Source organism: Colius striatus, chromosome 16 (assembly GCF_028858725.1).
Source record: "Colius striatus isolate bColStr4 chromosome 16, bColStr4.1.hap1, whole genome shotgun sequence".
NCBI classification, from domain to species: domain Eukaryota; kingdom Metazoa; phylum Chordata; class Aves; order Coliiformes; family Coliidae; genus Colius; species Colius striatus.
The window spans coordinates 3926458-4065075 of record NC_084774.1 but is presented as its reverse complement, the minus strand read 5'-3'; the positions used below and the strand labels follow the sequence as shown (position 1 = coordinate 4065075).

The 138618-nt window shown below is 52.5% G+C and overlaps 4 protein-coding genes across 5 annotated transcripts; 3 read left to right on the top strand and 1 right to left on the bottom strand.

Moving 5' to 3' along the window:
• Positions 1–30182: 30182 nt before the first annotated feature.
• On the top strand, positions 30183–39923 carry EDEM2 (ER degradation enhancing alpha-mannosidase like protein 2). Its single transcript, XM_062009208.1, has 11 exons — positions 30183–30360; positions 30438–30548; positions 30655–30694; positions 31503–31608; positions 32816–32941; positions 33969–34180; positions 35307–35448; positions 36344–36468; positions 37127–37271; positions 38362–38483; positions 39282–39923. The coding sequence occupies exons 1-11, from the start codon at positions 30254–30256 to the stop codon at positions 39771–39773; spliced, it is 1728 nt and encodes a 575-aa protein (XP_061865192.1). The 5' UTR covers positions 30183–30253; the 3' UTR covers positions 39774–39923.
• A 4113-nt stretch (positions 39924–44036) lies between these two features.
• TRPC4AP (transient receptor potential cation channel subfamily C member 4 associated protein) lies at positions 44037–81423 on the top strand. The gene is made up of 19 exons (XM_062008982.1): positions 44037–44180; positions 53510–53638; positions 53952–54068; positions 56997–57054; positions 58141–58196; positions 59723–59851; positions 61992–62193; positions 64339–64527; positions 66130–66272; positions 68835–68966; positions 70083–70141; positions 72354–72455; positions 74173–74256; positions 74586–74676; positions 74987–75127; positions 76577–76685; positions 76871–76983; positions 77193–77399; positions 79132–81423. Exons 1-19 carry the CDS (start codon positions 44055–44057, stop codon positions 79267–79269), a joined length of 2325 nt encoding a protein of 774 aa, XP_061864966.1. The 5' UTR covers positions 44037–44054; the 3' UTR covers positions 79270–81423.
• Positions 81424–81942: 519 nt separating this feature from the next.
• MYH7B (myosin heavy chain 7B) lies at positions 81943–111880 on the bottom strand. The gene is made up of 42 exons (XM_062009334.1): positions 111784–111880; positions 110887–110990; positions 108972–109115; positions 108719–108875; positions 108590–108617; positions 107435–107531; positions 106530–106553; positions 104575–104667; positions 103740–103803; positions 103533–103631; positions 102424–102527; positions 101787–101925; positions 100357–100475; positions 99412–99561; positions 99003–99173; positions 98151–98330; positions 97931–98063; positions 97023–97099; positions 95474–95561; positions 94897–95014; positions 94252–94375; positions 93836–93972; positions 93183–93438; positions 92542–92784; positions 92010–92186; positions 91536–91681; positions 90913–91003; positions 89338–89727; positions 88493–88619; positions 87966–88084; positions 87531–87727; positions 86237–86586; positions 85202–85326; positions 84796–84911; positions 84498–84690; positions 83743–83946; positions 83507–83632; positions 83224–83394; positions 82827–82931; positions 82374–82469; positions 82129–82266; positions 81943–82045 (listed from the first exon to the last, which is right to left on the bottom strand). The coding sequence occupies exons 1-42, from the start codon at positions 111878–111880 to the stop codon at positions 82037–82039; spliced, it is 5826 nt and encodes a 1941-aa protein (XP_061865318.1). The 3' UTR covers positions 81943–82036.
• Positions 111881–123525: 11645 nt separating this feature from the next.
• On the top strand, positions 123526–137711 carry GSS (glutathione synthetase). 2 transcript variants are annotated; one of them, XM_062009263.1, is made up of 13 exons: positions 123526–123549; positions 123828–123965; positions 127312–127457; positions 128998–129073; positions 129510–129649; positions 129731–129847; positions 130587–130667; positions 132119–132196; positions 133918–133984; positions 134466–134660; positions 135346–135427; positions 135721–135910; positions 136472–136689. In XM_062009263.1, exons 2-13 carry the CDS (start codon positions 123837–123839, stop codon positions 136593–136595), a joined length of 1425 nt encoding a protein of 474 aa, XP_061865247.1. In that variant the 5' UTR covers positions 123526–123549; positions 123828–123836; the 3' UTR covers positions 136596–136689. The 2 variants fall into 2 exon arrangements, with proteins under 2 accessions (XP_061865247.1, XP_061865248.1); XM_062009264.1 differs by lacking the exons at positions 123526–123549; positions 135346–135427; positions 135721–135910 and having other exon boundaries at positions 123780–123965; positions 136472–137711.
• Positions 137712–138618: the final 907 nt, after the last annotated feature.

Here is a 138618-nt window from a genome sequence, read left to right as displayed (position 1 = left end):
CCCATACATCCTTATCCCAGCAGTCACACAAATAAGTCCATCCAAACAAGACAAGGACAAGGGGTGATGGGATGAAGCTGAAACACAAAAAGTTCCACTTAAACATAAGAAAAAACTATTTCACTGTGAGGTGAGGGAGCCCTGGCCCAGGCTGTGGAGTCTCCTTCCTTGGAAGGCTTCAAGACCTGCCTGGACATGTTCCTATGTGACCTGATCTAGGTGACCCTGCTTCTGCAGGGGGGTTGGACTAGATGATCTCTAAAGATCCCTTCCAACCCCTACCATTCTATGATTCTATGAAACTCACACTGAGTTTTCCACCAAGCAGCCCCTCATTGCAGACATGTGGACCCTCTCCTGTGATGCAAAAGACTGGGGATGAGATGGAAGGGTGCTTTGCCAGCAGGATCTCTGACAGCTTCAGTGAGATATGGTGCTTTCAAGCAATAGCTGTGCCACTGGGTCTTAAGAAGAGGAGCAGGTTTGAAAAGTGCTGCTTTCCAAACTGATTAGGCACACTGTAATCTCAGGGCTCTTACACTAGCAAGTACCTCAGCACATGTGTGAGCTCAACTTTGGTGAGCACCAACAGGCCAGTGCCTTTCCATCTCCTAGTTGTGGGAAGCCCTGGCCCACGCCTGCTGTTGGACAACTGTCTCTGCACTTGTATCCCCCTGCACAATGTTCTCCAGGAAAGCAGGGGTCATGTGAGACAGAGCCAGCCACATTCCCATGCCACCCTGCTGTGGAGAACCTTGCCAAGTGCTCTGCTTGCCTCTTCTGGGGATGCTTTGTTCTTCCTCATGTTCCACGTTCACTGTGGACTTGAAAACATGTTTCACGCTGAGCAGTCAAGAAAACTCCTGCTGCCAACCATCAGCCTTTCCAGACACCGGCTTTCTCATTGCTTACATCTTCTGTAAAACCTCAGAGCTGCTCTGTCTTTGAGGTCTGTACAAACACGTGGCACTATAGGTCCTGATGAGTCCTGGGGCCCCAGAAATCCAGGGAGAAACTGGGTGTCTAACTGATGTGTTGCACCACAAAAATGACATGGGGTACCTGAGCTTTCTCATGGAAGCAACAGGACCCATGGGAGACCCATACGCTTCTTGACAGCCTGAGACACCACAGATATGTGTCTTAAGGCACCTGATTCACACACCCTTGTTTTCTCTTTGGCTTCCAGTGATAACATTTCAATTGCTGGTACAGGATGTGCTGCACACCTGCATCCCACGTGTGGGAGATGCAGTGTAAGAGGTAGAAGTGTGGTCAAAAAATGATCCAAGCTAAGAATGGCTTGAAGGAATATCATAGAAAACTTTGGCAATAGAAATGGTCCTGCAAGTAACCTGGATTGCCACAGTGAGGTTCTCTTAGGAGACCGATCCACTGAGGAGTCTGCTCCTCTCCCTGAGTCCAAGGAGTCCTCTACTTATGGCATGGCTGTCCCCAAAGTCCAGTTTAACAGCGGGCTAATGAGAAGCTTCATGGGCTCATACTCTGTAAAAGTTAGAGAACTGTAACAAGAAAGGGAGAGGGGAAAGGAGTGGAAAAAAAAAGCCACCCTGAATGTCAGTGTGTGGGACTGGGCAGGGGACTCGACTGCTGCATTTACATGGAGGTATCAGATCATCTAAGGTTTCTGAACCAAAAATACCTTCCTGGAGAAAGCAGCCAAAGGTGGATCTAATTCACCACCTTGTTTCCAGTCTGTTGCTCTTCCCTAAGTGTTTTGCTTTGATTGGAAGTTTTGGCAGTGTGAGTGGTGAAATACTGAGGTAGGAGACCTTCCCCTTTGCAAGGCACGTGGACAACACAGATGATGTGTTCATTATGCCTTTACTCCATGAAGATGGTGAAAACAAAATCCACGTCCATTCCTGCTAGATGGGCTCTCAGCCTGGGGACAACTCCCTCACCCATGATGTGCTGGCTGGTGCAGAGCTGCAGCCTGCCAGTGCTTGCCTTCCTCCACCTCAGTGCTCTGATGAGCTGCTTCCTCTGGTTTCTGCAGTGGCCGTTTCTCCTGGATTTGCCCTGGTCTCCACATAGGCTTTCTGATTTCATTTCCCCACACAGTCAGTGCTGTACAATGCTCCTTGCTGTGACAGAAATAGCTGTGCATTAGCAGCTCCTTCCTGCTGGCCAGGGCTGCCTGCTGCCATCATCTCTGCTCTCCTGCTCATGCAGCCTGGGAGAGGGCTCGTGGGGGATGCAAGAGGAGACAAGAGGGTCAAAGATACTGTCTGTGCTGCAGAGCCCTCAATACAAGACATTTCTTCTTTCTAGAGGCAACATGTCAAGCTGAATTGAAGGTACTAAATGTAATTGCAGTTTGCTTTAGCAAAACACATTCTCAGCTGTCTGTGAAAGACATCTAAACACTGATCCAAAGATTAACACATTTGTGGGATTAGAGCTTCATCCCAAACCTGGTGCAAGCTTTTCCACTGACTTCAACGGGTGCTCCAGGGCTGGCAACAGGATCAGTGACCTGGAGTTAGTTCCCAGGGTGGGGTTAACCCATTTCTAGAGACACGAGGTGAACAGGACAGCAGCGCAGTCCCTTCCAAAGGAATGGGGCGACCAAGAAGACCTCTCCAAGCCACGAGCACTTGCTGTTAGTCTGTGCACCACGAAAAACCATGGGCTTTGGTGGGAATGACCTCATCAGTAAATGTCAAGAGCTCCTGTAAATGCAAGCAGAGGCTCTGTCAGCAGGGAGGAAAGGGATGGCGACCAGCCAAGGGGTTCGGCCTCAGAATAATGAGATGAAATTAAGAAACGGGAAATGTAAGGTGAGGAACAGAAAGCATTTCCCAGAGTGAGATCTCTCAGATACTGGAATAATCCCTCCAGGAAAATGGTGGCAAGTCCAATCCTTTAGAAACTCAAACTAAATAAAGCACAGGACAATGTAGAGGAATGTATTTGCAGTGCCTTTTCCAGTGTGGTGAAGGAACGGAGACTGGAAAAGCACTTTCCTCCTCCACTGCCTTCTGCATCAGTGAAGAAAACCTGTATTCAGGTTTGCACTGGACTGCCAGAAGCAGGGAGGGAAGAGGAGTTGGAGAGCTGATGGTAGTGCTGGATACAGCTCTGTCTGCTGAGGGCAAGGGCAGCCAGGGACACTTGGTGCCCTGTCCCAACAGTACACGCCATCAACACGGACTGCGCTTTGCCTCTTTCTTCACTGCAGTCCTGGAGGTGTGGGATGGTCTCTCAAACCCCCTGGGAAGCCAGGAAGCAGGTACAAAACTTTGTAGGGCACAGGGACTCCATGCTGCAGAGTGGCAAAGGGCCAAAGGGCCAACAACCCTGCCAAGCTGCTGACCTGGAGAGTGTGAACCTGACAGGGAGGCTATCGAATTGGATATTAGGAAAATTGGATTGGATTGGAGCTGAGGCAGAGCTGCTTCCCTGAGAGGGGTGTGAGCCCCTGTGCCAGGCTGCCCAGGGAGCTGGGGCAGTGCCCAGCCCTGGAGGGATCCCAAAGCTGTGGGGCTGAGGTGCTGAGGGGTCAGCGCTGGGCTGGGCAGGATGAGGGGAGGGCTGGCACTGCAGGAGCTTCAGGGGCTTCACCAACTGATAACGTGTGAGCACGTGTGGGAAACCAATAAAGACAGGAGAGATCCAGACTGGCACAATAGTCTGAAATGTGATGTGGAGAGAGAAGGCAGATGAGATTTCAGCAGAGATGGGCGAGGTGCTGAGGCTGGGGCAGATGGTGGCACGAGCAGGCCCAGCACCACGAGCAGGCCCAGCACCACGAGCAGGCCCAGCACCACGAGCAGGCCCAGCCTGGCGAGGCAGGCAGCAGGCACCGGCCCAGAGGAGCAGGCTGGCCACGGCTGCCGCTGCTGCTTCATGTTTCCCACCTCCCTTCCCGTCCTGCTCGTGGGGGGAGTGTGAAAAGCCATGGAGACGAGCACTGCTGAACCTTCAGGGGCCCACTGCAAGCTGTTTCACCTGCCGAACATGTAGCCTGAATCTCTGTCTCCAGCTATAGTGAAGAATTTACTTTGGCATTGGTCTTTTGTTGAAAATAAAACTGAACTGAGGGCAGGATGTTGTCTTTAACTAGTCTGAGATGACTAATTATTAAACTCATTTTCTAAAGGTTACCGTATACAGAAAAGCAATTATACAGAGATTAAAACAAGTTCAAAAACCTGATTCATTCTGAAACTATGGTAAACCCAAATCTTGTACTATTTCTGATTTTTAATGACCCCAGGAACATTTTATTTAACTTAGATGTCAAATGCAATTCTGAAATGAGAGATTAAATATATTTCATGCTTTTTTTTTTAACATAGTACAGTGCAGAAATTTCCAGTGCTAATTCTGTTAGTGGGCTGCAGCAGACTGGCAGGAGAGCTGTGTGTGGAGACAGGATCCCAGTTAACCCCTATGCTCCTTCAAGGCACCCAGCTGGGCTGAGCTTCTGCTCCCAGCACCTTCCATCAGGCCCTTCTCAGCAACAAGCTGTGCTCTGGGATTCGGGGGAAAGCGAGGTGGGTCTAATGATGCTGGTGCTTCTCAGGGCTGCTCTCTGCTTGTTCTGGCAATATGAGGTTCCAGCTCCATCAGGCTCCTGTGCTGGCCCCAGGCCTCAGAGCTCCCAGGCTGGAGGGATCACCAGGAGCGTGGTGAGGTGCAAATACCACATGGTGCAGTGGGACATCTTTCCCTGGGGCATCTTCAGGGGAGGAAAAGACAATTGCCATGCTGGTTCTCCTGTGATAATGCAGCTCTGTACTCCATCCATATGACACAGTGATAATCAAGAGCTCCTCACTCAAAGAGGCATCAATATGGCAGGTTCTGCAAGAGGATGGACAAGCATCCTTCACACATTCCTTGGGTTCCTACTCTACTGCCAGATACAGACAGGAGAAGAATAGCTTGGCAAGGCCAGTCCAGCAGATTGTGCCAGCTGAGGCTGCCAAAATGATGCCCTCAGATGGTGTACACCAGAGCAGTAGATCAGCAGATGTCCCTGAGACCCAGTGGATCTCCACTGAAGCTGTGCTGGTCAGCACAAGGAGCCCTGTGTGATGCCCTGCAAAGCCTCCTTGAGAGATACAACTGTCTCAGCAGAGGAACTGCACCCAGGTGTAGGCAGCAATGGGAGGATGCTGCACCAGGACAGCCATGCTGAGAGCTGCCCAGAGCAAAGAGCAGCAGTTTTCCTCTCTCCTCAACCCTCGTCTTGCTGAGCTGGAGCAGAGCCAGGGCAAGGGAAGTCCCTCAGGAAACAGCAATTCATTCAGCCTGACATTTCCCAGCCGAAGTGTCCAGGGTTAAGCAAACTGCCTGCTCTCACCAGGGCTCTGACCAGCAAAGCTGCAGGCAGTGGCACTGCCCTTTTTCTGCTCTAACCAGACTCCAACAAAAGTCAAAGGTTCAGCCAGCCCAAAGCCAGCTCTGACAATGGCTGTTGAGTGCTCCAGGGGCACAGTGAGGGGAGGTCTCCCTGCCAGGGACCCCAAGGACACAGCCCTCCTGAGTGGCTTTTCTTCTGCTCCAAGTCACTCAGGGCAGTCCTACCATGGTGCAATGGCACTGGGCTGTATTGAATCCCTGGTTCCCTCTGCCAGTAGCTGCTCTGGACCATGGGGCAAGTGAAAGCACTCATTTTTAAGCAAGGAGGATCCCCTGATCTGATAACAGATGGAATGTCAATACAGGGTATCGTGTACATTTGCCCCATTCTTGCTTTTTGAGTGAGCACTGGGATAGACCCTTGGTATCAACCTGAGGGGTCATTCCTGGGACCTTAACCTGCTTCAAGTCATGTTGAGGTAAATTCCAGCCCTTCCAGGCTGTGAACAGGAGTACAAATATATGCCTAAGTGGCAGAAAGAAAAGATTTTGGAAAGCTCCTTGGAAAAAACAAACTTGGTTTTGTTTCTTGTCTTAATTTCTGCTTCACAGATTAAAGAAAAAAAACCACTTGGGATTGAGTATTTTGGTTTGGGCTTCCAACAGGACATGAAGCTGCACTCCTAAACCTCATTACTTCCCCAGACCAGCCAAAGGAGAGATGCTGTTACATGCAGGAGCAGCACTCTGCTCTCCTCCGCCTCCCAAAGATAAAAGCAACTAAGCAATAAACAAGGCATTTAAAAACACCCAGAGTAACTCAAGAGTTCCCAAAACACAGCTGCATTATCAAGGAGTTCACACAGCAGTGCTCCCTCCTCACTGCCCTCCCAGCCCCTCTTCCCATCCCAGTGCCACGCTACCCAGCTCCCCCCCAGTACATCTGGGGCTGGCAAATCCTGTCCCCATTTCAGAACAGGTTTCAAAAGCCTGCACGTTTCATTTTCACATTCACTAAACAAAGGTTGTGCTGTGGTGGTGTCAGAATGATCTCGTGTGGAGAAACGCGTCTCAATTCGCTGCTGCCGCTGCCAGTGCCGAGCTGAAAACTTCTGCAAAGCAGAACGAGCCACTCCATCTTCAGCCAAACCAAGCACTGCCATGCTCCCCATTTTTTCTCTGAAATGGATTTTACTTTTCAGGGCCATCCAAAACTGGCTGTTTGCAGCTCAGCCAGAGCAGCAGGCAGGCTGTTAGCTGCCCGTCTCCAACCTGGAGCTTTGCTGCTGCACCAGCCTGGTGTTTGGGCAGCAGTTGCATGAGGAAAGGAAGCTGTGGGTCCTGCTCTGTCACCACGGTGTCCCAGAGGTCCCTGAAGAGCAGTGAGGATAGGGTTGGCTGCTGGTGGATGGGACTGCCTGGCTGTGCAGGGCTGGAGAAGGGGATGCTCCAGCTGCCTGACATCCTGGACACACAGCAGGTCCCAGGCAGGACCAGGCTCAAGCCATCATTTGCAGCAGGATTTTGCAAGATAGCTGGAAGGATTGGTAGTGGGCAACCACCTTCTCTCACCTGGCCAGCATCCTCCATGCAACAAGACCAGTACAGCCTGCCCAGGGAAATGGTAGAGTAATTATCCCTGAGGGCATTTAAAAGAGATGTAGAGGTGGCACTTAGGGGCATGGACTTGACAATGTTTGGTTTATGGTTGCACTTGATGATCTTAAAGGTCTTTTCCAACCTTAAATGATTCTATGGTTCAACGATTCTAAGACTTCATCCCACAAGAAACATCGATCTCCCTATGGGTGGTTATTAATTAGTGCCTTGGCCTCTTTATTCAAGGTGTGCACTGGCCTCTAGTGGTGCACAGACAAATCCTTCTTGGTATTAACTGCTACACACACACATAGCTGCCTGTCTGATCATATATTTATATATACACACATATATATGTCTATTCTATTCATGTCACACTTAACCCCTTGCTTGCATCTTCTGTCTCATCACTTGAACTTTGTGTGTTTGCTTGTTGCTCCTTCTGGCAGAAACACAACAGCTCTCTGTGAAGCTGAGTAGTGCAAATGAAAACCAGCTGAGCTCTGGGACCTGAATATGCTTTGGGGAAGCCACAGCCCTTACATGGTTCCTCCTGCTATCAGGTAGGGTATGTAGGTACAAATGGACCCACTTGTGGCTGAAATCTGGAGAGAAGACTGCCAAAAGTGTAAACAATTTTGGCTTAAGATTTCAAGCTGAAAATAACAGGTTTTTTCCTGAAAAATCAGGGCAGAGAAAAGTTGTCTTAGGCACAGATGACCCCTGGGAACATTTACTCCATCAGAGTGTGTGATGGGAGCAGCACTGCAACCTGACAGATCCAGCAAGGGAGAGCTCTGCTGAGCCTGAGGAGCAACTGAGCTGGGGCTTCAAGTGAAAATCAAAGGCTTGGGCTTATTCCTCCTGAACTAAGGAGACTTTCCAATGAGTAGCTTTGCTTGACTCACTGGAAGCTTCAAAGGGAAGCACAGCCAGAGCCCTGCCTGCCTGTCGAAGCCTCTTGCTGTGCTCAGGCAGGAGGGTGAGTGGGGAAAGCTGCCAGCAAGGCTCAGGGGAAGAAACTGCTGAGATCCAGTCCTGGGGAGTCTGATCACCCAACAGCAGCCTGAGCCCCAGCTCACAGGCTGAGAGCATAATTTGGATTGGGAGGGACTGCTGAAGTTCCCCCAGCACAGCTTCCAAAGGCTTCTCTCTCCATGCCTCCAGCACTGGTGTTAGTTGTATTTTGTGACGGGGATGATCTTTCAGGGTATCACACCACCAGACCAGGACCCTGGACCTCCTGGAGAGCTGAGCCAAGGCCAGAGTCCTCTGCTCTGCACAGAGGCAGAGCATGAGCCCCACTGTGCTCCTTCAATAGCTCCTTCCCTCCAGCTCAGCTCCCATGCATCACCTCCCTTCCAAGCAGACCAGGTCTGGTACTCCTCTCCCTTTCCTGGTGCTAATTGCTGGGGAATAATAACTGTGCCACACTTGCAAATATACTTTTTGCCATCCCCTGCCATCTCACTGGGCAGCTGCCAGCCTCAGAACTCCTCCAACCAGTCCCAGTTAACTCTGCACTGGGAGGTCTCCAGCTTGGATGGGTCTCCTGGCAGAGCCCACCCAGAGCTTCCAGGGCTGTGGAGTTTGCTGCACTCACATCGTTTTGCTCTTTTCTCTGCAAACACCAGGACACAGAGGTGATGCAGAATCAAAACTGAATCTATGTGGTGCATGTCAGCTCCAGCACTTTACTGAATCATTCTGGTTCAGAAAACAGCTGCACTCTGGTGAGCTGAAAACCTCACCACCTGAGACTTTTGTGCAGAAACATTCACCAAGCTCTACTGGAAGATTTTGTCCCACTGCATATGAATGTTTAGTCCAAGTGCAGCTTCAGGAGCTGCAGCTATCAGAAAAATAATGGATATCATGAAGACTTGCTGGACAAACCTGACCAAGAATTCAAAGGACCGAGTATATAGACAGATAGCAAAGATGGGACTGTCTGCCTACACATTCACACCCAAAACTACACTCCCAGCACTGTGGGCCAAGGGCAAGCTGCAATGTATCAGCCAAGTGATGTGCAAAACTGCTGCAAAGCCCCTAAACACCACAGGAGACAGCAGATAAAAACCTGTGGGTCTCTATAATCTGGTGACTATTAAATGTTGATTGAAATGTCTGTAATTCTAACAGTGCAAACATACCCCAGCACAACTCAGACGTTGCTCACCTCAATTCAAAGGTCCCTTCCCAGCCACCCCAGAAGGGTGATGCAGAAGGAGGGCTGTGGGCTTTGCTGGAAGAGCTGGGTTGGCACCCCAAAAGAAAGCTGAGGCAGCACATCCATTCATCCACCCAGGCCCAGGGATTTCCATCCTTCTACCGTGTGGTGAAACAGCAAAATGGTATCCTGGATGGAAGTACAGCAACAACCCTTCTGGTGTGAAGGCAGCACAACCTCACAGCCTGGCTTCCTCACCCAGGGCTTTTGAGGTTTGTACTGAACCTGGGCAGTTTGTTTAACCAAAAGTGTCTGTCTTTGACCACAGTGACAGGACAAGGGGAAACAGGCACAGGCTGGCACACAGGCAGTGCCCCTGGCACAGGAGGAGAAACGCCTTTGGTGCTGAGGTGAGGGAGCCCTGGCCCAGGCTGCCCAGGGAGGGTGTGGAGGCTCCTGCTAAGGAGGTTTCCAGACCCACCTGGACACGTTCCTGTGCCCCCTGAGCCAGGGGAACCTGCTGTAGCAGGGGGCAGGGCTGGAGGAGCTCTGCAGGGCCCTTCCAACCCCCACCATGCTGGGATTCTCTGCATGTGATCTTGTGAACAGGTTTGATTCATCTCTACATTTCATCTGACAGCTCATAGTGAGCAGGACCAGAAGAGTCACCCAAGCCTTGGAGGTTTCATCAGGAGTCTAAATGCCACGAGATCACCTGTTCTCACTTGCTTCCCCCAACCCCACTCCTGTCTGTCACTGTGCTTGTAGGAGCTTCCCACCTTCCAGCCTTTGAGCAAGTTTACTTGAAATTAGTCATCAGCTCTAAGAGCTCTGAGGGGGCCTGACAGACAGATGGCAGAAAGACAAACAGGCAGCTGGCACGACTGCAGCACATTGTTGCCTGGGAAGATCAGGCAAAGAAAAATAAGGCTGTGTGAGATCAGGCTTTTCAGGAGCTCAATGCAGTCAGTGCTGGGAGGGGGAGATGGACCATGGCCCCAGGCTTCTCTCCCATCAGTGGTGCTCAAGGAGAAGCAATGGAGATGAGAGGACAAGGCAACAAGGGCCTGACAGCCAGGTACGTTAGGAAATAAGACAGGCTTTGAAAAACACAATGAAACTGCAACTTCAGTTGAGAAAAAGCTCCAGGATCTCCAGGGCAGGAGCAAACTTAGACATAGAGAAAGAGCTTTTCCTTGGCCCTTCCATCCTAGGGGCTGAGACACCAAAGCAGGGTGGCAGAGCCAGAGGGTCACAGCAGAGCCCAGCAGAGTAATTCCCTCTAGTGGGAGAAGCAGCTCTGAGCTCCCCAGCAAGCCACGTGCATTGTCATAAATATTTCTGCCTAGCAGCCAACATAAAAATGAGCAGGAGTCTTTGATCCAGGTCCAGCAAGGACAGATCTTTTTCTCCCCAACATCCCCCCCAAAGTGTTTTGACTCCATCTGAAACATTTTGACTTCCACTGAAGAAACTCCCATGGGTGCCTGGACATTATCTACTAGTGAAAAGGACTTTTGTGCCTTTGTAGCTGGAATCTCCCAGGCAGGTGCTACCTCAAAACAGCAGTGGGAAGGTTTTTTGCTTTGGAGATTTTGAACTGATTTCTTCTTCTTCTTTTTTTTTTTGACAACTCCCAAGTGAAACATCTTGTTTAAAAAATGCCTAAACAAAATATTTTGACATTTTCAAAATGTTCTCCTGTTCCCTTTAGCCAAAACACGTTGCTATATTCAAAGCAAATTCGCAGATCCCTTCAACCCTTCCAAAACACCCTGGGTTTGTTGAATTTCATGCTAACAGAGAGATGCTTGTGCTGCCATGCAGGTTGAGCGAGGAGCAGGGAGCAGAGGGGGGGGGGATTGAGATGGAGTTTGAGGACTTGAAGAGGAAAAAGTGAGGAATGCCAGGAGGATGATGAGGAGGAGGTGGGGAAAAGCTAGGAGAGGGTAAAGGTCTCCCAGCAAGGATGGAGAGGAGCCAGGGAGCTGAGCAGTGTCATGGATGTGGGCAGTGGGGCAAAGTAGCACAGAGGGAGCGTCACTAATGATGATGGGCTGAGGAGCCTGCCTGAAACAGAGCCAGACAGAGCTTTTGTGCCCACCACCTGCAAGATGGCCCATTCCTGCTCATTCCTGCTGTCTGCTATGCCAAGCAGACACTTAGAACCACAGAATCAGAGAATCATTTTGGTTGGAAAAGCCCTTGAAGCTGCTGCAGTCCCAGCCCTCCCCTCACCCTGCCCAGCCCACCACTCACCCCTGGCCCTCAGCACCTCAGCTCCACGGCTTTGGGATCCCTCCAGGGCTGGGCACTGCCCCAGCTCCATGGGCAGCCTGGCACAGGGGCTGACACCCCTCTAAGAGAAATCTCCCCTGGGGTAACTTGGTGCTGGTGTCCAGTCACTCATTACTTGGGAGCAGAGACAGACCCCCAGCTCACTCCATCCTTCTGTCAGGGGGTTGCAGAGAGTGCTCCTGTCTCCCCTCAGCCTCCTCCAGGCTGAACACCCCCATTCCCTCAGCCCCTCCCCAGTACCCTTGTGCTCCAGCCCCTTCCCCAGCTCTGTTGTCCATCTGGGATGTGTGGATATGTGCATGCCTAGATACATGCCCTAGGCTGTGAGACCCTTCTCCTGACCCATCAAAACTACTGGTGATGAGCTCTGCTCTCAGCTTTCCCCTGTGGAGAAGATGGGAGAAAAACAAAATAACCACATCTGAGAGGCCCCAGTTGTGCTGCTTACTGGCAGCCACAGCACAGAAACTGTGTCAGCAGCACCCAGCTCTGCTGGGAAGGGACTGGCCACCAGCACTGTGGGAAGCTGCTCCTCACCTCTCCATCCTGGAGCTTGTCCAGGGTGAACAGGTCCCTACCCACTCTGCAAGATGAGCCAGAGGGCTGGAGGTCTTTCCCTTCACTGGGACAGAGAGCCCAGCTGCATGCCTGCACCTCTCTGGGCAGACCATGGGGTACAGAGCCCAGCTGCATGCCTGCACCTCTCTGGGCAGACCATGGGGTACAGAGCCCAGCTGCATGCCTGCACCTCTCTGGGCAGACCATGGGTACAGAACCCAGCTGCATGCTTCCACCTCTTTGGGCTAACCATGGGGTACAGAGCTCACCTGCATGCTTGCACCAATTTGGGCTGACCATGGTTACAGAGACCAGCTGCATGCCTGCATCTCTCAGAGCTGACCATGGGTACAGAGCCCAGCTGCATGCCTGTACCTCTCTGGGCAGACCATGACTATGGAGTGTATAACTGAGGCTGCATGGATGTTTTCTGCAGATGCCCTCCCTGCCACTCAGGGTTAGCAGAGGGCTCTGAGCTGTGGGGCTCTGGCTAACCCTGCAGACCAGGTGAGGAGGCAAATCTGTAGCCTGAATTTAAGAGAGAGGCAGCTGCAGAGCATTTACCCTTTTGGGTCCCATCCAAACCTGTTTCCATGGCAAAGGAACAAGCACAGTACATGCTATCGGCATAATCAGCGATGGGGTGACGTCTCATTATGCCTGTAACACTTCCTGTTATTTTACTGGAGTTACCTGTGGATTCATACATGATTCACAGCATTTTCTGATGCTGTATTACTGGAGACACTGTGGGCAGCTGCTGTAATTAGTGACTAATATCTGGAACTCAGTAGCATTCACCTTGCCAAGTCAGGTCCCAGCTGGCCATGCTCAGAGCCCAGGAGCAGGCTGGCCAGAGGAAAAGATGCATCTATCACATTCTCCCACAAGTATCTCTAGTTTGGGGCACAGCTGTAAAGACACAAGATGAAAGGCTGCTGTAGGACCCATGTCCTTTACCCACTGCAGCCTTTACAAGCTCTGCTCCCATCACAGCTCAAGCTGTCCTGCCCCACCCACAGTGTGTAATAATGACCCACACACAGCCAGCATCCCCCAAAAATACAGCCCCTGGAGCTCACAATGGAGGAAAGTCCATGTTTGTAACAGCAGGAAAAAGAAAGAGTATGCTGACAGAAAGGCAAAAAGAGGAGTCTGGAGGAGACTACTGAGGGATGGGGTTTGTATGGGGTCTGTTTGATGTTTTCAGCATCACCAGTGGAAGATGACTTGGAAGTCCAGAGTTCGGGCCTGGCCTCCTGCCATCCCAGGATGCCTAACAAAGACAGCAGCAAAGAAAAGACTGGGAGAAATCTGGTGACATGTCTCAGGATGAAGGCAATTACTATCTCTTGAAGCATTGGGAAAACTCCTTGTTGGCAAAGCCAGATGAAGGCTCTGCAGAAAGCTCCTGGCCTTCCTCTAGTACTGATCGTGAGCCAAGACACGAGCAGGTGGGTCATCCCCAGAAGCTTTAAAGGAACTCATATTTAAAAGAAAATGCAGAACAGGCCTCTCTCCCACCCTCCACCACCTCTCTGGGGCTATCTGGCACCATCAGTGCCTTACACAAAGCCAAACACAGTGTGGGGTCTTCTGGGGAGGACTCAGCAGCTTTCCATTTCAACAATGCCTTTACAAGACCAGTTTCCTCAGCAGAAGTTTTAGCCCAACCACTTATCCTCACATCAACAGCACAAAGCAGCACAGATGGAGGATTTCAAGGGGAAATTATTTAGATAAGAGATTAACAGGTATCCCTCGATGTCAGCTGAGCTTATGGGCTTAATGTAGAATGATGAATCACCCATCCAAATACATGTTATTTTCCCTGGAGGCACTGTCCTGTGAAATTTGTTTCCCTCTGAAGGGCCTTGTAAACCATTTGTAACAAATAATCCACAATATTGCCTGCTCCATATGTTCTAAAATCTGGACTCTTGTGGCAGGAGATGGGCCTAAAAGTTGTGAGATCTTTCCTTTCTAACTGTTTTAGCAGACCATTTGCCATCCAAACCCTGACAGCAAATCACCACCAGTGCCCAGCATGGAGCTGCTCATTGGATTTGGCTTCACCCCTCACAGATGCCCACGGTCTCTGGCATCAGCTTTTTCCAATCAGCAATGCATTGGTTGAGGTTTATCAAGATCAGCCCATGGTGCTTCTTTGGCTTATGTCACCTTTAAAGGCCCTGTGGGGTGATTTGGGCTCCCATTCTCTACTCCAGGGAATAGGTGCAGACTCACCCAAGTGTGGCTGGAGCCAGGACAGCAGGCAGTTTCCTTGCTGGGGATCTTGTATATCCCCTGCCTGGGGACAGTCCTGACTCACTGTTTCTCTCCCACCCTCTGCACTGCTGCCTCTCACCCAAAGCATGGTGATCCTCTCTCTTTCTGCCTCCCACAGCTTCATTTCTGGGCAGCCCTTCTTGCTGCCCTGTTCAGTCATCCCTTGCAGCACATCACTCCCACCTCAGAGACAACCATGAACAAAGCCTGATGCAGGTTAGACTAGAAAAGATTAGAGGTCAGACTGACAGCCACCACTGTAGCAGATCCCTTGGCCACCTCCATGACCAGCCCATGCTTTTGAAGCATCAACATCCATCTCTTCTTGAAACAAGGTTGGTGGAGCAGACCCTAAGCAGCAGCACACTCTGGAGCATGACAAGCCGAGGCAAAGGTTGGGACAGGAGGTGTCGGGGGGAAGCAGCTCACAGCAGGACCAGGGCTCCTCAGAACCAGCCTCAGGGCCTCACAGCTCAGGAGCTGACACACCAGAGATCAAGGGTGCTGTGAAGGCAAATTTTCACCCTCTCAGTGGACATTACCAGGGAATAACTTGTGGAACAGAGGCAGCAGCAGTTTGCTGCCCCTATCTGATCATCTCCCACGATAGGTGCTCAGCCCTATCTCATCCAGCAGTTATTGAAAACCCAGCTGAGTGTGACTGGGATCATTTTTCAGGGTTTTCATGTTGCTCTTTAACCACTGTGAAAATTAAAGAGCCAACTGTGGAACGGGAGAAAGCTCTGTACTTTCACAATGACACTTTCTGGTAATGAGATATTTATTAATGTTCATTTCTTCTTAAGGGAAACAAACCAAACCCAACCCCTTATCTCTCTCTCGGTGTTTAAGTTATGAGTAACACAGGAAGCTATTAGGCCATGAGACAGCAAATACACCCTGCTCAGGACCCTGTGGGTGTAGGAGGTACAGTGATAAAACCAAGATAGATCAAATCTCTCCCATTTACCTAGAGCTTTCTGCAACTCTTGAAATGATGTATGGATCTAAAGATGCTTCGTCTTTTTTATGAGAAAAGCAGCTGTGATTTAGCAGTTTAATCACTTTTGTCACGAACAAAATGCAAAACAAAGCCCATCACCAGGATAGATTTCTGTTCAAAGCTGCGTTTTGTTTCCCAGCAGCAGGGAATGGTTTTCGCTCCTAATGGCGTGCAAAATAAAGACACAGTGGCCACAGTGGCCAGGCTTAGATCAGCTCTCAAACTGGGCACAGAATCACAGAACCTCAAGGGCTGGAAGGGACCTGGAAAGCTCATCCAGTGCAACCCCCCTGCCAGAGCAGCACCACCTAGAGCAGGGCACACAGGAACTCATCCAGCTGGGTTGGAATGTCTGCAGAGAAGGAGCCTCCACAGCCCATCTGGGCAGCCCCTGCCAGTGCTCCCTCACCTCAACAGGGAACAAATTCTTCCTTGTGTTTCAGCCTTAGTGATGGTGTTCATGGCCAAAACCTGCTGACATTGGGTGCTCAGTAGGTCTTCACAGGCAGCTGGCTGACTTTTTTCCCCCCTCCATATAGTCCTCTTGAGGAGTTGGACTGGATGATCTCTAAAGGTCCTTTCCAACCTCTACCATTCTATGATTCTATGACTTGAGGGTGATTTGGGATTAGCCACATAATGAAGAGCAGGATTTGACTCAGCTTTTTGCCCTGGGGTGACTTGTGAAGGATCTTGTGCAACTTGCAGGACTCCAGCACTGGCTGCTGTGGCTCTCTTGCACTCACAACCTGTGCAAATGTCCTGTGTTCTGACAATTTGAATTGACAACCACACTCTGGACTTGCAGACTCCTCACTGCTCTGCTCACAGGCACTGGGGTGCCATGACATGAGTTGCTTAAGAAAAAAATCATGCAGTGAAGTAATTATTTCCTTTGTCATTATAATCACACCCATGTGATTTATCAGCAGAGAGGGAAACAACAGCTCTCATAGCCAAGCAATTTCCCAGCTGCCCGGCTCCTCACGAGCTCTGGGATCTTTGTTGCAGTCCCCCTCCCATACCCTCCTCCTTCTTCCAGCCCAGCTCTCCTGCCTACTACTTAGGAAAATGCCATGGAGCACCCAGGGGAACTCACCTCCCAACCTTGGCCAGCAGGGATTAGAGACACAAGACTATTACTGACCCCTCCACTGAGCATATGCTAAATGATGTTTCTTCAAAGGCAGCCAAACTGGGAGCCATGTCCACAGGAAAAGCAAAACACCCCCATAGCAAAATGGCCCTCCCCAGGCTCTAAAGCCTTGTTAAGCCTTCCCAAAGAAAGGGCCACTAGATCACTATGATTTTTGCAGTGCATCACTTTCTTCCATGCTCTAACAATGACTCTAAAAGGATCCAAAGCTTGCATGCTGCTGCCAGCACAGACAAGAGAGCTTCTACAAGACCTGAAAGTTTTGTTGCCTCAGTAGCCTTTTTTAAAACTCATTTTTTAGTTCATGTTTGCTGGCTGTGATGTATGGCTGCACTTCCCAGGCCCTGGCAGTGCACTAAAAAAGGTCTTGCTGTGCTGGTTGCTGGACTCGAGATAAAGACTAACGGGGTAAAAGTCTTCAAGAGCTTTGGAGAAAAAGTCACCCTCTGCCATTTCTTGGTGTGCAATGAGGGTTTCTCACCTGGGCTCTGGCTGAGTTGGTCAGTGGTCACTACATCACTTAGGCTGAGACACTCCGTGGTCCTTCTTACAGAGAAAGGCTCTTCCCACAGGGTCTGCACCAGCATCCCAGCCAGTCTTGCCCAAGAGATACGCAGGTACAGTGTCCTCATGTCCTACACTGGCTGTGCATCAATCCCTGCCTCTGAGATGGGGAAAGAAAGGCTGCTAAAAACACAGGCAGGTGCCAGGGAGCTCTCCCTGGCCCTGCAAAGGTAGAGTGCACCAAAACCCTTTTTCTATATATCCAACATCTCTGTCAATGACAACAGTGATCTGCTTGTGGTTAGCAGTGGAAACTCATGGAAAACCAATGAAATCAGAGAATCTCAGAATGGTAGGGGTTGGAAGGGACCTTTAGAGATCATCCAGTCCAACCTCCCTGCAGAAGCAGGTTCACCTAGATCAAGTCACACAGAAATGTGTCCAGGTGGGAGGAGCGGGACAAGCTGGAAGTGACCATGAGGTCAGTGAGGGAGGAGGGGAAGTGATCAGAGAACCCCCGCAGCCCATGGTGAGATGGCAGCTGTTCCCTGCACCCATGGAGGGTGATGGCAGGACTGAAACTCACCCTTAGCTCTGGGAGTGCTCTACAGCAGTGGCTGTGCCCAGAGGAGCTAGAGATTGTGTGAGGAGGCACCTATGGCACAGGCTGTGCTGGGGTGCCTGTGGGCTGCAGAGGAGCCCCACACAGCAGGCTGAGAGGAGCTGCAGCCTGGATGGGCACGGGTCAGAGCAGCCTGTGTGGGGCTGTCTGGTGTGTGAGGGACCCTGTGCTGGAGCAGGGGATGGTGAGGAGCCCTCCTGCCCTGAGGAGAAACAAGCAGCAGGAGCCATCAGTGAGGGACTGACAGCAACACCCATTCTTGCCCCTTGTGCCACTGAGGGGGAAGGAGGCAAAGATAAAGGGAATGGGGTGTGTGAGCCTGGGGAGAAGGAAGGGCTGGGGGAAGGTGGTCTGAAAGGCTGCTCATGCCGTTTGTCATTGTCCCACTCTGTTGTTTCCAGTTTGTTCTGGTGTCCTTTGGTGGCAGATTAAATTATTTAGTTCTCTTCCCCAAGTCGAGCAGTTCTGGCTGTTTTGCCCAGGACTGGTGAGCGAGCCCTCCCTGGCCTCGGGGATCTCTATGAGGCTCTTGGTACATTTTCACCTTCCCATCCCGCCATGGGCAGTGTGGGTGGACAGTGAGTGAGTGGCTGCGTGAGCCTCATGCCCACCTGGGCCTGAACCACAGAGGTGTGAAGGGCAGAGCCAGAGCTGGCCTGGCCTGGCCTGGCCTGGCAACCAGCTGTGAGGAGGGTTGGAAGAGGCAAGTGTTGCTTCTCATGAGAAATGTCAGAAGGGCCCGTTTCACAGCGGGAAGGTGTTTGTGATCGCAGGCGCTGGGGCCGAGCGGAGGCCTCGCTCCTCGGCCCATGGAGCAGCAGCACCTCTGATCTCTGTCGCTGCATTTCCCAGCGCCACGCTGCCACGGCAGCAGTTGTGAGATGAGCTGGCCACTTCACCTCCGTGGCACGTGCGGCACACACGGCTACAAAGCCACAGTGTGCTGCTACACGGCGAGCTGGGTGGCTTCAGCACCTCAAATCCAGCCATGAGTCCAGCCCTCGTGGGGTCAGCCCCAGGGACACGCTGGCACCTCAGGCTGGGCTGCTACTCCCAGCCTGCAGCGCTGCTCCACATCCACCCCAGCTGGCACTCAGCATGGGCACTCATGCCAGTGAGTGCCAGTCCAACCGCAACCCAACTAACCCAAAATCTCCAGGAGCACCAAGCACTGCACACACAGCACCAAGCACTGCACACAGCATTGAAGGGTCAGGGCCTGAGGGGGTAATATACTCCCAATTTCCACAGCTTTGGCCAAGCACCAGCAGCTCCCAGGGGATTCGCTTTGTTTCCTGAAAGCTCAACCTGAAGCCATGTGGTTTGGTTTAAAATCTCAGCCTGAAGCCACGAGGTTCAGTTAAAAATCTCAGCTGTCAGTAAGAAAAATGTTATGTTTCTAACACTGAAGGTAGCAAGAGGAAGTTTGAAAGAGGCCTTTGACCCTTTGAGACTCTGAAACATTGAGGCAAACTGAAGGAGCTGAAAAATTGTAAAGCCTCATAATTTTTCAGCCCATCTCCCGATTGCAGTGTCCTACTGAGTCCTCAGAGCTAACACAGGGCATCATTTATCATCTGCTGTAGGGGCTAGTGAGGCCTCTTGCAGAACACAGTTTGAGTTTCCCTCGGCTGTAGGTGAAACAAGCCCTCCCTAATCTGCAAAAGAAATCTCTCAGAGCGGTTTTTCATTGGATATTTTGCTATTTTCAGAGAGCGGGGGGAAGTTTCAGAAGTTCAGAAAGGTCATATTTTCCCCTTCCCAGCTATGAAAACAGCGCTTTCCCCTGTATACATGTATACAAATTCAGAAAGTGTGTGTTGATAAAAGGTATTACCCACAAAGACTTGTTAGATTAAAATCTAGATCAGGTTAGTCATTTGAATTTTAACTCCATTTTCCTTGGTCCGCTACATGTTTTGAGTGGATGATACAAGATGTTCTCCAAAATGACTTTAAAACATCCCAGCTTGGTGCAGTAAAGTCCTAACTCATCTCTAATGTTGAGCTTCACAGAGTTTTGTCACACCATGAAAAGAAAACACCCTATAAAAACAAACAAACAAGAAAGGGGGAAAGACAGGAAATGAGCTCCAACAACCAGGTCTCACAATGAGCAACATTCAGCTCAGACCCGCTGTCAGAATCCTACCAAAGCTGGCCCCAAACCTGCAGGGTATTTTTCTGGCAGGGTGGTACCTTGTTGTGGTTATTTACTCGTTGGTATCCATCCAGTTTTTGAGAGATCACAACTGAAAACCCGAGATGCTCAAGGCACAGCACTAATCTGCCTGACACCGAGAAGCAGAGGTGGCACAGGCTGAAACGGGGACTCATGAAGGCAACAACCCATCAATTAGAAATGGATTGCACCCTCCAAATGCTGTAGGAAGGGTCCAAGGCAGTTGGGCTTACCAAAGACAACAAGCTCAGAGGCAGGTGGTGGTTTTGTCCCCTGCTCAGTCACTCCCAGAGCAGACATCCACCTCTGGAGTTCAGGAGACATGCATTGCTGACATCCACAGGAACCTGCTTCTCTTCTGGCAGAACTGGAGGGTCACTGTAGGGAGTTTTGCACTGCCAGGGGCTCCCCTGGTCCCCAGGAGCCAGCTTGGGGGGCTGACAGCAGAGTGACACAAGGAACAATGGGGTGGTTGTCTAAGCCCAGTTGGGACAGCAAGTTGTTTTCCTGAGTGCTGCTATAGGGACTCCAGTGAGAAGCCCTATGTCCTTTCTTGATGCAAAGGAGCAGCAGAACAGATGAGAAGCTGAAGAAAGAAAGAAGACATGAAGCTCTGGGAGCCAGAGGGGAGAGTTATTGGAGACCCAGCAGGGCAGTCCCACCATTGAAGGGTCCAGAGCAGCAGGAAGCAGGCACGGCATCCCTTCCCATGCCAAGCATGGATGAACATCTGTGATGCTGTCACAGTGGCAGGGCTGTGCCTCACAGTACTGTTCAGAGGGACTCAAACCAGGGACTCGAGGGTGCAAAGCTGTCTTTGAAACAGTTCTGGTTGACCACGGAGGGAGCAGGTGGTTAGCCACCAAACCCTGCTCTGCAAAGTCCCTGCCAGTGAAAACAGCCTTGATTTGTATCAATAATCCCAAACTAACAACTGAAAACTGAGAGTTTTGGTTTTAAAGCAAAGTTTTCATCCTTTCAGTTCTCTACAAACCGCCAAATGTTTGCCAGGGAGGTTTCAACACAGTATCTTTGCCATTGCCTCACTTTCTGGCTGGCATCTCTGTCCAGGCTGCTGCAGCCTCTGGGCTGGTTCTCCCCACCAAAAGCTGTCCTTGTCCACATCTTTGCCCAGAAGCAAAAGTGGGTGTTAAAATATCCCTCTGGTCCTGCTGGGACCTTCACAGCTGAGGCCTTACAGGAGTCCTTTGGGTGACAACCTGTGGAAGTTAAAGCAGTGCCAAGATGCTACAGGATGCTGGGATGAGAGGTGATACCCACCCACAGTTCACCACCATCCCCTACCTCTGGGCTCTCCTTTAGTCACCAAGGGTGTATGGGAGCACATTCCAGCTGCAACAGCCAGCATTGCCTCACACCAAGCCCAGAAAGCAGGCAGCCACAACTCTCCCTTACTGGAAACCACCCAGCAAGTCTCGGACACTGAGTTTCTCCCCTCCTTAAAGACTCGTTCCTTTGAATCTGTGGGTCTTCCTGAGCCTTCATGGCCACACAGAAAAGACAAGAGATGCAATGTGAGCAGGACCAGAACACTAAGGAAACCCATTCTGAACATGTCCCTCTCCTTTTCCTGTCTGAGGCAGGAGCAATGCAGCAGGCATGGCCTGATGGGTGAGTGTGAATGGAGGATGGAGGCTGAAGCTTGGCAGGAAGCTGATCTGCTACTCTGTCTTGCGGCAGCCATGAGATCACCAAAGGAGATCACAATCGGCTGTGTACAGCAGCTGGGGGACAAGGCAGGTGTCCTGCTGCAACACCTAGAACCATCTGGCCATCATACCCAGAGAGGAAACAGAGCCTAAGCTGCATTTGGGCTGTATTTAGCCGCCCAGATCATCACCTCTCTTGCAGTGAGGAGCAAGGTATGGCCAGCACATGAGCATCACACAAGGCCTGCCAGGACCAGGCACCAGTGCTCTTCCAGTGGTTCTGGCTCCTGTGCAGAGTTCCTGTGAGTCAGCCCAGGCATCCCCATGGGAGATGGCACTGAAACCTGTGTCCAAACCCTGCAGATCTCAGCAGGGATGGGGCTTCCCCCTGCTCTGGCTTCCCACTGCAAACCATCCCCTTCCCAAGCCCCTCAGGGTGGCTTCTTCTTTTGATGACACAGAGACTGTCTTCATGTGCTGTCTTCATGGTAATTGCTATGTCACAAAACTGGCAATTATCAAATATCAAAGTAATTTTCACAGAGAACAATGTCTTTCAGGGTTTGCCAGATCATTACCCCAAGCACACTGAAACAATACTATCAGGAGGAGCTCACTATTTACCCTGTCAGAAAAATAAGCCTGAGAGCAGCTTGGAATGAAGCTGGGGAAGGAGCTGGAGCACAAGGGTGCTGGGGAGGGGCTGAGGGAATGGGGGTGTTGAGCCTGGAGAAGAGGAGGCTGAGGGGAGACAGGAGCACTCTCTGACACTCCCTGGCAGGAGGCTGCAGGGAGCTGGGGATCAGTCTTTTCTCCCAAGTGACAGGACAAGAGGAAACAGCCTCAAGTTGCCCCAGGGGAGGTTGAGGCTGGAGCTGAGGCAGAACTGTTTCCCTGAGAGGGGTGTCAGCCCCTGTGCCAGGCTGCCCAGGGAGCTGGGGCAGTGCCCAGCCCTGGAGGGATCCCAAAGCCTTGGAGCTGAGGTGCTGAGGGCCAGGGGTTAGTGCTGGGCTGGGCAGGGTGAGGGGAGAGCTGGGAGTGCAGTAGGTTCGAGGGCTTTTCCAACCAAAATGATTCTCTGATTCTATGACAGAGGGCAGCCATCAGGGCTGTCAGTTGATTGCCTTAATATATGTTAGACATATACGACACACTTTGTGTAGCAGCAACAAAGTCATTTTAGGCTGAATGCAAAAATCAAAAGGAGATGGATGCTGGAGAGAAGAGACTCCTCCAGATCTGTCCTGGTGCATCTCCATGGGGTTCACTCCCCACAGAAAGGTGACAGCCAGGAGCAGGCTGCAGTCTCTGATGCTTGGGCCCCAGCCTGTGCCCAGACCATCCCAGCATGGCGGCTGGTGATGCCTCCTTCCTCCCCTGTTCCCCTGTAAAACCTCCTGACAAAATTCCCCCTCCCCCAATACAAGGGAAATCCCCACAGCAGCTCCAGCCCATCTCCCCCTGGTCCCACTCCCCCTTGACAGTGGTTACCAGTGCAGTCACATGCTCCTGCACACAGTCCTTTCTCCTGCTTTGAGGAACAAACTCACCTCTGTTCTGACCTTTACTTAACAGCAAGAGATCCTTGTCCAGTGACAAGTGTCATCGAATTCATTTTACAAAGCCACAATCCAGAGAATAAAATATCTCTGCCACCTCTTTGGGTTTCCAGAGAGTCACAGAGGGCTTCTCCCATTGCTTCTCTCCAGCTGTAAACTCAGCCCTTCTCACCACATCCACCATGTGAACGTGAAGAGTGGAGGAACTCCCTCAAACAGACAAGTAATTTGAACTTCGAGGTCAAAGTCCTGACTGTGCTGGAGTTGGTAACCAAACTTCCCAGCCCTTTCCCACCATGTGTAATGATGAATTACCCTTCTTGTCCCCTTCTTTTCCTCAACTTTGCAAGCTCACCAAGCAAAAGATGCAGAAGGAGTCTCTGCATAGGAAAAGCCTCTTGTGGTGTGAAGGGCTGACAGCAGACAGACCCACACCTCTACCTGCCTGCACCTGTGTACCTGCCCCTCGCCCTTTGGGGACCTGAGGAGTTTATGTGAAAGGGGAATGCTGCCCACCCTCTGCCTATCTACATTCTACAGACAAGCATTTCAACACCTCTAAATCTTGGTTAAAAAAAAACCCTAAACAACTCTCAAAGCCACAATCCCAATGAGAAACAGCTGGGATAAAGGAAACAAAACCTGGTTCACATGAGTGTGGCAGCTTTGGGCTCCGTCGATGTCACGTAACACGGGTGCCATAAATCCCTCCACCAAAAACCAACACACACCCACACTAACTCAGCTTTATTTTTGCTTTCTCACTTGTCAAAATTCCCAACAGCAAGCCAGACTTGCATAAAATATTCAAACTCTATATAGAGCCACAATTCTTTGTGAACACGGTGCAAAGAGCTTTTGCGTGACCCTGTTTGCAGGAGACCTGGAATGGGAGCCCTTGCTGCATGAATTCTCTGGGTTCTGCAACTGTGTTAGTTAAGTCAGTGAAAGAAAAAGCTTACAAAAAAGAAGTGGTTTAAAGAGAATCAGTTGGAGCTGAGGAAGCTGCAGAGTGGAGTGATGATGTGTGAGCTCTCCCTTGCTCATCTTTTGCTGTGTGCTGCCTCAGTGAGCCCTGCTCTGTTCATCCTGCCTGCCCGGGAGAGGAGGGCTGTGCAGCACTGGCACATCTGGAGCCCTGTGTCCAGTTCTGGGCTCCCCAGCTCAAGAGGGACAGGGAACTGCTGGAGAGAGGCCAGTGCAGGGACACCAAGATGATCAGGGGACTGGAGCATCTTCCTCATGAGGAAAGGCTGCGGGACCTGGGGCTGTTCAGCCGGGAGAAGAGAAGGCTGAGGGGGATCTCATTAATATTTACAACTATCTAAAGGGTGGGTGACAGGAGGCTGGGACATCCCTTTTTTCTATGGTATCTAGTAACAGGACAAGGGGTGATGGGATGAAGCTGGAACACAAAAAGTTCCACCTAAACATAAGAAAAAACTCTTTCCCTGTTTCAGTGAGGGAGCCGTGGCACAGGCTGCCCAGAGGAGTTGTGGAGGCTCCTTCCTTGGAGGGCTTCAAGGCCTGGACACATTCCCGTGTGTCTTGATCTAGGAGAACCTTCTTCTGCAGGGAGATTGCACTGGATGATCTCTAAAGGTCCCTTCCAAACCCTACCATTCTGTGATTCTTTTTAACACTGCTTAAAATCACAGCACTGACAGGAAGGTTGGAAACCAAGTAGCCTGGCAAGTTTTTGGCCTCTTCTCTCTGGCTGTGTTTTGGTCTTTTATTATGTTAGTCAGGTACTAAACAAATAAAATCAATTCTGAACTGATAAAAAAGCAATTGGAAATGTCTAGTCTTTTATAGTGAAATCTCGACTGAAGCAGCCCACAGCACTTGGAGAAAAATCAATCATCGTTTCCATCCTGCTACTCATGCTACTAAAATTAAGAATTGATGTTGGGCTGCAAAGGAAAATTATTTGAAGAGAACCACCTTAGCAACAGTTTTCAGCGTTCATAAAGCTCCTGTTGATGCTCCCTCTCACAAGGGACCCCTGTGTTCCACCACCAATTGTAAATATTCATGGCCTATCCTGATTTACATATCGTTTCCATCTTAATGGGCATCACAAATTGCAAGCAGGGCAACAGCACCACTTATGGTAACAGCAAGTAGTAAACAAGTTCTCAGCCTAAAGATGTCATAAAGCAAAGCACCCAACGCCCCTGTAATTACAGCCTCTCCCACACCCAAATGAAACTTCCTATTATGTTGCCAGTGGCCTTTTCATAAAGACAGAAAGCCTGAGGAGCTGGAGTGAGGCATCTGAAGCAACACTTAACTCAGACTGCCTAAATATTTTAGTAGTGTGCTCTGTCCATTTGGAAGCACTTCTCCCCACATCATCTTTGATTTATTGCATCAGAGCCTGTGTAACTTGTGTGATATAATGTGCACCTTACTATTCCTGTAGTATCTGCCACAGCCACGTTGAAAACCACCCTTTCACCCAAATACTTTCTGCCCCACCAGCTGGACTGGTGTGTGTGAACTGTCACACTGCCACACCACCTGGAACCACTGTTCCTCCCCAGCGCAGGGGCTGTGCAGCAGCAGCAGCCTGAGCTGTGTGGCACCCTGGGCTGTGACACACTGCTCTCCCCTCTGGCAATGGGACCTGCTCCTACCCAGCTGTCACTTTTCTCAGCCCCTCTGTGGTGGGGTTTGTGGTGGCAAACAACAAAGGCACCATGCAGCCCTGGCAATGTCAGGCAGGGAGCACCAAACACCCGGGAGAAGACAAGCCCCATCTGCCTCCCAAACCCACCCCAGGGCCCTCAGCTGCCTAAAGCTCTCTCAGAAAGGCTAAGGAGGGTAATGAACACTGCACCAAAAGCAGCTTCTTCTCAGTTTTGATCCAGCAGGCTCTCTTGTCCTTCAGTCCTGGCAGAGTGACTCAGGCCCTTTTGCACCACCCTCTGCACAGCCTTTGGTTTGGTCTCTGCTATTCACAGCCCTCACAGGTTAAGAGACAGAAAGCTCTTTTGCAATGGACACCTCCACTCTGTCACAGTTAGCTACAGATTTTTCAATGAGAGTATTTTACAAATGCTTAGTGGTGTGCAGCAACTAATTACCATACCTCAATTAGTGCAATTAGTGCCTCCATGGAGTTCACTTGTTCCACAGACACAGTTTACAGAATCCCAGAGTGATGGGGGTGGGAAGGGCCCTGCAGTGCTCATCCAGCCCAGCCCCTGCTACAGCAGGTTCCCCTCACTCAGGGGGCACAGGAACGTGTCCAGGTGGGTTTGGAAACCTCCTGAGGAGCCTCCACATCCTCCCTGGGCAGCCTGGGCCAGGGCTCCCTCACCTCAGCACCAAAAGAGTTTCTCCTCCTGTGCCAGTGGCACTGCCTGTGCTCCAGCTTGTGCCCATTACCCCTTGTCCTGTGACTTGAGACAACAGAAAAAAGTGTCATCTCATCCTCTTGACAAACACCTTTTAAATAACTGTGTTGATGAGATCCCCCCTCAGGCTTCTCCAGGCTGAGCAGCCCCGGTTCCTGCAGCCTTTCCACATAAGAAAGATGCTTCAGTCCCCTGATCATCTTGGTGTCCCTGCACTGGCCTCTCTCCAGCAGTTCCCTGTCTCTCTTGAGCTGGGGAGCCCAGACCTGGACACAGGATTCCAGGTGAGGCCTCACCAGGTTTTCCACTCCCACCTTCCCTGTAGAGAGACACTGTATGGCTCTGCCTCTGTCCTCTGTTTTTTCTTTCAACTCACACACTGTTTCAAAAATACCTCAGTCAACTTTTAGAATTCAATAACTGCCTTTGATAGAGAAATTACTGTTCTGGTATATGGTACATGACAGTGGTCTTAGAAGACTGTTAAATTTAAGCCTGGAAAATGAACTTTAATAAAATGCACTGCAGTAACGTACTGTGACAGCTTTTAGTGCAATGGGCTCCAACAGCTTGATTCTCTCAGGAACACAGCAAGATATACTCCAACAGCCTTGAGCCATAGAATGAGAAAGCAGACAGCTTTATGATAAATGGCCCCAGAAACCTAAATTACAGCTGCAGCAAATGAAACAATATGTTGGAATTACTGGGTGGTTTTGTGTTGCTGCCCGGGAGCTGAGCTGCGGGCAGCCGTGCTGAGTACACGGGTGTGCACTGACACCTAGTGAGACAGCGCTGGCTGACAGCGCTGGGGTAAAGGGCGTTCACTTGATCAATCACCAGTGACAGCCAGCCTTCCTTGATGCTAAATGTCAGAATGAGACCGTCAACTGTCGGTTTATTTGTCCCCCTTCCATTCCTGCGAGCAAGATGGCTTAGTTTTGATTTCCACATGCCAAAGCTTTGCCAGGCTGGTTTATCACTTCTCTGCTTCCTTCATGATCCTTCATCATCACTCTCTACAAGTCCCTAACAGGAGGCTGCAGTGAGGTGAGAGTCAGTCTCCTCTCTCCAGTAATGAATGACAGGACAAGAGGAAACAGCCTCAGGTTGCCCCAGGGGAGGTTGAGATTGGAGCTGAGGCAGAACTGTGTCCCTGAGAGGGGTGTCAGCCCCTGTGCCAGGCTGCCCAGGGAGCTGGGGGAGTGCCCAGCCCTGGAGGGATCCCAAAGCCGTGGAGCTGAAGTGCTGAGGGCCAGGGGTGAGTGGTGGGCTGGGCAGGGTGAGGGGAGAGCTGGGATTGCAGCAGCTTCCAAGGCTTTTCCAACCCAAATGATTTGGTGATTCTGCTCCAGCTGCCAGGGTCCCACCTCACTCCTCACCTTATGGGCACACACTGGGAGAAAGGGAAGGATTTACTGTGGATCACAGCCTAAAGGTGCAGGTGTAAAGAAAGCCCTGCTAGTCACTGTGACATTAAGATATAGGTTAAGCAGCAAGGTACTACCATCAGCATAATCATTGGGGCTGTATGTGAGCCACAAGACAGACACGTCCCAGGTGCCCATTCCTGTGGCCGTGGAGCCAGTCCTGCTCTGGCGGGGAGGGGGAATACGCCAGGATTTAACACACACTGCCAGGACAGGAGGGTGGCACTGTCACAGCTCCATGCACAGGCTTGAACGCTGCTCTGATGCCTCACATGAAATACACTGACAGCTGGATTTGAATTAGAGGGAGAAAGAGCATGAGTGCGTGTCATGGTTTAACTCTGTCCCAGCTGAAACCTGGACAGATGGTTTGCCAGGAGGAAGGCTTACAGACCAGGCATCTCCCAATTGCTTCACAAATATTCTGGGCCATTTGCAGCCTCACTTCCAGACAGGAATTGCACTGAAGTGGTGCCAAGAATCATCTCCCCTTCCCACATGGGACAAGCGCCTTCCCAGGCAGCTGACACCATGACTGGGAAAGAAAGTGTCATAAGAATTGTAGAATCGTTTTGGTTGGAGAAGACTCAGCTCTCCCCTCACCCTGCCCAGCCCAGCACTGACCCACAGCCCTCAGCACCTCAGCTCCAGGGCTTTGGGATCCCTCCAGGGCTGGGCACTCCCCCAGCTCCCTGGGCAGCCTGGCACAGGGGCTGACACCCCTCTCAGGGAAACAGTTCTGCCTCAGCTCCAGCCTCAGCCTCTCCTGGGGCAACCTGAGCCCTTGTCCTCTTGTCCTGTCATTCCTTACTAGGGAGCAGAGACCGACTCCCAGCTCACTCCAGACTCACGGAGTGTCAGAGAATGCTCCTGTCTGCCCTCAGCCTCCTCTTCTCCAGGCTGAACACCGCCATTCCCTCAGCCGCTCAAAACGCCACTTGTTATCTTTACATTCAGGTCTGAGGCTCCACCTGCAGCGCTCCCCCAGCGCCTTCCCACCCGCCCAGGAGCTTAGTTCCTGCCTCTGGGTGGCCTCTGAGGAGCTGCGCACGGCAACCCCTCACGCCTCGGCAGCAGCCGCGGGGCGCACGCGCCGCCCGCCCCTGCGCTGCCATTGGCTGGCGGGGGCGCGGGGCGGGGCCACTGAGGCGGGGGCGGGGCCGCTGAGGCGGGGGCGGGGCAGCTGAGGCGGGGCGGGGCAGCTGAGGCGGGGCGGGGCCGCTGAGGCGGGGCGGGGCAGCTGAGGCGGGGGCGGGGCCGCTGAGGCGGGGGCGGGGTCTCGGGGGCGGGGCCGCTGAGGCGGGGGCGGGGCCGCTGAGGCGGGGGCGGGGCAGCTGAGGCGTGGGGCGGGGCAGCTGAGGCGGGGGCGGGGCAGCTGAGGCGGGGGCGGGGCAGCTGAGGCGTGGGGCGGGGTCTCGGGGGCGGGGCCGCTGAGGCGGGGCGGGGCCGCTGAGGCGGGGGCGGGGCAGCTGAGGCGGGGGCGGGGCAGCTGAGGCGGGGGCGGGGCAGCTGAGGTGCGGGGCGGGGCCGCTGAGGTGCGGGGCGGGGCCGCTGAGGCGGGGCGGGGCCGCTGAGGCGGGGCGGGGCAGCTGAGGCGGGGCGGGGCCGCTGAGGCGGGGGCGGGGCAGCTGAGGCGGGGCGGGGCCGCTGAGGCGGGGGCGGGGCAGCTGAGGCGGGGGCGGGGCCGCTGAGGCGGGGGCGGGGCAGCTGAGGCGGGGCGGGGCCGCTGAGGCGGGGGCGGGGCAGCTGAGGCGGGGGCGGGGCCGCTGAGGCGGGGGCGGGGCCGCTGAGGCGGGGGCGGGGCAGCTGAGGCGGGGGCGGGGCAGCTGAGGCGGGGGCGGGGCCGCTGAGGTGCGGGGCGGGGCCGCTGAGGTGCGGGGCGGGGCCGCTGAGGCGGGGCGGGGCCGCTGAGGCGGGGCGGGGCAGCTGAGGCGGGGCGGGGCCGCTGAGGCGGGGCGGGGCCGCTGAGGCGGGGGCGGGGCCGCTGAGGCGGGGCGGGGCCGCTGAGGCGGGGCGGGGCCTCGGGGGCGGGGCCGCTGAGGCGGGGGCGGGGCCTCGGGGGCGGGGGCGGGGCCGCTGAGGCGGGGCGGGGCCGCTGAGGCGGGGGCGGGGCCGCTGAGGCGGGGGCGGGGCCGCTGAGGCGGGGCGGGGCCGCTGAGGCGGGGGCGGGGCCGCTGAGGCGGGGCGGGGCCGCTGAGGCGGGGGCGGGGCCTCGGGGGCGGGGCCGCTGAGGCGGGGGCGGGGCCTCGGGGGCGGGGGCGGGGCCGCTGAGGCGGGGCGGGGCCGCTGAGGCGGGGCGGGGCCGCTGAGGCGGGGCGGGGCGCTGAGGCGAGGGGCGGGGCCGCTGAGGCGGGGCGGGGCCGCTGAGGCGGGGCGGGGCCTCGGGGGCGGGGGCGGGGCCGCTGAGGCGGGGGCGGCGCGACCTGTGGGCTCCGGGCCCGGCCCATCGGCTGCTGCTGCGGCCTGTCGCCGCTCGGTGCAGCCCGGCCCGGCCCGGCTCGGCTCGACCCGGCCATGCTGCGCTGGCTCGGCTCCCTGCTGTGCCTCTGGGCGCTGCACTTCCCGGCGCAGCCGGCGGGCACCGCCGTGGCCGCTCGGGGCGTGGACATCGCTTCCTACCGGTGAGTGCGGGGTCGGGCGATGGGGCCGGACGGCGCCGAGCCAGGCTGGGGCTGAGCGGGCCGTGCTTGTGCCTCAGGGAGCGAGTACGCGCTATGTTCTACCACGCTTACGAGCACTACCTGGAGAGCGCCTTCCCTTACGATGAGCTGCGACCGCTGACGTGCGACGGGCAGGACACCTGGGGCAGGTAGGGGCCGGCCCGGGACTGGGCATCGCCGCGGGGCCGGGCTCGGGGCGCCCCGCCGCTGGGCGCTTCCCCGCCGGGCCTCACCTCGCTGCTCTCCTTCGCACAGCTTCTCCCTCACGCTGATCGACGCCTTGGACACGCTGCTGGTGAGTACGAGCGGCCCCGGGGCTGGGCCCGGTGCCTGTTCCGACTGCGACCCGCTCAAGGCCGCTGTCAGCCGCCTTCCTCACACCTGTTTTTTACGCGGTAGCGACAGACAGTCAGTTATTAATTGACGAAAGAGCTTTTACATTTCACTTTGCTCCTGTGCTTTGAGGCAGGAGGCTAGAGCTCCCTGTCCCAACACCTTCTAGCTCTGGAATAAACACCTGAAGTGTGTTAAGATAATGATTCCATAGAATGGTGGGAGTGGGAAGGGCCCTGCAGAGCTCACCCAGCCCCAGCCCCTGCTAAAGCAGCTTCTCCTCGATCAAGGGACACAGGAACGTGTCCAGGTGGGTTTGGAAACCCACTGAGAAGGAGCCTCCACACCCTCCTTGGCCAGCCTGGGCCAGGGCTCTCTCAGCACCAAAGGACTTTCTCCTTGTGTTCCAGTGGCACTGCTTGTGTTCCAACCTCTGATCCTGTCCTTGTCCTGTCACTGGGCACCACAGAAAAAAGTGTCACCTCATCCTCCTGATACCCACCCTTTAGGTACTTAAAAGTGCTGGTGAGGTCCCTGCCTTCTCCAGGCTGAACAGCCCCAGGTTCCACAGCCTTTCCTTATGAGAAAGAAGTTCAAGTCCCTTGTTTTGAGATGAGATGAAACTGGAAATTGCTTTTTTTAGTACAATTTGTAACTAACACTTTCATAAAACAGTAAAACAAAACTAGAGCTAGCCCCTCCCTTTGAATTGCACCTTTGTTTTCCTATGAGTTCTACACCTTGTTCTTTTTGTCCTGCCTCCCCTGCAGATCTTGGGCAATGTTTCTGAGTTTCAGCGAGTTGTCAATGTGCTGCAGGAAGGGGTGGACTTTGATATCGATGTCAATGCATCCGTCTTTGAAACTAACATTCGAGGTGAGGTGGGTTTTTCCGTGCTGTTTACGCTGCATTTCTTTGCTCTACCAATCTCTAAATTGTGCACAGAGGTAACACCGAGGTGCCAGGCAGAGTGGATTTGTAACAGGACACGTAAACAAAGAGTAAAATCCCAAACAAACGTCACTTCCTGCCTGTCTTTGCAGTCAGCTCTTTGCTTCCTGCCTCAGCACAAGCAGAAGGAGATGTGGCAGGTTCAGTATTCTGCTGCCAGGTTTTGAGCTGTGGAATAAACATCTTTTCCACTGAGACAGTACAAATTGTATACTGTCTTTTTTTAGCACACCCGTTTGGAATAGATGTTGTTAATGTCTTACTCTACTGTCATACAGTGAAACTTGCCCCCTTTTTTCCCCTTGAAAATCACAGCAGCCTTTGGAGTCCTGTGCTTCAGTGTGTGCTTCAGTGCCATGCAACTAAAACTCAGTGTCAGGGAATTAAACTGTTAGTTGTGCTTTTTTTGTTGTTCCTCCTCTCAGATATTGCTGAGGTGATTTTTTTTCAGCAGTGTGATTTCTCTGTGTTTGTGCTTGTTATGTGCCAGTAGACAAGCCTGTGAAAAGGGCTAATAACTGCCTGCCTCAGTCACACTGAAATCCTTGGCTCTAACCTAGGTATTTTTTCTCCAAGGACTTTTAGAAGGTAGACTGTATGACTTTACACAAACATAGTGTTGAGCTGTCTGGGAGAAATGAAACAAGAATTTGTCTTGTTGATGTTCATTCTCCAGTTAGATCTGTGATTGTCTCCAGGTATCGTAGGGCAAGTATCTGATGCTTCTAAAGTAATGAAAGAAATGTGTCTGGTGCCCAGTCCAAACAGGCAGGAAGAAACAAACCCCTCTTCAGTCATGTCATATTGAATCAGGCTGTTGAGGATAGAATCTAAAACAATATCACAGAAGCATTTCAGTTGGAAAAGACCTTTAAGATCAAGTCCAACCCTTCTCCTCACCCTGCCAAGCCCACCACTAACCCATGCCTCTCAGCACCTCATCTGTGTTCCTTTTCAATATCTCCAGGGATGGAGACTTTCCCACCTCCCTGGGTATCCTCTTCCACTACTTTTCTTCTTCCATCTCACTTTTCTCCATAAATGCTGCCTCTGCATCAGGATGGATACAGCTGGTATTAGGTTGCATTGGTCCCCACATTCCTTAATGGGATTCTTGCTGTGCATCTTCCAGTGGTGGGTGGTCTCCTGTCAGCTCACCTGCTGTCGAAGAAGGCTGGTGTGGAGGTGGAAGCAGGCTGGCCATGCTCTGGGCCTCTCCTCAGGATGGCAGAGGAAGCGGCTCGCAAACTCCTGCCAGGTGAGAACTGGTCTGGATTGTGGCACTGTGCTTCAGGAGGTGGCTGGGTGGTGTGCTTGGGGAAGATGGCATGGCTTGATGTGTGACCTCGTGGAATCATTATGGCTGGAAAAGACCTTTATGATCATCGAATCCAAGCCCTCCCCTCACACTGCCAAGCCCATCACTAAACTAACCCATGGCTCAGCACCTCAGCTCTGTGTTATCTCCAGGGATGGGCACTCCCCACCTCCCTGGGCAGCCCATTCCAATGCTGAGCCACCCTCTTGGTGAAAAAGTTCTTTCCCGTCTCCAGGCTAAACCTCCCCAACTTGAGCCCATTTCCTCTTGTCCTATCACTCATTACTGGAGAAAAGAGATCAACCCCCAACTTCAGGGAGCTGTGGAGATGTCATAAACCAGTCCTGCGTTTGCAGGGCTCAAAGCAAGTTTAGCTTGTGGGGAAAATGTTGTGAAGGGCATGATACCAGTTATGTACGTGCATTCCAAGTGTTGCATGTGCTTAACACAGTAGTTTCTTTGTTGCTTGCTGGGGGAAAATCTATTTAATAGAAATAATAAATAAAGGCTGTGAAACAGCAGCTTGGGAAGACAAGAAGGTGCAGCCTTATCTCCCCCTCTGTGTGCTGCTGCTGGGGTGTGTGCCCCCATAGCATGGTACTGCTGCATTGTGTGGTGTGCACTCACTGAGAACTACAGCTACAAGCTCAGTCTTTGTGCTCTGCTCTCCAGTGTGTGGAGTTCTATTTTTAATACCCTGCTTGTTCTGTAAAAGACAAAACCACCCCAAAACAAAAGGGTGCAGTCTGCTGCTCTGGGCAAGCTGGCAGACATCTGCAGAACCTTCCAAGGAGTGTGTGGGGTACTCTCTGCCTTTCCTAGGATCACAGGCTAGTTCTCACTTCCCTCTTTGCAGTTACTGCAATTGTTCCAGTCCCTCTTCTTGCCTGTGTGTAGTGGAATGTGAGGCCGAGGTTTGCTTGGCAGTCTGTGACCACTCATGTGAACCAAACCCCCTCTGTTTCAGCTTTTGAGACCCCAACAGGGATGCCATATGGAACAGTGAACTTGCTGCATGGAGTAAATCCCGGGGAGACCCCAGTTACCTGTACTGCTGGAATTGGTACCTTTATAGTGGAATTTGCCACTTTAAGCCACCTTACTGGTGACCCAGTGTTTGAGGATGTTGCCAGGAAGGCTTTGAAGGCACTGTGGAAAAATCGCTCAGATATTGGGCTGGTGAGTAAGGAATGGACTTTGGATTTGCTGCCTTGCTTTTTGTATAGTTTCTGGGTGCAAATCTGAGTGTAAAAAGCCTAAACAGAGAGGGGATAGAAGCAGATAAATAAGCACAGTGTTAATAACTGGGCTGGAGTTGTGTGTTTCACATTGTTGCTGAGCACCTGCAGCATCCACATCTCTGTCTTAGCAGTGCCACCCAACACGATGCCATTGTTCTGATCCCTAACAGATGTGACTGGGAGACAAATGCCTTCTACTGGGGATTGCAGTTTTTGTAACAGCAGCTGTAACAGATTAAATAAAAGATCTGTCTGATGCCTGGTGTGACAGCAGCCTGTGGAAGAGCATGAGTGCAGGAAGTGCAACCAGCTACCCCCAGCCTCTACAGCTTTGGCATTTAGGGAATATCTAGAATTAGAAACATCTTTGTGTTCACTCTCTCCTGCTCATTTTTAGTTCAGTTAATTTCTATAGCTGCTTTTGGAATCTTATGTAAGCTCTCACACTTGCATATGTGAAGTGTAACAGATTTATTCACATGCTCTTTTCCTTTTGTTTGCTTTGTGATCTGTTTTTGTGTGTATGTTTGTTTATGCTCCTAATCCTTGTTCAAGAAAGAAACTGAATTGCTGGATATGTTATATTCTCCATCATCTGGGTCTAGGCTGAAGAGCCCCAAGTTTGAAGGAGTTATTTAAATATTAGTGTGGTAGCTCTTGTGCCTTTGACAGCCCTTTGACAGCCTTGGCTTCCATCCCTGTGTCTGTACCTCTTCATCTTCCTCTGCTCTTCTGGAGCATGTGAATTGGGAGCAGACAGGTCATGTTGAAGTTGTGCATTTTTACAGTAGCATCATGGTGGTTTGTTTTGGCCAGTGCAGTGTTTATATTGAAAACAAAAGTCCAAAGTTACGTTTTCTACAGTCTGTACTTCTCTGATATTGGTAAATGGAGAAAATGCTGGTTGGTGTGGCCATTGAGAAGCTGTGACACAGATGGGCTGGAAGAGGGTCAAGGTTTTCTGGTCTGGTGATGTTGTGGGGACTTTTTTGAAATGATAATTTAGTAGATTGGCTTCATTTCCATTTTAACTTCCCTTTTCCTCCTCTCTTCACTTCCTCCAGGTTGGCAACCACATTGATGTGATCACTGCCAAATGGGTGGCCCAAGATGCTGGCATTGGGGCTGGAGTGGACTCCTACTTTGAATACCTCGTTAAAGGAGCCATTCTCCTGCAGGACAAGGAGCTGATGTCCATGTTTTTAGGTGAGCAGTTTGTTTTCTGTGTGAAGGGGAGGCCCCCCTTGACTGCACCTGTGAAAACTTGACATGTGGGACTCTGGAAGAAGGTGATGAAGGATTTAACAGGGCACATTTGAGACTGCTCCTGAAGCGTTTGTTGTAATACTTCTGAACAATGTGTTACCAAAGTGAGCATCCTGCAGTCGTTCATTTATCATAGAATCATTTCAGCTGGAAGAGACCTTTAAGATCACTGAGTGCAGCCTTTCTCCCAGCCCTGTCACCCACCAGCCCATTGCCCTCAGTGCAACACCCACCCAGCTCTGAAACCCCTCCAGGGACGGTGACTCCAACACCTCCCTGGGCAGCCCCTTCCAATGCCTGACAGCCCTGGCAGCAAAGAAATTGCTCCTCACATCCAGCCTGAACCTCCTCTGGCACAATTTGAGGCCATTTCCTCTTGTTCTATTGCTTGTTACTAGTGAGAACAGACTGATCCCCACCTCACTACAGCTTCCTTTCAGGTAGTTGTAGAGAGTGAGAAGGTCTCCCCTGAGCCTTCTTTTCTCCAGGCTCAACAGCCCCAGATCCCTCAGCCCTTTCTCAGATGAGACGTGCTCCAAATCCTTTCCTAGCTTAGCAGCCCAGCTCTGGATCCTCTCCAGCACCTCCATGTCCTTCTTGTAGAGAGGGGGCCAAAAATGGACACAGTATTGGAGGTGCAGCCTCACCAAAGCCAAGTACAGAGGAATGATCAGCTCCCTGCTCCTGCTGACAGCACTGTTCCTGACACAGGCCAGGATGCCCTTGACTTTCTTGGCCACCTGGACACGTAACTCAAGGGACAAAGGGGCCTCTCCCATTCTTAATAAAAGAGAATTCTTTGTTGAATTACCTACCCATCTGTTTTGCTTTATAGAATATAACAAAGCCATCAAAAATTACACGAAATTTGATGACTGGTACCTCTGGGTTCAGATGTACAAAGGAACAGTGTCCATGCCTGTTTTTCAGTCCCTGGAGGCCTACTGGCCAGGCCTGCAGGTAAGAGCTCTCATACCAGTAACACATGGTGATTTTTATTCATCTGTCTTGGGTCAGTCTTTAATGTCTAAGTTACAAATATAATCCTGATCTGTGCTCATTTAAAAGTCTAGTTTGTTCTCTGGTGAAATGTACAGTAGCCTGAACCTGTAGAAGAGCAGATGTTGACTTTATGGTCTATAAAAGTATCTCCTGTTAAGCATGAGAGGAGAGCAGTTTTGTTGTAGCACACTCCATGGATAGTGAGCTCGTAATCCAATGGGAACCTAATGCAAAAGAGAATCCCACCTCTTTGCCACCACCTCAGAAATACTTGATTTGTGGGAATACTTTCCCGTTGAGAGGTTTGCTTTCTCATCAGTACTTAGGTTTGCTTATCCTCTCTGAAAGAGACTGGGTGCTGTGATGGACTCAAATGTTGGCTGAAGAAACCCAGCCTTCAGTCAGCTAAAAATGGAGGAGACTTTGTATTATTTAGGTGTGTGGATTGTGATCCAGCAGAAGAGCAGCATTTATCTCCACGGTTCTGCCTCTTCTTAAAGCATCATGCTTAAATATTACATTCAGACCTGCTGAACAAGCATGGTTGTCACTGTTTTGCTTTGACAACTTCTTCACCCAGATATTGCCTTGCTTCATTGTTTCCTTTCTCTCTCAGAGCTTAATTGGGGATATAGATAATGCCATGAGAACCTTCCTCAACTATTACACTGTCTGGAAGCAGTTTGGTGGGCTCCCTGAGTTCTACAACATTCCCCAGGGCTATACAGTGGACAAGAGAGAAGGGTATCCACTCAGGCCTGGTAAGCAGAAGTAAAATGCAAAGGATCATGGAGTCCTGCTTTTTTATTTCTGGTGGTTAGATCAACTGTTAGCAACACCTGCCCTGTAAGAGTTCCTCTTCAGGTTTGCTTTGACTTTTAGTTCCTGCATATGTGTGATCAGTAATTTCCATAGTTGAAGCTGCACTTTTTGCTGTCTGCTCACAGAGGCCTTTTAAAGGAAGCAAATCCTGGTGTGGGGGTATAAAGGGGGAGTGTGGGATTTGAAGTGTTAGTCTGTCTGACTTGCAATGTTTTAAAGTCCTGCAGAATGTTAATGTGATGGCCTCTGTCCTTTAAATTCAGGAAGTGAAAGTGAGTAGGAATACACCTTTCTGGTTCTGCTGAGTTCCTGAAAGGAACTCACTCTAATCACACTAAAACTCCACAGGTGAGAGGGATTCTCTGTTGTCTGTGACATTGCAATGAAACAGTCTGTCTGGTTTTCTTCTTTACAGTTCTGACTCCAAAGTATCACACCTGATTTTGTAACTGAGAATAATCAATTTCCTTTTGGTCTTGAGTGTTCAGGTGATACCCATGTTGGACAATTCTACCAAAAGATACTCATCAGCCTTAACTGTCAAATGTATGACAGCATCCCAAAAGATCCTCTTCTTCAGGAAGTAAACACAGCACAGTGCACATGTCTGTCTTGAGTATTTCTGTTGTCTCTATTTTCCTGGTGTTTCAGAGGGTTCTGGTGGTGTTTGACAAACGCATTTTGGGTGTCGAATTTCTTGTTTGTAATCCTTTCTAGAAGTATCTTCTTCGACAGCTGAGCTTTAATCCTTTTCTCTCTTGCTCTTCTGACACATTCAGGGAGTGGGAGGGGAGCATTATTCACTCTTACCTGAGCTGATGCAATCTAATTAGAGTGGATTTCTTTGTAAAACATCTTTGGGAAGAGCAGGCATCTGTGCTTTGAGCCAGAGGAGATACAAGGCAAGCTAGACAGTTTGCCTCATGATCCTGAAGTAGTATTTTTAAATCAGTTTAAGGAATAGCTTGTCTTCCCTGTGTACCTGGTTTGGTAATCTTTATGCTTGGAACTGTGTGGGGTTTTTTGCAGAGCTGATTGAGAGTGCCATGTATCTGTACCGTGCTACGAGGGATCCCACACTGCTGGAACTGGGAAGAGACGCCGTGGAGTCAATCGAGAAAATCAGCAGGGTGGACTGTGGATTTGCAACTGTAAGTGCCCAATCAACTGCAAAGACAGTTAAATAGCTGCTAAAAATGAGCTTTTAAGAACATCTCATGAATCATGCTTTGCCATGGAGTCCAGGGATCACTTTCATTGAACTGTAACTTCTTTTTCAAGTAAACACCTCATGTTTGAAGCTGATCTGGTAACTGCTGCTTATGTTCCTGCTAGTACCTTCCCTCACAGCCTGAACAGTGGGCTAAATTCTGTCATGAGCTTGTTGCCTCAGAGCCAAATACATAGGAAAGCATCAGAAGCTTCTTCTGTCTCCTGTATCTTGTAGCTACCAGGTGTCCCAGCTCAGCAGGAAGGCTCACCTGCAGGCTCGCTGCCTGCCAGTTGTACAATGCTGCTTTCCTGCTAAGCCTCGAAAAGCTGAGAACTGCAGTGATTTTCTTTAAAGTCCCTTAGTACATTTGGAATCTTCTATTATCAAGCTCTGTTTTACAAAAAAAACCTCCTTATAAATGTTGGGAATTCTGCCTTGTGATTTGGGAAGTAGGTAAAAGCCTTGTGGGGAAATGATCATAGACAGGAAGCTTATTTGCTCCTTAGGAAGTACATTTCTCCTAATTGTTAGTTTCCTGTTCCTTATCTCTAGACTTTAATTCAAAACATCTGGAACCTTGTTGATGTATTTGCATCCAGCTGTTTAAAGCAGAGTGAATTGATGGCACACTGTGCTGTTGAACTGAAATGGATTGCAAGCTGGGTTGATTTTTTCCCCAAGTTCCTAACTAAGTGAATTGGATATAAGTAACCCACTGCTTTTTCTTCTCTTATAGATCAAAGACTTGAGAGATCACAGGCTGGATAATCGTATGGAATCCTTCTTTTTGGCTGAAACAGTAAAATATTTGTACCTGCTGTTTGACCCAGACAACTTTATCCACAATGATGGCTCAGCCTTTGATGTGGTGGTTACACCCTACGGGGAGTGTGTCTTGAATGCTGGTGGGTACATCTTCAACACCGAAGCTCATCCCATAGACCCTGCTGCTCTGCACTGCTGCAGGAAGCGGAAGGAGGAGCAGTGGGAGGTGGAAGACTTGATGAGGGAATTTTACTCACTGAAGAAAACCAAGAAATTCACTTTCAAAACAGCATCTAACCATGGTGAAGGGGAAAGTGCAAGAGATCCTGAAGATGCCTCTTCAGAGAAAGGTGGAGAGAAGAAGAACTCTAAGAAGAGCTCACACTCCCTCCTGAGTTGCCCCAGTCAATCCTTTAACTCTAAACTTGCAGTACTGGGACAAGTCTTCCTAGATAACACCTGATTCTACTTTCATTATCAGTTTAAATTATTGATTTAGACTCTGGGAATATATTTTTATAGTTTGATAATGGAAAGTGTCCTCCATCACAATGAGTTGTATTGTGGAGTGAAACAGCTCCCCATTAAATTCTGCTACTGCTGGTTCATAAAATGTGATTCAGGTATCAGCTGCTCAAGCTCTGAGGTTGCTGCTCTCAAACCAATTGGTTGCCTGAACAGCAAACAGGTGTTCAGAATGAGAAATCTACAGGTTAGAAGTACCTTGGTTATTTCTTGTGTGTTTTGAAGCTTCACAGGCTTATGCAGAGCCCACAGCTTACTTTGCTCTATAAAAACGAGCCTGAGCAGCTCCCTGTCATCATTACTAGATGTAGTTTCACCCTAAGCCTACCATTCTCCTCTGCAATGGGCTCCACCTCTATCTTTGGCCTCTTCAGGAACATGTGGTTTGCCTTAAAGATTGATGACTAGTGGAGAAAAGCTGTTGATTATGGAGTGGAGGCTGAAGTTTATCAGTCTGGCATGTCTGTTGAGCATGAAGGATAGTGTGGAGGGAGGAGAGCACTTGTGACAGAAAATTACTTGGTTCCTCTGATGTAGAAGGAGTGTGGGTCAGTGCCACCTGCCTGAAACTGGTTTAGTAAGCATCCAGGTAATGTCATCTGCAAACCGAGGTGGAGTGTGGACTAGCAAGGGTTTAATTTACTCTGCAGCAGAGCTTGCTTGCTTCTTACAGATTCTAACATGCTTTTCCTATGAAATTTCCCCATTTCCTTCCTCTTTTCAACTTCCCTTTGGGGCCTCACTTGTGTAACTGCATCAGTCACCTCAGTGGGTGAAGCTGGCCTCAGAGTGGACCAACTGTACGTGTAGCTGGTAAGAGCAGGATGGAAGGGGACGTGATTCAGACTGAAATGCAATTCTCCCTTGCTGCAGGAGGCAGCTGAACAAATGTCAATGAGCTGCTCCCTGCTGAAGCAGCAAGAGCTGCTGGGACCCTTCCTCTCAGGCTGCATTTTTGGCTGTTTTTTCTCTTAAGAGGTGAAAGGCCTGAAACCTCTTGGTGTTCAGCTGACTTGGCACATCCAAGTCTTTACATGTGTTGTTAGTCTCTCTTTGACAGGTGCATGAAATAATCAGGAGAGAAACCAGTGGTGTTACAAAGTTTTTAAAGTAAAAGGAGGTCAGGGCAGGAAAAAATATGGGCTTTTTTTCAAGCCTGCAGGGAGCTGAGGAGTGTGGAGTGAACACAAAGAACTATCATCATCTGAGTGGGTTGGAGATACAGGACCAATCCATCCATGTGGCCAGTGACATGCTGAAATGCCTGGATCAATGCCCAGTCTTTGCTGGGGTGGGGTTGCTTTGAGAAGCTACTGGGTTTGCCTCAATCTGTATCAGTGCTATAAAGTTACATAAGTTCTGCCCTTCAGAATGGGAATCCTGGTGCAGTTGTGGGTAAAGTACAGTGAGAGATACTTGCAGCTTTGGACAAACAGCCATCTTGGAAGGATGGGTGACCTGTACAGGCCCTTCTGGTTCTGTGATGGGCCAGCTGCTGTTCTAGAAATAGTGCTGCAGGGGAAGTACTGAGAGAGAAGTGCCTGAAAACCAAGGCAGTGTTAGAGATGAAGCTCACAGTTACAAGGACTGGCTAGCAAAAGGTGACTTTTTCTTTTCCAACTATCTGTATCTCACATGCTTTTTGTTGTCTGATCTGTACAAAAAAATGCAGGCCTTCTCCAGTGGCTTCACTCCATGCTTGGTCCTGATTCTCTCCAGGCATTGCCCTGCCCATGAAGGAGAGGAATGTGAAAGAGTTGTGAAAGGGGTAGTAGCCTTAGGAGGTGTAAGATCTTTCCTCAGTACAGTTGAAGCTGAAAGTACTCATCTGTCCACAGCTACTGTTTTACTGTGAGTAATTAGATGGATCTTAATTCATGTAGCAGGATTGATGAGTCACAGTAACACAAGACAGCCTTAATTTTGGCCTGTTCCAGTATTTGAGAGCAAGTGCCATCTTACTGAGACTTTCCTTTAACAAAAACAACTGGTATTATTTCTTAGGATCCTTAGTGAGCCTTTTGTTTAAACAGAAAACTGTATGGCTTGGCTTGGCTGCTGGAGGGCAGAGAGCATGCTGGAGCCTCAGTGGCACCATGTACAAGTTGTGCTGTTCCATAGGCAACGTGGTGTACAGATGGTTGAGAACTTCTCTAAGGGATGGTGGGATGAAATCCTCAGTGGCTGGCTGTCCCAGGAGAGATCAGATTCCAGGGACAACATGAGAGGCTCTGCTGTTAGTGAGAACTTGAGGAATTCAAAATTACTATCACAAGTGAAAAAAGCCTCTAGAACTTATGGTCTCCTGCTGCCTCTTGCCAGGGGCCTCACGATGGAGGATGTCTGTGGGGAGAGATGGCAGGTCTATTTTGGCATACTCCAGCTGGAGGGAGAGCTTCTATCAAGCAATATGGCGAGGGCTTGGTTGTGGTAACAGAACATAGAAGAGTTTTGTCAGGAATCCAACATGAGATGTGTGTGAAACACAGAAGGGGGGGTAGTGGCAGTTCTGGATGGCTTCCCAGCAAGGCAGGTCAGCACTCAGGGTCCCTCCTACAGCCCGTGCTCGTGGCATCCATCAAAGGCTGGAAGCAAAATGGCTTTTGGGTGAGTGGTGAGAGAGCACAGAAACCAAATTTAGCATTTGCTGTTGATACTGTACTTGGTGGTTGGGGTTTTTTTCTCCTCTCTTTTCTCAGCCTGCAAACTTCAAGGCAGATTTTCTGAGGTGTTTCAGAAGTGGATTTGGCTGTGGACTGATGAGAGGTCAGACAAGCACCTTGTGAAAGGTTATCTTAATGGGGCTGAAAATGGAGATGTACAGAGGGAAACCCCAGGAGAGGGGACAGAGCAGCCCTTTGTGTCTGGGGCACTGTGACCATGCAAGTGAAGAGATTGCCATGTCTGCAGTTCTTCAAAGGCAGTGCTTTGGGGCTGTGTGTGAACAGGCATTCCACTGAGCAGCAAGGCATCCACTAGCAGATGTTGCTTTTTTACAAATGCAACTGTGCTCATCAGACCCAGGCAGTGTTTCTGGGGGTTAGAGGTGCTATAAGGTGTGATGCTGTAACACTCCAAATGCATCCCCTGGCTGCCATCACAGCACTGGGCAGTGCTGTTAAGCATCACAGTGATCCCTAGTGTACTTTTTGCTTTCTGTTGTTCCTTGTACAACAAAAGGAAGTTAAAATGGAATATAAACTGAGGCCTGCCTTTGAAGCAGCCTTGATTTTGGGCCCCTGTGCTCCATACTGCATTTCTTGCTGTCTCACTGAGCTGGGCTGCTCTGTGGGGCAGGCAGGAGCAGCTCCAGGCCCCTGGAGAGGCAGCAGCGAGAGAGAGGAGGGCAGCCACTGGTGAGAGTCACATCTGTGGCCTGGAAGTTAGTTAAGAAGTTGCTTCCAAGTGTTTGCCTGCAAAACCTGTCCTGTCTCCTCTTGATGTTTTTGGTTGTTTTTTCAGAGAATCATTTGGGTTGGAGAAGCCCTTGAAGCTCCTGGAGTCCCAGCCCTGCCCTCCCACTGCCAAGCCCACCATTAACCCATGGCCCTCAGCACCTCAGCTGATCTGGAGGAGTCCCTTCCCTCTAGCATCCGTCTCCTTTTTACTTTTGCATTCAGCCTAAAATGCCTTTATTGCTGCTACACAAAGTGTGTCACAGAAGTATAACACATGTTAAAGCAATCAAGTTAACAACCCTGATGGCTGCCCTCTGTCATTGAATCATTTGGGTTGTTAAATCCCTGGAAGCTGCTGCAGTCCCAGCCCTCCCCTCACCCTGCCCAGCCCAGCACTGACCCACAGCCCTCAGCACCTCAGCTCCACGGCTTTGGGATCCCTCCAGGGCTGGGCACTGCCCCAGCTCCCTGGGCAGCCTGGCACAGGGGCTGACACCCCTCTCAGGGAAGCAGCTCTGCCTCAGCTCCAACCTCAGCCTCCCCTGGGGCAACCTGAGCTCTTGTCCTGTCAGGGGGGAGCAGAGAGCGGCCCCCAGCTCCCTCCGATGACCGCAGCGGCCGCGGCCAGCGCGGGCTGTCCCGCCGCGCTCCGCGGGAGGGCGCAGCAGCGCCGCGCATGCGCAGCAGCGGCGCAGCCCGGCAGTTGCGGTGCGCAGGGGGCCCGCGCGGGGGCGCTGCGGGGCGGGCCGCGCGCCGCTCCGTACAAAGCGGCGGGGGAGGGGGCGCTTCCTGTTTGTGTCCGGCCGAGCGCAGCGGCGGCCATGGCGGCGGCGGCCCCCGGGCCCGGCGGGGGGGGCCGGCGCGGAGCCCGTGCGGCGGCCACCAACATCCTGGCGCAGCTCCGGCGAGGGCAGCTCAGCGGCCGCGGCCTGACGCGAGGGGCGCAGGTACGGGATGGGGGGGTGGGGGGCGGCCCCGGGGCCCGGGTCTCCCGCGGAGCCTTGTCGCGGGGCTGCGGGGCGGGCTGGCGGGGGCCCTGCCGCACCGCTCGCCCTCAGCGCTTCCCCCACACGCGCACCCCTCGCCTGGCGTCGGCCAGAGCCTGCAAATCCGCCCGGGAGCCCGGCCCGCGAGGCCCAGCTCCGGAGCGCGTATTCGGCGGCCCCTCGGCGGGGCTGAGCTCCAGCGCGGAGCTGTCAGGCCTCTGCCGGAGCTCCGAGGCCGCGAAGAGCCCGGCTGACCTAGCGGGGCCTGCCCGCGAGTCGCTGGGAGGCAGCAGCTGGCACTGTGGCCTTTCTCCGGCCGGACTCGGGGGCTCCCCGGCCTCTTCTGCTGTCCTGGTGTCGGAGGGACGGCGCTGGAGCCTCATACGGAGAGGAGGAAGAATTTCTTCGTCCTTTTTTGCCATTCTTTCCATTCTCAGCTTCAGTAAAAAGACCGTTGAGCGAAAGGAGTGTTTGCCATGCTGTAAAAGAGCTGTCTTCCTCTGTTGCTTTGGTTGATGAGAGAGATTGTGGCTTTCTTCTGCAAAGAAAGGAAGCTCTGCCTGGAACCCTAACAATGCAGCATCAGGGTTTAAGCATATTTAATGGACAAAGGCCACTTCGTGACACTAGGACTCAGGAGACCTTTTAGCTCTAAAATAGGGTAGGCTGGTGGTTTTCCATGAAACCCTTCCAGGTCTCTTTGAAATTAGTCATCTTTCCCAGTTCATGATGCTGAGGAAATACTAAGAAATGAAACCAACTCGTTAATATAGGCTTGTGTTTATCCTGTGTTCAGGCTGCCTTTTGTTAGAAGCTCCTCATGGACTATTAATTTTTTTAAATGAAGAATAATTATCACTTTGCAGATGAAATGTGAAATGGTGCAAAGACTTGGAAACTGAAGCATGAGATAAAGAGCTGGCATTTGGATGGTCATTTATTGAGCTAAAGTATCTTCACAGAGTTGAAATGGGATTAAAATTGGGATTTTTCTTTTCACTAGTGCAGCATTTTCCTTGATTAACAAGGGTTCTGAGCAATTGCTAAGGGAAGACTTGTTCATCAAAAGTAGCTGAGATACATGAGGGAACAAGAGGTGATGCTTTTAACTCTTTTCTACTACTTGTTCACACAGTACTTAAGAAAAAGCAAATAACTTGCATGAATTTAGACCTGTTGTTGCCTCTTTTAGAGGAACTTATTTCTGTGGGATTGTTTCAGGACTGGAATTCCTATGACATGTAGGAAGGCAGCATGTGGCCTCACTAACCTGCCTGGCCACCTCTAAGCTCTGGCTTGCTCGCTCCCTCACAACTGAAGTGGTTTAAGTCAGATAAACCTGTAACAACGTTGTGCACTGACATAATCTGCTGAGTGGTGCCTTGGTTCCAGGTTTGGGTTTGCTTGAGAAATGCTGTAGCACTGGGCTTTAATTCAGGGCTTTGATGAATTACTGGAGATCACTGCTGAAGCAAGTGGCCAGGCTTTTACAGTAATCAAGGAAACCTCTGCTAGTTAAATCCTCCTTCTCACAGTGCACAAGTTTGAGGTGAGGGTTTTTTTGTTGCTGGGGTTTGGTTTGGTTTGCTTCACAAGTTTCAGTATTGCTGTACTGCCCTGAAAGACTTAAAGCTTGGACACTTGGGGCATCCAGTGCTTTGTAAATGTTGCAGGAACACATTTTAAAATCTCTTGGACTAAGGGGTTGAGGGGAAAAACAACTCCCTGAATGATTTTGAGCCTTGTGAATTCCTTGTCTCTGTACTTTTACCTCGAAGTAGTGTTTTGTTTGTAGGCAATCTAAATATAAACCCTTTTGATGTGACTTTGAGAGCAGCACAAGGCAGTTTTGGGTGCTTTCTTTCTGTAAGTTCCATTTCTTAGTTGACATGTTTGCAGTTTCTCTACAGTTGACTCCTCAGGGACAGTGAGATAGCCCTTGCTTGAGTTTCTGAACTCATTTGCTCCTGTAGAGCCTGAGACCACATCTAGTTTCCAAGCTACTCTCTTGGGGTCTAGAGGAACCAATTGGGAGAATGTCCTTTGAGGTTTCTCTTCCTGTACTTTGCAGGGAAGTTTTGGGCTGCATGGTCTGTGCTACTGGAGTCCTGTGAGGAGGAGAAACCCTTTTCAAGATCTTAATCCAGAGAGATTGGGAAACACCGTCCTTGCTGTGGTTCCTGGCATCTCAGGAGTGAATTCCCACAGTGTTGTCACTGTATTTCAGGAGACAACTGGAACCCTCTGTGGGCAGCAGTGACTTTTATTCTTAAACAAAGCTTTGCCTCCTATTTTTAGGTGATCTTCAAGTTCCATTTTTGTGAGGCAAGCAGGAGCTTGTTTTTGAATTGGTAAGGATTAATTGTTGACAGGCCTGCATCTGAAAACTCCTCACTCTGATCTTACAGGGATGTAAAAATAGTTTTGACAGCAACAGCCAGATGAATATCTGTCAGTTTTGAGGCCAGCTAAGGCTCTGAAATCTGGATCCTTGGTGTTCTTGCTGTACTCACCTACCAGGAGCCATAGCTTTCTCTTGCCAGTTTAGGTCTTTGCTTTACTATTCATAATAAGAAGGCTGATGGGTAAAGCAGATCTCAGTAGATATTGCCACTATGTGGTGATGTATCCATTTTAGCCATACAGCATCAGCTGCTGCCTGGGATGCAAACCTCACTCACTGGCATCAGATTGCATAACCTTGGATCGTGGTTTGCCCTAGCACTGAATACAGAGTGAGTGAAAGGGGCTTTTTAGACATCAGTAAACTAGAAGCAGAGCAACTTTCCAGAAGTGATACACAGTTTCCAATAAGACACAATATTGCTTGTGAGCTGGCAGGGCTGTGTGCAGCCACGCTCGGTAAATTAAACCTGACGGGGTTTGTGCTGCCCTTCCTTGAAGGCACAGGAACGTTTTTGCTCAGCTGATCAAGCTCAAATCCCCTTAGCAAGAGTGCACACACTTCATCTGCTGCAAGCCAACTGTGAAAAGCCTGTATATACTGTGAAACTAGAAGCTACTTAGTTGCAGCTCTGGGAATCCCTGTAGGCAGAGCGGCGGTCTGTTGGCACACTGACGTCCTTCTGGTGCAGTCCCAAGAGCAGATCCTCAGCACTGGGCTCACTCCCACAGGATTGCCAAGGCTTAAACTATCAGAATGGGAAAAGCGAGTGTGCATTTTTTTCCAGCTGTATTTCATTATCTGCTGTCCCTAGGAATGAATACTTAGCAGGATAGGCCCTATCCACTCTGAAAATCTCCCTGTGCAAGGAAAACATTTTCTGCCTCAACCATTCAGATTTCTGCCTCCTGCTGTCACAGCTTGTCAGGAGTCTGGACTAGTTTCCTAACTGAGAAAATATTTTCTTTTCTAATCAGTTTTCTTTCCTCCTTACACCACCACTAACAAAAAAAACATTCTAGTGAGTATAATCCACTTTAGTAGCTCTAATTGTATGGGTCTTAGCGGGCTTATACCTCTGCAGCAAAGGACAGCCACTGAGTGTTGGAAAGCCTGGATATTCTTTTTACATAACAGGGAGCAGAGCTCTGTCATACACTAGAAAAGCTCAAAAGTGGTGGTGTTGGACTTCAGTAATCTTATCTATGTGTCAAAAGAAGACCACTGTAGATGTGATATTCCTTCCCCCCTGCTTCTTCCCAGACACCCCCACAGCTTTTGCTTTCTTTCAAAACGAATTAAGAAACTTAGTTCAAAGGGAAAAGTAATCATTGAGAAGTTAATATAACTTTACATGTTAGCTGATTTATTTTTCTCTGAGAGTGAAGTCATCAAAATGAACACTAGGAGCTGTTCTTACAGGTTCTGTAGTGGTTTTGAAGAGTTGCTGGTGTTTAAAGACCTATTTTGGGGTTGTTCAGTTCTCGGAAACATTGTGGGGTTTTGAGATTCATGAGACTTGTTCCTTCTCTTGGTAGATTGGCTCTTCTTCCAGTGACAGTGAGTAGAAGCAGTAGTTTGGGAGTCATGGGGATGGTCAGAGCTGGCAAGGAGCTCCCACAGGTTTGATCCCAGGGCGCTGTGTGCCTGGCTTTTGGGTTGGCAGGAGAAAGGATGATGGGCTCCGTGCAGTGTTGTGGAGGATGGAGAAGCAGTAGTTGTGGGAAACTTGAAGCATCTAGGAGCTGGAGAGAGGTGGTAAATAGATGCTCTCATGAGGGCTTCTGACAGCTTCATACCACCACCAGAGATTCTTTGTATGAGTAAAACTCTGAGGTGTTCATAATCCAGGTTAGGTGCAAGAGACCTGGCTGTTGCTGGGCTACCTTGGTTACTCCTCTCAGTTGCAAGGCAGCAGTTCACAGCTTCTCTCCTGGGAGGGTTTCCAGAATCACTGTGTGGGCCAGAAGTTGTGTTTCTGTACCCTGCCTTGGTGTTACAGTGAAAGCTTGGCAGGGATCATTTACCTTGGCTGTAGGCTTTGTAGTGATAAGTCACTTGAGGAAAGAGACAGCTTAGTCAGACCCATACGTGTGTGTTAGACTGGAAAGGAAAATCTAATGAAGAGCTGGGATGATGGGGCACTACCCAAAATACTGAATAATCATTCTCCTGGCAGCCTGTCAGAGGTGACTTCCTGAGTTATTACTGCTCAGAGGAAAATTAAACATTTAATTGCACAAATATTAGTTTCCTGGTTGTTAAAGTTATGGCCTAAAAGACTGGAAGGAAAGGACATGGCAAAGCTTCACTTTTATTAAAAATATGTAGAGACCATGCTTGCATCTGTTTCTTGATCCATAATCTTGTGCTTTCTTTTCCTTTTAAACTTCCAGAACATTTGATTGTATATTTCAGAAGTGGTCATGGCAAATACTGAGAATGGAACTTCTGTTTGGTTTTTGTTTCAAAGCACTTCCAGTCTTACCTTAATGCATGATGGCAACAAAACCTGGAATCAGGAATGTATCCCAGCATGAATCCTTCAGTGCTGCCAAGGAGGGCTGAACACCTGAGGCACATATTTTGCTTTTTGAAAGATCACAAAAAAAACAGCCTCCTGTAGTGAGTGTTCAGCAAAATGTCTGAGGGGTAAGATTTGAGAGAGAGATGCAATTTTGGTATAAAACTGCTCTGGAGAGCAAAGGGGAGGAGTAGCTCCTGGTATTTCAGCTACTGTCATGTGCTCATGGGCCTTCAGTTCATCAGCATCTCTGGGAAGGTGTGGAGATGTGTCACTGACCACAGCTTAGAAAGGTGGTGGAGACAAGGTAGGAAAATCAGAGATTTGCTTTGAAAAGCATCACCATGCAGGAACACAAATGGAAAGCAAAATCCTCACTGGAAGAGGGAGGGATTGGGAAGCAATTGTGACTGTAAGAGATCTCAGGCCAGTAACAAATGTTGTAGCAATGCTTCTAACACAGCTCTGGCCATGTGCAGGGACACAGGCACAAAGCAGCCAGGAGGAGAATTCCTTTCTTCTGGAGAGGCTGTGCCTGGAGGACAGTAGCCATGGGTGGGAACATCAACAGCAAATACTATAGCAAATTGGAGGAGAGAGGGAGGAAAAATGAACTGAACTAATCAAAGGATGGAGGTAGGTAAATATTGACATCTAACTTAATGATTGAGGTATTATTCATAATTATTTACTGGCCATTACCCTGATGGATGCTGGAGTGTTTTAAAAGGATTTGTAACAGAAAGGTTACAAAGAAATTGCACAGAAACATTTAGATTTGTGTGTAGTGTGTTTGCTGAGGCCTTTGTGTACTTTAAAGAAAAAAATATGCACAGAAGTTATTTAAATGCTGTAGTGTGGAAAGTGTTGGCATGGTAGTCAGCAGTCAGTGGAGGAATCTCTGAAGAAGTCTTGGGCTCTGGTTCTTTGGGAGGCTTTAAAGGGAAAATCACTCTACTTTTAACTTGTTGATGGGCTTGATGACATAGTTTTAACTCAATACTTAAATCCTCTCAAAAGTCTTTGCCTTTCCACCTCAGTTGCACTTCAGGAGCAGAGCTGGGGATGGTTGGTCCTGGTTAGTTACCTCATCACCTGGCTGGTGAACAGCATTCAGTAAACTGTGCAACTGGGATTGTACACACTGCCTTGGGCTCTGAGATAGTTTGAGAGCACTGTGCCTGGACTTGGGCTAGCATAGACCTCTTGATTTCAGAGGCCTGCCTGGGATATAACAGCTCTGGAGAGGTCACAGCCCAGCCCTCAGGTTTCTCCCTTTGTGATTTAAAACCTGGATATGTTACAGCAAACTTCTGAGAAATGACTGTGTGGAGTCCAGGTGTTTGTACCAGTTTGGTTTACTGCACCTGGGTGGGAGGGAAGTTTTGATGCTGGTTCTTTTGTTTTCCCAGTAATTGGTACTAAGTCTTCCTGTTGTGCCAGTAAGGTGAGATGGTTCATAACCCCTGCAACCATCAGCTGGGTAAAGCCCTTGCTTTTAACTGTGCCATTTCCAGCTCAGCTTCTGCAGCCTCCCCTTCTCCCTGGATGGTTTCTAACTTCTCAAGCTCTAGAGTTCAAATATTTTATCCAAGCTGTTCAGCAAATGAAGAAAATATCTGAGAAATCAGTGTTGGATTTGACTTACCCTGCTTGGATGAGACAAAAATTCTAGGGAAAGGGGCCCCCAAAGACTCAGAGCTAATTTTGATGACTATTCAATGATGTCTGCCCAAAAAGAGCTAGAAGGAAACCCACTTTGCTTCTAAAGGAAAACCATCGAGTAGCTGCTATTGCAGAGCTCCTGAGATGCAGTTTCTAACCAAAATGGTTGTAAAGACACACAGCTCCATGCAATCTGATTGGATTTGAATCCCTCCACAGAATCTAAAAATCTCTGTGTTGGCAAATATCTCCCTGCCACAATGGAAATATTCAGAGCCAGGGTAGCCTCATGAATATGGGAGAGGGACCACAAACTAGAGCTCACAGTGTAACCAAAGGCATGTATTAAATCAAGGGAAAGAAAAGCTTTTTTTCCTTTTGAAAGCAGTTAAAAGAAGATGAGAGCAAGGAAACATTTGCTTCATGCTTTCAGAATCTCAGTTTTGAAAGTTTTCTGCAGATGAGCACTAGGGACTGCTGCTCAGAGTCCAGGACAGGCAAAAGAAGACCTGTTAGTACAGAAAGGAGAATGGAGACAAATCCTGCCCCAAACCAAGAAGCATGTATGTGATTAATAAATGCACTGTTAAGCCCAGGACAAGGTTTTAACATCAGTTAGAGGCTTTGGGCCTTTTCTGAGAGCATTTGGATGCTAGTGGAAACTGAGATTGCTGCCCATGCACGTCATCTTTGCCTGTGGTATCTTCTACATCAGCTGGAACCCGAGTTGGACTCTTTCCCTGGCATTTTGCTGTGCATTCTTTGCCCTTTAGCCAACAATTAATCAGGTTCCTCCTGCTGTTCCTGGGGTTGTGTACTCCTCCCACACCTGTGATGGAGTAGCAGCAGAGCTCCTCTTGCTGGGTATTACAAGGAGAAATGGAAATTTGTGTCTTCAAAGGAGATGACCCTTTACTTACAGTCCACATGATGAGAAGGCAATTTGACTTTCTGGTTTTGTCCTGCCATTTCTTGTACAAATGGCAGGCTCAGAAAGAGTCCTGTGTTATTCCCTGGTAGTGCTGGTTCATTACTCAGAGGTCAAAAAGAAGGAAAGTGTTAAAAACTGGAGAGAGTTTTATGTCACAGATTTGCTTGTGCAGCTCCAAGCACCTCTTGTAGCAGGAAAACCTGGTATTTAAGTTCTTAGTTATGTACAGATTTGGGTATTTCATCAAGGAAAGAACCCTAAGTGTCTGGGAAGCTTGGAAAAAGGGTGAGGACCCATAGCAGCCACCATTACCAGTCTGAATTTGGACATGCTTGCATCAGCTTTCTGATCTGTGTGCTGTCTAAGGAGCAGAGAAAAGGGTTACATTCTCAGCCAGAAATGGGGGTGCATTTGCATATAATTGTCTAATGAGGAATTGAATGGCCCTTTGGAACTGTATGCTGAGGTGTATCTGAGAAGGATGTCTTGGCTGAAAGATTTCCTGGCTGTTAAGTACTAACAATGAACATTCAGCAGGCTGGAGGGGAGCAATGCAGTCAGCCACAGAAAGGTTGGGGAGGGGCTGCTAAGAGCAGGCCTAGGTAGGAAGAAGAGAAAATGCACAGAGGTTGCACTGAGATGCAGACTTGCTGACCTGAGGATTGGGGTTTTCTTGGTGGTGTTTTTTATTTGGAGGCTATAGGAAGCCTTTATAAAAGCAGCCAGAATTCCTGCTGCCTGTAATTACCCTTGTCTGCCTTACATTTCTGTACAAGGGTAAGTCTCTGTTTTGGGGTTGGTCTGGGTACCTCAGAAGTGTCCTTAAGGAAGGGAGTTAATTTTTGGACAGGACAGTCATTGTTTGGATGGTGAACTCTGGTGAAGACCTCCTCCTCTACAGCATCTGCTGGCAGTAACCTGGAAGTGTTCTGGCTTCAAAACAGCTTTTGTCAATGCTGAATAGAATGTTTATTAGTCTCCTGCTGCTACTTTGGGCTTTTTTCAGGTGTAAAATATTGTGGTGAAGACTTTTTTTTTCTCTTTTAGGGAGGAGGCAGATTGGGGAAAGTTTGCATGACTGCAGCAGCAAATGCCAAGGTGTTCTTTTCTGTGGTTGCAGCCAGCTTCCCAGAGGGCAGTGCCAGGGTTTTCCTCCACTAATTCACTTGTTGGTCTCCATTTGTAATCAGCCCAAGACTATGGAGGAAGTTTTCAGTGCATCTCTGATGCATTCTTCTAGATCCTGCTTATAAATCTTCGTGGTTTGGGTCATTACTGTGACCAATAGTGGCTTCAGGGACTTGGCTGAGGGAATACTGATTACCAGCTGACTGTAATGAAGCCTTTCCATCTTCAGTGTCAGGCAAGTGTAATTTGTGACAGGGACAAGGGCACCCATTTCCTCATTCAGTGACCTGTCAACTGAAGCTGTACTCATGGAATTATTTAGAGACTAATGTGTTCCCATTTAAAAATGTGTAATCAATATAAAAATAGGGAATGAGATGGACTACTCTAAATGATAACATCTGCCTTCAGCCCTGTCCTGCTTAAGATACTTTGTGCTCATCTGTAAAATCCTGCAGTTATGAGTGTTGGATACATTGCTGCATGAAAAGAGGTACTGGATGTTGTCATGGTACTCTCTCCAATAAACTGTTTTTCTATGATACTCTGGGCTTGATATTTTTGTGTGATGTGGAAAGACCATTTTCCAGGTTATAAAGCATTGGATACATGGGAACTATATTCTTCCTTTGTTGCAGATCACAGAGGCCTTGTTAAAGGAAAGAGATAAGCAAGCAAAATGGAATGGGATTCCCATACTGTTGCAGAATTTGTATGAGCATAGCCACCCCAACAGCGACTTCTCCCAGTGCCAAAGCATCTTAAAGGTACTGTCCACAGAATCACAGGGTGATGGGGCTTGGAAGAGACCTCTAGGGATTGTCTAGACCAAACCCTGCTAAAGCTGGGGCTTATCTTGTTGTTACTTTTATTAAAGTCTACTGTGTTCATAGTCTAACCAAGTTTTGAAACTGTTTGCATGATCTGATCTGTGAATTGGCTGCTAGATAAGAGCTGGGAATGCATGTCATTGCTTAGTCAGTAGATCACACAGATAATCAGAGACAACTGTGCTGATACTGGTGACCAGTTTTCTTTTTCAGCCTTCTTTTTGGTTTTTTGTTTTTTTACTGCATGCAGGAAATTTCTCCCCTTCTCTCAATGGAAGCCATGGCATTTGTCACAGAAGACAGAAAAGCTGCTCAAGAATCCACTTTCCCAAATACATACACGTTTGACTTGTTTGGAGGAGTCGATGTAAGTGTGGGGGTTTTATCAACAATATCCAAAGATTTCTACCTCATAGTCATGTCAGTGTGAAATCTGTGAGGTCTGTGAGACCATTGGAGCTTCAAAGGCAAGCTACAGAATGACTTTAATTTGATACTAAGCTTAAGAGTGGTGCCTCTTTCTGTTAATCACTATGTGGAAAGAGGCTATTTTCCAAGGTATCTCATCAGAAGTGAGATGCTTTTTCTTAGGTGGTGTAGAAGAACTGTGTTTCTTCAGGCAGTCTGTTTTTAAACTTAAAAAAGGTAAGATCTCCAGGTTCTCAATGGAAAACGATTTCAAATGACTTCTGAGAGATGAAATACTCCAGTTGGCAATAGAGGACTGAGGCTTTCACTTCCCACTGAAGGACATTTTGAAGGACACTAGGGCACTCTCTGAGCCAGGTTGTCTGTGGTGATTGCTGGCATGCAACAGCCACTACTTCATCTATGGAAAAGCTTTTAAACAGAACCTCCTGCTTTCTGTAAACATCCTGGCAACCTGTCTTTTTGTTTATTTGTTTGAATTCAATGTGGCACAAACTTCTCAGTTTTAGGGTGACAGACTCTGGGATCTTGGCTTTCATTAGAAATGTATGATTTGTAGTTTCCAGTGAACTAATTGACACTTTCTTCTGTTTTTTAATGTTTGGTCTAGCTATAAACAGTATCTTTGCTGCTTCTCTCTTGTTACACTTAATATTCTTTTACTTACTTGTGTTTAGGTTATGTTATTTTGAACTTAGCACTGGTTTAGTTGTTTATACATATATATATATATAAAACTGAGGACAAAAGGCTTCAGCTCCCCAAGCAATTTAGAACATTGTATGAAAATGTTCTGGATTTCTCTTGTTTGTAAAGGGAAATACTGATACTTCTTGCAGAAGTGCTTTTAACAGATGAATGTACACGAGGGGGGGACAGGGGGCATGTTAGAGTTCTGTCTTCTTGGTTGGTTGGTTGACTTTTGTTGGTTGGGTTGTTTTTTTTCCTTGGGCTGCAGATAGTAAACATGAGATGCACCATAATTACTTGGTACTATGACCAGAGATTTGGCTGACACAAGTGGGTGATACAATGGCAGTGGTGGAAGCCAGTGCTATGTGGTCTTGAAAATCCTGCTTGGACCTGGAAGTAATGTAATCTGCTGGTTCTGGGTATGCCCTGTGCTGCTTTGATGCTGCAGTGTTTTGAGCTGTGCAGCGTGAGTAACTTTGAAGGACACAGAATTTTGAGTGTACTCTGTATGCTGTAGTGTGTGACAGGATAGTCCTTAAAACACTCCTGGATTTTGACAGCCTTTACATCAAGGAAGAGCAAAAGTGCACCTATGTCTCCTCCCTTTATATGAATACATGTAAAATGCTACTTGAGCATACAAACACATGAATTGACACATGAGCCTTGTGGACTTTGGACCTGAATGCAACCCCATTCCAAGAAATAAGATCTCATATCTATCCTGCCTCTAGTAAGGCACCCTTGTACCTATTTTCTTCCTGCCATTGGACTCTTGTGCCTCTTGCTGCATAGTGTTGCAGTTTCAGTAAGATGGCTGAAGAGAGCCCTCTCCAAAGAGTGTCTCACACCACTGCAGTCGAGTCCCTGGAATGTATGTGAGGAGCATACCAGTTCTGCAACAGCAGGGTGATAAATACATGGTGGGTTATAGTATTGACCAGGAAAAATACATACTACCTGAGAAAAGTCCAGTCTGTGGCAAGGCAGGAGTGATCATGGCTGCATCTGCCCTTAAAAGAGATTTGTTGAAGGAGGTGTTCTTTCCCAGGAGAGGGGCAGGTGATCTCCATCCCATATGTGTAGGGATGTCTTTGGGTGCTTATCTCGGGTACCAAGCCTTGAGGTGTGCATTCTCCTCCTAAACCATAAGGCATGAATATGAGCACTGTATTACTGCTGCAGTCATTTTTCTCTACCCTATCCTCATGAGACCAACTATTTATAAATCCTGATAGAAAGTGCATATTCATCTCCCAAGTTGCCTATTTAGTTGTTGGTGCTTAAAATACAGGCAGTACCTCCAGTGCTATCAGGTGTTTTCCTCTGTGTCTGGATGGACTGTTCATTAAAAGATAAAGTTAAGCTGGGACAAAGACAGAGCAAGATGTCAATTGGCATCTTGACTGGGTGGTGCCTATGTTGCTCTTAAGAATTTTAAACTGAATTTTAAAGCTAGGGGCTTTTTGCTCTTGCAGAAGTCATCAGTTCCTTCTGGTGGCAAACTCTGCTTAAAATAAACTGATAGCTAAAAGGTGTTTCAAAGTAAACCAGTGGTGTAGGCTAGGACAACTAAAGATCAGTTCTACATCTATCAGAACCACAGTCCTGGTCTGGAAAAGCTGTTACATTCCTCAAGCAGAAATGAGACACCACTTCAGCTCTCTGTAAATGGATATGGAAGGATACCTATGAGGTGGTGGACACAAACAGCGGCTTGTTCTTCGTTGCTGGGGTTGAAATCTGGAGCAACTAAGTTCTGTTATATCTGGACCTGTAATGTATTTGGAAGCCCAGGAAGATTGAGGGAGAGCTTTTGCAAAGTTTGCATCTCTGCAGACGCTTGCTGGAGTCATTGTTGTGGGAGGTGTGTGCCAGCCATCCTTGGTGGGATCTGGATGCATGTGAAGTTACATTCTTTGCAAACTCCAGTTCTTTAAAACTTGCCAGTGGGAATTGTTTTATACAACTGTTATTATTTCTTCAGGCTAAATACAAACAGTTTTTGCCAATGTAGTTTTGACATCAGTGGGGTTTTGATTGTAGAGGTTCTGTTGGTTCCCTCTGTGACCTCAGCAGAGAGAGGACTAAGTTTGCCTTTGTCACTGACAAGTTAATTGGTTATTTGGATCTCAGTGATTATTCCCTTCATTCTTTTATCTTCTTGTTACAGCTTTTAGTAGAAATTCTCATGAGACCAACTCTTATTACACAGAAAAAGAAACAGAAAAGTAAGTAAACAAATGTTTTATCCTTTTTTTCATTTTTGCCTTATGTCCTTCAGCCAGAAATGATTCTGGTCTTCTGTTACTTTCCATACCAGCAGTTTCCTTTATCCTAAACGAATCTTTGTCAGCTTTGTTCTCAGTAGTACTGATTTGTGATGGGATTTAGCATAGTCACCTGTTGCAAAGCACAATTCAGAAGTATTCCTACACTCAGCATAACACACTTCTCTCACTGCAGTAGATCTGCACCACTGGTTATTATTTCTCTGGCCACAGCTACAGTTAACAGTTATTATTAAGTCACAAAATGTTCCTTATGTGACAGATTGTGAGCTAGTGAAGTGTGCTGTTTTCCTGACCTAGTCATAGTGACTGCTAGTTTCCAAACTGCTGTGAGAAGAACTTGCCAGTGGAGTGTAGTGGCTTCAGTGCAACTTTCCTGCTGGAGCAGCTTTGGTTTAGTGTTTTCATTTCTGCTGTTTCCCTGAACTTTTCTGAGGAAAGGAAATGTCATGATACATTCCCTGCCTGTCAGCCAGGGCCCTTCAGAGGGTGAAGTAACTTGAACTAGAGGCAGATGTTATATATCTGTACTGAAAATGTATTTTGAATATTAAAATCCTGGAGTCAATCAGATTGCAAGCTTATCTATGAATTCCTGCTGCTGCATGGAGAAAGCTACATGAACTCTCTGATTTTTTCCCCCATGCTTAATAATTGGAGCTAATACACATCTCAGCAGTTTTATATTGGCAAAATTTGAGTTAGAGCTGGGATAATCTTCTTAAAGTACTGTTTACACCCCTGTCTTTCTGTGAGTGTCTTAAGAAGTGCACTTAGACCACCAGGACATCCATCTCTGTGTTCCTAGGCAGTGCTGATAGTAGTTTGGGAAGAAATCATGTGAACAGGTCAGGTATAGAGTGATTGTTCCTCAGCTTTCTGTCCTCCAAGGCGTTTGCAGGTCTGATCTGAGCCAGCAGCCAGCCTGAGATTCTCACCTGTTTTGTAGCTGTTCATGTCACTGCTGTGGACATTACTGTTCCTTGGCATCACCTAGCCAGTGCCTGTCTGTTTTCTCCTTTGCAGTAAGCGATGACCTCATCAAGGACTGTTTAAGCATACTGTACAACACCTGCATATGTGTAAGTACAACTGCTGTGGGCAGTGTTCTGCTGCTCGTCATGTTTTACATGTGCCTCTTGATAAGACGACATACAGACTCTTCTAAGCATGATTTAAAAGTAATCTGAAACTTTTCAGTAAAATACCTTCAGTTAAATACAAGGCTGCCCTATATTTTGATGTGTTATTCAAATGATTTCTGTTTTCTTAGCCACATTGTCAAGTTTAAATCCTCTTGTGTGGATCTTCGAGTATCTCTGTGTACGTAGCCTTTGTTGTATTCAAACTTTCAACTGGAAATAGCTGCCTGCTGACCCAAGCTACAAGTGCTCTTGTTCAGTAGTGGTGCTGGCAGGGTGTTTTCACTTTGCTCCTGCAGTTCTTTCCTTTGCTGAATGTTCAGTTCAGCTGATGACACATCAGTGCTAAGGAAGACACTGGGCTAAAGGCCTATTGAAATACCTTGCTGTGAAAATTCACAAGCTGAAAAGCAAGTGCCTGAGATTATGCATGCAGGGAACATCCTCAGGACTGCTGACCTAACCACATGTTTTATTATGCCATAACTTAGGGAGCATCTTTTATCAACATTCTGTTTAAAAAACCACACCAAGTTGCTGACTTGGAGCTCTTCCAAAATCAACCTAACCTCAAGAGTTTGAGTCTTAATAGGTCATGTTCTAACTACTAATCAGCTGCACACATGGGAAGGGGGAAGAGGGGGAATGCTTTTTCTCTTGACTTGCATGATATATGTTTTTTTTAACCACAGGTAGTGCAACTTTTGCAAACTCAACAGCATAATATGCTCAGAAACAAGCTTGGCTGTTATAGACTACCTGCTGGTTTAATTCAATTCAGAACTACAACTCTCTTGAGTGCCAGGATCACAGAAGTGTTGTGTATGCAATATTAACTCTTCTGTGTAAATGCTCAGGAGCTAGTCTGGTTCTGTGAGCACTGGTAATGTGTCAGTCATTATATAATAGCTTTGCAAGTGTTAAGAAGGTAGTTTTAAGTTACATTTAATTCCAGAAAGGACTGGCCATGCTCTCAGCAGGGATCAGAGCATAAAAGCTGGCCTTAATGAGCTCAGTGGTGAACCAACATTCATCACCACGTTCGTTAAGGCCAATTCTTGATTCTGGTTGCTCAGGCTCTGCCTAGCTGTGAGCAATGCTGATAGTTCAGGAAGAATCTGGGGACTGCATTTACATACCAGAAAATGGAGCTAGTTACAATTTGTATGGGAATCTAGAGACAATCCCCTCTGACCTGTTTCCAGACATGCAGTGATTTTGATTCAGCAATTAAACAACTGCCTTGAGTTGAAGCATCTCGTCTTGGAGCCTGTAGTTTTTGCAAGCATCATCTTACCTTCAAGCAAGGACTGGAGTTAGTTTTGGTCATACACAGTGTTTCCTGAGTTCAGGAATATCTGGTTTGATAACACCTCATGTGTAAAACTGTCCTGCATGTGCCTGTAAGATAAGGCTTTGAGGTAGGCTCTGACTTTGGGTCTGTGTGTGCATTTGCTGCTTTCTAGACTGAAGGAGTCACAAGGCGATTGGCAGAAAGAAATGACTTTGTGTTGTTCCTGTTTACACTAATGACAAACAAAAAGACATTCCTACAAACTGCAACACTCATTGAAGATATCCTGGGAGTTAAAAAGGTTAGTTACTGCTTTTCTTACTTTATCTGCATGGCTTTTCAGGCCACTAGAGGAAAGACAGCTGTTTCTTTGAAGAGTTGTTGAAGGTAATCCTCTAAGCTAACATTGACACTTCTTGTAGCTTTCTGAAACCTGTTTACAGTGATCATTAACTTCAAACACATTTCCTCCAGAAGCCAAATTATGCATGTGATATCCTACTTGTAGAGCTTTTGTACAGCTTGCAGAGGATGAGGGGGGCAAGTACCTGGCTGTCATTGAAGTACAACCAGTATTTCGGATAAATTCATTTTCCATCCTTGCCTTCTGATTACACTTCAGATATTTCAGCAGCCTTCCTGACATCTGGAAGGCTTCTCCTGCTTCTGTCCCACCTTGGGATTTGTCACCTCTCTGAGAAGTCATAGGCTAGGGGAGCAGGGCACTTGGGTCTGCTACACAAACAAGGTTTTTGAACGTGCTTGCCAGCACTGTTTCATCATATCATTACAGCTTAGTGCCCTGGTGTGATGCAGATTAATTAGATGTGTAACTCTAGGAAAACCCTGAATGAAGGGTGTCTATGTACATTTTGTGGAGAGGGTCAGGATTGCATAACTTGTTACTATTTTTTTAGAGTAAAGTTGAGGATGATATACCTCCTGAGATGGGAAAGAAGCTTAACTTACCTGAACAGAAATGCTTTTTGCTGAAAACTGGTTTTAACCTCTTCTTATTAAAAAGATCTTTTGATGATGAATAATCTAGAAGTTGGTTCTCATCTGTGAATCTCAAAGTATGGAGGTGGTAAACTAAATTGAAACTTCAACCTTAAACCTCAGTGTAATTTGTGTGTTAAATGAGATTGTGGGGTGGGATTTGGCTTTTTAAAGGGGGAGGAAAGACCCCCACATTTTATGTGAATGCTTAGTCTTTAGAATATGGATATCTGTGAGGTGGCTGGAGAGCTGGCTGAATGACAGAGCCCAGAGGGTGGTGATCAATGGCACAGAATCCGGTTGGAGGCCTGTGGCCAGTGGAGTTCCACAGGGATGGGTTCTGGGGCCTGTCTTGTTCAACACCTTCATCAACCACCTGGATGAGGGGACAGAGGGACACTCAGCAAGTTCCCTGATGGCACCAAACTGGGAGCACTGGCTGATTCCCCAGAGGCTGAGCTGCCAGTCAGTGAGATCTGGACAGGCTGAGAGTTGGGCAGAGAGGAACCTCATGAGGGCAAGTACAGAGTCCTGCAGCTGGGAAGGAACAGCCCCCTGCACCAGCACAGGCTGGGGGTGACCTGCTGGAGAACAGCTCCAGGAGAGTCTCTCTGGGAGTTGCCAAGAAGGCCAATGGCAGCCTGGGATTAATCAAGAAGAGTGTGGGCAGCAGGTCAAGGGAGGTTCTGCTCCACCTCTGCTCTGCCCTGCTGAGGCCTCACTTGGAGTCCTGTGTCCAGTTCTGGGCTCCTCAGCTCAAGAGGGACAGGGAGAGAGGCCAGTGCAGGGACACCAAGATGATCAGGGGACTGGAACATCTTCCTTATGAGGAAAGGCTGCGGGAGCTGGGGCTGTTCAGCCTGGAGAAGAGGAGACTGAGGGGAGATCTTATTAACATTTATAAATATCTAAAGGGTGGGTGTCAGGAGGTTGGGACATCCCTTTTTTCTGTAGTATCCAGCAACAGGACAAGGGGTGATGGGATGAAGCTGGAACACAAAAAGTTCCATTTAAACATAAGGAAAAAACTATTTCAGTGTTTCAGTGAGGGAGCCCTGGCCCAGGCTGCTCAGGGAGGCTGTGGAGGCTCCTTCCTTGGAGGGCTCCAAGACCCACCCGGACACATTCCTGTGTGACCTGATCTAGGTGGGAGCTGCTTCTGCAGGGGGGTTGGACTGGATGATCTCTAAAGGTCCCTTCCAACCCCTACCATTCTGTGATTGTATGATCTGTGCTTTTGTATTCAGTAAAGGGTCAGTGACACTAGTTGTAGATCACTGCTGTTGTCAGGTGCTTTCCTTGTCACTACTTACCTCTCTTTCACTAAGGCTGAAATAACACACAGATCTCCCCAGGGAAGAGCTGTAGCTGAAGTCTTCTGACTGTCCCTCTCATCACTTATTGGACATCACATGCAACTTACTTGATGTTTCCTCTTCCAGGAAATGATACAACTGGATGACATCCCCAATCTTGCAAGCCTTGTGTCCAGTTTTGATCAGCAGCAGCTTGCCAACTTCTGCAGGATCCTCGCTGTCACCATTTCGGAGCTGGACACGGGAAGTGACGACAAACACACGCTCCTTGCCAAGAATGCCCAGCAGAGGAAAAACCTGGGGCCTTCTCGAGCTGAAATTAATCAAGGTAATTGTTCCCTTGGGAGAAATGCACAAGAATTCCCCCTTCTCAATATCACATGTGCAGTGTATGTTTCTAGAGGACACTGTAGGCACCTGTCCTACAAACATTTTTCTTTGTTCACTTTCCTCAAGCAGTTTCCTGGAAACAGCCTTTCCTGTTAATGAAACTTACTGAGTAGCTTTTGGGTTTGGATGGTATTGGTAATTAGATGAGTTCATTTCTGTCACTTCAGCCCTCTCTGAATTGAGTGGCTTAAAGTGATTTGGTTTGTTTTCTATGCCTCAGTCACTTCCATGGCCTTTCCCTTCAGCAGCAATCACTACTTCTGTGTCTTCCTTAAAATACCATTCCTGAACTAAAACTGCATGGAATCAGAGCAATTCCTTCTCTGATTTTAGCTGGCATTGTCCTGAGCAGGGTGTCTGTCTTCAAACATGTTTTCCTTGTTCAGAACATTAAATACCACATGAGCCTTGGAAACCTGTGGGTCAGATCTCAGCTTTAACTCTGGGCACAGGGCACTTACTTTGCTGGGCACTGCTCAGCTGCAGAAGGATGAGTATGAATACAAGAGATTTAAATGAAAGTACCCTCAAATGTGGAATCTGTTTTCAGCTCTCAGTATACTGAAAAGCTTTTAGACTTCAGCCAGTGAGAGAAAAGAGAAGCTGAGCTGGGATACCAGTGGTGAGAGAGCTCATTCTCCTGGAGGCACCACCTTCAAAGGAAGAAAGGGGCTTGGAAGGAGGTGGCTGGGAATGGAGCAAATTTGGAGTTTCACTCAACTACATTAAGTTACCTCTTGCTGATAAGAGGGCAGGGAATAGAGAGCACCCTGGCACACCTCCTTGGATTTGCCTTACATTGAAATAACTTGGAGATTGGAGCTGAGGCAGAACTCTTTCCCTGAGAGGGGTGTCAGCCCCTGTGCCAGGCTGCCCAGGGAGCTGGGGGAGTGCCCAGCCCTGGAGGGTTCCCAAAGCCCTGGAGCTGAGGTGCTGAGGGCTATGGGTTAGTGGTGGGCTGGGCAGGGTGAGGGGAGGGCTGGGACTGCAGCAGCTTCAAAGTCTTTTCCAGCCCAAGTGATTCTGTGATTCTGAAGGAGATGTTCATGTATGTCCATGCCAGACAGTTATGGGATGTGCAGAAAAGGGGTTTGAAGCTGAGTCTCTTACCTTCTAACATTTTCTGTTAGCTATGAACAACCAAGCTCTATCTGTAACCACTGCCTCCTGCACAGCATCCAGTGAGGGACAGATTGCAGCAGGTAGAAGCTGAGAAACTTTCTAGGAGTGTGTGTTCTCTTCTGCCGTGGACAAGTGTGTGTAGGTGTGGATACAAACTGCTTGAACTGAATAACCTTGGATCCTGCAGAGCTGAACTTAACCCAGCAAATGTTTATCTAGTCAGTTTTGGCTTGCACAATTAGAGGCTGTGTCTGAGGTTTCAGGGCAAAATGTAGCTCCTAGCAACTCTCCAAGCCCCCCAATGTTTGCGGACCAGTGATTTCTCTTCTTGAATCACTCTAAGGGTGCAGTTCCACAATAATTAAAACTCTTTAACTTGGGGTGTTGACATGTGTTCCCCATCTGTTGTACCCCATGATGACCTAATTCAGGAAACTAGTACTTACAGCATGAACAGCTTTCTGCCCAACTACTGAATGAGCTCATTCAGTTTGCTGTGAGACAGCCACCACAGGAGGTAAAATGAAAGGAGGTGGCATCACACAGAGGAAAGGAGAGGTGGAACTTGCCCCTTTATGTGCTGCTCCATTGTTTCTGTCAGCTTCATTTTCAGCTGGGTTGGTTCCTTGATACTGACTCACTCCTGGAAGTCAGCAGTGCCAGCAAAGGCGAACTGGCTAGAAACAAGCAGTTAGAGTAGGGTAGAACTGATGTTTTTCCAGTTAAGTCCAGCACAAATCAGTTTAACAGTGAGTGAGTTATTGCTAGGGCTATGGACACTCTTTCCCAGCCCTTAGTTGGAGAATGCACCGACTTTTTCCATCCTTGGATCTCTTAACCTGATGGAATTTGTTTGTGTACTCTTCTGTATTACTGATGTTTTGTTGCCTGTGGTGTAGAGGGTTTGATGACTGTTGTGTGGCAGACCTTAAACTGGAGTAAAATCCTTTTTGTTTTCCAGCTACACTGTTGAATATTCCAGGCTTCATTGAGAGACTGTGCAAACTGGCAACACGGAAGGTGTCTGAAACTACAGGGACTTCCAGCTTCCTCCAGGAGTTGGAAGAGTGGTACACCTGGCTGGACAATGCACTAGTACTTGATGCACTGATGAGAGTGGCAAATGAAGAGGCAGAGCAGAGCAGTACAGGTATCCAGCTTGCATTCCTCTGCTCGTCATTAGCTGATGGATACCTTAACCTTCTTCAGTGTTTGCCACGTGTTGCTTTTCCTTTTCAGCTGATACTGAGTCCCCTTTTCTTGAAGGATCAAGATATATGTCTGACTCCCCTTTTGTTCTTATGTAATGTTTTCTTCATGAACTAAAGCTAGCAAAGGGCAGTGTCCTCCAGCAAGCTGTGCCCTTTGTACACTGAGGTAACAATGCATTGCTGTACATCTCAGCACTAATCTCCTCTGGAGTGGCAAAAATAGCACACATCTGAGCTAAGTGACTTGACCAGCTTTTTGCTCTAAAACTTAGGCTGGTGGCTTTAGGTCCAAATACTTCATAGCAAGCCAAAGGGTCCCTTGGTCCCTTTAAAAAGGAAAAGTAGTTCCAGCAAGAAATGAATTAGGGAGAAAAAGTTGCAGGTGTGTGTTAATACAGCCTTGGGAAGCAGACACAGGGGTTGCTTCTTCACCCTTCAGCATCACAAGAATGCAGCGTAGGTCTTGTAGGACTCAAAGTGTTTCTTAACATGATGAGTGTTATCTCAACAGTTTGATACTGAAAAGCTTTGCTTCTGTGCTGCTCTGGAAAACTTTCTTCCTTATCCAGCTTTGTTGGCTTTACAGCAGTTAATTGTTACAACTTCTGAAAACACACCAAAAATGGAATAGGTGAGTGCTCCAGCAGCATCTCACGTGTGTCTCTACACACCAGCTTGGTGGAAACTGGAGAAGGCTTGGTGTTTTGGAAGAGAATTCACAAAGGAGAGAGTGTGAGCAGGCAGACCTAGATGTAGCTTCCCAGAATACCACCTCAGTCTCTGGTGGCTTCTGGCTTTAGGGACTTCTGAGTCAGAGGTGGGTCTTTGCTTTTGAGCCTTTGATGATTTCCTTCTTTTGTGTGTTTGCCTAGTTACTGTTTATTCACAGGGGTTCAACAAGTATGCACAATGTTGTGCAGGGCAGGGCACTTAGTTATGTCTTGTATAAAGACCTAACCCCTTTCTGAACTGCAGCCTGCAAGTTTCACTCTGTCCTTATTTGCTTGCTCTGTGTCACTCATGATTTCTGTCCTGTTTCCCACTTGCAGCCCTGGCACCTGATACCCCATCTCAGCCCTTAGCAGTATAATTCCAGCTAGGGCTATGAAAATGATTTAACTGTGGCCTGAATACCCCACTACTGGGGTATGAAATGAAAGCAGACTAATAGTAAATGCTTCTGATGATATCACCTCTACTTTTTTTACCTTTTCTGCCATGGCCTTTCAGATGCAGTAGTCTGATTCCTATGGGTGATCATACTTATTTCAGGTAGATGGTGCCATTGAACTTAGGATGGAAGTACTAAATACTCTTGTTTCAATCTAGTTTTGTCCCCTCTAATGTTCCAGCTCTATCATTTTTTCTCTACTGTAGCATTTGAAGTAGTTATTTGTTGTATGGGTCTATTTTTCATGAAGAAGATGATTGAGGCAGGCTGGCCTTACATCTGCAGTGTTGCAGAGTAAAAGTAATAACTGTACCAAGCCCTTTCCTGTTGAAGCTGCCTCAGGTTCACATCTTTGCCATCTCTTGTTCAGAGTCTTCGGATGAAAGTGGATTGGCCAACACCTCAGCACGAACACAGCTTCCCCAGTCCATGAAGATCATGCATGAGATCATGTACAAGCTGGAGGTGTTGTATGTTCTCTGTGTGCTGCTCATGGGGAGACAAAGGAATCAGGTGAGCCCTTGTGAACAATCACACGTGTCTTGAAGTTGATGTCTCTTTAAAACCAAGTCATGGACGCAGAAACACGAAGGGCAAAGCTCAAGGCATAAAGCTGAGCAAATCCCATTACTGCAGCAGTGCACAAACAAACAGGCAGTGTTTGTTTCATTGCTGAGAGACAAAATGAGCCTTTGGGCAGGGCTTGCCACAAGTTGTGGAGGTGGGCAGTCTTTGCAGAGCTGCTGCTGTCCTGCAAGATGGATGCAGGAAAATGCCTCCTGATGAGGTCTCCCTTCCCCCTGAGGAAGCCTGTGGGTGTGCCTGAAGGCTGCAGGAGCTGCACACAGGCATTCTTCCCCCTCCTGACGCACTGGTGACCCACTTGCAGGAGCTCTTCAAGCCTTCCCCTTCTTTGTCTGCTTTTACTTTTGGAAATCCTCTTGGGGTAGTTGTGAAGAGTGTTTTTTTGCAGTAGGTTCCCATGTCTCAACTGAGTTGTTAAACTCTCAGCTGGGAGAATACACTTCTGTGCTGCCTGCAGTAGGAACTGCCCAGAAATCCCCCTCCCCTCTTCCTCTTTGCATTTCTTCCTTTCAAAGTGAGAAATGATTTGTTTCCTGTCTCACATAGGTTCTCACATAGAGAACCAGTCACTGCAGCTTGGCTGTAGTTTGATTTAAGTGGGTCGGAAGCATATTGTGAAGGGGAAAGAGAAGCCATCCATTGGTACACTTCTGACAGGTTTCCAGCATTGGCAGCCTGCTCAGCAGAGCAGCTTGGAATAGCAGGGGCATTTGAGTGCCCTGGAGACTGGGAGGATCAGATTGGTTTGGAGCTGTTGAAGGGCTGTTGTGTTAGGCAGATTTATCTCCAGCATTGTGTTCTTTACTGGTAACCTCCTGCTGGATAGGAGTCACAAATACTTGCCACAGGCAATTTCTTCACTCTCTTAATCTCAATTTAAAACACAAGTGCATTTGTATTACAGTCTCAAGCATATTTAACCTGTTCACTCTGAACCTCTAAGTGAATGCTCAGCATTAAAAAAGAAATATATTCAATGTAATAGTAACAAAGGAACCAATTCTGTCAGAAACCACACTCAGTGCCATAAGAAGCTCCTAATCCAGCTGTCACTCCTTTCACAAGTGGTGTTTCTATTGGTCATAAAGTGTTTAAAAGCCCAAGACATAACTGCAACCACCAGCACACAGATCTTTTGGGACGACTTTATTTTCCATTGTCTCAAGTCAGATAATTCATCCCTGCCCAGTTGCACCACAAGAATGCAGTTTTGTAGCAGCTGCAGAGACTGCTTGCAGTTAGCCCTCATACTGCTGCTGCCTGTTCAGGGAGCAGGAGGTGCTGGCATCCTTTACCTCCCCAGGCAGTTCTAGGGCATTACTGTCACAGTTGGCAGGGTAGAAAGTGTGCTGCTCAAGTAGCTAGCTTTGAAGCTGACTTGCTTTTGAATTTCCTGTGAAAGCAACTCTTTATTCTTCCTTCACTACTTCTGCCCCTGTGCAAATGGGGAAGCTGTGGATGAAGCTGGCAGGCAGTTCACTTCTCCAGGCCTGGTTCGGGGTGCAGTGGAATCCTGGGAAGATCTGAGTTACTTCATTCCCAAACACAAGGATGAAAAGCAGTCAAACAGCATCAGCTTCCAATATTATTGATTCATTCAGGTGTTTGAGGAAACAGCACAAAGTGGAGTGATCTGGTTGGAAAACTGCTAGTGAGAATTCTGCATCTCATGGAGGATGGCCCTGGGTTGTTGTTTAGGTGACTTAAATTAGGGCACATGTCCATTACTGCTTTGGGCACTGGATTGTCACAGCATGTTGAGCTTCCTAATCACATGTGGCTTTCATTTGCATTCCATCACAAGGGATGGTGCTTGTCACAGGCCTCTCACAGCTGATGAGAGGCCCACTTTGTGTTTCTCCTATTCCTCATCTTCCCAGTTGCTTACAAACAGTATCCTAATGCTTGGACCTCCCCTTAACCTGAAGGAGCAGCACTCCAAGTGCCACGTGGTTGTGTTACTGCTGCACTCTGCTTTGCTCAAACCTTCTGCAACAAAGCCAATATTGCTGGGTTGTGTTGTCTTTGGAGCTCTGCCCCAGCTTCAGCTGTGAGAACTAAAAAGGCAAAGGGTGCTCAGTGGGTGACTGGCAGCAGAATATGCACAGTGTAGCTTTCATAGAATCATAGAATGGCAGGGATTGGGAGGGACCTTTAGAGATCATCTGGTCCAACCCCCCTGCAGAAGCAGCTTTGTGGGTATAGGTGTATTTTACTGTGCTATAAGTCATCTCCAGCTATCCAAAGCCACTTCAAGAGTGGTTAGTTGAGTCACTGACTAACAGCTTTCTCCCACAGTGGCTGTTTTCTCTCCATTTCCACCCAATGGAAGCTGCTCTGATGGCACACTGTGGTTAGTGTCAGCACACACACTCTGGTTGATAACAGAATTCTCTCTCTGTTGTCATTGTGCCCATCTGTTTACCAGACTACATTCTATCCAGATTTAAGGCTGCAGCAAAGGAGTTATGTGCTTCTCTTGTTCTCCAGGTTCATAAAATGATAGCAGAGTTCAGGCTGATTCCTGGCCTCAACAACTTGTTTGACAAACTAATCTGGAGAAAGCATTCGGCGTCAGCCCTCGTTCTGCACGGCCACAACCAGAACTGTGACTGCAGCCCGGTGAGTAACTTCTGCCACTGGGGCTTTGATCCCTCCATATCATCCTGAGGAGTTGCACTGAGTGACTGGCTGCTTGGACAATGAGTGAGATGGGGTAACATTCAGGTTTTTGTGAATTAGTACTGAAGCCACAGGATCACAGAGTCACGGCATGGTGGGGTTGGAAGGGAGCTTTACAGATCATCCAGTCCAACCCCCCTGCAGAAGCAGGGTCACCTAGATCTGGTCACACAGGAACGTGTCCAGGCAGGTTTGGAAACCTCCAAGGAAGGAGCCTCCACACCCTCCCTGGGCAGCCTGGGCCAGGGCTCCCTCACCTCACAGGGAAAGAGTTTTTCCTTATGTTTAAATGGAACTTTTTGTGTTCCAGCTTCATCCCATCACCCCTTGTCCTGTTGCTATATACAATAGAAAAAAGGGATGTCCCAACCTCTTGACACCCGCCCTTTAGATACTTGTAACTATTAATGAGCTCCCCCCTCAGGCTCCTCCAGACTGAACAGCCCCAGGTCCCACAGCCTTTCCTCATAAGGAATATGCTCCAGTCCCCTGATCATCTTGGTAGCCCTGCACTGGCCTCTCTCCAGCAGTTCCCTGGAGCTGGGGAGCCCAGAACTGGACACAGGACTCCAGATGAGGCCTCACCAGGGCAGAATTAGAGGAGGAGCAGTCTTTCTCTTTGGCTCATACCATCAATTTAGCAGAGGGCAATCTGGCCTCTCCCTTCTCTCCTGGATTGGTAACTGTGATAGGGGTAAATCTTGTGGCCCCTGGAGCCCAAATGTTGAAGATGACCAAAATTTAAGGGGTGTTGTTTGTTTTCTATTTTTTCCCCAAACCTGGATATTCTAAACCTATCAGTGCACTGCTGAGCACTGCTTTGCCTTTGCAGTGACAAGAAATTATTAACCATTCCATGCATTGGCTTGGAAACAGCCTCCTGTTCTATTTTGGGAAGCCTGCAAAGTGCAGCCTTTTCCATTTATGCCAGTCACTGGCTCTGCTGCCCAAATGGGTTTAATTTGGATAGGTTTTCACTTCAGCTCTTTCACATCAGCTTGGCAATTAACAACATCCATTGACAAAGAAATTTGGACCTTTCTTGTCTCTTTTCAGGACATTACTTTAAAGATCCAGTTCTTGAGGCTTCTTCAGAGCTTCAGTGATCACCATGAGTGAGTATGAAAAGCTGTGGTGGGTGGTGGCTCCTGGGCAGGGAGCACTGCTCTCCTTAAACTTCATCCAGATGGTCAGATGCCTTTCAGCTCCTGCTATGAAAAGGCAAACGATGTGCTCTCCAGTGGGCATGTCTTAGGATGTCTGGTGACCATTAAAAAGAACCCATTTTGCTTCATGTTGAAACAAACTGAAACATATGTATGATGAGTTATGGCTTTCTGGCTGAAGAAATAAGGAGGCAGCTTTCATGCTGCTGTTGATCTGGCTTCTCCCTGGCAGCTGGGAGTGAGCCAGTGTGCTCAGGAGAGTACATGTGCCTGTGGGGACATGTTCAGGTTTCATTCTCAGAAGAGGAAGCATGAAACAAAGGCTGTTTGGGAGATGAGGGTGAAGGGTAGCTCACCTCTGAAGAGGTTAATCAATACTCAAGGCTGGGCAGGGCTGATTGCTGTCTGAACACCATCAGTGCAGAAGACCTAATTAAACTGGATGGGAAGTGTTAGTTGACACCTAATTGTTGTGAGGAGGAGAGGAACGGGCCATTGAGAACAGACTGGAGATGGGAAGACAGCTTCCATTTGCCTTCAGAAGCCATCCTTAGCAAGCTTGGGTCTGTTGCTGGGGTGATGTAGTTTGCTTGGGTTGTGTTTTCTAATGCTGTTCTGCTGCTACAAAGGTGACTTGTTGACAGTCCTGTCTTGCATCCTGTCAGTGTCCTGCTGCCCTAATTCAGCCCTGCAAGATGGTGTCCTGTTCCTTACAAACATCTGCATCTGAGGCATGTTGCACTGCTGGCCTAGCTGCTCACATCTGCAGCCAGGGTGATGGTTTGTGTAGGTTTTAACTCGTGCTGATCCCTATTGGAACCATCAGCCTTTTTGTCTGTGGAGGAGGAGCTTTAAGAACACGGAGCTGCTGGACATGCTCTCTACAGAAGGGGAAGGCTGTCCTGCTGTAGATCCTCCATGCAAGTTGTTGTTTGCCCAGGAATCACTCCAGGTTTTCCAATAGAATCTCTTTAGATGATGTTCCTACTGAAGTGGGCACTACAGAGATCTCAAGCAAACAGCTCCTAGCTGTAACGTTTCAGCACATGGAATGTGTGGAATCTGTTCAGGGTTTTTAAACACTCACATGAACCTTCTGTGGAACCACAGATAAGCTGAGGGCAGAGTGAGAGCAAGTACTCACCTACTAATATTCACTTCAGTCACACTGTGTATAAACCAAACCTGCAGAACTGTTTCTTGCTTGGAGAGAGGCTGTGTTTTCATTACAGAAACCTGTTGATCCAGATCAAAAGAAGCTTCACATGGCAGCCTCAATGGGCAGTAATCTGGAAGTGTTTGAAGCAAGAAGGCATCCCCATCACCTTTCTGGTCTAATAACTTCTGTCTAGTTGCTGTGGTTTGATGAGTAGGTCCTCTTTGCACACCCTCACACTCATCCTGTGCTCCCTCAGCTTTCCTTTGCTGATTTGTGCTGCCCTTTGCAGCAGGAGTGCTCCAAGGAAGCACACAGGGAGTCTGTCAGAGGGAGACCCCAGGATGACTTTTCTTCTTTGTCAGACTTGTGCATTTAATTTACTTTAAGATAAATGATTTTAATCATGGAAGTTTCAGTATCAGATAAATGAATTCCATGCAGATTCCTTGGGTTCATACCCATTCCTGCTCCGTTTTCCACACTTCATGAAGGTTTTAAATGCTTCCAGAGTAAATGGTTTGCTCACAGTAATGCAATGCCAGGAGGATTGAGTGCTTTCCTTGTGCAGTTTCTGCTTTCTAAGTGAGATTTGTTACTGATAAAAAGCACTGTAAGGCAGAGAAACTTTAAGAGGCTGTGAAAAACTTTGTCATTGGAGTCTCTGAGTTCAGCAAAATGTTGCTGAGGCTTCAGAAAATGAGAAGCAGCTTTTACAAAACAAACCTTAAGGTCCTGAATGGGTCAGCAAAACCATCACCAGTGATCAGTGTTGAAACTGGCATTTGGTGGATTTTGGAGGAGGTTTACAAATCAGCAGGTAGCTGGCCTGCCTTGGGAGCCTGCTGGGGTGGAAAGGAGGCAAGCATGAATGGCTGTGAAGAGCTGGAGAGGTGAAAGCCAGTTGCCAAGTCCTGCACATGGCTTTCCTCTCCCTAGAATTGCACATTTGCCTCTTGAATTCATCATCTCTTTCTCTCCTGCTCCCCCTCTGTCTTGCTTTAGGAACAAGTATCTCCTTTTAAACAGCCAGGAGCTTAATGAGCTGAGTGCAATTTCCCATAAAGCCAACATCCCTGAAGTTGATGCAGTTGTCAACACAGACAGGTGAGTTGGGATAGAGGGGTTAGGTCAGCAGCTTCCAGCTTTTTGGAGGCACTTACACTGGAGCTCTGACCTCACCCATTTTGCTTGAGCTCCCTTGGTCCACCACACTTGATTTTATTTCAGCTGCAGGAGGAAAGTGAGCCCAGGTTTGTGCAACATCCACAGTCATTACCAAATACCAAGTGTGCTCGTGCTCAGAGTGAGGCACTTCAAAAACAAAACACAACCTCAACTGGGGCATTTGTGTTCCTGGCCTGTACCATATTGTGATGTGCTAGATCTGCCTGTTTGTCTGGCATTTCTCACCCCAGGTATTGCAGACAGAGCTACAGAGTAAACTGGAATCCCTCTCATGCATGGATTGCTGATCCTCACACATTTCAGTCTTGAGATTCAGGAGCAGTCTGCACACACTATGTCCACTTCCAGTCTGAACAAACAGATCTAATTGTGCCTGCTCAGAGTCTTTAAGAGCAGCTTATAACTAGAATAAGCTAAATTAGATTAACATGGTAAACCACTTACAAAAAATATACCACCAGAGATTCTCTGTTAGCTTGACAATTTTGATTTAATAAGCTTTTTCATACACTGATGCACAAACCTCACAAGGTGAAACAGTGTTGGCTGTTGTCAGAACACTCCCAGAGCATCAGCAGGGTCTTGGCCTGCACAGAGCAGATTTACCTCACTTCAAAAGGGAATCCTCTACAAGGATTTCTAGATTGTAAGCCTTGGCATAATGCTGTGCCTAACTGGGGAGAAATGGTGTCTGATTTACTTGGATCTTGTCCTTCTAAGCACAAGCACATTTCTAGCTTTGTTCAAAAGGGAATAAGTATTTAGGGGGAAAGATTCACCCTGTTAGGAGCACACTGACAGGAAACAGATCAAGGATGTGAGGAGCTTTTTCCAACCTGCAAAGTTCCTTGTCTCTCTTGGGTGTTAGTGAGAAGAGTCCATCATGCTGCAAGAAAACCACTTCCCACAAGGGCCTTGATTACCTGGCAGAGGTGCTGATTCAGTAGCCTGCAGCCTACTGGGGGGGATTTGGAGTAGAAGATTACCACCTGAAGCATGATATTCTGCTTCAGCATTGCTCCCCTCCTGGCCTCAGCTTGGGTTCTTTTTCACCCCTGGCATTTTTGTTCCATGTTGCTTTTCTTTGCTACATGGGATAGAGGCATTGCTTCTGCACTCTAGGTAAATAGTCCTTACTCCTACTTACTGTGGGTAGATGCTCTTTAACACAAGTAGTGTTGCAGTTCTACAGCCTCTGTAGTTTTACACACATACATACAGAAGGAATCTCCCTCATGTAGCACCAAGCTGCAGGATTCTCCCTCCTAAATGGAACTTAGAGCTTCCTTTACGTTTGTTGAGGGGAAAGAAAAGGTGTTTCTGTCATTCCTGAACTCAAGTGTGGTTTGTGATGTGGTGGATTTTTTAATCCCTTAGTTCTGAAATGACATGTGTTGGTATTTCTGAAATCATTGGTGTTTAGAGGGAATGACTGTTTTGTCTTTAGGAGTTGTTCGGCAGCTGTTGCCCAAAGGCAGTGAAAACTCTTCCCTTGACAGAGTGAGAGTGAATGGATATTCAATACTGGGATTTTCATCATTAAAAGCTCTGGATAAGAGACTGGGTTCGGTGTTCTACACTTTCACAATGCTTGACAGCCCTTCCACTCATGCCATACTTTCTTCATGTGCTCTAGGAGTCTTGTCTGTGATGGGAAAAGAGGTTTGTTGACCAGACTGCTTCAGGTCATGAAGAAGGAACCAGCTGAATCCTCTTTCAGGTCGGTTCACTTTGTGCCATAACGTGCTGCTGGGAGGTGGTTGGAAAGCCAGGTTGTTTTCATACAGTTTATAGCAGTTGAAAATCCCAAGCTGTGAAAACATCTGGCTGTGTTGCACTTGGCTCCAGTGGCAGTGCAGGTGAGGGACGAGGCCAAAGCTTGCGTTGCACCTCACACCCAGTAGCTCAGGGATTTTCTGCAGGATCAACAGCTCTGACTCCAGCTTCAGATGGGAATGAAGCAGATTAGGAAACCTAATGTAAATTCTAGTTGTGATAAAACACTCCCCTTGCTCCAAAATGAGAAACCTCCTTTCTTCTGTGTCCCAGATTTTGGCAAGCGAGGGCAGTTGAAAGTTTTCTGCGAGGCACCACCTCCTATGCAGACCAGATGTTCCTGCTCAAGAGAGGACTCCTGGAGGTAAGGAAGTATATGCCAGGCTTCCTCTAACACATCTCCATAGCAATCAAGAAGGATTTATCTGTAGTTCATTCAAAAAGGGGTAAAACAGTGTAGTGTGAAATACTCCCTGGGAGCAGCACCATTCTCGTGGCAGCCAGGTGTGGAGCGGCCAGTTGTACACCCTGCCTTGCTGGGAGCTGATCTGAGTTCTGTGACCTAACAATTACACCTGCAGATAAGTGTTTTAGATGGTGATTCAACCAGAGCCTGTGCTGTGCAGCTGGCTTGGGCTGAACTGTGGCACTGATGTGTTTTGCTCCCGTGGCAGCATATCCTGTACTGCATCGTTGACAGCGAGTGCAAATCACGGGACGTGCTGCAGAGTTACTTTGACCTCCTGGGAGAACTGATGAAATTCAATATTGATGCATTCAAGAGGTTCAACAAGTACATCAACACAGATGAGAAGGTAAATATTTGTAAAAGCTGTCAATGACATGTTCATGTGAGCAAACACAACATCAAAACTCAGTTCCAGTTGCTGGATTTGGTGTGACTTGTGGGTCTTGGTGCACAACAAACAACTGAGTGAGCTGCCAGAGCCTCTTCTGTGTTGCTGCCCACACTGGTGTGCTCAGAAGTGCTCCCAGCTCCTGAGAGTCAGCAAGGGCTGAGCTGCTCAGAAGATACTGCCTGGTTACAGATTGGGCAGGTCCAAGGTCAGGGCTCAAAGGTGGTGAAACACTCCTGTGAAGTGACTGGGCTTTGGGTTAAGCTGGTAGTTGTAGACATGGAGACAGGCTCCAAACAGGCTTTTACTGGAGCTTGGGGGCAGTAGTTCCTCATGGAGACTGCTTAAAATACTCACTAGCATGTGATGCTATAGAAAGACACACCTTTTTGAAATGATCTGAACTTACAGGCATTTGAAAAGTCAAGACTGAGGTAATTACCTCTACAGTTGGTTGCATATGTAGATCAAGGATGGACAAAAGTGGTTTCATGCCCTTGTGCACTTTGTGTGTGTAACATCTGCTGTTGGGTGGGTTTCAAGTGACCTCTTGCTTATGTTCCTGGAAGTTTTCTCTGCTTGCTGTTCAGTCTGGCACACCTTGGACAATACAAGTAGAGATGAATTTAAAAGAGAGATGTGTTTAATTCCAGGTTGTTTTCTAGTCAATGAGCTCACACATTCTAGAGAGTCTGTGTTTTAAAGCCCTCACCCTGCATGAATCCCTGACTGAATTCCTCCCTAGCATTCTCTTGTACAAAATAACACAGGGAAACACAGCTGCAGGAACCACAGAGGCCAGCAGCCATGCTGGCTCATCTCCCTCTTTCAAGACAAATGGTGTATGAAGTCTTGGTCTCATTGAAGTGACACAGCTCCAGAAGAGGTTTTATTGGAGCCAGGGCTTTGGTGTTTTTCTGTTCTCTAGTGTTTTTAAGGTACTTGCTGGAGGGATCCTCTGTTGAGCCCCCAGTGCCCATTCTTGGCTTGGGCTGGGTGAGGGGTGTACATCTCCTCTTGTTAGAGATAACAAAAAAGGATAACCCTGAGTATTCTGGCATTCAGAACCTGGAGTGGAGGGGAAACTGTCCACATCTGTAGATGCAATGTTGAAGAGCATGCTGCTTATGCTCAGAATTGGAGGTGTTGTCTCCAGTAGCTTTCCAGAACATCTTTCAGTGTCAAAACGTCTGGAGAACTCTTCCTGTGTTGCCCTACTCACCAAACCCTGTGTGTAACTCATCCTCCCTGACTGCAGAGTCCTTGGCTCAGTTTCCCTCTTGGCCATACACCTTCCTGAGGAGGGTGTGAGATGCTGTCACACCTCACCTGCAAGTGGCCACGTGGGATGAGTGGGCTTGGTTGGGTTTGGTTTCTCATGCAAGGCTAAGAAGGGTTTCTCTTCAGTTCCAGGTATTTTTAAATCAGATCAACAGCTCCTTGGTTGACTCCAACATGCTGGTTCGCTGCATCACGCTGTCCCTGGACAGATTTGAGAATCAGTCTGATGCTAAAGGTAAAGACTGAGAAATGGAGGGCGTGTTCATGGTTTCTTTTAAGCCTGGGTTAGGGAGATTGTGAGTTGAGACAGAGAAATGCCACCCTGCAGGTTTGTTGCTGCAGTCTGAGCTTCAGTTCTTACTGCCACGTTGCTTGTCTGAGCTGGAGTCCCCTGATGACTGTCTCTTTCCTCCTCTGCAGTGGCAGAAGTGCTGTCAGAGTGTCGCCTCTTGTCCTACATGTCCCAGATGTCCATGAGAATGTCCTTTCTCTTCCGTCTCATTAATATTATTCATGTACAGACACTTACACAGGTAAAGAGCTGACACTTTCATCTTGTTGGTACTGTGTGGTGACACAGTGGGGCTGGGAGCAGGGAGGAATGTGGCTTGTCTTGAGGAGACCCACGTCCCTTCCTTCTGGGTGCGTGTAGGAGCCCCTCCTCCACGTGCCTTCTGTAAGGACATGTGTGCACAAGCAGTTCTGTTGCTGTTTGACTTATTTTGTCATGTTTTGCTTGTAGGAAAATGTCAGTTGCTTGAACACAAGTTTAGTTATCCTCATGCTGGCCCGAAGGAAAGACAAACTCCCCTTCTACCTGCGCACTTTGCAACAGATGGAGTACACAGAAAAATACCCAGGCTTCATCCTCAACAACTTCCACAGCCTCCTGAGATTCTGGCAACAGCATTACCTCAACAAGGATAAAGACAGCACCTGCTTAGAAAATGTAGGTGAACTTCTTACCATAGCAAGAATCAATCACAGCCACACCTGGCTGCTACCAGGCACCTGGCAGAAAGGGGAAGTGAGAGGCTGTGAAGGGAAGGAAGGGAGCAAGTTCTGCCCCCCACAGTGTAACTTTCTGTGGTGCTTCTCACAGCACTTTACCCAGTCAGGTCCCTTCTGCAAGCAGCCAGACTGCCACAAGGTGCTGGGTTTCCCTGCCCGCAAGGCCTGAAGTCTTGGCTCTGGCACAGGGAAGTGAGACTTGGCAGTGCTGAGTGTGTTGGCAGGAAGGGCTGGGGAGGTGGGTCAGAATCCAGCTCCCAGGCAGGGCAGCATCTTCTCCAGACTGGACCTTGTCTTCCTGGTGTGGAAAACAGTGCGGGATAAGTATCTGGTGTATAAGTCAGGGCAGCTACGCTGAGGAAAGCAGCCTGCAAGTTTCATTCCAGAGCTGATCTGTCTGGGACACAGAAGTGACTGGTGATGAGAAGGCAGGTCCTTGTATGTGCCTTGGGAGGCTGAACTGAGGTTGCAGTTTTCTTCCTGGACTTCTCAGTCACTGGGTGGCAGCTTGAACAACTTTCAGTGGTGTTTAATGTTGTGGAAAAGCCCTTCCCTGGCATGCAGATGTGCTGCATCACACAGCCCCACACTGGGAGCCAAGGGCACTGCAGGGACCCAGGGCTGGAGTTCAGAGAATCATTTGGGTTGGAGAAGCCCTTGAAGCTGCTGCAGTCCCAGCCCTCCCCTCACGCTGCCCAGCCCAGCACTAACCCCTGGCCCTCAGCAGCTCAGCTCCACGGCTTTGGGATCCCTCCAGGGCTGGGCACTGCCCCAGCTCCTTGGGCAGCCTGGCACAGGGGCTGACACCCCTCTCAGGGAAACAGTTCTGCCTCAGCTCCAACCTCAACCTCCCCTGGGGCAACCTGAGCCCAGTTCCTCTTGTCCTGTCACTTGCAGGCTGCCAAGTTAGGAAAGGACTTGGAGCACATCTCATCTGAGGAACAGCTGAGGGATCTGGGGCTGTTGAGCCTGGAGAAAAGGCAGCTCAGGGGACACCTTCTCACTCTCTACAGCTGCCTGAAAGGAAGTTGTAGTGAAGTGGGGGTCAGTCTGTTCACCTCAGTAACAAGCAGTAGGACAAAGGTTGGACTCAATGAGCTCAAAGGTCTCTTCCAGCTGAAACGATTCTATGATTGTGTGTCTGCCCTCAGCCTCCTCTTCTCCAGGCTCAACACCCCCATTCCCTCAGCCCCTCCCCAGCACCTTGTGCTCCAGCCCCTTCCCCAGCTCTGTGCCCGGCTCTGGCCACGCTGCAGCCCCTCAGTGTCCCTGTGGCAGTGAGTGAGGGGCCCAGCACTGACACAGCCCTGGAGCTGCAGCCTCCCCAGGGCCCAGCACAGGGGACAGTCCCTGCCCTGCTGCTGCTGCCACCCCAGTGCTGATCCCAGCCAGGATGCCCTTGGCCTTCTTTGGCCACTTGGGCACGCTGCTGGCTCGTGTTCAGCTGCTGTTGAGCACAGGTGAGTTGCTGCATGTGGTGAGGGGCTGTAGCTGGCTGCTGGGCAGTTGGTTCCCCTTTGTGGCTGGGCTGTGTGGGCTCGGGGGCACTGAGGAGTTTGAACGGGGACAGCTCTGAGTTCTCTCTGCCAAACGCCTCAGGATGCATCTTCTGTGGCACATCAGGGTCTGCAGAGCACCACAGTAACCAGCCTCTTCCTCTCCTCCCACAGAGCTCATGTATTAGTTTTACCTACTGGAAAGAGACTGTGTCCATACTGCTGAGTGCAGACCGGACGTCGCCCTGTGCCATCGTCAGCTACATCGACGAGGCGTACATGGACATTGACAGGGACTTTGCTGAGGAGTGATCCTGCCTCTGGCTTCCCAGGGACAGCACCCAAGGGGCTCCTGCAGCCAGGGGGTGTCAGGGACGTGCTGGGGAGGGTGGGGGTGTGTGTGTGTGGGGTGTGGGACCGTCAGACCCCTCCCAGCCCCCGGCTGCCACCCCCGCGGGGGAGCCCGCGCCAGCTCTCTGGGCAACACATTCAGGGATGTATCTTCCAGTTGTTCTGGGATAAAAACGATCACCTGCACAAACCAGCCTCTTCATTTTCATTCTTCCCTCCCCCCCTGCAGCCTGGCTGCTCAGAGATTGGTGTGTGACACGAGGAGTCTCTGCATGTGCCAGGGGAGTTGTGGCTCGCTCTCAGCTCCCAGTGGTGGCAAGTCCCAAAAGCCCAGGGCTCGCCCTCCCTGTGTGAGGCCCCAGTGGGCTGTTCTGCCCTGGCCCCTGGGGCTGCAGCTCCTGTTGGGATTTGTGCTGGGGGCTTTGGGGTGTGAGTGTGTGTGTGTGAATGCCTGAGGGCCCTGCCAGCTCCCCTCACCTCTGCACCATCTGCTGGGATGGTTTGGTACTAGAGCTGCCTCCGCCCCAGGAGTGTGGAGGTGCTGGGCTGTGGCAGCAGCTCTGGCCCTGCAGCAGCAGCTCTGCCCCTGCAGCAGCCAGTGGCTTTTCCATGGAGCATTAGCATTAAAATGTACTAATTTTTTAAACGTGCAGTTTGTCCCTTCTTGGGTAACTAATCTGGTTTTAAACCCCTCTGCAGGACCGTTGCTCTTGCTGCTGACCTGGCTCTGCCTCTCAGCCTCTGCTTTCAGTCCTTTCCCCCCACCACCAGGAATGCTCAAGTGCAATATTGAACTGGAGAGGTCGGGTGTTTTTCCTGGGTGTGTTTTAATCAGTGTGTGAAAGGCTGGGGAATAAACACTCCTGGCTGAAAGCACCTTTGTAGGGTGGTTTGGGAAAGGGGGCAGCGAGGTTCTGGGAGTCCTGAGGGCCTGAGCTGCCCCCATCCTGCCTGCTCACCAGCACCAGTGCTGTTGCTTCCACACAGTCAGCTTCCCAGGGGTGAAATACAGGCTCAAGGCCTGAGCCACTGCATTGAAGTCCAACCCCCCATTTCCCAGCACCAGTTTTCTTTGAAACATGTGTCTGACCTGTCTAAAATTTTGTTACTGGATGAGGTGACTTGTGTTCAGCTGGAGAGGGACCAGGGCTGAGCCCAGAGCTGGAGCATTGTGGCTCTGGTCCTGGCCAGCAGAAGGAAACCCCCTCAGAGCTGTGGGAAGGGGACTCACTCCCACAGCCACCCTTCTCCTCCCTCTCCTGTCACACCTGGGGGTCCTGCCAGGGGCTTGCACCCACTGCTGTGCTAGCAGGGTGCTCAGAGCTTTGCAGGAGCTCCTTGGGCTCCTGCTGTCCCAGCCCCTGCCCCTCTCCCTGGGGCAGCTCCTCCCCTCAGCAGCCCCACTCTGCTCTCTCTCCCCTGAGTGAATTTCCTTCCCATCTCTGCTTTTTTCTGTTCCTGGGTATGTGTGGTTTTGGTGTATCTTTGCTGCTGCTTAACTGTAATAGATGTACACTTCAAATAAATGCTTCAAATTAAAAGGCTTTTGAGTGAAGGGATGCCTTTGCCAGAGCCTAGTTCTTGGTGCAGCTGCTGGTTGCTGCTCTGAGCCTGCAGCGTCTCAGTGACAGGCTGGGGCTGGGCCACCTCTGGACAGTGCCTGCAGCCCTCCCAGCCTCAGGGCACACGAGCTGCGGGGTCCTGAGCTGCTGCAGCTCCCTCAGCGTTGCCTTTGCCTCAGGGCTGGGGAGGAGAGTGAGGGGGCTGCTGCAGAGAAGGGCTCAGGAACCAGCCCCAGGAGCAGGAGGGGGCAGTGCCTGGGCTGCAGGGGAAGGGCCCAGAGCAGCATGGGCACAGGCACAGTTGAACTGGAGGCTCCTGGTACCAGATCTCTTGAGCAGCTCGTTGCAGGGACCAGGCAGCTCTGTCCTTCCCCCTTGGGGTGTTTTTGGGAGGCAGGGGTCTGCAGCCAGGGCTGGGGTGGAGCCCCCCAGCACTGACACACTGCTGGGAGCTGCAGTGGCCCCAGGGCTCGGTGCCCAGGTTAATGCCAAGTGACTGACTGACTGCAAATAAACTGCAAATGGAAACTATTAAAGAAATCTATTTTGAAGAGCTGAGTGCAGGTGTCTTTCTTTCCAGGCCCTTTGCCAAGGCTCTGACTTGCGGCACTGGGGCTTTTATGCCCCCCCTGCAGGGATGGTTTTGCTGAGGTCAGTTCTGCCTCGCCCCTGTCTCTGCTGCCCAACAGCTGCCAGGGCCCGAAGTGGTGTGGGGAGGGGTGAGGGAAGGGCTGGTTCACCAAAACTCACCTGGAGCAGGGACCAGGGAGGCCTGTGCCTCAGCCCTGCCTCTGCCTGCCTGGGAAACGAGTCCCTCAGGCCCCAGATTGCCCCCAACCCCCTGCAGCAGAGCCCAAGGGTTCACCTCTGACACACACAGAGCCCAGCCTGGAAGAGCTGAGTTTATCCCTGAGACACACAGAGCCCAGCCTGGCAGAGCTGAGTTTATCCCTGAACACACACACAGAGCCCAGCCTGGCAGAGCTGAGTTTAGCTGGAACACACACACAGAGCCCAGCCTGGCAGAGCTGAGTTTACCCCTGAACACACACACAGAGCCCAGCCTGGCAGAGCTGAGTTTATTGTGGCACTGCAGAGCTGCCGGTGGCTGTTGCAGCCACTCTCTCCCAGCCACGGCATCGGGCTGGGGCTGGGCCGGGCTCCTGCTACTCGTGCTGAAAGAAAAGCCCAAGAGTGCTTTGGTGAGAGGCTGGGCTGGGCACAGGGAGCCTGTGGCAGCCCGCGGGGCCGGGGGTACCTTGGAGCCGATGACCTCCCTGGTGCGGGCGCGCAGCTTGTTGACCTGTGTCTCGGCGATGTCCGCTCGCTCCTCCGCGTCGTCCAGCTCGTGCTGCACCTTCCGGTACTTCACCAGGTTGGAGTTGGCCTGTTGCTCCTGGGCACGGGGGAGAGGGCAGAGCTGGGTGCACAGAGCCCGGCGGGGCCTGTCCCGGGGCCGGGCAGCGCCGCGTCCCAGCCGGGGGCGGCAGCAGCGGCACTTACCGCCTCCTCGAACTGCCGCTTGTAGCTCTTGACCTTGCTCTGCAGCTTGTCGATCAGGTCCTGCATCCGCGTCAGGTTCTTCCGATCCTCCTCAGCCTGCGAGTGCCCCGGGCCCGTGAGCAGGAGCCGGCCAGAGCCCCCCCAGCCCTGGCTCTGATGGCTCCGGCGGTTGCAGCGGCGCCTCACGTACAGCGAGCACCCACCTGCACCCCGACACAGCCCCCTGTGCCCGGGCTCCCCCTGGTCCCCAGCACCCCACTTAGGAGGCGCCAGCAAAGGGGCAGAGACACAGAGCAGGTGGGTGTCGGGGCAGGAAAAAGCCCGTCCTGCTCTCGTCAGCCCCAGCACAGTGCCCAGAGCAGCCGGGGCTGTGCTGGGCTGGAGTACAAGGGAGAGCTGGGGGTAGCACAAGGGAGAGCTGGGCTGAGTCCTGCTGGGCTGAAGCTGCTTTACCTGGTAGCTCATCTCCTTGATCCTCCGCTCGTACTTGCGAATGCCCTTCTGGGCTTCAGCCATCTTCTTCTGCTCCGAGTCCAGCTCTCCCTCCAGCTCCCGCACCTGCAGGGGACAGAGACCAGCTCAGCACTCTGCTCCCTCACACCAGCCCCAGCCCGGGGCAAATCACACTCCCTGGAATGGGAGAAGCCACAGCCAAGGCCAATCCACCCCAAGCAAGGGCTTGGAGCTGGGCCCAGGCTTGCAGGTGCTCAGGGGACTGTCCCTCACTGCCCAGCCCCAGAGGGATGGGACAGAGCCCATGCCCTGGAGAACCTGGTGCCACAGGGGCTGGGGCAGCGGCAGGGGCCCACTCCTGGGTGGCACAGCCAGGGAGCTGCCCCTGCCTCCTCACCCTGGCCTCCAGCTTCTGGATCTGCTTCTTGCCCCCCTTGAGAGCGATTTGCTCGGCTTCGTCCAGGCGCATCTGCAGGTCCTTGATGGTCTGCTCCATGTTCTTCTTCATCCGCTCCAGGTGCGCGCTCGTGTCCTGCTCCTTCTTCAGCTCCTCTGCCATCATGGCAGCCTGCAAGGCACAGAGGCATCACCACGGGGCCAGACACAGGGGCTGAGTGGAGCAGCTCCCAGACCATCTCCCCTCCTGCCACCCACCGGCCCCATCGCCACCGCGCCCTTACGTCGGTGATGGCTTTCTTGGCCTTCTCCTCAGCATTGCGACACTCCTGCACCGCGTCCTCCACCTCACCGCTCAGCTGCGAGATGTCGGCCTCCAGCTTCTTCTTCTGGTTGATGAGGCCAGTGTTCTGCAGACAGAGCAGGGCAGCGCCACGGGTCACCACGGCTCGTGGTCCCCCAGCGCCCAGGCTGCCGCTGCCATGGCCTGGCAGGGCCCCAGGGGCCGGCGGTGCCTCACCTGGGAGTGCAGCAGGTTGACCCTCTCGGTGGCCTCCAGCAGCTCCTGCTCCGCCAGCTTCCTGCTCCTCTCGGCCTGCTCCAGGGCCGCCCGCAGCTCCTCCACCTCGGCCAGCAGCAGGTTGTTGCGGCGCTCCAGGGCAGCCGCCTGCTCCTTCAGGTCATCGTTGTGCCGCTGCGTGTCGTCCAGCTCGATTTGCAGGTCCTGCGGGGCAGAGCGGGCTCAGCGGGGAGCTGGGGCTGGCAGAGAGGTGATGTGAGGAGCTGGGGCTGGCAGGGGGGCAGGAGGGGGCTGGGGATGGCACAGGGGAGCTGGGGCTGGCAGGGGGGCAGGAGGGAGCTGGCGATGGCACAGGGGAGCTGGGGCTGGCAGGGGATGGCACAGGGGAGCTGGGGCTGGCAGGGGGGCAGGAGGGGGCTGGGGATGGCACAGGGGAGCTGGGGCTGGCAGGGGGGCAGGAGGGGGCTGGGGATGGCACAGGGGAGCTGGGGCTGGCAGGGGGGCAGAGGGGGACTGGGGATGGAAGGGAGGCAGGGAAGAGCTGGAGATGGCAGAATGGGACATGGGGGAGCTGGGGCTGGCACAGGGCAGGTGGGAGTTGGGGCTGGCAGGGGGGAGCTGGGGCTGGCAGTGGGGAGCTGAGGGGAGTTGGGGCTGGCAGGGGGAGATGAGGGGAGCTGAGGCTGGCAGGGGGGAGCTGAGGGGAGCTGGGGCTGGTAGGGGGGAGCTGGGGGCACAGCACCAAGCTGTCTGACCTTGATCTGGGCCTGGAGCTGCCGGACCAGTTTCTGGAACTCGGCAGCCTGGCGGTTGGCGTGGCTCAGCTGGATCTCCATCTCGTTCAGGTCTCCCTCCATCTTCTTCCTGAGCCTCACAGCCTCGTTCTTGGCCCGTGCCTCGGCATCCAGCGTGGCCTGCAGCGAGTCCATGGCGCGCTGGTGGTTGCGCCTGCGGGAGGGACGATGCGTCAGCCCCAGGGACTCCTGGCAGGGCCGTGGGACCAGCTCTGTCCCTGCCACCGTGGCCCAGCCTGTCCCCTCTCCACACACACACCTCAGGTTCTCAAACTCCTCGTCCTTCTCTGCCAGCTTCCTGTCCACATCAGCCTTGATCTGGTTCAGCTCCAGCTGGATGCGCAGTGTCTTGCTCTCCTCGTGCTCCAGGGCTCCCTAGAGGCAGCGGCAGCCGTCAGAAGGTGGACCCTTGGGGGTTGTCCCCAGGCACCCATCTCAGCCTGGCCCTGCTCCTCAGCCCAGAGCCATGGAGAGCAGAGCAGGTGAGGCCACCCCAGGGCCTGGCTGTGGCTGCACAGCTCCCTGAGCCCAGGGAAGAACCCCCTGGGTGCCCAGGGGTGCCAGCCCAGCTCAGCACTATCACCCTTGGGCTGTTGCTCCAGCACCAAGGTGGGCTCTTGAGAGCACTGAGTACATGCAAGTGTCAGTAGGAAACAAGGACTCACCTCAGCCTCCTCCAGAGCTGCCTGGATATCACTCTTCTCACTCTCCAGGGCTTTCTTCAGCTTCTCCAGCTCATGAATGGTTTTGCCACTCATACTGATCTGGTCAGTCAGATCAGCAATTTCCTCTGCCAGGGATGGAAGGGGGTTTGGTCAGGAACAAGTCTGTGGGGTCAGCACCACTCAGGTGACACTCTCATCCCCCTGCCCAGGTTCTGCTGATGTTCCCCACAGCCCCTTGGAGAGCAGCTTGGGGACATTTCTGCAGTCAGGGTGAAGGAGAGGGCATGGGAGAGACCCCAAGGACTCCTGCAGACCTGCTTGTCCAAGAGTAATCCCCCAAGCCAGTGTCATGCCACAGTCACAAGGCACTTGTGACAGCAAAACACACACAGGACAGGGAGGTTGAGATTGGAGCTGAGGCAGAACTGTTTCCCTGAAAGGGGTGTGAGCCCCTGTGCCAGGCTGCCCAGGGAGCTGGGGCAGTGCCCAGCCCTGGAGGGATCCCAAAGCCGTGGAGCTGAGGTGCTGAGGGCCAGGGGTCAGCGCTGGGCTGGGCAGGGTGAGGGGAGGGCTGGAACTGCAGCAGCTTCAAGGGCTTCACCAACTGATAACATGTGGGCACGTGTGGGAAACCAGTAAAGATAGGAGAGATCCAGACTGGCACAATAGTCTGAAATGTGATGTGGAGAGAGAAGGCAGATGAGATTTCAGCAGAGATGGGCGAGGTGCTGAGGCTGGGGCAGATGGTGGCACGAGCAGGCCCAGCACCACGAGCAGGCCCAGCACCACGAGCAGGCCCAGCACCACGAGCAGGCCCAGCACCACGAGCAGGCCCAGCCTGGCGAGGCAGGCAGCAGGCACCGGCCCAGAGGAGCAGGCTGGCCACGGCTGCTGCTGCTGCTTCATGTTTCCCACCTCCCTTCCCGTCCTGCTCGTGGGGGGAGTGTGAAAAGCCATCAAAATGACTCTGTGATCGATGCCCAAGGAGCCCCTGCGAGCAGGGACCCAGAGGGCAGAGCTTCAGCCCAGTCCTACCCTGCAGGTTCTTGTTCTCTCTCTTGAGGGTCTCCAGGTGGTCCAGGGACTCCTCATAGGCATTCTTGAGCTTGAAGAGCTCGGTGCTGAGGCTGCGGGACTCCTTCTGTGACGCCTCCAGCTCCGCCTGCGTCTCCTCGTACTTCTGCTTCCACTCGGCCAGGATCCTGTCGAAGTTGCGCTGCTTCTTGTCGAGGGCGGCGCAGGCGGCGTTGGCGCGCTCCAGGTCCACGGACAGGTCCTCGATCTCGGTCTGCAGCCGGTGCTTGGTCTTCTCCAGCGAGGAGCACTTGGCGTGGGCGGCCTCCACGGCCTCCTCGGCCTCCTGCAGCCTCGCTGCCAGCTTCTTCCTGCCGTGGCGGCGAGGGGTGAGCTCCCGGCCCCACGGTTCTTCCCAACCCACTGCCCAAACTGCCTCAGCCTGGGGGCTGGGAACCTCCTGAGCTTCCACAGGGACAAGGGCAGAGTCCTGTCCCTGGGGAGGAACAAGCCCCTGCACCAGCACAGGCTGGGGGTGACCTGCTGGAGAGCAGCTCCAGGAGAGAGATCTGGGAGTGCTGGCTGATAATAAACTGAACATGAGCAGCAACGTGCCCTCGTGGGCAAGAAGCCAATGGCAGCCTGGGGGCAGCAAGAAGAGTGGTGGCAGCAGGTCAATGGAGGTTCTGCTCCTCCCTTGCTCTGCCCTGCTGAGGCCTCATCTGCAGTCCTGTGCCCAGTTCTGGGCTCCCCAGCTCAAGAGGGACAGGGAAGTGCTGGAGAGAGTCCAGTGCAGGGACACCAAGATGATCAGGGGATGGAACATGTGTGTGAGGAGGAAAGGTTGCAGGACCTGGGGCTGTTCAGCCTCGGGAAGAGAAGCCTGAGGGAGAATCTCATCAACACTTACAGTATGTAAAAGGTTTATGTCAAGAGGATGGGGCAGCACTTTTTTTTCTGTTGTCTCAGATGACAGGACAAGGGGTGATGGACAAAAGCTGGAGCAAAAAGTTCCACTGGCACAGGAGGAAAAACCCCTTTGGTACTGAGGTGAGGGAGCCCTGGCCCAGGCTGCCCAGGGAGGGTGTGGAGGGTAATTCTCAGGAGGTTTCCAAACCCACCTGGACACATTCCTGTGCCCCCTGATCAAGGGGAAGCTCCTTTAGCAGGGGGGGTTGAGCTGGAGCAGCTCTGCAGGGCCCTTCCCACTCCCATCACTCTGGGATTCTATGATTCTGTGATTCTATGAAAGCCCTGTCCTTGAACAGCTCAGCCTTGAGCTACCTGCAAGGAACAGTCCTGCCACAAGACTCACTTGGCTTCCTCCAGTTCCTCTGTCCTCTGGATGGCATCTGTCTCATACTTGGTTCTCCACTGGGCCACTTCTGCGTTGGCCTTGGACAGGTTCCTCTGCAGCTCACTCTTGGCCTCCACCTCCTCCTCGTACTGCTCCCGCAGCAGGTCACAGTCGTGCCGGGAGGCTTGCAGGGCATGGGCCAGGGCGTTCTTGCTCTGGAGAAGAGAGAGCTCATGAGAGGAGCAGCTGTGCCCAGGCTGCAGGACAGTGGCCACAGTGGCAGGGGTGAGGGCAGCAGGAGGGAACTTCTGTTTCTCTCAGGTAAGAGCTGCTCATGGGGCTTCTGTGTGCAGGAGCTGTGTCCAAGAACCTGGGCCACTGCCACAGTGGACACACATCCCACTCCCCAAGATCGGTGTCATGCAGAGGTCAGCCATGCCCTCAAAGCTTTACCTTAGTCTCTTCCTCCAGCTGCCTCTTGAGTTCCTCAATGTTCTGAGTGAACGAGGTCTTGCCACGACTCAGCTGGTTGATGAAGGATTCTTTCTCCTCCAGCAGCCGACTGAGCTCACCTGGGTTCAGAGACAAAACAGCTACTTTGGGGCAAGAGCTGCAATCTGCATTATTGCATGCACTGCCCCAGCATCTGTGGCCTGCAGACCTCCAGCAGTCCCAACCCTACCCCCAGCCAGGCACGCTGAGGTCATTGGGCAGAGGAACAAGCATCTGAAGGCACAGTGGAGCAACTCCTCCTGCTGCCTGGGATCACAGCACAGCCTCCAGCACCATTAGCATCCCCTTTGCCATGCCGTGTGGCACCTCTGCAAGGCCTGAGTGGAGGCACAACAATGGGATCCCACTCCCCTCCACTCCAGATGGAGCTTCTGCTCTTACTGCTTTGTCCATACGAGAAGGAGGAGAATCTGGACCATGACTCCCCCACTCAGGCCCCGGGGCAGGCCTTGTCCCTGGGGACGCACCGTTCTCGGTCTGCAGCCTGCCCCGCTGCGCGCTCACGTCGTTCAGCTGGCGCTGCAGCTCGTCCACTTTGGACTTGGCTTCGCTCAGCTGGTCTTCATAGGTGCGACACAGCTTCTCAGCATTGGCCTGAAAACAGCAGACAAAGCCTGGTGAGGCCCAGCTCTGCCCAGGGAGCAGCAGCCTGGGAACCTGCTGCCCTGCTCAGCTCATCCCAGGGCACCCCATGCGGAGAGTAGGAGCCTCCCAGAGCTCCCGTGTCTCTGCTGAGCCAGCAGTGTCTGTCTGCAGTCAGTCTGCCAAGAAATGTCTTCCCAGGTCCTCCAGACCTGACTAGGGCAAGCCAAACATCCTGCAAGCACTACCATGGGAACACACGGACAGAATGGTGAAGGTGGGAAGGGCCCTGCAGAGCTCCTCTGGTCCAAGCCCCTGCTGAAGCAGGTTCCCCTCACTCAGGGGGCACAGGAATGTGCCCAGGTGGGTTTGGAAACCTCCTGAGAAGGAGCCTCCACACCCTCCCTGGGCAGCCTGGGCCAGGGCTCCCTCACCTCAGCACCAAAGCAGTTTTCCCTTAAGTGGAACTTTCTGTATTGCAGCCTGTGCCCGTTACCCCTTGTCCTGTCCCTGGTTGTCACAGAACAAAGACTGGCCCCAGCCTCTCCACACCCACCCTTTAGGTATTTATCAGCACTGCTGAGATCTACAGCAACCAGCCATGCCCAGTGAAAGAGGGACTCAGCCACAGCAAAGCTGTCCCTGGGACAGCAGACCACGGTGACTGCGACGGCGGCCGCACCGCGCTGACCCTGAGCCCAGTCTGCCCCATCCAGACCCCCATGCCCACCTTGTTCTTGGTGAGATACTCGATGTTGGATGACAGGTCGTCCACCTCCATCTTCAGCTCGCTCTTCTCCTTCTCCAGCTTCTGCTTGACGCGCTGCAGGCTGTCGATCTGCTCGCCCAGCTCGGCCGTGCTGTCAGCCTGCTTCTTGCGCAGCGCGGCCGCCGTCGCCTCGTGCTGCAGCGTCGCCTCCTCCAGGTCCCGGCGCAGCTTCAGGAACTCGGCCTCACGCTTCTTGTTCATCTCCAGCTGCGTGGCCGTGGCTCCCCCGGCCTCCTCCAGCCTCTCGCTCAGCTCCTCCAGCTCCCGCGACACCTCGGCTCGCTGCTTCTCCACCTTGGCTCTGGCAGCGCGCTCGGCCTCCAGCTCCTCCTCCAGCTCCTCGATGCGGGCCTGGCAGAGACAGAACCTGCCTGAAAGGGTCTCCTCTGGTGCTGGGGAGCAATAAAGCACCAGCCTGGAGGAAATACTTGGGCAGTTTTGAGGTTCTTGGGGGCAGGACACTGAGGGGCTGCAGCATGGCCAGAGCTAGGCACAGAGCTGGGGAAGGGGCTGGAGCACAAGGGGCTGGGGAGGGGCTGAGGGATGGGGGTGTTGAGCCTGGAGAAGAGGAGGCTGAGGGCAAACACACAATGATAGAATCATTTCAGCTGGAAGAGACCTTTGAGCTCATTGAGCCCAGCCTTTGTCCTACTGCTTGTTACTAGGGAGAACAGACTGACTCCCACTTCACTACAACTTCCTTTCAGGTAGAGAGTGAGAAAGTCTCCCCTGAGCCGCCTTTTCTCCAGGCTCAACAGCCCCAGATCCCTCAGCCCTTCCTCAGATGAGATGTGCTCCAAACTCTTTCCTAGCTGGGTAGACCACAAGTGACAGAATAAGAGGAAACAGCCTCAAGTTGCCCCAGGGGAGGTTGAGAGTGGAGCTGAGGCAGAACTGTTTCCCTGAGAGGGGTGTCAGCCCCTGTGCCAGGCTGCCCAGGGAGCTGGGGCAGTGCCCAGCCCTGGAGGGATCCCAAAGCCGTGGAGCTGAGGTGCTGAGGGCCAGGGGTCAGTGCTGAGCTGGGCATGGTGAGGGGAGGGCTGGGACTGCAGCAGCTTCAAGGGCTTTTCCAACTGAAATGATTCTATAATTCATGCCTGGTGCTCCTTGGCAGCCTGTTTTGCAGAGCTTCTGCTCTCCTGTGTCCCCTGCCACCAGGAGCTAGGGTGACACTACCCTCCTTTCAGTGAGAAGCCTCCATGCAAGTAGCCTGAGCTGGGGGAGGATGTCTCTGCTGGGAAAAATCCCAACACATTAGAGTTGGATCTCCAGAGTAAGGTTTTAGATGAGGATTACATGCTAGAAGCTGTTCCTCCTCCTGCTGCTGCTGCTACCATTCACCTCAAATAGTTCATTTTTTAATCTTCAGCCCATCCCATTTTGGCAGAGGGCTTTGCTTCTCCTAACAATGCCAGCCTCTTCCATGGCTCTTCTGCCAAGATGTCCCTGTGCTCAGAGAGGGACTGGCCCATGCAGATTACAGCTGATGGAAATTTAGGGCTCCTGGACTAGTGAGAACAGTTCTTCCCACCATACCTGGAGCTCCTTGATCTTCTTCTGCAGCTGGGCCTCAGTCACTTGTCCATCTTCAATCCTTGAGTTCAGTTGACTCATTTCAAAGTCCTTCCTGTACAGAAAGAAGGCAGAGCCTTTGGTCAGACAGTGCTGTCCTGCCAAGTCCCTCTGGCCTCTGAAGCCGCAGGAAGATTGTTCCCTGCACCCAGTTCCAGAGGACAAACCAACCAACCCACACAGGAAAGGGACTGCAGGGGCAAGCAGCAGCAGATGGACTGCTCTGAGGGGCTGACAGTGGCTCTGAGGTCCCTAACTGGTGTTCTCTAGTTCCCCAGCAAGAGTGAGAATGGACTTGTAGCTGCTGTCCCAGCTCTGCATTAGGATCCTGCCAGGCAACTCTCTCCTCTCCAACCCCGTGTGTAGAGGCTGCTCTGCAGCTCTCTGATCTATTGGTCTGTGCACCTGAGGAGCTCCTCAGCATCTCTGCATAGTGCCCAGGAAAACTAAGGCCACATTTGGCCTGGACTGATGCCACCAGCAGCCACATCCCAATAGCCCTGGCAGAGGCTACATGGCCATTGGATTTAGAGGTGGGTACTGGCCTGGCAAAGCAAACACAGCCCAGGCCTATGTCACACACTCACTTCTTGAGTTTCTCCTCCAGCTGCTGTTTGTCATTCTCCAGATCCATTATAGAATCTTGTGTCAGCTTCAGGTCTCCTTCAAGCTTCCTCTTGGCTCTTTCCAGGTCCATGCGGACTTTCTTTTCTTGTTCAAGAGAACTTTCCAGCTGGAGAACGAAGAGAGACAGGCTAGGGAGGGAAAGGAGCCTCTGTGGCCCCAGCCTTCCCCATGTCCATTGCTGTGGGAACCTCACCAACCCCCTAGGTCCAGAGCTGTTTCCCAACTGGACTCCAGTCCCGTTCCCTCAGCCCAGGGCTGCTCTCCATGGGACCCTCTGGACCACCTCTTGGTTCAGGGGCAGTTTGTCAATGGGGCTGTTCATCAACTGCCCATATTAACCAAGGGTCCAATAACAACCCTCCCTCCAGATGCTGTTCAGGGACAGCTTTTGGGCTCCACCTCCCTCGTTTCACTGGCACAGGCCTATCACTCACATCATCCACTTGCTGCTCCAGTTTGACCTTGGCTTTAGTCAGCGTGTTGACCTTGTCTTCCTCAGCCTGCAGGTCATCCAGGGCCTGCTGATGGGCCTCCTGCAGTGCTTTCTTCTCCTTTGTCAGCTTGGCAATGATCTCATCCAGGGCAGCCATCTCTTCTATCAGGTTTTTAACCTGGGGAAGTGTCACAAATTAGGTGCCTCTTCTGACAAACAGGGGAAGCAAAGCCAGTAGCCTGACCCATGAAAGGCAGGAGCCCATGATCAACAGCAGCTTGGCCCCACAGCAGCAGCAGCAGCCAGCCCCTCTGCCCTTGGCCAGCCTTGTTCCATTTGCCAGTGCCCCATATCACTTGCCATGATCACAAAGAACTCTTGCCACTGCTGTGCAGTGAGGCACAGCACACCAGAGGGTTTTGCCCTCTCCCACACCATTTTTTCCCTCTGCTTTCCCCCTGACATTTCTCTTTGATGCCCCCACAAGCACAGAGGCCCCTGGGCACTGAGGTTGTGCAGGGAGAGGCAGTTACCTTGTTCTCTGTAGCATGCTTCTCCTTCTCCACCTTGGCCAGTGTGATCTCCAGGTCATCAATGTCCTTCTTCAGCTCTGCACACTCATCCTCCAGCTTGCGTTTCTTGGCAGTGAGGTCGGAGTTCATCTCCTCCTCGTCCTCCAGACGCTCTGTCAGCTCCTTCACCTTGGCCTCCAGCTGGATCTTGGACTTGATCAGCAGGTCACAGCGTTCCTCTGCATCTGCCAGGTTGTCTTGCTCCTGGGAGAGGCAGAGGAGAGGAACAATACTACCAGTAAGCACGGCCAAAGAGCTAACTGCAACTGAATTTCCCAGAGGAAGGAAACACTGGGCTGCCACTCAGAGATGGCACAGATCAGCCACAGCATGGTGAGCAAACACCCTGAATCCCAAGGTGAGCAGATCAGCCCTTCCAGAGCCAGCAGAGCATGAACCCCGTGGCAGCCCTCAGGTGCCAAGTCTGGGACACTGCTTTGGGTCTGCACCTCGTCCAACATCGTGTTTCAAACAGATCATGGCAACGAGAAGGTCTCAGAAGTGCAGGAGGCTGAGGGAGGCACTCAGCATGCCTTGCTCCTGCCCGTACCAACAGACCCTGCACTATCTCTACACTTGCAGAGAGAGGGAGAAGCACTCACTGCCTGAAGCTGGAGAGCCAAGTCGTTCTTCTCCTGGATCATGGAAACCTGCTTCTCTTCCAGCTCCTTCCTCTTAGCCTCGGACTTCTCCAGAGCCTCCTTCAGCTTCTGGAACTCCTCCTTCAGGTTGGACATTTCTTTCTCAGTCTGAGCAGACTTGAGTAAAGGTTTGATCTTGAAGAACAGCTTCATCCAGGACCAGTTCTTGACAGCATTGAAGGCCCGGATGTTCCACTGGATGGTGTAGAGGGCTTCCCTGGAGGGAGACAAGCACAGCATCAACATGGGTGCAGATTCCTCTCCTCCCATCCTCCCTGAAGCAGAGACCTGGCTTTTGCAGGCCTGGACACGATCCTGTTCTCCACCAGCTGGACAAATGGCAGCATGTTGAATGAATGGCACATTGTCTGAACATTAGAGGGACAGGTGGTGTGGACTGGGTGTCAGGTCTCCTCCCTCTACATCCCTCTGAACCTTCCAGTGGCAACCAAAGGCTCCCCCCACCTACAAACACGACTGACCCCATGCCAGACTTCTCCCAGGTCTGCCTCCATCCCTCCAAGACAGGCCAGCCACAGGCAAACTCCACAGATCAAACCCAAGGAACAAGGAGGGAAGATGCTCACAAAGTTCCTCCTGCCCCCAGACTCTACCTCCTGCTGATGATCTTCTGGTACTCGATGCGCATGAGGTGCCCGCGGATCCTGGCCTGCAGCATGGTCAGGATCTTGGCCAGACGCTCATCCCGCATCTCTTCCAGCAAGCCCAGCAAGCCAGCCTTGAAAAACACCTGCAGGCAGGGCAGTGAGGACAGAGTTAACAGCACAAAGGACAGAGGCCTCAGGGGTACCACAACCAGCCAGGCAGAGCTGGGCTACAGGAGGCCCAGAGCAGTGAGGGCCACACGCTGCAGCCTGCACTGGCATCTCAGTCCTTCCAAGAGTCCCTTCAGGGGCTTCAGTAGGGCTGTGGCCAGGCAGAAGGCAAGCTGGGCATGGAGAGCAAGCTGGGATTGCAGGCAGACAGAAGGGCAATGCCTCCCATCCCAGGACCAGCCACTCAGTCTCACCTTGGTATGACCAAACTTGTACTGTGAGTGGTCCAGTTCCAGGGAGCTCAGCAGCTTCTCTGTGGCCTTTCTGCTGTCCACAAACTTGTCATCTGGAATGGCTGTTGGGTTCAGGATACGGTAGCTGCAGGGACAAAACAGAGGGAGGACAAGCACAGAGTTGGGGTCTGTCATCATCCCTGTACCCTGGTCATTCCAGCTCCCCCTGGAAGCATGTCACTGCAGCACAGGCTGGAGCTGCGTATGAACCAGGAGCTCCAGGGCACAGCATGGGCCATTCTGCAGAGCAGACACCAGGGAATTCTGCCAGATCTTGGTCCCTGAACACAAGGAACACTGTGCCTGGTCAGACTCAAACCATGCAGGGTGGATGGAGCCAGCCTGGAGACCATGAGGATGCCAAGGGCAGAGAGAAATCAGAGCTAGGATTGGACAACCTGAGCCTTGCCTCCATCCCCCTGCCCCAGCCCTGCATCCAGCACCTCAGGCACCCCCAGCCCTGCTGTCTCATCACGCCTGGCACCACAACCCCAGCAGCACAGCAGCCCAAGCTGTGGTGGTTCAGAGCAGCCCTGCCCAAGCTGGGCAGCAGCTCAGAGCCAGGGCAGCCTGTGTCCCCTCAGGATGTGGGGCAGAGGCAGTTACCGCTGCTTGAAGTCTGCGTAGAGGATCCTGTTGGGGAATCCCTTCCGGCAGATGCGGATCCCTTCCAGGACACCGTTGCACCGCAGCTGGTGCAGCACCAGGAAGGCATCCATGGCTCCTGAGGAACAGGAGAGATGGAGCAGACACTCAGCCCAAGAGGACAGGGGAGAGGGAGCTGCAGCATGGGCCTGAACTCTGGAAACTGCCCGTGGGTCTGAACACAGGGGTTAAGATGTGCTGTGGGCCTGTGCTGAGCACCAGGGCTGCAGCCTGGGCTCTGGCTGGTGGGAGCCAGCCTGAAAGAGTCTTGAGTGCCTGCCATTGCACACCAGTGCAAGGCAGCCCAACCATCAAAGCACAGCCAGAATGGGAGCCTGGCAAAGCTCATTCTCCCCAGTGGCAGAGACCAGCACAGGTCACAGGGCTTTCCACACTGAGACAGGGTCGAGTTTCAGTGGCAGCAGAGCTGCTGCAAGAAGAGTTTTGGGGAGAAGATGGGTGTCAGAGTCCCTGGCAGCTCCCACAAGTGGATGTCACCCAAGGGAGCTGCTGGGGTGCTGCCTCAGTCCAGGCATACCTGGGGTCTTTGTCTCGTTGGGGATGATGCAGCGGACGAAGTGGGGCTGAGTGGAGCGCAGGTTGGTCATCAGCTTGTTGAGATTCTCCTGTAGGGCAGAGACCGGGCATGAGGCACCAAGTGACAGCTCTGCTCCCCTATAACACTCCTCACCAGCCCCTCCCTGCCATGGGCAGGGACAGAGCAAATACTCAGAGCCCCTTTACCACTCTGCATGGTAGAGGGGGAATTTCCTGCTTGGCTGCTCTCTGTGCTGTCCTGCCAGGGGACACCTCCAGCCCCATGGTAGGACCCCTGCCTTCTGCCAGGGAGGGAGCAGTGGCAGAGGGCACTGGGCTGGCAGATGTGCCAAAACATACACCAGAGAGGAGCCAGATGCTTCCCTAGTGTTTGTAGGTCAAGCTTTGCTGCAGAGGAGAGCCAGGCCACAGTGCTGAGCATATTCCTGGCACCCAGCTCTGCTGGTGCCAAGCACCCTGCAAACCCAGTGCAGGCATCCACACTGGCTGCAGTCCTCATCTCACTGGGTTTTCCCTGCACTTCCCAGTGCTGCCCATGCCCTTTGGCCATGACAGAGGGCTCTGCTCACCCCGCCTGGGCCTCCTTTTCTCTGTAAAGCAGGGCTCAGGTCAAGACATGGCCCTGCCTTTTCTTGCAGGAATAGCATCTGCACCCTCAATCTTTCCAGGGTGCCTTCCTCTGCTCAGACAGGCTCAGCCTGTCCAGGACCAGCTTGGGAAGGGAATGGAACTCCTTCCCACAGCTCCATGTCAGCTTCTTGCCATAGACACCCTTTCCCCAAGGCCCGTGACTTGGACGTGCCACGTCTGTGTGACACAAGTGCTGCCCTCTCTGAGCACCTTGGCACGAGGCTGCATGGCAGGACACAGCTTTGGGCTCACACACCCTTCTGTGCTGCTTTCAAGTTGCTTAAGCTCTGGAGTGGACAAATAACTCCTGTGGTGAGGATGGGAATGGGGATGTGTGTTATTCTGAGCTGCAGATTAGCTCAGGTCCCTTCCCTGGGTGGGACAGCAGGCAGCCACCTGCCCAGACACCTGTAAGATCCTCCTCCATTTTCTTCTGCCCAAAGGCTGTCCTTCCCGCTGACAAGAATGAGGAGAGAAGTAGCACAGACTTAAAGTGATGTTCATGTAATACATCATCTAAACATCACTACAAGTCTTAACTGCCGCTCTCCCAAAGGCCAAGGAGCCGCCGGGAAGCACAAGCATCGTCACGAGGGCAGCAGCAGCACAAGCCCCAGCTCAAAGGGAGCCCTCGCTCTGCTGGAGCCTCCTGCCCTTCCCTAAACAGCTGGGACACCGCCAGGCATGGGCACAGGGCTGGGAATCTGCCAGGCATGGGCACAGGGCTGGGAATCTGCCAGGCACGGGCCCCTTGCATGGGGACAACAGGGTGTGAGGAGCTTTGGCCTAGTGGTGGTCCTTGAGGACCTCATGTGCAAGATACCCCAGAGTCCTGGAAGGGAAAGGGGACTGCTAGAGGGACACTCTGAGCATGGCTGTGATGAGGGGCTGGCTCTTACCTTGTGCAGCTGTGACACTGTTTGGAAAGAAGCTGCCTTTTTACGTTTCTCCTTGGTCCCTGGTTTGTGAGGTTCATCTGTTGGGTTGAAATATTGGTTCATTACATCAGCAAAGCCTCTGCTTTGCTTGGAGGACCCAGGAGCATCCCCCAAACACCCCTGAAACTCTCACAGCCCCATGTGTCTGTAAAACAGAGATGGCAACACCCTGCTGCAGAGCAAAGCCACAAACCACCAAAACCATCTCCCACAGAATCACAGAATGGAGGAGGTTGGCAGGGCCCTGCAGAGCTCATCCAGCTCAACCCCCTGCTAAAGCAGGTTCCCCTCGATCAGGGGCACAGGAACGTGTCCAGGTGGGGTTGGAAACCTCCTGAGAAGGAGCCTCCACACCCTCCCTGGGCAGCCTGGGCCAGGGCTCCCTCACCTCAGCACCAAAGGGGTTTCTCCTCCTGTGCCAGTGACATTTCCTGTGTTCCAGCTTCTTTCTGTCACCCCTTGTCCTGTCACTGGCCACCACAGAACAAAGACTGGCCTCATCCTTTTGACAACCACCCTTTAGGGATTTCTCAGCATTGACCCAACTTTGGATGCTGCTCCTCAGCTTTTGGTAACAGGAGACCCCTTCACGTGTCCCAGATCACAAGGCCACCAAAACAGCTCTACCACGCCACACATGTTCAGTCTGGTCTTAACCACCCATCTAAAGCCCCCTGGCCAGCACTGCAGGTCTGGAGTGCCCACGTACCCAGGTCAGAGAGGATTCTAGGGATCAATGTAGGTCTTCCCTTTGCCCAGGCTGTTAGGTGCAGGAATGCTGCACTAACAGCTGAGTGTGGGGCTGAGGAAGCTTTGCTGCAAAGGGAGGGAGAGACAGAGGTCAGAAAAGGAGTGAGATTGCTCCTCACCTGAAGCAGAGCCCACATAGTTCTCATAGAGGGAGGCCAGGAGCTTGTTTTGGGATTTTTGGAAGGTGGCCACCACTGTTTCATTCAGAGGGTCCTTGTTCTTGTCCAGCCACCCAACGATGTTGTACGGCACCTGTCAGCAGAGGAGCAAGACAAAGGTCAGGGGAGCCCTGCAAGGGGGAGGGGGTGGGTGCTGGGGGGGTGCTGAGCAGGGACCTACCACACCAGCATAGTGCACCAGCTCAAAGTGGGCCTCATATTTCCTCTTCTTGTCTGGCCGTGGCTTCTGGAAGTTGGGTGACTTCCCGAGGTGGTTGTCGTAGAGTTTGGCTTTGAATGACATGTCAGAGGCTTTTGGGAACATGCACTCCTCTTCGAGGATGGACAGGATTCCCAGTGGCTGCAGGGAGAAGGTGGTATCAGGAGGTCTGAGCTCAGTGTTGCTCCATCTCATGCCAGAATGGGGGTGCCTCTCTGTGCCACTCAGCAAGGTGAGGCAAGGCTTGACTTTGGGAAACCCCGTCCTCAGTCAGGCAAATGGTGCAAGACACTGACTACAGAGCAAGTTAATCACCATATTCAGGCTTCATCTGACTGGCCAGGCCTGCAAGACCTGGGGGCTTGCCCAGGTCCATCAGACTGTTGGGAAGGGGAGATCCTCCCCAGAACCCTCACAGGTTGGCTCCTTTCCAGACAAGAACAGTGAGTTTCCTCTGTGCAATGGTGGAGGTCTTTTCTGCAAGCTGCTCTGAATCAGCAAGTACTCAGGTAAGAGGCACTCAGGGGCTGCAAGTGGATAGAGGCCACTGTTCTCTGGAGGAAAAGGCCACACTGAGTTTTGTGGGTAGGATCAGAATTTCTGTGGTTACCTAAAGCCAACATTTGTGTCAAAAAGGACTCAAAGGGCTGGAGGCTCTGAGCTGCAAGTGTGCAGAAAACAAAGTTGGGCACTTGCCACCAACTGGTGAGGGAATAATTTCATTTCTGGTATCAGAACACTCCTCAGTGTTTCAGGCTGGCAAACAAGCTGCCTACCAGAAGCACCATCCCTGTGCCCTGACTCAGGCTTTACCTTCTCAATCAGATCAATGCAAGCCTGCAGGTCCAGGCCAAAGTCAATGAAGACCCATTCGATGCCTTCCTTCTTGTATTCTTCCTGCTCCAGGACAAACATGTGGTGGTTGAAAAACTGTTGCAGCTTCTCATTGGTGAAGTTGATGCACAGCTGCTCAAAGCTGTTGAACTGCAAGAACAAAACAAACCTAATTTAGAAGCAGTAGCTCCAGATGTGAAGGGAAGTCCTTCTCCTGTTTTCTCTGGGTGTAAAGAGTGATCTCTGCTGGGCTCAGGTGGATTGCTACTAGAGCAGGTAGGCAGGAATCATTGGAGGTGTACTCCCATCAATGGAAGAACAGTCCTTGGGAGCTGCCTCTTTGCTCCAACATTCCCCCAGAGCCACTGCAGGGGCCTGAAGAACTCACATCAAAGATCTCGAAGCCTGCAATGTCCAGCACCCCGATGAAGAACTGCCTGGCCAGCTTGGTGTCCAGGGTCTTGTTGATCCGAGTCACCAGCCACTTGAACATACGGTCATAGGTGGCTTTAGCCAGGGCTCCCACAGCATAGACAACCTGCCAAAGCAAAGCAGAGAGCAGGTCATGAGCACCTGTGCTTCTCCCTGCTTTTCTAGGAGCTGAGGAGAGGCTGAGAGCTCCTCTTGTCACACAGACAGACAGATCCAGGGAGCTGATGGTTACAGGACATGCTCCAAGGTAAGGTTTCACATGTTCACAAGTGTGTTCTCGTGCCCCTGGCCCATTCTCAGCCTCTAAGGTCTTAGAGTCTGTCTGAAGTTACCTTCTCAGAAGTCTTGTGCATGGCAGGAGCCTACAGCTCACTTTGGGGAAGACACCAGCTCCTCCAGGCTTCTTGAGTTTCACTCAAGGACTGACTTGCCCTGGGTTTGTGTTCCTAACTGGGATGTGGCTCTAATCTAACAACCTACATTTGTGGTGCTTGTCTCTCCCACAAGACCAGTTCAGAAGAGTTTTAGGTGAGTGTTTAGGTGGCTTTTCTACTTTGCAGAGCTGAGCTCTTCATGGGAGTGTGACTGTCTCCGAAGAAGATCCTCAGAAACTGGATCTCTCTGGCTATGACCCAGCCCACACTTTGAAGACACTGCACTGAACCTCCAGCCTTGGTCAATACCCAAAGTTATCTGCCAGCTCTGCCACCAACTTTCCCAGCTGCTAAAAGCCAGTAACTGTGGATACACCTTCTCCTGCTGCTCTGGAGTGTTCTCCTAAACCCAAGAGAGTGAACTGAAGCAGGAGTCACTCTGTGCAGAGTCACACTGTGCAATGAGCCTGGCTGGAGAGGAGTCTCATGCCAGGGAGAGCAGGGAGCCCCTGCCCTGGCACACTCACCTGCTCCACGTTCTGACCTTTGGTCACATACTCATTGCCCACTTTTACACGAGGATGGAGCAGCCCCTTGATGAGGTCAGCTGAGCTGATTCCCATGAGGTAGGCAGCTTTGTCAGCACCTGTAAACCAGGACAAAGGCAAAGAGCAAAGTATAAAGTGAGAGGCGAGCAAGGAAAAAAAGGAAAGAGAAGAAATTACCATCTTTTCTGCTGATCCATGCTAACAGTACCAGTTCTCCCACCTGCTCCAGAGTCTCTTCCAGCATCTAGTGTGATTTCCCATCCTGGAGGGTGTATATTGCATTTAAAGTCTGGACCTCCTGCCTGAGAAGCTACTGTTTGGAGGAGGGAGATGGCCACAGCAGATCTGCTCCACCTTATCAGGTGCTTATCAGGTTTTTGAGTCTTCTGGATCTGGGGATTTATGCACTTTGCAATGAGAGCTTGGATCCCCATGCAGTGAATCTGAACTGACCACAAGAGTGGTGATTTTCTTGCTTATCTTTCATAGGCTCCTAACAGCAGATTGTAGCTAGAAACTCACCTCTGTAGGGAAATCACTGCTAGATCAAAGTCTTCTTTAATTCCCAGTTAGCAGCTGAGTCCTGTGTTGACATTGCTCAGGCAAGGGGAACCCTTCCTTCATCAATATGAGCCCGACAAGGTCTGATCCAGGCAGTCATTCCTGCTGGATCCCTGCCTCAGCTGATGTACTGCTACTGCTTAAGCCTTCAGCTAAGTGATAGGTCTCCTCTTCACCTCCTTCCACATGCTGGAAAGTCCTACTCTCATTAAAGCTTTGCTCTGTTGTGTCTGGGAGCCAGATATAATGCAGCAGTGCAAAAGCAATAGAAGACACTTGAGCTCTGGCTTTTCTGACTGTCCAGGTTTGCTCTGCAGCCTGACTGTCCTCTTACAGCTATGGTTTGCCCTGGATTTTCCCAAGCCACAAGCAAGAAAAAAAAGTATTAGACAGTGACTGTATCCTACTCTAACCATTCTATGGATCCTACTCTAACTGTTCTTCAGGAGGCTGTGACTTGAGCAGGTCTGTGCAGTCCTGATGATGGCCTGGCTGCAGTTCTGTGTATGACCTGCTCTGGAAGGCTGTCTAATGAAGTGTAAGAGAAGAGCTGATGAAGGGCAGAGGACTGAGCAAGGTGAAGCACAGCCAGGGTGTGACAGGCTGTGATGTTTCTGAATCAAGGCTGATGCAGATCAGACCTAGTGCTTGCAGAAAAGGCTGTCCTAAATGTGCCCATTCAAGGCCAAGCCCCTTTGTGCACCTACAGAAGGTCCTAAGACAGTGGGGTTGCTTGGGATCACTGGCCTCCACAGATCAGACAAGGCAAGTTATCACAGCCCATCCTTGAAGGAGTTTGCATGCCCAGCCCAGGCTGAGCAGACCTGGCAGTGTGGAGCTAAACTCACTTTCAGTGCCATCAGCCTCTGCCTGCTCCTCCCGCTGCTTCTGCTTGAACTTCATGTTGCCAAAGTGCATGATGGCACCCACAATTTTATAGGAGCCGTATTTCTCATCGTTGCTGAAGCCCAGGATGTCCATGGCATGCTGAGGAGAGACAAAGCAGTACAGACAGGGCAAAATCACTACTCTGATGTGAAAGCTGGTCCTCCCACTGTCTCCTAAAGTGCTGTCCCTACCCTGGGGTTCTGGGCACCTAGCCATGGAATCCTGTCCATGGGACTTTGAATGGGAGGACAGCTCCCACAATATCTGCTTGAAAGCAAAAGGACTAGCCTAATACCCACAAGCAGGAGGTTTTCCAAGCTGTCTCATCTTCTCACAGGAGCCATGAGAAGTGCTCAGGTGCTACAGGCCCTTTCTAATGCAGGAAATTACTCTCCCTCCTCTGACTGGAGGAGGCTGTTGGAGGAGATCAGGGTCACTCCACTTTTTCTTGTAGGTTCACAGCCCATAAACCTGAGGGAACTCACAGCTAACTCAGGAGAGGGCCACAGAAAAGCCAGGACACATTCCCCTGTGTGCCCTTAAGGAGGTTGTGCCCTGGCTCAGGTCCCTGCCTCGCTGTGAAGGAGGTACACGTACATCTGTGGCCATGAGCTCCTCGCCGTCATCCAGGTTGTCCACAGTTGTGACACCCTGAGAGCAGAAGTGGTAGTCATAGGGGTTGAGGGAGAGCAGCAGCATGTCTGTTGGGGGAAGAGATGCAAAGGGTGAGGCCAGTCTGACAGAGACAAAGCTGGGGTTGAAGAGGAAAGGCTTCACCAACCCCAAATAGAGGGCACCAGCCCGTGGGAGGAACAGCCTCTTCAAGCCCAGGCAGGTCCATGCATGGGTCCATCTCCTCTGTGCTGTGCCTCCTGCTTGCTATCTTGGGATATGGCTTGGCTGCAGACTGTTTTAGAAGTGGCCATCCATGTCCTTGTGACCACCAGATAAGATTACTGCTCTGCACAGCTCTTCAGGCCTGCCTAATAAGGTATTGTTCTCGAGCCAGCAACAAGTTCCAGAGCCCACAGCCAAGAGGCTGACCACCCCAGCGGATGGTGCCAACCATCCTTCTGCAAGGTGGAAATGTTTCCTGCACACCCTGTATGACCAAGCCCCTGGAGGGCAGGGCTGCTGGGAGCACAGGACTGGCCCACTGCAAATTTGGGTCACCTGGGCTGTTCTGGGGAACACATTTAAGACCCATGCTGTGAGTTCTGCAGTTGTTTTCAAGCTCATCTAAACCATGTTGTCTCACTGAGGTGGATGAAGGAGCTCAGAGTAGGCTGCAAAACACATTCCCCTACCCCAAAATGAGAGACTATCCAGCTTGCATATGCTGAGGTCAGTGCTGAACCCACCACACAACAAGGACTCTGGGCAAGGCAGCTTTGCAATGCATGCTCCCCCATGCAGACAGACCCTGCATCCTCACTTCTCTGCTCCTGGACAGTTGCACAAAGGGCTTTAGTCTGGCTTCTGAGTCTGTGAGGATAGAGGAGGCTGGACTAGATGACCTCTTGAAATCCCCTCCACTGTGAATTGCCTGCCAATTCTAGGATCCTGCACAGCTAGCAGAGCACTTGAGTGTAGTGAACTGGGTTTGCTCATTCCCTGTGGACCCCAGAGCTGACAGCAGAGCTCTTTGTGGCTGTTGGCAGGCCATTGTGATCCAAAGGCTATGCTGCAGCTTCAAGCTGCCTTACCCTGCAGCTCTGGCTTCTTCCCAGACAGGATCTGGTAGTAGATGTGGTAGCTTCGCTCTTTGGGTTGCTGGAAAATCACTCTTGATTTTTCCAGAAGATCTAGAATCAAACAGGGCAGAGGGGTTAGAGGAGGGCTTGTTCTTTCCTGGAGCTGACCCAGAAACAGCAGCAACAGTGAGGTGAAATCCCCCTGTCACGTTTACTCACAGATGTCAATGTCTGCAGAGGCCAACTTCCCCGAGGGGCCAAAATGGATCCGGATGAACTTGCCCTGAAAACATGAGCAGGAGGTAAATGCTGGGCTTGGCTACACAGGTACAACTCCAAACAGCTCCTAGAAACCACAGACAGCTACAAGACACCAGTAATTTCCCACTTCTTAGGCTTCAGCTGGCGCCAGGCAAGTTCCTGGGTTCTGAGGGGTAGGTGAGGGAAGTTGTCTGGTTTGTAATGTGCAGTGGGTCAGACAGAATTGGGAAGGTTTAAACACTAGGCAGGGAGAAGTTTCACTCACAGCAGATAAATCTCTGTCCTCAGGCCTGTTCTAACAGCTGAAAGCACTTCTGCAGGGCAGTGTGACATGGAGCTTGCCCACAGCCTCCTGCCCTGTGGTGTGCTGAGCAATCTCACCTGGGAGGGTACCATTTCCCTCCAAGGCACAAGAACAGGCATCAAAGCCTGTGGCTGAGGAGCTTTGCATCCCACAGCAGGCCCAGGCTAGGCTTACCAAAAAAGATGCTGCCTCCTGTGAGAGGTACACTTCTCTCTTCTAGCTCCAGCACTCCAGGCTGGCCCTCAACACTGGCCATCTCAGCTTTGGTCCTGTAAGGGACTTCTCTCTAGCCACAGGCTGTGACAGCAGGGTGACTCATTCTGTCCTGCACTGGTGTCACCAGAAGCAGCTTGGCCTCAGCAGTCCCACCCCACTGGGAAGCAGAGCTGGCTTCCTGCTGTGTGCCTTTGGCTACCCAGTGCCACCAGTGAGGCATCCAGCGGGCAGACACATGGCACATTAAGCTCTCTGACCTGCCAAGACACTTACAAAACGTGAGGAGTTGTCATTCCTTATGGTTTTGGCATTGCCAAAAGCTTCCATAGCTGGGTTAGCCTCAATGATTTGATCTTCGAGGGTGCCCTGGAAAACAAAAGCAAAGGATGTGTCAGATCCCACCCAGCCCCAGGGCATCTGTTGCCAACAACAGAGGGACACAGAGAGCAGAGCTCCTGGCAGCATTTGCTTGCTGCACTCTTACAGGCTTGCTGCCTGTAAGAACCTGCTGCTCCTGAGGCATATTTGTGTCTCATGAGGCAATGCAGCTCTGTGTAGGGCTCAGCAGAGCTAGGTTTTGCAGCAGTGCTCTCTGTGAGCTTCTCCTTGCCTCAGCTGGTCCAGGCTACTGTCCTCTCTGCACACAGCAGTCCTCAGCCCCTTATCTTAGGCTGCTCCCATATGCAAACCAAGAGCAAGCACACACTGTCACCACAGCAGCCTAAACAGGCTCTTTCCTCTTCCACTAAACCAATGTCTTGGATGGCTCCAGTAACAGTAAAAGAAGAGATCCAGCAGTCAGGCTTGATCTACTAGCCCCTACACCAACAGCATGCACAGCAGGGTCATGGTGTGATGGGAACACAGCACAGGTCCCACCTGGCATGATCTGCTGAACTCACTGGGGCTTCCCTGAGCAAGATTCATCTTCCCTTAACCTTGTTTTTTCTACTTTCGTTTCACATGCACAGTTCAAAGACAAAGAGACAGCCTCTACCTAATGCAGGCAAAGCAGGACAAGAATTCAGGGAGAGAAGCAGGAGGCTCGTGCCAAGGCACGGCAAGGACAGTAGGGTTTGACAACAGCAGTGAGTCTGGTGACACAGGCACCTGCAGGATTCTCCATGAGAGCTTTTGCCCATGCTCTGATATATTTCAGTCCATAGAGCTTTCCTGAGGTGAGAAACATCAGCTCTGCGCTCTGCCTACCAGGAGCCAAGCTGGCTTTTCAGTGTTGGGCCCATAGCTGCTCCTCACCTCTGCAGCTCCAGATGTGTGACAGGCAAAAGAGACAGCTGTGAACCACAGCTTTACTAACAACCTGCATTCTGTCACTTGGATATCCTTTGGTCTGTTATCATTAAATTCAGCCTGATCTAAAAGTGCCTGGCCCATGAGATTCAATAGGGGCTGCCCCACAGGCTGCCCCAGGACCCACAGATTCAGCCCCCCCCAGCTATCTCACTCTCTGTAAGCTTGCCCAAGTGTTCTGAGACTCGTGTGCTAATGAGCATCCCCTGACCAAGAGCGTTCCTCAGCTCAAGGCCATCCCTCAGCACTCAGAGAGAGAAACCCAAGGCCAAGGACATTTAACTGAGCTGCTGGGACAGCTGAGCCCTGGGGGTGCTGGGAGTGACAGGGACTGAACCTGTGCTGGGTTTCTGCATCTTTGCTGGATTTTGCTCGGTTGTTTCCTTGGAGCTAAGCAAGCACCTCAGAAACACACCCCAGGCAGGGGCATCAGCTACCTGCAGCATGCTGGGCCAAGCTAGTTCAGGTCTTTGCAGAGGGTGGTATGTCCTGGTATGGTCAGTGCCCCAGTCTGTACCCAAAGCACAGTGTTGCCCCTGGCAAAGCTGCTCTTCCCCAGCCCCTCAGCACCACCATCCTCAGCTGGGCTTGGAGGCTGGAGGGGACACTAATGGCTCAGAGAGTGGAGGCTTCACCTAATCTTTGGAGGAGCCCACAGGCAAACACTGTGCTGGTCAGAAACAAGCATCTGAAAGAGTAACAATCCCTCAAAGTAGAGGCTGGAGATAGAAAGGTGTAAAGTCCCCACGAGATGCAATACCAAAGCTTCAAACTGTGGGAAAGTGGGAGATACAAAGCCCTTGCTCCCAGACCCAAGGCAGAGCCCCACACAGGCATTCTTCATCACCCCACCATAGCTCTGTGGTGCAGCAGAACTCTGTCCTCAGCATTAAAGATTAGGAGTCTCCAACACTTACCCCAGTTTTAGTGGCAAGAGCTGCCTAGAGAAAGGAAAGAAAAATGTCTTTAGAAATCCAGAAAAGCCAGGCAAGAACCACAAGAAGCATGGTCAGAAAAGCAGGGCATGACCATTTAGTGCCAAAAAGAGGTCCAAGAAAAAAAGGATTAAACTTTATAAGAGATGCCAAAAAGTTGTTAAATAGATTAGCTCAAGAAAATCAAGAAATGCATCAAAAAGCAAGAACAGTTAAATCCAAACCCAAGGAAGAGTAAAGAAAAGAATGCTGAAGTATTGCTTGTCTGCTACCTAAAGCAGCCAGTTTGCTTCTACAAGGGAAAAGCAGGCTGGAGCCTCAACATATCAAGAAGAAATAAGCAATTGCAAGGGCAGCTCAAAAATAACCAGCACCAAAGAAATGCAAGAATCAAAACAAGAGCAAGAAAAGCACAAGGTACAAAAGGGTCAAAATGAACAAGAGGAGGGAAAAAAAGAGGGAGAAAAGGATGAAAAGCAAGGCTTAAAAGAGGCAACGTGGGAAATGGCAGGTTTGCTCCATTCTTTTAATGCTCCTTAAGAAGAGGATTTGTGGGGTGTTGAAGGAGGAAGAGAAGATGAAGAGGGCGTCTAAAGTGCCTCTTCCAGGCTGCACAGATTGAGCAGCCACATCAGAAAAAAAAAAAGAGACATCCATTTCCCCCTGAGCAGAATAATTTCAAGCCTTGCTTGTTCAAAAGTCAGGGGAAAGCCAAGCCCTGGGTGGGTCAGACCAAAACACGCTCTCAGTGCAAAAAGTTGGGGGAAGAAAAAACCACCAAAAGCAGTAAAAAGAAGAAGAAAAGGGGGAAGGAGGGAAAAATAAAGGCTGGGAGAGGGAAAGAAGGGAAGAAAACAGCAAGAACTTGTTTCAAAAGAGGTTCTTACTAATTTCTTGCCCGGTGTGTCGCCCAAGGCTGCGACAATGGCAAAGTACTGAATGACCCGCTTGGTGTTTACAGTCTTACCAGCACCAGATTCTCCGCTTAGAGCAACAGAAATACACAGATCAAGGACAAGAGGCAAAGAACAGGCGAGACGTCAAACAGAGACCCTGCCGACCTGCCACTCCACCCCTCACACCAGGAGGGAGGTGGGTGCTATCAATCCCCTCCAGCCCGGGGCAGGGACGTGCCTGTCTTTGGGGTTTGTGTTTGGAGTGAAGCCCAGCTCCATCCTTGCAGTGGCCTGCGGCTGCCAGCCCGGGCCCTGCCTGCCTGGGCCGAGGTGCCGCGGGGGGAGCCATGCAGCCATGGCGGGAGGTGCCAGACGGCCCAGGCCCCGGGGCTTCAGCTGTCCGGGATCAGCACGGCCCGGCTCTCATCTCGCTCGGGTGGTCTCAGCACGGCCTGTGGTGTTGGGGGCTCTTGGAGATGGCGGGCTGTGGGCAGCCGGCGGGCCCTGCTGAGCTCATCCCTATAGTTAGCTGCTCTCCCATTGTAATCCCAGATCACAAAGAGCCGGGGGGGAGCCGGGGGGCAGAGCTGCCACCGGACACGCGCCAAGCATCTCTCCGCAGCCCCTGCCTTTCCTAATTAGGCTATGGCCGAGGCTAAAAATGTCCGTGGCTCCTGGCAGCAGCATAGGGTCCTTCAGAGTCCTTTATATAGCCCTTATCTATATGTCACTTGAAATCAACCTGGCCTACACCCTCCCACATCACCCTCCTCCCCCGCCACCGCCCCTTCGGCTGCTGCCGCCATCTCCCTCTGCCTTTGGTCTCCATCTCTCCTTCCCCTTCGCTTCTGGGAGGCCGCCACCGCTCCTCCCTGGCCTTGGCCTCCATCTCTGCTTCTCTCTGCGTTCCTGGGAGGACGCGGGTGGCCGGGGTGCCCTGGGGCAGCTGTCGGGGTGCGGGGGAGCCCGCTCGCCCCGGGCTTTGTCAGCTGGCATGGTGGTGGCAGCAGGCTGGGTGCAAGGGACAGGGACAGGGAGGCTGACAGCTGCTGGGGCCGGGGGACAGACATGGCTGGGGGGGCCGTCCTGGGGCCCAGAGGTCACACTGTGAGCCGGGCAGGGGCAAAGGCATGGAGTGGCACTTACGTGATGAGCATGGACTGGTTTTCACGGTCTGGAAGAAAAGGAGAAGGCCTTAGGTCAGTGCCACGTCCTTACCCCCTGCCCGTGGAGCACAGACCGCCCGAGATGGGGGTCCTTGTGGGGGGCACTTACTGCGCAGCATGTCGTTGTAGGCGTTGTCAGCGATGGAGTAGATGTGGGGAGGGGCCTCGGAGCGCCGCTTGCCCTTGTAAGCTGCCACCACAGGTGCGGTGTAGACGGGCAGCCACTTGTAGGGGTTGATGGTGACACAGAAGAGCCCCGAGTAGGTCTGCAGGGAGAAAGGAGGTGGATGTGGAACAGGGGTTCCCCTCCCAACCTCGTGGGGTGACCCCCAGCCCCCGTTGGCCAGGCACTGTTGGCTTACGTAGATCATCCAGTGGGAGTAGCGGCGCTTCAGGTTGTAGAGCACGGAGGCCTCGTTGAGGTGTGTCAGCATGGCCATGTCCTCGATCATGTCAAACTTGGGGGGGTTCATGGGCTGCACGTCATCCTCCTTCACCACCCGTGTCTGCCAGAGAAGGGGAAACACATCAGATGAACCCCCAGCCCCCACCAAACACCCTTTCCTCAAAAACCTGCCGTGTGGATGGACACACTGACAGTCTCATGCATGGGGAGTTGTCCCCATGTCTGCTGTTCTCCTGACAGAGTTGCCCTCCATTTGGGGATGACAGGGTTAGGGGAGGCTCACCATCACCCCAGCCACAAAGCCCAGCTGGGACAAACAAGCTCCAGACCTGTTCCCTCCCCCACACTGAGCCAAACAGAGAGGATCCAAGCTGGGGAGCAACAAGATGTTATCCCACAATGTGTTCAGCACCCTCCTCCTGCACTCCCCTTCACAGCCTAAAACCCCAGAGCAGTGCAGTCTTTTAGTCAGAGAGTTACCCCTGGTTACTTGGGCAAACAGCTGAAGCCTGTACCCCATCATTTATGACTGGATTTATTTAATCCAGTGAAGCCAAGCACTGGGAAACTGTCACATCACGTATCTGACCTGAATGGAAGAAGCTGGATTTAGCAAATGGTCTCCTTAGTAAAGATTAAATGAAACCCTTCAAAGAGATTCATTTGGGTTTGTTTGTTTCTCACAGGTGAAGATGAAGTGTGTGGTGTTAAAAGGTGTTAGGTGTTAAAAGCCAGAGGGTGGATAGACAGAAGGATAAGAGTGGGGTGATGGCTCTTGGATCTGTTTCTGCTGGAAATGTTGATCCAGGGAAAGCAGAGGCATGTTCAGATTTTGTAAATCCGTGACAGTTTACCCAAAAAGACAGTTTCAAGAGGGAACATTAAACAAAAAAGGTTTGGAAATGGCTTTGCTCACAGAGACTGATGATGGTTCAAAGATCACAGACTCACAGAATCTTAAGGGTTGGAAGGGACATTGAAAGATCATCCAGTCCAACTCCCCCGACCAAAATAAACTGTTTAAATATTTTTCTTAACAAATGTTCTTTTGGAGAGGGCAAATTACCTTTTTTTTCTCAGTTTCAACCCAAGATTTTCTCAAAGCCTTGATGCTTTCAAAGACTGTTCCGTATCTTTCTTTGCCGTTTCAGCAGTTCTGAGCACTCTCCCTGCCACGCTGACTAGCCAGGGAATAGAAATAATCCAGTCTACTATTTACTGCCTGGCAGGTCCTTGTTCTTTTTCCCAGTTTGCCACAAGTGCCTGTACTGAAATGAAGCTGAGGGGCCCTGCAACTCCCTAGCATTAATTAAGCTCATTTGCAGCTATTTGTCCTGGATATTATCTTAACAAATAACAGCTGATCTTTGCCTGTTTCGCCTCCCTCTCGCTGCTGGAAAGCAAGACCCTCACCACTTGCCACAGCTGGTCTTACCCCTTTGCCCAGAGCCTGTTCTCCCAGCCACATTGCTCACTCTGCTGCAAATCCCAGCTAAAACGATCAAGAATTGGCCAATTGGCCCCTTACCTCTTGTTTGAGCCTTGGAGGTGAGTGGGGCAGGGGATGAGTATTGCCAAGGGCTGTGCTGGGCCAGCCCCACCGTCCCCTCCTCACTCTGTCTCACAGGGTAAACCACAGTTTTAAAACAAGCACTCCATGGGGGATGCTGAACCCTTGCCACTCTTGGCAAGTAATTGGCCTACGTGTCCTGACACACTGTGGTGTGTGTCCCCTCAGGGCATGACTGATGGCCCAGAGTAGAAGGGTTATCAACAAGAGCTTGAGTAGTTCCAGACATGATCTTGTCACACATATCCCCCTCTCTGCAAACACTTGATCTCCCTTGGAAAAGGAAAGGTATTTTGCTTACTTCCTTATTTTTGGTTTCCACGGTGACTTTGCCACCGGAGCTTTCTTTGATTTCTACTTCAATATAAGCTTCTTTCTCATCTGGGATCCAAACTCGCTTCTTCCCTGGAGGGGAGGGGAGGGGAGGGGAGGGAAAGGAAAGGAAAGGAAAGGAAAGGAAAGGAAAGGAAAGGAAAGGAAAGGAAAGGAAAGGAAAGGAAAGGAAAGGAAAGGAAAGGAAAGGAAAGGAAAGGAAAGGAAAGGAAGACACAAACCAGTTTGAAATGTAGGAAGCCACTGGAAATTGTCAGCTGAAAGCCATATGAATTCAGTCTGATAACACAACAAGACAGTGATCAGCCCTTCCTACACATGTGGGCATAGGAGCTGAGATTTCTTTGCCTTCTTCATGTTTGGCAGCTGTTTGCTTTGCTGGGGTCAGCTTTTAGCCTGGCAGAAGCCTGCTGCTTCACATGTGCTTGCACTCACACCATCACAAAGAAAAAGGATAGTGAGAGGAAGCAAAACTCTCCTCATTTGCTGAACCATGTTAAGTAAGTTGGGCCCTGGAGCCCAAGCAGGCGACTGAGACAGAACAGACACCTCCAAAATGAAACAGAGCTGGAAGGGGCCTTGCCAGCAGCCCTTCAGCCCATCTCCCTCAGCCCTTCTTGCCCCTCGGGGTCAGAGGAGACACAGAGCCACCTCCACCTGCACCTCAGCAAACAAGGGGAAAGTCAAAACCCTGCTTTTCCTGCTTCTGAGATCTTGGTGTCCTCCAGGGTGCTGGGGACAATTCTGCAGTGGCTGCGATCCCACGGGGAGCAGCACTGGGAAGGGGATGGGGCTGGTCTCCAAAGAGAGCCATGGGCAAGGGGCTGGTGTGGGGCACACGTGTGGGGCTGCCCCAAGGCCTTACCATCGAAAGGGATGGTCTGAAGCTTCAGCTGCTCCGTGTAGCTTTTCCGAAGGTACTCAGCAGCCTCCCCAAACTCGCTCATGTCCAGCATAGACATCTTGCCTGGCTGGAGGATGACTTGGCAGCAAGGAAAGGAAAAGTGAAAGACACCTGAATGCTGAAAGGAAGGAAGGGACAAGGAGTCAGTGCCTGGGAAAGCACCTGCTGCTGGGCTGCTGACCAAGGCAGCACAGCCACCAAACATGATTTTAATGGGAGAGAGGGAGAGAAGACAGTGACAATACCAGCTAATAACTGTAATAACAAGACAACTGCTGAACACTTTCCCTTCTGCTGCTATCAGCCTCCCACAGCAAGTCCCAGCTGGCTAAGTCAGCATCACTTTGGTGTCAAAACCTGCCATCGGGTTTTAGGCATCACCAGACACAGCCAACAACAGCCCCTTCGCTTGATAAGCTCAGCTAAAACCACCCTGATGGAGCCCTGGTCGCCTGCACAAAAGCTCTGCAAAGCCTCAGCTCTGTTTGCCAGAGTGATATTGCAGGAAGATAAAAGCAAGACTGGGGGTCTTATCCCTGGGGAGAGCTCTTCTAGAAGGCAGCTGCTTGGAAAAGCACTTTTCCGATAGTGCTTTCTGAGATCCATCTGATGCAGCAGCAGACAGTGGAGCTCAAACACCACAGCGACCATGAGCGGAGCCACTCCACTGCTGGGAGTCAGCAGCTTGGTAAAGCACACAGACCCCAGCAAAAAGGCTCTGGATGCAGGTCTGTGTCCCCCTCCCCTGTGCTGCCAGAGTCAGCCCCGTCCTCAGGGAACATCCCCCCTGCAGAGGTGAAGCGGGTTAGTAGCAGAGGACAAGCGTGCACACAGACATGCTCTTTCTTACTAACCTTAGTGATAGGACTGAGTGGCTGTGTGCGTGCAGCAAAGCCCCTTTTTATTGTGTCTGTCAAGGTCAGAGTGGGAAAAGATATGTCAGAAATTCCCATGTGTCATGTCCACACAGCTCTATTGGTGCTGCTGTCCCACTGCCCGGAGAGACACAAAAGGCAAACTTCGCTTTTATCTCGCTGCAAGTGCAGCCTGGTTATTTTTATTCCTGTATTGTCAGGCGAGTACAAAGGCAGAGTGAGAGACTCCAGCTCAGGGAGGCACAGCAGCTCTCCAGCCTGCCTGCACTGCCTGCTCCCGTGAGGAGCAGGGGAACAACAGCTTTACCTTGTCCTCCTGCACCTGAGCAATGAGTCCCCCTGCTCTTGCCCTCATCCTGCCAGGACAGTTGCTGCTTGGTGGAAGGTGTATGGCCACTGGCTTTCCAAGCTGGACCATCCCAACCTCTTGCTCAGTTCTGGTTGAGCCTCTCCACATACAGACTGCCCTGGAGTAGGGAACTGGGGAAGGACCTCAGGGCTTGGTCTCTGCTGCCCCACTGCCATCTTCTCAAAGGGCTTGGTTTGTTTCCTGAGGCACACCAGCTGCAGCCCATTTAACAGCAACCAATTTGCTTTTCTGATTATACGGATGAGACTCAACAGTTTTGTCTGATGCTCCCCTGATCTGGAGTGGCCTGAGGGCAGCCCCCCAGGACAGGCATGCTGCTGGGTAGTGGGGCTTGAGCCCTCACTGCTGTGGATGGACTCTGCCTTTGGCAAGCTCTGCCCAGCAGTAACTCCCAGGTCCTGCTCCTACAGCTCACTCACTTTGGTGTGGGAGTTTGCTCATGGCTTGGCCAGACTCAAAACCCCTCAGCAGAGAGGTTGCTGCAAAGCAGGGCTGGATACTTTTTCTCACCCCATCTCCCTCCTGCCCACACCAGACCAAAGGATTCTGCTGTCAGGGTCCTTCCCCTGAGCAAAGGGCCCTGTGGAGCAGCCCAGGGACTGCAGCTGGGCTGTGTGTGCCCTGACAGGGTGGGCTACAGACCCCAGCCCTCCAGGAAACACAGCAAGTCCTCTCTGGAGCACTGCTCTGCTCCTTCCCAGACACACCACCACACTGTGCCTGCCATGGGAGCAGGGGCACTCATGGGCTGCTTGGATTCCACACACACTTGTGTGAAATGTGCTGCAGCCACCTCCAGCACTGGAAATCAGCTTAATGCAGTGACCCCTACAAGCACATTCAGACTCCCTTGGGTGGTCTGGATGGCTCCTCATCCTGAGGGGTGCCTCTTGGCTCCCAGTCGTGTGGTCATGCCCTGGTCAATAACCCCACCAAGGTGACAAGGGAAAGCCAGGGCCCATGGCTTTGCTATTCCCCATTGAGTACATCTCACACCCCAAAGTAACTTGGGCTCATTGTATCCTCCTGAGAGTAGGGGAAACTGAGTCACTGTGTGATTAAGGATTAGCTGCACAGTGCTGTGCCCAAGCTCAATGTGCTGGGGCCTGTGCTACAGCCAGAATAGCAGTACCAGGAGCTGCTTAGGGCATGTGGCTTCAGCCTGGGCACATTGTCCAGATAGCAGAGAGGTTTTTGCAGCTCCAGGACCTCAGCCAGGCACTGGAGGGGATTTCTGATGAGGGCTCAGCAGTGGCCAGTCCTTCCATCCAGCACACAGCCATGGTCAGCTGCAACACCCCACGAGTCTGGGTGCCCAGTGCTGTGTCCTCCATACCCCCCTGCCAGGCAGGTGCTCTGCCCTCCCACATTGCTTTGGAGTGGGAGATTCATGGGTTGGAGGAGGACTCCCTGTGGCTTGAGCTCCAGCAAAGAGAATGGCTGTGCTCAGCGAGGGGTTGATGTTGCCTTCACTGGCTGTTTGGTGTAACACAAGGGGACATTGAGCACATCAGGATAAAATGTGGTCCAAGCCCCCATCTCTGTGTCCCATCTGGGCACTTTTGCACCAGAAAGCTCAGGTCCTCACTGGGCTTTGGCAGCACCTGGTGTAGAGCAAGACTCTGAGGATGTGTCTACTGCAACTCTCCTGAGGAGACCACAGGGGGAATGTCAGTCCTGGAATCATAAAATCCCAGAATGGTGGGGTGGGAAGGGTCCTGCAGAGCTCCTCCAGCCCAACCCCTGCTAAAGCAGGTTCCCCTCCATCAGGGGGCACAGGAACATGTCCAGGTGGGGTTGGAAACCTCCTGAGAAGGAGCCTCCACACCCTCCCTGGGCAGCCTGGGCCAGGGCTCCCTCACCTCAGCACCAAAGGACTTTCTCCTTGTGTTTAAGTGGAACTTTCTGTGTTCCAGCCTGTGCCCATCACCCCTTGCCCTGTCCCTGGAGACAACAGAAAAAGTCCCTGTTGACTGTGGTGTGACAGAGGTGCTCAACCTTGCCAAGATGCCAGTTTCAGTGTCCTCCAGAGCCACGGGTGCTGGTGGACCACAGCTCCCTCTGAGGTTACTCCAGTGGTCTTCTGCCTCTGTGTGCTGGGCTCGGAGTCAGGCTTCCACCCACACCCTGGAGAGACCCGAGGCCTTTGGCGGCTCTGATGCCAAGTCCCTTTGCCACCAGCGCCTCGGCAGTGGGACGAGCTCTCTGCCCAGACCTACCAGCTGGCCCAGCCTCACACATTCTTCTCAGGGCATGTACTGGCCCCGTGCTCTGCTCACCCCCTCCCCTGCCTTATCTTGAAAGCGATTTTATTTTCGGAGATTCCTTCTGCAGTTCCTTCTGCTCGCCCTACTTTCTCTCCCTCTTTGAAGAGGTTCCAGCAGGGTCCATCAAAGGCTGAGCAGATCTGTGGAAGGGGCAATGTGGAATGGTGTCTCCAGCAGCTGCTGAAGTGCTCTTCCGCTGGGCTCGGGCACTTTCGGTGCTGGCGCTTGTGATGTGGTTTGCAGGGTGGTAGGAAGCTCATCCTCATGTTGCTGCAAGGCCTGAGCCGTGCCCTGCTCAGGCAGGCGTGACTGGGACTCAGAAGGCCCCTGTGCACCTCCCACAAAGCCCCATGGGCACGGTGAAGAGCTCATGGCTTTAGCCTGGGACAGAGGAGAGTTTGCTTGTGGCTACTGCCCAAAGCCAACAGTCTGCCCAAATGTCCCACCAGCCCTGCACGACCACCCTCAGCGGTGTGAGCATCACCCCTGACAAGTGAGGCATCCCCCTTCTTCCCCCTATAGCTCTGTGCTTGATGTTGGTGTCCCATGATATGAGGGAAGAGGATGGGGCTCCTCAGACATGGCCCCAAAGGACACCACCAGCAGGAGACTGCAGAGCTGTCCCTTCAATGAGCATTCTGTGGTCAAATCAGCTCCCACCCAGCCCTGGAGAGCCAGGAGGGTTCCAGGGGCTCAGCCTCTCCAGAGAGATCCCACTGCTGCTCCCGACCCCAGGGAGGAATGTTTCCCATTAGCAGCCTCTGATAAGTGGCAGGAAGGAGAATTACTCTACGTGTTGGGCAGTTGGCTAGAGGTTTCCACACTTAACATATCACCACTATCAGCTCCCTCAAATGCACTGGAGGCGCCTGATTAGATAAAGACAATCTGCGGAAGGGCTATTTCGGGCATATTTCCATGGAGTGAGGATGTCTGCTCACAGCAGGACAGGAGGTGACAGCCTGGCTGTGTAAAGCTCTCTCTAAAGCCAACCCCCAAATCCCCCCAACCCTGTCTCGCCAGGGTGAGAGACAGAGCAGCCCCCACAGCTTTCCATGCACCCTGCAGCATCAGCAGCGATGCTAAAGGGCAGGTGCTCTGATGGGGCTCAGCCTGGGACAAGCACAGGATGTCCTCATCTCACAGCTCCCTGGGCACTTCCCAGCACAAGCCTTCTGCAGCCTGGACATCCCACCCCAGGGACAGTGCTATTCCCCTGGCCTGAGGTGGCTGCTCCTAGGAGTGAGGTGCTGCTTCTCTGAACCTTCAGGAACATGCACGAATCACAGAACCCCAGAATGATGGGGGTTGGAAGGGCCCTGCAGAGCTCATCCAGCCCAACCCCCTGCTAAAGCAGGTTCCCCTGGCTCAGGGGGTACAGGAACGTGTCCAGGTGGGTTTGGAAACCTCCTGAGGAGGAGCCTCCACAGCCTCCTTGGGCAGCCTGGGCCAGGGCTCCCTCACCCACAGAGTAAAGAAGTTTTCCCAGCCATGAGTGCCTCAGTGCAGCGGGACACAGCTCACCATGGCATGAGGTTTGGGCAGCATGGGCACTATGAGCCTCCAGACACAGTGCTTACATTGCATTCAAGAACTCTCCAAAATGACTGTCAGGAGTGAGAAAGCACCTGGAAGAGACATGCTGTGAGAAATTAGTGGGCCAGAGTTAGCAAGCAAAGTGCTGGTCAGGTCCCACCCAGGCATGGAGATGGCAAGATCTGGAAAATGAGAAAATTGGAGAGGTTTTGTTTGGTTACTTTGAATTTACCAGCTTTGAGGTTCTGGGGGGTTTCCTTTCTACTGGGATTGACACAGTAAAGCATGTGTTCAGCAATGAAGCCTGCAAAAATCACAGCAATGTGAGCCTTCAGTGGAGTTGTTGAGGTTTTGGCAATGCACTTCAAAACCAGGAGAGAAAAAAGGCTCTTGCCCAGTTCATTTACTTAATAGCACCTTAATTGCTGCTGGCATGCCAGGACAGACCCTGGCAGGGAGCAGCTGTTGGAAATCATGGCCAAGGCCTGCCCTGGAGCACAACCAGAGCTGGGGCACGGTTCTGCTGGCCCATGTGCAGGGTCAGCAGTGCCCCAGCTGCTCTGGTTCTGCATCAGTTTCTATCTGCTTTCAGACCTGAGAGCAGGAGGGTGGGCAATGTCCTGCACACACACACCAAGCCCACACCACCAGCCCCTCACAGACATCATCCCTGGACAATCTCATCATGGCCTCCTGCTCTCTTCACTCCTCATGCACCTTCTCCTTTGCTCCATAGGAAACTAGACTAAGGCCCTGTTGAGGAGATAAGCTGATGGAAGTGCCCATGCTGGGCTGGGAGCTGCTGCTTGGGTTTAGCAGTTGTTTTCTTAGCCTGGGGAAGGCCATGGCTCTGCTGTCCTGATCCATCGAGCTGCCCTTCTGCTCACTGAGGGCTCAGATGCTGCTCAGCTTGTCCTCCCCACTGCACTAGGCTGTCAAACTTCACACTAGATTGAGCCCAGTTTATCTGATGGCAAGGGACAACTGTTTGAGTGGCCACAGACATGGGAGTTCCTCATGGGATCTGGTAGCCCTGGACCTTCCTGAGGACTCGCTGTCGTAGGAGGGAGCACTATTCCTGCCTGACTCCACATCAGAGCAGAGCTTCCCACGCCACTGTGGCTCACCAGACATGCCTGATTTCCAGTCTCTGGTCTGGATATGCCCTGCTGGGATGCCATCTTGGAGCTTTCCCCTACATGAAGCCCCCTGTCTGCAAGCAAGGCTCTGCCTCAAGATTTACCATGAGCATCCCCAGGGAGCAGCTGAGCTGGACTCACACACACAGCCTGTGCAGCCGCCTGGTTGTTGGCTGGGGGGGAGAACTAAGCCTCCCTACCTTGGGAAGCAAGTCCTGATATCAGTGGGACCCCATCCCCAAGGGACCAGCTCCTGGGTCCCTGCATGCAGTGCAGAGGCTGCTGGGGCTGTGCCCCAGCAGGATCCATGGCTGGTCCCCACCTCAGGCACAGCTCAGGGAAGCAAAGGTGCAGCCAAAGGCAGGTCCAGCACAGCAGCTTTGCTTTCCACCAGCCAGTCCTGCCTCTCCAGCAGCATGGCTCACTGCTATTTATACCCCTCTCCACGGCCACTTCACAGTGCAGAAAGGCTTGGTGGAAAAGCTAAAGGAAGTGAAATTACTTTGGGGAAGAAATGACACTGCCCCTTTATAAATAACCCGGGTTTCATTGATCTTTTAGACTCCCTCTTGGCAGAGAGTCCAATGTCATTGCTCCAGCAATGCAGACAATACTTGGGCATTGTTTTATTCTCAGTTACAGGGAAAAGGACAGCACCAGCTGCCTTTCTATCTTTAGCCCATGAGAGCACCCTTCAATTGTTCTGCACTTCAAACAATAGGCACACGTGTGGGGAGTTTAAGCTTGCCAGCCTCACCAGAGCATTTCACACCGAAATATGCCCTTAGAGACAATAGATTTCTTTCATGCCCTGGCTGAAGCTGGTATTTATACCACAAGAGAAGCCAAGGTGTAAGAGCCCTGTCTTACTTTTCTCATGCACAATGGGCCACCCAGAGGTTTGTCAATCTCTGGAGCCCTCTGGACTCTTTTCCATTACAATAGCCCTATTGTTGTCTCCTTATTTGCCTGGTGCCTAACATCACATCATCCCCTCCCCTCCTGGCATCAAGTGCATGGCTTTGGTACTACTTGGTTGTGGAAACGAGCTGCACAAACATCCTGAGATCCAGCAGGCTTGGCCAAGACCTCAAACTTGGCTGTGTTGGTTTCTTTGCAACTGGGTGAGTAAAGGAGAATTGAGGGGCTTCACTCTTTTGCCCCCATTGCAGGGTAGCAGCAGAGGCTTGTGTGCCCACTGCAGCTGAGGAGCAGTTCTCTGAAGGCTAAGATGGGCAGCCAGCACCCCACTCTGGCACTGGCCCATCAGCTGCAGTGTATCAAATGCCCATGCATAACTCAGCAGCGTTGTGGGCAAAGGAGCTGCTGCCTTTCAGGTGCCTCTGCCAGTGCACTCTGTGCCACTGCTCTGCCTGGCACAGCTGCAGCACCTGGGCTGTGCCATGGGCACCCCCAGTTCTGGATGTGGCTGCCTGGGGGATGTACCTGCTGCCAAGCTCACGTTCACACACCAGTCTCTGATGAGGGAGAGGAGCAGGGTCATGTCAGAACTATTTATCCCCCCTCCTCGTTGTGGCTGATGTTGTATTGAGTTTCAATTGTCTGAGCCCTGGGCAGCCTTTGAAAGGGGATGCGACATCCCAGGGCCACAAAGCCCATCTTTGAAGGCTCTTGAAGCAGAGGTTTACAAGCATAAAGTGTTTTTCTTTAAACTTTGGAGGACTCTATTTTTAGCAAATAAAGATGATGTCCCAGTTGCCGTTGTTCATCTTTTGTTGCATGGGACATGCCAAATGCTTACCATGTCTGCCATATCTGTTTTATTGTTTAACCTTCCCCAGGCTGCGCTGCGGCTCCCTCGCACTGCAGCTGAGATTATGGGACACTGGCATGCACAAATCCTCCCCAGGCTACTGGGTTACTTGGAAAAGATCTCATTCTCTGACTGGATTTGGAAAAGAGAAAGAAAAGGCAAGTTACACTCTCTATAAAAAGCCTTTTTCCCAGTCTGAGCAGGGTATATTCGTTCTGGAACTCCTAAGGACAGGGCAGCAGCTTTTCCCAGCTCTTTGTGATGAAACTGGACCATTTCTTGCAACATTTTGCTTAGAAACTCATCTTTTTTTCATGCCCTTTCTCATACTCTGGGAGCAGAGAGAAGGGGGGACTTGGGACCCTGCCAAGACCAAGGATTGAGAGGGGAAATGCTTCTGTTTGAGTAAACTCTGTCCTGCTGTATCATCATTAAAACATTTGCACTTTGTTCTTCACTTCCATCCCTTGATGGAAGACCCACAGCAGGCTCCTGGCACAGAGTGGTTTTGCAGCAAGACAAGACTCCATCACCAGTTCATTTCTAAATTCACAGCTGGGATGTGTATTTACTGAGCTGTGAATCCACAGTTCCTCATCAAAGGGATGGAAGAGATGAAAAAGAGAGTAGGAATCCTGAGGCCAGAGAACCATCAAGATGGGTGTACTGGAGAGCTACAATCACAGAGCTTCATTTCAATGAGAGGTCCCTAAGGGCTGAGCTAAGAGACACCTGGACAACTCCTGGAGCTGGTAATAGGATGAAGAGCCATGTGTCTCCCAGCCAGTCCTGGCCACTGGTGATGATTCATCTGTGGAGGACATGGAGCCAGCAGCGTGCCCAGGTGGGCAAGAAGGCCAAGGGCATCCTGGCTGGGATCAGCACTGGGGTGGCAGCAGGAGCAGGGCAGGGATTGTCCCCTGTGCTGGGCCCTGGGGAGGCCGCAGCTCCAGGGCTGTGCTCAGTGCTGGGCCCCTCACTCACTGCCACAGGGACACTGAGGGGCTGCAGCGTGGCCAGAGCCGGGCACAGAGCTGGGGAAGGGGCTGGAGCACAAGGGGCTGGGGAGGGGCTGAGGGAATGGGGGTGTTGAGCCTGGAGAAGAGGAGCCTGAGGGCAGACAGGAGCACTCTCTGCAGCTCCCTGACAGGAGGCTGCAGGGAGCTGGGGGTTGGTCTCTGCTCCCAAGGAACAAGTGACAGGACAAGAGGAAACGAGCTCAGGTTGCTGCAGGGGAGGTTGAGGTTGGAGCTGAGGCAGAACTGTTTCTGTGAGAGGGGTGTCAGCCCCTGTGCCAGGCTGCCCAGGGAGCTGGGGCAGTGCCCAGCCCTGGAGGGATCCCAAAGCTGTGGAGCTGAGGTGCTGAGGGCCAGGGGTGAGTGCTGGGCTGGGCAGGGTGAGGGCAGGGCTGGGACCCCAGGAGGTTCAAAGGCTTTTCCAACCAAAATGATTCTATGAGTCCATGACAACCAAGTGTAACACCAGGCACTGGCTGGAGAAACCTCTCCACCATGGGCAGCCACATCCCAGGTCCATGGGCTGCCTCTGCACTTGCCTCTCCATGTGTCCCCCTGCCTGAGGGCTCCCCTTGCTGCCCCAGGGTGAAGCTGTGGGTGATGACATGAGCAGCACACTGGCAAAAAGTCCTCAAGCCAGTGGCCAAGCAAGGAAAGGATCTGCTCTTCCTCCCAGGCCATCCAGTGATGCATCTTACAGCCCTGGGACAGGTCACCAAGGAGGTGAGGAGGTTCCATGGAAGGTTTTCAAGGCTTGGCTAAGTAAAGCCACAGCCCCACTGATTTCATGCTAGTTTCACTTTATTATACTTATTGTAAGGGCAGAGAGACAGGACTGACAGTTCCTTTGTGTATATAAACCAAAGAATAGAAAGGCCCTGGTTAGGTCTGGGTTTATTTACACATAAACAAATGTTATCTGCTCCTAATACAGACATGTTCCTGCAGAAATAACCCTCCTGATTTATCACACTGCCATTTCGAGCCCTATTGCTGGGAAATGAATGTCCTGCAAGTGTATGAAACTGTTCTGAAATCTGAGATTTACCAGCTGTACCCAAGTGAGGAGGCACAGAACAGCCCCCAGCCATGGGGCTCTCCGAAACCGGAGCAGAGAGCAACCCTATCTCCCGAGGAACTCCCTGGTGAGCGTGAGTGTGAATTCACAACTGAAGGCAGAGGCAAATATCAGCTTGCATTGTGCCTCAGGGCATCCCAGAGCCTGCTGACAACCTGGGAGTGCCTCCTGCCACAGCACAGGGCCAGGGATGTCCCCTGGGACACCTGGGGCACTCAGCAGCCTCAGGATCGATGAGGGGGTTGTCTGCAATGGGGGCTGCATCGAGGTACCCTCCACCACCCCCATTTCTGGGTCCTGACAGTGCAGAGTGGCAAAGGGATGTGGGCAAAGGAGACACTGAATAAGTGGAAAACATGGAGATGTTTTCAATGTTGGTTCAGTTTGGGCTGTTACATTTCCCAAGCCTGGCTTGCAGTTCTTCCCCTGCTGCAAAGGGCGGATTTCAGCTCCCACAGAGGCAACAGATGATGCAGCTCCAGTGCAAGAGAAAGTGACAATGAGAAAGAGCCAGTTCTGGGCTCCCCAGCACCAGAGGGACAGGGAAGTGCTGGAGAGAGGCCAGTGCAGGGACACCAAGATGATCAGGGGACTGGAGCATCTTCCTTCTGAGGAAAGGCTGTGGGACCTGGGGCTGTTCAGTCTGGAGGAGACTGAGGTGGGATCTCATCAACAAGTATTTGAAAGGTGTTTGTCAAGGGGATGGGGCAGCACTTTTTTTTCCTGTTGTCTCAAATGACAGGACAAGGGGTGATGGACAAAAGCTGGAACACAAAACGTTCCACTTAAGGAAAAACTTCACAGTGCAGGTGAGGGAGCCCTGGCCCAGGCTGCCCAGGGAGGGTGTGGAGGCTCCTTCTCAGGAGGTTTCCAACCCCACCTGGACACGTTCCTGTGCCCCCTGAGCCAGGGGAACCTGCTTTAGCAGGGTTGGGCTGGATGAGCTCTGCAGGGCCCTTCCCACCCCACCATGCTGGGACTCTGTGGCACGGCAGCAGGCAGGGGCTGCTGCAGTGAAATGTGCCGATACACAGCCAGGAAACAGCCTTGTCAAGTGTTGGTGACGGATCCATTGTTGAGATCATCCTTAGCCGCCTCATACCTGCTCCTCAGGCCCCGGGCACAGGTGACGTCGAGGCCGAGTGGCCACCTCACCTCTGCCAGCGCAGGGATGGCACCAGGAGCAGGAGCCCGGCGCCAGTGCCCAGCCGCAGCGCCGTGCCCCACGGCCAGAGCAAGCCGGGGAGGCTCCTTCCCCCGGGGCTCCACGGCCAGGGCGCGCGGGGCTCCCGTGCGGGGCTGCGGGCATCCCGCCGCGAGATGACGTCATTACGGCTGGCGGTGACGTCACCACGGGTGACGATGACCTGGGAGGGCCTCGACTTTTTCTCCCAGCGGCTCCAGCCGCGTGGGCAGAGGCCGATGGCGCGACCCCCGCTGCTGGCGACCACCCGCCGTGCCCAGCTCGCCCGGCCCCGCGCATTTCCCGCGCGTATGACGTCACGGCTCCGCAGCTCCCGCCACCCCGTGTCGGACCCCGCCCGCCGCACCTCGCCGCCCCGCGCTGATAGGTCGGACGAGCTGCCAATCTCTACGCGAGGGGCGGGGCTAGAGCGGGAGGCTCGTCCAATCGCCTGCTGGCAGGCGGGGCGGCGGCGGCCGGCGGGAGCAGGTGCGGGGCGGCGGGGCGCGGGGCCGGAGGGGCCCGGCCTGGGCGGGGGACGGGGCGCGGCACGGGGCTGCCGACACCCGGCTCGGCTCGCTCGGCTCGGCTCGGCTCGGCTCGGCCGTGACCCGCCGGGCCGCGACAGGTCGTGGCTTCCACCAGCGGGGGGCTCCGTGCCCGGCCGTGCTGCGCCTCCGGGCCGGGCCGCGGGCGGGGAAGGGCTGAGGGGGCGCCGGGCCGTGTCCCCGCAGCGGCTGAGGGGGCGCCGTGCCGTGTCCCCGCAGCGCTTGGCCATGGCTGCGCTGTGGGACGACGTGGTGCGGGACGAGGCGGCCGTGCGGGAGGCGGCGGCGGCGGCCGTGGACGCGGCGCTGCTGGAGGGAGTGCTGATGCGGACGGCGGGCGAGCCCAACGCCTCGGACGTGAGTGCCAGGGAGTCACGGGGCGGGCGGGAGCGGCCCCGGCCGGGCTGTGAGTCAGCAAAGCCGGCGGAGCGCGGGGAGGAGCCGCTGCCGAGCCGGGCTTTGCTGTGCAGCGCTTTGCAGCCACGGCCTGGCTCGGGGGGGCTGAGGCGCAGCCGGCCCGGAGGGCTGTCACTCACCCCCGGCCTGCTGCTGAGACAGCCCTGCCACACTGTGCCCATAGCTGCTGAGACAGCCCTGCCACACTGTGCCCATAGCTGCTGAGAGACAGCCCTGCCACACAGTGCCCATAGCTGCTGAGAGACAGCCCTGCCACACAGTGCCCATAGCTGCTGAGAGACAGCCCTGCCACACTGTGCCCATAGCTGCTGAGAGACAGCCCTGCCACACTGTGCCCATAGCTGCTGAGACAGCCCTGCCACACAGTGCCCATAGCTGCAGAGACAGCCCTGCCACACAGTGCCCATAGCTGCTGAGAGACAGCCCTGCCACACAGTGCCCATAGCTGCTGAGAGAGCCCTGCCACACTGTGCCCATAGCTGCTGAGACAGCCCTGCCACACAGTGCCCATAGCTGCTGAGAGACAGCCCTGCCACACTGTGCCCATAGCTGCAGAGACAGCCCTGCCACACAGTGCCCATAGCTGCTGAGAGACAGCCCTGCCACACTGTGCCCATAGCTGCTGAGATATCCCTGCCACACTGTGCCCATAGCTGCTGAGACAGCCCTGCCACACAGTGCCCATAGCTGCTGAGAGACAGCCCTGCCACACAGTGCCCATTGCTGCAGAGACAGCCCTGCCACACAGTGCCCATAGCTGCTGAGACAGCCCTGCCACACAGTGCCCATAGCTGCTGAGACAGCCCTGCCACACAGTGCCCATAGCTGCTGAGAGACAGCCCTGCCACACAGTGCCCATAGCTGCTGAGAGAGCCCTGCCACACTGTGCCCATAGCTGCTGAGACAGCCCTGCCACACAGTGCCCATAGCTGCTGAGAGACAGCCCTGCCACACAGTGCCCATTGCTGCAGAGACAGCCCTGCCACACAGTGCCCATAGCTGCTGAGACAGCCCTGCCACACAGTGCCCATAGCTGCTGAGAGACAGCCCTGCCACACTGTGCCCATAGCTGCTGAGAGACAGCCCTGCCACACAGTGCCCATAGCTGCTGAGACAGCCCTGCCACACAGTGCCCATAGCTGCTGAGACAGCCCTGCCACACAGTGCCCATTGCTGCAGAGACAGCCCTGCCACACAGTGCCCATAGCTGCTGAGACAGCCCTGCCACACTGTGCCCGTAGCTGCAGAGACAGCCCTGCCACACTGTGCCCGTAGCTGCTGAGACAGCCCTGCCACACAGTGCCCGTAGCTGCTGAGAGACAGCCCTGCCACACAGTGCCCATAGCTGCTGAGAGACAGCCCTGCCACACAGTGCCCATAGCTGCTGAGACAGCCCTGCCACACAGTGCCCATAGCTGCTGAGAGACAGCCCTGCCACACAGTGCCCATAGCTGCTGAGAGACAGCCCTGCCACACAGTGCCCATAGCTGCTGAGACAGCCCTGCCACACAGTGCCCATAGCTGCTGAGACAGCCCTGCCACACTGTGCCCATAGCTGCTGAGAGACAGCCCTGCCACACTGTGCCCATAGCTGCTGAGAGACAGCCCTGCCACACTGTGCCCATAGCTGCTGAGACAGCCCTGCCACACTGTGCCCATAGCTGCTGAGACAGCCCTGCCACACAGTGCCCATTGCTGCTGAGAGACAGCCCTGCCACACAGTGCCCATTGCTGCTGAGACAGCCCTGCCACACTGTGCCCATAGCTGCTGAGAGACAGCCCTGCCACACTGTGCCCATTGCTGCTGAGACAGCCCTGCCACACAGTGCCCATAGCTGCTGAGACAGCCCTGCCACACTGTGCCCATAGCTGCTGAGAGACAGCCCTGCCACACAGTGCCCATTGCTGCAGAGACAGCCCTGCCACACAGTGCCCATAGCTGCTGAGACAGCCCTGCCATACAGTGCCCATTGCTGCTGAGACAGCCCTGCCATACAGTGCCCATAGCTGCTGAGACAGCCCTGCCATACAGTGCCCATTGCTGCTGAGAGACAGCCCTGCTGTCTAGTTGCCTTTTTCCAAGGGGTGGAATAGATGTGGAAGGGGTTGTGACATTGCCAGGAGCCCCATATGTTTGGTGATGGGAGCTCATCTCTCAGCCTCTCACCTGTATGACCCTGTGAACCAGGGGAGTTTCTCTTGGAGAAGCCTCTCCTTTTGGCATGCTCTCAGCTGCCTTTATCCCAGAGAGCCTTTGCCCCATACCTGGGATGAGGGGACAGGGATGGTTGATGTGTGGGTCACCCGTGGTGAGTCTCTGGCAGCTGGCTGGGCTGAGGGTGCTGATGGGGAGCTCAGCCTGTTGGAGGGATCACAGCATCACAGAATCTGAAGGGCTGGAAGGGACCTCGAAAGCTCATCCAGTGCAACCCCCCTGCCAGAGCAGCACCACCTAGAGCAGGGCACACAGGAACTCGTTCAACTGAGTTTGGAATGTCTCCAGAGAAGGAGCCTCCACACCCATCTGGGCAGCCCCTGCCAGGGCTCCCTCACCTCAACAAGGAACAAATTCCTCCTTGTATTTCTTTGGAACCTCTTTTGTTCCAGCTTGTCCCCATTGCCCCTTGTCCTGTCATTGGGCATCCCTGAGCACAGCCTGGCTCCAGCCTCCTCACACACACCCTCGATGGATTTGTAACCATGAATGTCATGTGGGGTCTCAGGAAGAAGTACCCCTGTGTAGGAGCAGGATGCTGTTGGAGTTGGGTCCTTGAGGAGCCTGAGAGCTGGCAGAGGTGTAAGAAGGGAGGGCTCCATGACAGTGTGTCAACCCCATGGCCAGGTCAGGGCTCTGAGGAAACCAAACACACTGCCAACATCCCTTGTCTCATGTAAAAAACAATGTGAACTGGGAACTGCTCTCTGGTGTAATGTATTGGGGTGAGCCAGGGGTCAGCAGTGGGACCCAGTGAGGAGGCGTCAAAGGAAGCCACACTGATGGGCAAAACCCAGGACTGGCAAATTCACCTTTTCCCTGAAGCTGAGGTGTTTTAGAGCCAGTGCTCTGCAGGTGAGGTGGAAGCAGAGCAGCGCTCAGAGAGCAGCACTCAGCCCAGCTGGAGCTCTGCAGGCTCCACACACAGCCTGCAAAGCACAACAAGGGAGGGAGGAGCAGGGCTGAGGCCAGGGCTGCGCTGGGGAGGGTTTGGGGGTGGCTTCAGGCAGGCAGAGGAGGCAGCTGTGGAGGCTCTGGGTGAGCTGTGTGCTGCTGCACCCTTGGCTGCAGGTGGTGACTTACGCTCCCTTCACGCTGCTGCCGTCGGCGGTGCCCAGGGCCCTGTTTGAGCAGGCGTATGCTGTGCAGCAAGACTTCAACCTGCTGGTGGATGCCATCAGCCAAAACAAGGAGTTCCTGGAGCATACTCTGGCCAGGTAACTTTCTTGCCTGTTGTTGCATTTGAATCAGAGAAGTGCAAAGCGTTTCTCACCTCCTGGGTGCTCCTGCCCTCCATCCAGCCCTGTCCTTCCAGCTGAGCTGGACACTCCTGTCCTCTGTCCTTTGCTGCATTCCTTATCATAACATGAATTTCCATCAAGTCTCTGTGGTTTTGAGGCCTCCTTGGGCCTCAGAAGATGGGACACATGGCCAAGAGTTGTCTCTCTGCAGTTATCTTCAATTTTGCCAGTGTTTCAAGCCTGTGAACTCTTACCTGGGAGCTTGTTGGCCCCTGGGCCCTAAATTCAAATTGCTGGAGACTCCTTTGAGTCCTGGGTTTATTCTTTTATCTTAATCTCATTTTGCATCTGCCTTTGGCTCTTGGATAACCACCAGCTATGCTGCCTGCCTGTAGGTATCACAGAATCACACAATCCCAGAATGATGGGGGTGGGAAGGGACCTTTAGAGATAATCTAGTCCAATCCCCTGCTAAAGCAGGTTCCCCTGGCTCAGGGGGCACAGGAATGGGTCCAGGTGGGGTTGGAAACCTGAGAAGGAGCCTCCACACCCTCCCTGAGCAGCCTGGGCCAGGGCTCCCTCACCTCAGCAGTGAAATGGTTTTTCCCTTATGTTTAAATGGTGCTTGTTCCCTCCCCACTCCAGCCTCTGATCTGTGCCCTGCTGCCCCAGCTGTGCTGGGCAGGTGACCCCCAAGCTCTGGGAGCCAGGGAACTGCTCAGCTCTGGCTCCTGAGTTCTGGATTTAAAGCTGTTGCCCTGTGCTGGAGCACCCATCCCTTCCTACAGCCCCTGGGATGTGTGAGGCTGACCCCATTGCCCTCCCTGCTCCTGCCTCTGGCACTGGGACACAGCAAAAGAGGGGTTCCCAGCATCCTTGGTTTGCTATAAAGCTTTGACCCCTCAGAGCTGTTGGAACACTTGTGTCTGCCCCAGAGCTGGTAGGGACACACTTGTACCTGGGGCTGGCATGTTTATGCCCCAGGCTGCCTCCTACCCCATGTCTCAAGGCAGTTCCTTGGGGGTGCTGCTGGCAGTTAGCTTGGGGATTTGGGACCCTGATTTGCCTCCCCTAGCAGGGCCACAGGAGCACTTGGCACCATGGCATGCAGGGTTTGGAGCCCAGCAGGACAGGGGGCGTTGGCTGAAGCTTGTGACACTCCTTCTCTGAGCTGTGTGTGCCGGCACAGACAGACCTCTCATTTCTTCCCTGTATCTGCAGAATCTGCTGCACTTCTTTGCTTCCTCCTGTGCTGTCTCTGCCCTGCCAAGGAAGGGCACCTCTGCCTCACAGGGTGAGCTGTGGAGCAGCTGTGCTGAGGCTTTGCCCCACGGTTACAGCCCGTGGCCCTCCCTGCCTGGGCATGAGCAGAGCTGTAGGACTCGGGGCAGCCACAGCCCTGCTGCCTGTGCTGCAGAATGACCCTGGTAAGGGGTGTTTTTTCTGGGGAGGGGTTAATTTCCTCTCTCCTCTGTGATGGTGTGAGGGGGCTGATCTGGTCTCTGTTTCTCTCTAGCACCATCAAGGTAGACGACTTCACAGCTCGGCTCTTCAGAATCCACAAGCAAGTTCTGGAGGAAGGCTTGGCTCAGGTACTGGCCAGGGCAGCCCAGCTCTGGGCAGCCAGGCTGGGCTCTCCCTGTGCTCCACTGTCTCAGTTCTGGCCTGGGAGCTCAGGACCTTGCCCTGCTTGATGGTTGTGCCCTTTGGTTGGTCTTGGCTGGGAGGGTTTCATGTGGTTTGTCCTCCAGGAGCCTGGGCAGACACATGCTGTGTCAGCACTTGTGCTGCACAGGCTGGCTGTGCAGAGCTCCCTTTGCTCTCCCCACTGTTGTAACTCCTCTGGAGTACTGGGGAGGGCTGTGGGCCCTGAGCCAGGCGCAGAGCACCCAGGGGCACAGCTTGCAGAGGCTCTCAGCAAAGCCGAGGCGACTGGAGCTGCCTCAGGGGGATTTTGTAGCGAGATCATCAAAGGGATTGGCAGTAAAGGTGCCCAGGAGATCCCACCTCACCTCCCCTGTGTGTCAGTCTGTGTTTCTAGGCATAAACCGCTCTGATTACATGTTTGACCGTGGGCTGGACGGGACCCCAGCTCTGAAGCAGATCGAGATAAACACCATCGCTGCCAGCTTCGGGGGCCTCATCTCCCGCACCATGGCTGTCCATAGGTAAGGCCTGGCCTGCCCTCCCTGCCCCTCAGCCTGCTCACAGGCTCTCCCAGCAGTCACAGCTCTGTCTCTGTTTCCCAGGAGGGTGCTGCAGGTGCTGGGCAGGTGGGAGGAGGCGTCACGGCTGCTGCCCAACCAGCCGGCTGCGGGGCTGGCCGAGGGCATCGCCACGGCCTGGCAGCTCTACGGCTCACCCAGGTGAGGCAGGGCTGGGGCTCCCCTGGCCAGGCACCAAATGATGCTTTCCAGAAGATGCCCGTTAGCTAGACAAGCTGCTTGTCCTGCTGGCAGCTGGGATAGAGGCTGATTCCTTCCCTAGAGCTGCTCCAGGGCTGTATTTTGGGGTGATGCTGAAGGGAATGTTGGTGACAGAGGTCTGCTGCTCACCCAGGCTGGGGAGGGGCTCAAGGAGCTGGGAGGGAGCATGGCCAGCAGAGCTGACCCCAACTAGCCCCAGGGCTAGTCCGTGCCAGTACAGAAACTGGGGGCAGCTGTGGGGGAGCTCAGTGCTGAGGCATTGCAGTGAGTGCACTGGGCATCACTTCTCTGGCTTGGGCTTTAGTTCTCTTGATTGCCCTTATTATACTTTATTCTTCTTACTGTTATGATAGTTTAGTTCAGTTATGGCAGTTTAGTTATTATACCTGTTCTTGACCTATGAGTTTGGGTTTCCTTCATCCCAGGGGAGATGTGAGGAGAGGCAGTGGGCAGGTGGCTGCCTGGGGCTTTGTTGCCCTCTGGGCTTCAGCCACACCAGTGCTCTCAGCCCATGGCACCCTGAGCAGAGCAGTGGCAAAGGCAGAGAGCTGCAGAGGGACCCTGGGGCAGTGGTGGGGCTCAGCAGCCCCATACAGAGCTCACAGAGGTGGAAAGCTGATGATCCTGGGGGGGTGTGGAGTGTTCCTGGGGTTAACAATGTCTTTGGGATCTCTTCCAGTGCTGTGGTGATGTTTCTGGTGGAGGAAGACCAGAGGAACATCTTTGACCAGCGATGTGTGGAGAGTGAGCTTTGGAGCAGGTAAGGGTTGTGTCTCCCTGGGGTGGGAGAGGAGATGGTGCAGCTTTGGGAAAGGGCAGCAGGGCAAAGTGCTGCCACATTGTGGTGATTCCCTCAGGGCAGGCTGTGGCGTGTCTCCAGGCCCTGCAGCAGGAGCAAAGGAGCAGGCCAGGGAAGGGTGCAGGTGTGCTGAACCCGTTTGCTTCTTCCTTTGCCACCTACTCCAGGATAAAATCAACCCCCTTTATGGTTTCTGGGGCTGTGAGAGGGCACATCTTGCTATGTAACAGGGCAGCTTTTATCTTGGCCTTACCTCTGTGGTCAGCTGTGCCTTCAGTGTTCCTTCAGCACTCACTTTCATCTCCTCAGCAGCCTCCCAAAGCCTCTCATCAGCCCTTTGCTGGAAGTACCAGTGCCCATCACAGTCTCTGGTCTCCAGAGCTGATTCCTCACTGACTCTGTGCCTCTGAGTTCCTCAGGGCAGCACCAGCAGCAGCTTTGCTGTGGGACAGGTCTCTTTACAAGACAATAAGTTACAGAATGGAGTTAAGGAGGGTCCTGCTTCCTCCCTGGGGCACATAAAAGTAGAGCTACAAATCCACTGTGAAAGATCTGGGCAAAGCAAAGCAGGAGGGCAGTGGAGGGGAGGGCCCTGGAGGAGAAGGGGTTTGGAGGGGGCCTGCAGAGAACAAAGGGGTGTGGGGTGATGCTGATCAGTGAGGCCACAGTGTGGAGGGGAGGCTGGAGAGCAGGAAGGGGTTGGGCTGGGAGAAGCAGGAAGTCTGCAGCTCTGGGCTTTGGAGCAGAGAGTGAAACTCTTGTGTAGGGGTTAAAAAATAACCCCAAATACTGACTGATCTTTAAGAGGTGAAAGGTGAGTGTTTAGAATCATGGAATGGTGGGTTTGGAAGGGTCCTGCAGAGCTCATCAGCCCCAGCCCCTGCTAAAGCAGGTTCCCCTGGCTCAGGGGACACAGGAACGTGTCCAGGTGGGTTTGGAAACCTCCTGAGGAGCCTCCACAGCCTCCCTGGGCAGCCTGGGCCAGGGCTCCCTCACCTAAGCACCAAAGGAGTTTCTCCTCCTGTGCCAGTGGCACTGCCTGTGTTCCAGCCTCTGATCTTACCCCTTGTCCTGTCACTGGCCACCACAGAACAAAGACTGGCCCCAGCCTCCTGACACCCACCCTTTAAGGATTCCTCAGCACTGGTGAGGGCCTGTCTCAGCCTTCCCCAGGCCCCACAGCCTTTCCTCCCTGTTCAGTCCCCTCAGCACCTTGGCAGCAGCTGCTCTGCTTCCTGCAGCCTTTGGGCTGCAGCCAGAGGCTGGGTGCTGGGAGCAGGGAGTGCTCTGGCCTGAGGGTGCTCCTGCTCCATAGTGCTGGGCCTGAGGGTGTTTGTGAGGGAGCTGATGGGTCCCCCTTGCTGCAGCTGCTGGGATTTCAGTGCAGTGCCTCTCCCACTCCTCTCTTCCAGGAAGATCCGTGTGATCAGGAAGCGATTCAGAGACGTGTTTGAGAAGGGCTCCCTGGATGCTGCCAGGAGGCTGTTTGTGTGAGTATGAGCCCAGGTGTGTGTTCCTGGCCCTGCCTGACACACACAGGCCCCTGAGGGGCAATTGCCAACCAGAGCTGCTGGTATGTCCTGACTGTAAGCAGTGACAGCCTCAGAAAGCAGTTCCCTCTGTGCTCCATGCTGCTGCTGCTGCTCCCTCTTCCAGCTGCAATGATTTTGTTGTGCATACACACATCACTTCCTTACAGCTGGAAACATCATTTCCTTCCCTCCAGCCCTGGCCCCCACAGCTCTGCAGGGGCTTTACTTCCTCCACATCCCTCTGCTACCAAGTGTGTTCCAGAGGCTTCCACAAAGACATTTCCTGCTCACCTGGTGCTCTGCCAGCAGGACCTGGGCTGGCTTCTTAGTGCTGGGGGAGGAAGTGTTATGTGTGCACATGGTATCTGTTGGTTTGGAACGCCCCCAGATGGCTGAACATGAGTCCATGTGGCCATGACAGCATCCTGGCTTGTGGCAGCAGGGCAGGGATTGTCCCCTGTGCTGGGCCCTGGGGAGGCTGCAGCTCCAGGGCTGTGTTCAGTGCTGGGCCCCTCACTCACTGCCACAGGGACACTGAGGGGCTGCAGCGTGGCCAGAGCCGGGCACAGAGCTGGGGAAGGGGCTGGAGCACAAGGGGCTGGGGAGGGGCTGAGGGAATGGGGGTGTTGAGCCTGGAGAAGAGGAGGCTGAGGGCAGACAGGAGCCCTCTGACACTCCCTGACAGGAGGCTGCAGTGAGCTGGGAGTTGGGAAAAGAGACCAAATAATGACAGGGCAAGAGGAAACACCTCAAGTTGTTCCAGGAGAGCTTTCATTGGAGCTGAGGCAGAACTGTTTCCCTGAGAGGGGTGTCAGCCCCTGTGCCAGGCTGCCCAGGGAGCTGGGGCAGTGCCCAGCCCTGGAGGGATCCCAAAGCCGTGGAGCTGAGGTGCTGAGGGCTGTGGGTCAGTGCTGGGCTGGGCAGGGTGAGGGGAGGGCTGGGACTGCAGCAGCTTCAAGGGCTTTTCCAGCCAAACCAAATCTGTGATTCTTCCCCCTCCCTGTGCTGGGCAGCACGTGCAGTCCCAGGCTGCAGGCCCTGGCAGTGTCCCAGCTGAGGCTCAGGGTGCCTGCAGCAGCTCAGCCCAGCACAACACACTTCCATTCCACTGGGGTTTTCTCATTTTTCCAGGATTTGACCTCTGGGGCTCTGCTGGGTTTAATAACAAACACATTTGTCACCAGCAGACACTGAAGGGAAAAGTGTGTCCCCTGCCCTTCCCCCTGCAGGCTCTCTCCCCTCCCTGCCACGTGCCAGTTCCTCCTCCATGGCCAGGGGATCACTGCCAGCCCTGCCTGGGCAGGTTGGTGCCTGGGCACGTGGCTGAGTTGCTTGGAATTTGAATTGCCACTACAGAAGGACCTTTTTCCCTCTCAGCCTCAAGAATTTCCCAGGCCTGGCTCCTGGGGCAAAAGCTCTGTAAAAAACCCCCTGGGCTCTGACTTGTGTGCTGGGCTGGCAGCTTGAATCGCTGAGGCTCTTGGGGGCAGAGGGCAGGTGTCAGCTCCCTGACAGCCACACCAGGGCTGGCAGTCCCAGCCAGGAGCAGAAGGGCCCAGGAGGAGGAGGAACTGCTGTAACTGTGGCTGCCTGACCCGCTGCAGCCCCCGTGGTGCTGGGGCCTCGGGCAGGGCCTGGCCTGCTCCTGCTGACTTGCCTCTCCCCTCCTGTCCTTGCAGGGATGGCCAGGAGGTAGCAGTCGTGTACTACAGAGAGGGCTACGTGCCCCAGAGCTACAACCAGCAGGTCAGCCCGATGCTCTGCTCTGCCCTGAGAAGCCTCAGGCTGCGGTTCTGAGACACGCAGCGGTCCCAGGGGCCTGGCTGGGGTCAGCCCTGCCCAGTGTGCCTGATGGCACTGGGGAGCTGGGACCGCTCAAGGGGGTCTCTGGCACCCAGGGGGTAACAGAAATGGGCGGCTTTCCCCTCCAGAAACCCCTCGTGTGGGCTCTTCCCCCAGCCCCGCCCTACAACGTGGCTTAAGGCGGCTGTTGCGGCTGCGCTCGGGGCCGGGGCTCGCTCCACACACCGTGCTCTGCCCCAGCCCGGGGCTGTGGGGCCGCGGGTCACGCCTCGCTGCTGTCTGGGGGTGGCAGCACTGGCCGGGCTGGGCAGGGGATGCCTTTGGGAGCTGCAGTTCCAGCCCGGGCCGCGCCGGATCCCGCCTCAGCGACCGAACACAGCGGCAGCGGCGGCCGCACCCTCACGTCTGTGTGTCTCTGCCTTAGAACTGGGAGGCCAGGCTGCTGCTGGAGAGGTCGAGGGCGGTGAAGTGCCCTGACATTGCCACACAGCTGGCTGGCACCAAGAAGGTGCAGCAGGAGCTGAGCAGGGCGGGTGTGCTGGAGCAGCTGCTGCCCACGCAGCCCGAGGCCGTGTCGCGGCTCCGACAAACCTTCACCGGCCTCTACTCGCTGGAGCAGGTGAGTGGCAGCAACCTGCAGCCCCTGCCCGGGCTGGGCCAGGCCTCCTGGGGTGAGGAGATGGGAGAGCTTTGCTGTGTGCCCTGGGAACCCCAGATCCTGCTCAGGTTGAGCCTCTGCTCCTCCCTGGTGCTGGAGCTGGGGAAGGGGCTGGAGCACAAGGTGCTGGGGAGCAGCTGAGGGAATTGGGGGGTTGAACGTGGACAAAAGGAGGCTGAGGGCAGACAGGAGCACTCTGCAACTGTGCCACCTGATCTAGGTGAGCCTGCTTTAGCAGGAGGGTTGGACTTGATCTGTAGAGGTTCCTTCCAACCCCCATCATTCTGAACTCCCCAACAGGAGGCTGCAGGGAGCTGGGGGTTGGTCTCTGCTCCCAAGGAACAAGTGACAGGACAAGAGGAAACGGGCTCAAGTTGCCCCAGGGGAGGTTGAGATTGGAGCTGAGGCAGAACTGTTTCCCTGAGAGGGGTGTGAGCCCCTGTGCCAGGCTGCCCAGGGAGCTGGGGCAGTGCCCAGCCCTGGAGGGATCCCAAAGCTGTGGAGCTGAGGTGCTGAGGACCAGGGGTTAGTACTGGGCTGGGCAGGGTGAGGGGAGGGCTGGGACTGCAGCAGCTTCAAGGGCTTCTCCAACCAAAGTGCTTCTGTGTTTCCATGCTGCTTTGCTGTCCCTGTGCTGTCCTGCCAGGGGGAGGAAGGTGACAGGATGGCTGCGGCGGCCATCGCCGACCCCGACCGCTTTGTGCTGAAGCCGCAGAGGGAAGGTGGAGGTAGGGGCTGGGGCTGGGCCCTGGGGCTCCCCACACAGTGCCTGCAGTCTGCAGCAGGGGCAGCAGCTCTGGGATGGCTCCTCCTGCTCTTGTGCTGAGGGATAGAAGTGGGGTGAGGTGGTTGTGGCTGCTCGTACCAGGGGGACTAGTGGTGGCAGTGAGGTGGTGCTGGAGGCCCCAGCTGCGTGTGGGGAGCCCAGTGTTGGGGCTGTTGGGGCATTCGGGGCTGTGCAGCTGCAGCCAACAGCTCCTGCTGTGCTGGGAAGGGCCTGACTCGCTGGGTTTGTTGTCAGGGAACAACCTCTATGGTGAAGAGCTCAGGCAGGTCCTGGAGAAGCTCAGAGACAGCCCTGAGAGAAACTCCTACATCCTGATGGACAAGATCAAACCCCAGCCAGCCCTCAATTACCTGCTGAGGGCTCACAGCCCCCTCCACGTGTCCCAGTGCATCTCAGAGCTCGGGATCTTCGGGGTCTATGTTAGGTGAGGTGCTGCTGCTGCTGCTCAGGTGCTGCTGCTGCTGCTCAGCCTTGTCCCCTCTCTGCACACACAGCCCCAGGGAGTGGGGGAGGTACAGGGACAAGGGGCCCTCGTGGCCTGTGTCCCCCCCAGCAGCTCTGAGCACTCCCTTCAGGTGCTGAACTGCTGCCCAACCTGCTGCTGGTACTTCTGGTGTGTCACCCCTGAGTTGTGTCACTCCCAGCCTCTGCATGCAGCCCCCTGATGACCTCAGGAGCACCCAAAGGCTTCACATGGGCACATTCAACCCCAAACAGCTCCTGCTTTGGTTTAAAACCCTCAGAGGCCCGTAGAAACGTTTCCAGAGCTTGCAGCTTCAAGCCCTTCCTGAGCAGCTGGCAGAGGCAGGGCAGTGTGGCAGCTCTGAGAGCCCAGCCCTGGCTGTGTGCAGAGCAGCCAGAGCCAGGCACAGACCCCGGCAGGAGCAGCTCTGCCCCGGCCCTGGGGAGGGAGGGGAGGGCACGGTGCCTGCTGAAGGCTGTGTGTGCTGTGCCCTGGGGGCTGAGCTGCCCTTTCTCTCTGCAGGCAGGGCAAGGAGCTGGTGCTGAACAGGGCAGCCGGGCACCTGCTGCGGACCAAGGCCGTGGAGCAGGCGGATGGGGGGGTGGCAGCGGGGGTGGCTGTGCTGGACACCCCGTACCTGCAGTGAGCAGCTCCCCTGCAGCCCCAGGCCTGGGCTCCTCCTGCCCAAAGCTCCTGTGTGCCAACCTCAGCTTCTCCTCTGCCGTGCCACGGCCCTGCTGGGGGCCAGCCTGGGGGCAGGGGGCTGTGCAGCACAGCTGAAGGGATGAGGTACCCCCCAGGCACTGCTCCCAGCTTCCTGCTCCGTGCTGCAGCGTTTCTGGACACACACAAACCCCAAAGGCTGGAGACTGGGAGGAGAAAGGTGGAGGTGCAGGTACCAGCCTTCAGCTGTGGGCTGTGTCCCCCAGTGCCTTGGTGCTCTCCAGCTGCTCCTGCTCTCTCCAGCCCTCCTTCAGCTGCAGCTCTGATTTCCACTGCTCCCTGTGCCTGAGGCTCCTCAGGGCCCTTGCTCGAGTTACAGCTGCCCTGGGGGGATTTGCCCAAGGGCCTCTTGCTCACTTTTGCTTTGCTCAGCTCCTGCTCTGCTGGCCCAGGTGCTGCTGCCCCTGGGTGCCCCTGTGTCACAGCTTTAGCCAGCAGATCCCCACGTGTTGGTGTAGGAATCCCTTGGGGACTGTGGCAGATCCCAGGGCCTGGGAGCTGTGTCACCCGCCCTGAGCCTCTGCCAGCATGGGAAGGAGCCCTGTCTCAGTAAAGGGCTCTGTGGGTGGGAGCAGGAGCAGGGCTGGAGGAAGCAGAGGGACTGGCCCAGCAGCCCCAGCCCTTTTCTCTGGGACCAGCAGCAGGGGAGGGTGAGATGTGTCTCCCTCTGGGTTTCATGGGCTGGAAGCAGTGCTGGGTGGGGGTGGGGGGTGGTTCTCCTTCCCTGGGTTCTTTTGCCTCTTCTTCCAGCCTCAGTCCGTCTCAGCTGAGCCATTCAGGGGCTGCAGCTTTGTGGCAGTGCCCTGGGCTGGGGCCCAGGCTGCCTCTGCAGTGCCAGCAGAGCAGCAGCTGCCCTTCCTGGGGCACAGTGGTGCTGAGGAGGAGCTCAGCACCCTGTGGGGCCTGTGGCTGACAGCCAGGCTGCTGCCTGTTCCAGCAGCAGGGGCAGAGCTCAGGGCTGGCAGTGACTGCCCTTCCTGGGCTGTTTGGCTGGGGGGTTGATTGCCCCAGCCAGAGAATAAAAGGTTTGTGCAATCTGGAGGCTGGTCCTGGGCTGGTTTGTCACAGGAGGAGTGGAGGGGAGGCCCTGGCCCTGTGTCTGCCCTGGGAGTATGGGCAGGGCTGGAGCTGCCAGGCAGGACCCCCAGGAGCCTGGCTGGGAGCTGCAGCAGAGCTGAGGCTGGAGCTGAGGGTGAGGGGGAGCAGGGCTGGGGGATGAGGCCGCTGCCAGCAGCCCCCCAGCTCAGCTGTGGGCAGGGGCTGCTTTGTGCCACAACCCTGCCCTTGGCTCACTCAGCCTCAGGGGCCTGACCCAGGCTGGGGAGGGGGAGCAGAGGCTGTGGGGCCCTGGGGCAGGGTCAGAACACAGCCTGGGCCTCCTGGCCAATGACAAACCCTCCCCTGGGCAGCACCGTGCCCCTGCCCATCCCCACCAGCCTCCACTGCTTCCACAGCCCCCCCCAGCACCACCTGAGCCCCCCAGCACCATCTGAGCCGCCCCAGCATTGCCTGAGCCCCCCAGCACCACCTGAGCCCCCCCAGCATTACCTGAGCCCCCCAGCACCACCTGAGCCCCCCCAGCATTACCTGAGCCCCCCAGCACCATCTGAACCCTCCCAGGACCACCTGAGCCCCCCCAGCAGCATCTGACCCCCCCAGCCCCACAACTCCCCCCACCCTCAAGGCCTCATTTGCACTTTGTTGCCTTGAACTTTATTCCATTTGGCTTCCCCCGGGAGCTGGTGCAGCCCCAGGGCTGGGGCAGGCAGGGGCTGCCCAGGGGAGGGAGCTGCTGGGGGCCCCCTGGGCAGGGGGTGGCACAGGGCCAGGGGCACACAGGGAGGGGAGGGATCAGAGCCCAGTGACCCTGAGAGCAGCAGAGCTGAGGGCAGCCACCAGCCCTGCAGTGCCCCCCAAGCCCTTGGGGCTGGGGCCTGGGCACAGCA

Excerpts from the sequence above, each read along its gene's own strand:
- GSS (XM_062009263.1), top strand. The coding sequence starts at position 123,837 with ATGGCTGCGCTGTGGGACGACGTGGTGCGGGACGAGGCGGCCGTGCGG. Across the intron at positions 127,458-128,997 it reads CTGGAGCATACTCTGGCCAG|CACCATCAAGGTAGACGACT; the intron begins GTAACTTTCTTG and ends GTTTCTCTCTAG. Across the intron at positions 129,848-130,586 it reads CAGCTCTACGGCTCACCCAG|TGCTGTGGTGATGTTTCTGG; the intron begins GTGAGGCAGGGC and ends GATCTCTTCCAG.
- TRPC4AP (XM_062008982.1), top strand. The coding sequence starts at position 44,055 with ATGGCGGCGGCGGCCCCCGGGCCCGGCGGGGGGGGCCGGCGCGGAGCC. Across the intron at positions 66,273-68,834 it reads TGGGGAGACAAAGGAATCAG|GTTCATAAAATGATAGCAGA; the intron begins GTGAGCCCTTGT and ends CTTGTTCTCCAG. Across the intron at positions 76,984-77,192 it reads ATGTACAGACACTTACACAG|GAAAATGTCAGTTGCTTGAA; the intron begins GTAAAGAGCTGA and ends TTTTGCTTGTAG.
- EDEM2 (XM_062009208.1), top strand. The coding sequence starts at position 30,254 with ATGCTGCGCTGGCTCGGCTCCCTGCTGTGCCTCTGGGCGCTGCACTTC. Across the intron at positions 30,549-30,654 it reads GGGCAGGACACCTGGGGCAG|CTTCTCCCTCACGCTGATCG; the intron begins GTAGGGGCCGGC and ends TCCTTCGCACAG. Across the intron at positions 30,695-31,502 it reads ACGCCTTGGACACGCTGCTG|ATCTTGGGCAATGTTTCTGA; the intron begins GTGAGTACGAGC and ends CCTCCCCTGCAG.
- MYH7B (XM_062009334.1), bottom strand. The coding sequence starts at position 111,880 with ATGTCTATGCTGGACATGAGCGAGTTTGGGGAGGCTGCTGAGTACCTT. Across the intron at positions 97,100-97,930 it reads CTATGTGGGCTCTGCTTCAG|ATGAACCTCACAAACCAGGG; the intron begins GTGAGGAGCAAT and ends TCAACCCAACAG. Across the intron at positions 91,682-92,009 it reads TGGAGCAGCAAGTGGATGAT|CTGGAAAGTTCTCTTGAACA; the intron begins GTGAGTGATAGG and ends TTCGTTCTCCAG.